At 38.3% G+C, this 112,921-nt stretch overlaps 1 protein-coding gene across 2 annotated transcripts; it reads right to left on the reverse strand.

Moving 5' to 3' along the window:
• Nucleotides 1–16,442: 16,442 nt before the first annotated feature.
• On the reverse strand, nucleotides 16,443–105,506 carry SHPRH (SNF2 histone linker PHD RING helicase). 2 transcript variants are annotated; one of them, XM_027551770.1, is made up of 30 exons: nucleotides 105,292–105,506; nucleotides 96,839–97,505; nucleotides 93,948–94,077; nucleotides 91,888–92,106; nucleotides 89,053–89,131; nucleotides 88,251–88,401; nucleotides 85,693–85,801; nucleotides 84,994–85,250; nucleotides 82,324–82,983; nucleotides 80,848–81,099; nucleotides 79,996–80,074; nucleotides 75,070–75,233; nucleotides 74,699–74,955; nucleotides 73,096–73,217; nucleotides 69,167–69,255; nucleotides 67,404–67,496; nucleotides 61,559–61,666; nucleotides 58,798–58,940; nucleotides 50,705–50,878; nucleotides 50,320–50,382; nucleotides 49,101–49,326; nucleotides 46,829–46,972; nucleotides 45,351–45,452; nucleotides 42,161–42,232; nucleotides 40,276–40,464; nucleotides 26,992–27,084; nucleotides 25,992–26,078; nucleotides 25,043–25,221; nucleotides 18,008–18,088; nucleotides 16,443–16,617 (listed from the first exon to the last, which is right to left on the reverse strand). In XM_027551770.1, the coding sequence occupies exons 2-30, from the start codon at nucleotides 97,475–97,477 to the stop codon at nucleotides 16,521–16,523; spliced, it is 5,058 nt and encodes a 1,685-aa protein (XP_027407571.1). In that variant the 5' UTR covers nucleotides 97,478–97,505; nucleotides 105,292–105,506; the 3' UTR covers nucleotides 16,443–16,520. The 2 variants fall into 2 exon arrangements, with proteins under 2 accessions (XP_027407571.1, XP_027407572.1); XM_027551771.1 differs by lacking the exon at nucleotides 105,292–105,506 and adding an exon at nucleotides 104,885–105,254.
• Between the last annotated feature and the right edge of the window lie 7,415 nt (nucleotides 105,507–112,921).

The raw sequence follows: 112,921 nt of genomic DNA on the forward strand, positions 1-112,921 counted from the left end.
TCACCGACTCGATGGACTTGAGTTTGAGTGAACTTGAGTTGAGTGAGAGTCGGACACGACTGAGCGACTGAAATGAACTGAACTGAACTGAAGGGTCTCAATGAGGAAGATTATCTGGATTAACCTGGTGGGCCCTGAATGCAATCACAAGTGTCAATGTAAATGAGAGGCAGAGGGAAGACACAGACAGAAGAAAGAGGTAAAAGGACATGATCATGGAGGCAGAGCTTGGAGAGACGCAGCCATAAGCCAAGGAATGTCAGAGCCCCAGAAGCTGGGAGAGACAAGGAAGGGACATCCCCAAAGAGCTTCCCGAGGGGGTGCAGCCCCACCACCATCTTGATTCTACTCCAGTGAGACAGATTTCAAACTTCTGGCTTCCAGGCCTGGAAAGAACCTGTTTCTATCATTTTAAGCCTCTGAATTTGTGATCAGACTGGTAAATTAAACAATGTGATTTTATTTTCTCACTGTTTTGGAGACTAGAACTTCAAGATAAACATGTCAGCGAGGCTGACTTCTTCTGAGGCCTTTCTCTTTAGCTTACAGATACGTCTCCCCCGTGTCTTCCCTCGCTTTCCTTCTGTGCAAGCTTGTGTCTGTGTCCCAATCCCTCTTCTTTTAAGGATGCTGAGCATATCGAATTATGACCAACACATATGACCTCAGTTCAGTTCAGTTTCAGTTCAGTCGCTCAGTCATGTCTATTTGCGACATTATACCGAAATTACCTCTCTAAGGATCCTGTCTGCAAATACGGTCACATTCTGAGATACTGGGGGTTAGGACTCTCAACATACGAATTTTGATGCGGACACAATTCTGAGCATAAAATCAAGTAACATCATTATCTTTATTTCTATTTTTCAGGAAATGTTAAAGTCCAGAACTTTGTTTAATATCACACAGCTGAGGAATTCAGGAGCTTGGATTTCTTGCTCTGAATCCATTACTCAGTCCTTAAAAACAACAACAAAAGTAAAGATTCAAAGGGAGATAATGTAGTTGTCTTAGGAGAGTCTTGTTTTTACATCTCACCGCTCTAGTGTCTGGTTCAGTAAGTTCAGTCTGAAGCTGAAGAAGAACATATAGCCTAGATATATATATATATAATATATATATATATATATAACAAATATTACTATAAATATATAAGTATATATAATATATATAATTATATATATATTTAAGTCTACTATAAAACAATTACCCTTACAGCTGATTTCTTGAAATATCACTTTGGAAACAAACAGGGATCTACAAAGAATTATCAAAGTTATCTTTAGGAGAAAGTTAGAAATCTTGCATCATAATAGTTTGTTTTCATTCATCTTCAATAATAATGCCTCTGATGTGTGTTTCATGAGACACCATCCTTTTTCTTAACAAAAAATTTGATCAAGTTCTAAAAATGTTGTTTGTTAACGGGGAAGAATTTCCAAACATAACATCATTCATCGAACAAATATTGTTTGAAGATGTTCTGCCAAATATTTTTATAAATATTGGGAATAAAGTACAAAAAACACCCCACAGAAAAATCCTGAATGAAACCTACAGTTTAGTGGAATAAAGCAAACAATTCCATCCCACAGATTAAGTCCAGGGTACATATCAGCTGTGCCTTAAAGTGACTGTATCCACAGCCCGTAGAACACAACCTCATGAGAGCGGTTTCCAAACTCATGATCCACAGAAATCATGAGAGCTATAAGTTAATTATAATTTTTAAAGTCATTAAATCTTAAAGTGAATTTGTTATTCACCATTAGACAACTAACATGTTGCTTGCAACACTAATTCAGTTTAAGTATCTGCTTAGTACCTACTTTGCAAAGTGAGTGCTGTGCTCATTTGTGTCCGACTCTGTGACCTCATGGCCTGTAGCCTGCCAGGCTCCTCTGCCCACGGAATTCTCCAGGCAAGAATACTGGAGTGGATTGCCATTCCCTTCTCCAGGGGTTCTTCCCAACCCAGGGATCGAACCCTCATCACCTATGTCTCCTGCATTGAGGACAGATACTTTTATTGCTGAACCATCAGGTAATAGCTTTGTGTTTTAAATTATTTGCATGATTATTTTATGCTAAGCATTATGGAGCAGCTAGAAATATATATTTTCCTCCAGGCAGTGTTTGGAAAGCAGTTTGTTAATATTAGTTGTCATCTGATATTTCTGAGATGCTACTGAGATCACTAAATGATCAGGCTTTTTCAAAAGAATGTGAATTCCTACCCAGAGAACCGAATTTACTATGCTGCTTGTTGAAAAGAGGTCTTCTCGGTAATAATAGCACCTGAAAGGTGCTTGAAATGTCCCAACAGATATTAAAAAAGAATATTTATTTGTTCCCCTCACTTTATTTTTTACAGGTTAATTCTAACTTTCAATCAATCAAACTAACATTGACTTTAGTATATTTTTATGTAGACAATAAATGTATCTGTTCCCTGTTTTCCGAGTCATTAACTGACTTGGAGGAAGTTTAACAATGCATGGTATGTGTCCTTGGTTGACCATAAAATGACTGGACTTCTGCAGAGGGCCGTGGTTCCACCTGTTAAAGTGGTAGCCTCTACCACTGAGGAGAGAATGGGGCATATTGCCCTTTCAGTCCAGGATATCTATACAAGGAGGAACCTTCCTCCCCACTTTTATGTATTTCAAATAAATCCGTATTAATAAAGCTGGAAATCCTTTGTAAAAACAACAACAACAAAAACATCTTGGAATTGCCACCTGAATCAAATCTTTGGAAGCGGGGATGATTTCATTGATTTCTGCATAAAACAATGTTGCAGGTCAAAACATAATCTACTGTAGTGTGTGTTATTTAGCTGCTGATCTTAAGAGAAAGCTTTATACAAATTACTACAGCACAGCTAATTTGCAAGTATGTTTGAAGATCCAATGCCATCCTTTTTCTTTTTACTGGGCTTTGAAGGCACTTGTATTATGGCTTTTTGACACAACTAGACTAACGTTCACTCAGGGTTTCTCCAGGGAAACATGCATTTAAATGGTAAATGTATTTGCCCTGAGGCATGTGACAGATCCTTGTGTTACTTCTTACACTGTATTTAAAGTTGGTTCCGCAGACACTTTGAAGTGGTACTTGTTTCATTCAATGGTGATGTGTTGATCCTTTTAAGTGGATGGCAGACAAATGCAGCTTTTCTTCTATTTCAATTTATCATATAACATCATAGAACACTGAAAAGTTGCCACATCATAATTCTGACCAACCTATAATTAAAAAGGAGACACACCATTGAGGCGTTTCTGTAGGCATGGAACACACTGAGCAGCAGTTCTCGGAGTGAGACCGTTGGCCATGTGAGTGCTGTGCTAAGTTGCTTCAGTCGTGTCCAACTCTTTTGCTACTCCATGGACTGTAGCCCACCAGGCTCCTCTGTCCATGGGATTCACCAGGCAAGAATACTGGAGTGGGTTGCCATGCCCTCCTCCAAATGGATCTTCCCAACCCAGAGATCGAACCCAGTTCTCCCACACTGTAGGTGGATTCTTTACTGTCTGAGCTACCAGGGAAGCTAGGGCCATGCGAGTACCTGGAGGAGAAGCATCACAGACAGAGGGAACAGCCATTTCAAAGGCCCCGAGAAAGCACACTTGGCATGTTCCAGGTACAGAAAGCACTCTGAGGATGAAACAGACTCACAGGGTGTGTGGGAGACGAGAACAGGGAGGCGGCGGGGACAGATCGGATGGGGCCTGCCAGCCTTCATGATGATTAGGCTTCCTTCTGAGTGACTTGAATAACCAAGAGAATTTTGCATGGAGCTGGGACATTATCTGTCATTTATCTTCAAAGGATCACATTGGTGGCAATGTTGGGAAAAGTTTCTAAGAACCTGTCAATAACTTAGTTAAGAGCAAGTACGGTGGGGCTGGTGGCAGCTTTGGAGGTGTTGAAAAGTGGTTGGAGTCCAGATGTAGGATGAAGGTGGACTGATGGATTAGATGTGAAGGATGAGAGCAGAGAAAGGGATTAGGATGACTCTGAGATTTTTGGCTTGAGTAAGGGAAAGATGGAGTGCCATTTACTGAGATACAGAAAATAGCCAGTAGCTTTATTTTATATCATTAGTTAACAAAAGTTCCCATTAACAACTTCGTGTAGTTTTTTTGAAAGTTTGGGGAAAACACTTTCCTTCTGTAAGTTTGTATTCCTTTGCATGCTCAGTCACTCAGTTGGGTCCGACGTTTTTGTGATGCTGGGGCTGTAGCTTGCCAGGCTCCTTTGTCCATGGGATTTTCCAGGCAAGAATACTGGAGTGGGTTGTCATTTCCTGCTCTGGTGGATCTTCCTGACCCGGGGGTCAAACCCTGGTCTCCTGCATCTCTTACATTGGCAGGCAGAGTTTTTATCACTGAGCCACTTGGGAACATTTGTAGCCAATAATTTGGACTTGAACTCTGGGGAAGGTTCCTGGTAAAGCCTTGCATTCTACTTATAAGAGAGGCTAGTTTGTCCACGGTTTCCTGTAGAATAATTGGAAGAGTGGGTGAGGATGTTAGCTTTAGTGGCTCAGTGATGCTCATAAAAGGAAGGAGAGAGGGAGGAAAGAAGGAAAGCAGGAAGGAAGGAGGGAAGGAAGGGAGAAGGAAAGGAGGAAGGAAAGAAAGGAAGCATTTAACCCTAGAGACATCAGGTATATGTATGATCTTCTTGAGGTAGGTGAAGACTTTTTAGTGGGAAAACTAACATCACAGTGATAGTACATTGATATGACATATTTAAATGTGTGAGCAGATGTCATCCATACTATAGTTTCAGAACATAGTAAATTCACATTTAAATCTCTTGAAGTACAATGTATCAGAACTTACATGATTATATCCTTTTTTCTTAGATGACTTATTGACAGGCTAGAAGGACAATGAAGGTGATTTCTTCTATGCCAAGTTGGTGCCCATAATGATAAAGACATCGAGTGTATTTTCAAATTCTCTGCCAGTGGACAGCAAATCTTTTACTACACAGCAAAGTAGATTATACAATTACATTTCAATTGCTCTCAAATGTTTCCATTTATAAGTGTCCAAAGGTGTCCAAGGGCAGTCTTTTACTATAATACAAATATAAATTTTTTTCCTGTGGCTCCCTGTTGGCATTTCAGCATCAGATTTTAGAGCAAACTATGACAATCTTCCAAATAAACTTGGCAAAGAATATGGTCACTTACATACACAATATTCTGAATATTTCAAACCACCTGAGCTTATACTAGTGAAGTAAAAGTCCAATATATGGAATTTCCCTTTTAATATATGGTCTATGTTATTACCATAGAAAATGATAAGTCTTTCTAGACTTGCCAGTGGTTCTAAATTTTGCACCCCCAGGAGATACTTGGTTATGTCTGGAAACATTTTTGGTTGTCATCATTTTGGGGGTGGGGTGGGCTAATAGCATCTAGTGAGTAGAGACTAGGGATATGACTAAACAGCTTATTGTGCACAGGAGAGACAGCCCAGGAAAGAATCATTCAGTCCAAAACGTCAGTAATGCTGAGGTTGAGAATCCCTGGCTTATGCCGTTGCTCATAGCTCATTCCATAGCTCACAACACAATTGCAGTCCTTTAGCTGAGCCTTACATTTCTATTGTTCAGCTCAACATTTGGCACTATGTCTGCCAAGTGCCATTGGCACTATGTCGCATTTCTTAGATGGGAAGAACACACTACTTTGAGGTTACATGGTTTATAGTCACTAGCTGAGTTGAAAGACCATTTGATTTTTCATTAGAAACTGGCAAGTGTACCAGATTAGGGCTTTACCAAGAAAATCATGGGGCTTCCCAGGTTCAGTGGTAAAGAATCTGCCTGCAATACAGGAGACAAGATGTGAGTTTGATTCTTGGGTTGGGAGGATCCCCTGGAGAAGGAAATGGCAACCCACTCCGGTATTCTTGCCTGGGAAATCCCATGGACAGGGGAGCCTGACGGACTATATTCCATGGGGTTACAAAAAGAGTAGGACATGATGTAGGGACTAAAACAACGACATAAGACTATCATGAGGGTTAAAGAGATTTTGCAAGATAATAGCCACCTTTATTTCACTTCTAAGAACTTTATCTATGCCTTTGTTAGCCATTCTAGTCCCAAGGCTATCTCTTTACTTGAGTGTCAAGTACAGCTAACAATTTGAGATGCTACACGCACACATACACACACACACACGATTTTAACTGTGGCTGCCAGATATCAATGAGATTCACAGGCCCCTGGTACAATATTCTTGACGATGTGTGCCTGATATTTTGAAGACCATCTGTCTCATTTTAATCGAGAATACACTCTGCCAAAGGTTTTGCATGCCAAATGACTTTTTAAAAAATCTTGTGCTGTGTTAAAAAATGTTTTAAAATATTTTTATTGAGGTAAAATTCACACACCATAAAACCCAGCCATTTAAAGTGTACTATTCAATTTTTACACACTCACAGAATTGTGCAACTATCACTGCAATCTAAGTTTAAAGCTTAGAATCTTCATCCTCCCATAAAGAAACCTCATAACTAGTAGCAATCTCTCCACATAGCCCAGCACCCTCAGACCTAGGCAACCAGTAATGAATTTTTTAACTCTATATTTGGGCTATTCTAGACAATGGCACCTCACTCCAGTACCCTTGCCTGGAAAATCCCATGAAGGAGGAGCCTGGAAGGCTGCAGTCCTTGGGGTCGCTGAGGGTTGGACACGACTGAGCGACTTCACTTTCACTTTTCACTTTCATGCATTGGAGAAGGAAATGGCAACCCACTCCAGTGTTCTTGCCTGGAGAATCCCAGGGACGGGGGAGCCTGGTGGGCTGCCATCTATGGGGTCACACAGAGTCGGACACGACTGAAGTAACTTAGCAGCAGCAGACATTTCATATAAATAGAAGCACATAGTATTTTACTACTGGTTTCTTTCACTCAGAATGTTTTCAAGATTCATCCTTTAATAGTATGTATCAGGGATTTTTTTCTTGAGTCTAAATAATGTTCCATTGTATATTTACAATATTTTGTTTATCTATTTGTCATTCGATAGGTATTTGTATTGTTTCTACTTCTGTATTGTAAATGATGCTGACATGAACAAGTTTTAGGGTGGGACCATGATTCGACATGACTTGTGTTCTTATAAAGAGAGACACCAAGGGTATATGAGTGGGTTTCCCAGTTGGCTCAATGGTAAAGAATCTGCCTACAAATTCAGGAGCTGTGGGAGATGCGGGTTCAATCTCTGGGTGGGGAAGATCCCCTGGAGAAGGAAATAAAAACCCACTCCAGTATTTTTGCCTGGAGAATCCCATGGACAGAGGAACCTGGTGGGCTACAATCTTTGGGGTTGCAAAGAGGCGGACATGACTGAATGACATGCACACACACAGGGTGTATGTACACAGAGGAGAGACCGTGGGAGGATACCCTGATCTTCCAACTTCTAGCCTCCAGAACGGTGAGAAATAAATGTATGTGTTTTAAGGCAACCAGTCTGTGGTATTTTGTTATGGAAGCCCTAGATGACTAATATGCTTAGGAGTGGAATTGCTGGGTCATGTGGTAACTCTATGTTTAACAATGTGCAGAACTGCCAAATTATCCACAAGCAGGTCTTCATATGCATGTGTTTTGTTTTAGTAAACACACAGGAGTGGCAGAGCTGAAAGTATTATGTTTAACTTTTTAAGAAATGGACAAACGGTTTTCCAAAGAGACTGTGCCACTTCACATTCCCACCAGCAGTGTGTCCAAGTTCCAACTTTCCATTTCTGTGCCCAAACTTGTCATTGTGTTTTGATTATAGTCATCCCAGTGGGTGTGAAATGGTACTTCATTATGTGTTTCTTTTTTTTCCCCACAGGGTTTATTTATTTGTGTGAGTCTTTTTTCCCCCCATATGATTTATTTATTTATTTTTTGAGCCCTTTTAGGTTCATAGCAACGTTGAGCAGAAAGTACAGTGTTCCCAGGAAACTCCCATCCATGTCTACCCCACCTCAACTCTCCCACTTATCAATATCACATGTCAGAGTGGTAACCTTGCAATTTATTACAATTGATGAAACCTATTTTGTCACATCATTATCACCCAGGGTCCATAGTTTATATTCGGTTTCACTCTTGGTGGTGTAGACGATGTAAAATAACACGCATCCACTGTGGTAGTTGTCCTATGGAATTGTTTCACCGCTCTCAAAGTCCTCTGTGCTCTGCTTACTCATTCCTCTCCCCTCCCCCAACCTCTTCATTAGGGTTTTGATGGTTTTTATATTTTCCTAGTGACTAATGTCATTCATCATCTTTCCATGTGCTTATGGCCACTTTTCTCAGAGGGGAGATACAGGTCAAGTTGTACAAACTGTCAGTTATAAGTATGTACAGTATGATGGCTGTAGTTCCGTGTCTCTACATCTGCCTGTGTTCACAGGTGGGTTCCTTACCCCTAGCATCAGCTGGGAAGCCCCGTTAGTGATATAATATTGTGCCAATATGAAATATACATATTTTTAAAAGTAATTTTATAGAACTTTTAGATTTATTAAGGTTTTGGTATCTTCATTTTGAAATAAAACATGTCTATTAAAAATCCCTTTGCCTATTTAAAAATTGGATTGTCTTATTACTGAATATCAGTGCTTTTTTATTTTTTTAATATCAGTGCTTTTTAAAGGTCCAGTTTGCCTCTAACTGAAAAGGAAAATAACCCATTATTTCATCTAGTATGAGAGAAACACTATAGTGTGTTATCCTGAATGGTGGTCTTCTGAGCAGGTTTCACTGTTCCTTCATGTCTGGGATCCACTGACTGTCAAAGTAGTTGACTTGTGATTTCAGGGCAGAGGCACCACTTTTCTTGGCAGCTGGACTCATAGGAGTCCAGAAGAAACAAATAGCTTTCGGCAATTTTCAATAAATCTTATGTAATAGTGTAACAGTTTCTGATATCCCAATCAGAGAATAGAATCAAACAGCACATCTTACTATTAAATACGAAACACACAGGAAAAGCACAGCTAGAGGAAAAGCGTGAAATGATTTTAATGTTCATCAGCTTGTTCTCTTTATCAGACAGGATGTTTGCCGACTTTGGTAACCCACACAACTCTCCTCTAGGGTGAAGAGTGTTTATCAGTTATTGCAACCAATTACATTCCGCAACTGTTAACTGTACCATTGGAAAAACCCTGGTGTTGGGAAAGACTGAGGGCAGGAGGAGGGGGCAACAGAAGATGAGATGGTTGGATGGCATCATCGACTCAATGGACATGAGTTTGGGCAAACTCTGGGAGATAGGGACGGACAGGGAGGCCTGTCGTGCTACAGTCCATGGGGCTACAGAGAGTTAGACATGGCTGAGCAACTAAAAAACAACAGCAAAAGTTTACTGCACACCCAACAACAAACATTTAATGCCTTTTCTACTGAATTCATTGAGTTGCTTGATGTTTTTAGAAAGAAATAGATGCATTCTATGTTTACTCACTTTTTAGAAAAGGAAATAGCAGCCTCCCTTTTTTGGTATTTATTATTCATTTGGCTAAAGAGATTCTGGAACTTAGCACTGAATATTTTGGCAGAAAGAAAATCTAAAATGGAAAATGCCATGGTGATTTAACTACCGGATTTAAAAGAGCCTTAAAGTTCACTTGTACTTAAAAACTTTCAGAATTTCACTAACTCCTTTTGAGAACTCATGTTGTGTTCAGAATTTCCTTTCTCCATGGAGAATCAATGTCGTAACGGATGCTTCAGGCCTCTTCTCTGACTTCAGTAAACCAGCTCCTCCCTGCCGGTGTCTTATAAGGATGAAATTCTTCACCGCAACTATTTTACCTTTTAACATGAGTAGCTCTCATGTTCACTTACATAGGTGACATGTGACTGCCATGTAAATGGATGGGAATAAAGGTGTTGGTCTGCATATTAAATAAGAGGAAACTTAATTCATCTTTTATAAAAAACCCTCCACTCTGAATGAGTTCCAATATCTTCTTTCCACACCTTAATGGACCTCCTTGCCGATCCCTGGAATGTGTACATGGCAGTCCACTTATTGAGCCAACGATACTCATGAACTACCCTTTCTTTGGGGTGCAATCTTTATTCTTTAAATGTTTAAGTCACAGTTAAACAGTTTTGAGTATATATATATTTTAGAAACATTACAATGGTATTCAAAAGTGGTAGCATAAACCATATCACCCATTTGTTTCTCCAAGGATAGTCTGGATCAAGAGTTCAACCAGAGAAACAAAACCTATTGGAGATACATATTCAAGGATTTATTAGAAGGCACTGGCTGATGTGATTGTGGAGGCTGGCTAGGTAAGTCTGAAGTCCAGAGGGAAGGCCATCAGGAAGGACATGAGGCATGAGCTGAAGTTGCTGTCCATGGGTAGAATTTCTCCTGGGAAGTCTCATGTCTGCTTGGAAGGACTCTCAACTGATTAAATTAAGCCTTCCCAGCTCATCTAGAATAATTTACTTTAAAGCCAGCTGATTATGGACACTACCTATCTACGAAAACATTTCATAGCCACACAGTATCTGATCAGTTGAGACTGCAACCTGGACAAAATGACTCATAAATATGACCATCACAGGTGAAAATAATTTCTGTGGTTGTGGGGCAGTCACAGAATATCACTTGTTTACATTCATGTGGACACAACTTTCAAAAGCTGTTACATGCAACCTCAATCATTTCTTTTTTTTTTTTTTTTTTAACAAAGTATAAGATATAAAATTAAATGGAACTCTTTGTTTTATAGTCTACTAGACTTGCAAACACTGCTGCCTCTGTGTGGACAGACTTCTTCCTACAATAGGCCTTTGCCCATGATCAACAAAATTGTGTATACAGCAACTTACAATGTGGCCAGAAAAATTTGCCCATTTCCTGCCTTGCTCCTGCTGAGGAGACACTGGAGTTAATTTAAAAATAGGCTATTATAGTTTTCAAAATTTTTGGTCTCAGGATCTGTAGGTGCATCAAAACTATTGAGGACTCTGAAGAGCTTTTGTTTATATGGGTTATACTTGTCAGTTTGCTTTGCTTTGCTTGCCTGCTCAGTCATGTCTGACTCTGCGACTCCATGGACTGTAGCCCACCAGGCTTCTCTGTTCATGGGATTATCCTGGGAAGAATCCTGGAGTGGGTTCCTCCTCCAGGGGATCTTCCTAACCCAGGCATAGAATCCTAGTCTCCTATGGCTCCTGCATTGGCAGGCGGATTCCTTACTACCTGAGCCACCTGGGAAGCTGGTTTGGTCTGCTACAAAACTCCCTCCAGGAACCTGAAGACTGTACACAGGGGGACTTCCCCTCTGAAGCTCATCTGGGGAAACTCTTCCTCTTTCTAAGGAAATCTGGGGACAAATGTCTGCTCCCCAAGGCACTGGAAGGATCAGTCATCAGAACTGTGAGGCATACAAATCACAGATGTGGAAAGATCCCATGTGCTGAAAATAGGTTCTTGCTCAAAATTGTGTTTTGAATAGGCTCTATTGAGGGTTTGGAACATAAGAGCAGGTTTACTAGGAGACAAAGATACCACAGGGGTTTGGAGATTAAGCTCTTTAAGGCTGAAGGGATGGAATATTTGAATGGCAGAAAGAAAAAGTTACTGAATAATTTAGTCATCCGTACAAAGAATTGTTACACAGGTAATGGAGCTTAAATTTTATTTCTGTTTTGCAAGGAAAAACCATAAGCTGTAGTACGAAAGATTTGGTTCCAATGTAACAGTTTTAATGAACAAAATCAGTCTTGAGAGTCATTGATATTAAATAATGGAATAGGGTTCAACGGATGGTACAGGACCTTCAAAGATAAAGTATGCAGGGCTCTGAAAGGCTGACGGAAGGCAAAGGCAAGTTGGAGATGTCAGCTTTGGTCCTGGCCAACTTCTCCTGCTATTTTCTGTATATGGTAGTCTGTTAACTCAGAGGCAACACCACATACCCACGATGAGAGCCGAGTTCCCTTTGTGGTTTATCCATTACTCCTTCCTTTAAAGGAAGCCTCCCAGGTGGTTCATATTCAACCCTTATGTGTGACAGCATTTATGTGAAATTCACAACACAATGAAGGTACACAGAAATTCTTGTACATTATATAAAATGTAGAGCTGACTGATCCCACTTTGAAGAAGCATTATGGAAGATTAGATTTTCTTTACCAGAGTAGACAGGTTTAAAACATATTGCTTGTACTGTTTCATTTTAGTAGCATGTCATTTTTATATTGCTATGCCAGTAAGAAATTAAGAAATAGCATATAATTGTGGGATTTTGTTTAAATTCTAGAAAAATTGAAAGATACTTTTTATTCACTTAACAAGGCCTGAGCTCTTTTAGCACAGGTGATTTTTGCATTTCTCAAAGATTATCCTATAGTTTAATAAACATAAAAAAACTCAAGCACACCTAAATATTGGGAGAACTTGTAAAGGAGAGCACAAGACTTATAAGACATCATTTGTTTGTCTACTTAACAGGGTAACTTGGGTTGATGATTAATCTTGCATTGTTAAATTCAAATCCTAAATATTTTGACAAATTCTGTCAAGTTTGATAACTATTTATAAAGAATTTGTAGTTGTATGTTGAATTATCATGTAAAGAGTTTTAAGTTTATTAATACAGTATAAAAGGGACCAATCCCTAACAAGCTATCTCTAAAACACGGGCCATTCTGCTGAGATCACAAAGAGAAAAGCTGAAGCTGCAATAAATATGGTAAAGGTACCCAAGTTTGAAGTAAGAGACTAAGGAATTAGGTGTATTTCACATTATAGGGCTTCATTTTATATATATAAGTCTTTTCAGTCCTAGTAAGGTTACTTGGATTCATTTAAGAGAGATGTAGGGCTTTCCTGGTGGCTCACTGGGTAAAGAATCCGCCTGCCAATGCAGGAGACTCGGGTTTGATCCTGACCTGGGAAGATCCCACATGCTGTGAAGCAACTAAGCCTGTGAACCACAAGTATCGAGCCTGTGCTCTACAGCACAGGGCGAGCCTATGTGCCGCAGCTACTGAAGCTGGAATGCCCTAGAGCCCGTGCTCCACAACAAGAGCAGCCACTGCGATAAGCTTGTGCACCGCAACCAAGAGTAGCCCCCAGCTCACCGCAGCCAGAGAAAAAGCCATGTAGCAACAAAGATCCAGCACAACCAGAAATAAATAAATTTAAAAAAAAGAGAGACATACAGTCCCAGTAACACTTCAGCTCACTAAGGACTTGAATTACCTTATTATTTTCTCTTTATGGTTCATTAATAAAGTACTCATTTAAGAACAACTATTTTTAAGTACGGTGATATTTCAGAAAATATAAAAAGACAGGAGGGAAAAAAAAGCCCTTTGTTTGCAGCCAAGATGTGGAGACTAGATTGGAATTTATTTTGAACAATTATTTGGGAGAACCGTCACAACTATAAGAAACGCTGGACTGGATGAAGCACAAGCTAGAATCAAGATTGCCGGGAGAAATATCAATAACCTCAGATATGCAGATGACACCACCCTTATGGCAGAAAGTGAAGAACTAAAGAGTCTCAAGAGGAAAGTGAAAAAGTTAGCTTAAAACTCAACATTCAGAAAACTAAGATCATGGCATTCGGTCCCATCACTTCATGGCAAATAGATGGGGAAACAGTGAGAGACTTTTTTTCTAGGCTCCAAAATCACTGCAGATGGGTGACTGCAGCCATGAAATTAAAAGATGCTGCCTCCTTGGAAGAAAGCTATGACCAATCTAGACAGCTTATTAAAAAGTAGAGACATTACTTTGCCAAAAAAGGTCCGTCTAGTCAAAGCTATGGTATTTCCAGTAGTCACATATGGATGTGAGAGTTGGACTATAAAGAAAGCTGAGTGCTGAAGAACTGATGCTTTTGAACTGTGGTGTTGGAGAAGACTCTTGAGAGTCCATTGGACAGCAAGGAGATCCAACCAGTCCATCCTAAAGGAAATCAGCCCTGAATTCATTGGAAGGACTGGTGCTGAAGCTGAAATTTCAATACTTTGGCCACCTGATGCGAAGAACTGACTCATTTGAAAAGACCCTGATGCTGGGAAAGACTGAAGGCAGGAGGAAAAGGGGATGACAGAGGATGAGATGGTTGGATGGCATCACCAACTCAATGGACATGAGTTTGAGTAAGCTCTGGGAGTTGGTGATGGACAGGGAGGCCTGGAGTGCTGCAGTCCATGGGGTTGCAAAGAGTCAGACATGACTGAGTGACTGAACTGTCAGAACTATTTTGAAGAAAGAATGTCTATAAAATATAGGGTTCTGTGGTTTAAACAATTTTGACACCTTTTGTTGAAAGACCAAAACAAACAAAAAATGAAAACCCAGCAGTATGTTCTATGGATCAGAAATTTAATAAATGCCCGAATTTCAATTTACACTAAAATATTTATTTAATTGATGACATTTTACAGAAATAAATAAGAGCAGTTTTTCTCTAATACAGATAGGTATATTTATCTATTTATATTTTTATATTTCTCTTTATACAAAATTGAAGCATTATCAAATTACTTCCCCTAAAACTGTAGCGCAAAAAAGAATACTAGGAAACAGAAAGAAATACTGAAACATGTTCATCATTAAATTAGAACCAAGGGCCTTCTGAATTGCAGCAAGGTATGATTTAGAGAAAGAACATGAGATTTGGAGCCAAGGACCTGGGCTCCACTGTTTACTTGCTATGTGTCATAGGCATATTTCTCAGTATTTCTGAATCTCACTTCTCCACTTTTAAAACAGGAATGTTATAAATTTCATCAACTTCACAGGACTGGTGGGCAAATTAAACACATAAATGTATAGGAAAGCTCTTTATAACACGTAAAGAGCTACAAAAATAATAGTTTTGTCTAATTTCATATAAAAGAATCAATGCATATCTTCCTTCAACTGAAGAATAAGCACCAGAAGTGTGTGTGTGTTTTCTTCAGTTGGATATGTCACTCTATAAACCAGAATAAGAAAATGCACCTTAACTAAGCACCAAAGCCTCTTGGACAAATGAGATCCAGGGTAAATTCCTGCTAGTTTTCTGGACAACTAAGTAGGAGTTAATGAGTCCTGAGGGTCATTTGAAACTCTGAAGGCTCAAAGAAAATAAATCAAGAACATTTGTATTACATCAAATGGCTAGGATACAACAAGCTACTCCTTATTTAACAATTTCAAAGTCCATTAATTCTTCACAGAAGAAACACTGGGTTATTATCACTTGCAATTATTTGCTTCTGTGAATATGACATTCTCTTGTTACAAAGATCAAATGCTAATCCTTGAGGGAAGTACTAGTGGAATGAAATAACAAACCCTATCATAAATTTAGATATTAGTGGCTAAAAAGTCTAGTTACACAAGAACATAGGAAAGAAAAAGAATCTAAGACATTAGTATGTAATAATGGTTAAAAAAAACACACACACAAAAAAACCCTGCCATATTGTTATAATCATAAGAACTGAAATTATAGACACTGCAATATTTACAGATCAATCTTAAAACGTAAACATTTAGTAACACAAATTAAAAGTAGAGAAAACAGATAATTTTAATTAAACATTAATACACTTAATAAAACTACGTTTACACTGATAATACTTAACATATAGAAATACTTAAAGTGTTCAGTGTTTCAATTTTTAGTAGCAAGATACAGAGAAAAGAAGTAATTGTCTAATATTAACTTACTGTTGGAGCTACATTACTCTGAAGTTACTATCTATGGAGTTACAGTCTATAACTACTCAAAGAACTGGGAGCTAATATAATTCACCATCTTTTAAAAATATTACTAATAAGATATTGGTGAATCCTGTGCTAAAGATACTGAAGGCTCTTCCAAAAATGAGATCTATGTTGGTTGAGTATACCGAGTCATATAAAACTAGAATAGTTGAGTTAGTCTCTTATTCTAACTTCTTTTTAAGACTGATCTTATCAAAAGAAAAGTACACAATACCTCTCTTAATTCTCTCAGATAGAGATATTCTTTGGAATAAAAATAAGTATTTTTTTGTGTGTGTGCACATGTGCAGTTGCTCAGTGGTATCCAACTCTTTTGTGACCACTGTGGACTATAGCCAGCCAGGCTCCTCTGTCCATGGGATTCTCCAGGCAAGAATACTGGAGTGGGTTGCCATTTCCTCCTCCAAGGGATCTTCCTCGCCCAGGGATCAAACCCATGTTTCCTGCATTGGCAGGTGGATTCTTCATCACTGTGCCACCTGGGGAGCCCAAACATTTTATTAGCAGTGTAAAATTAAAGATCTTGATAGCTATTATGGAAATAGTATATTGAAAAGGACTCAAAAACTACTGGACTGTACAACCAAAAAAGCGATAAATTCATTCAACTAAGAACAGTGTTTACTGACATCTACTGGATTGTTTTACTTATAACTTTATTCTATAAACTATGAAAAATTTAAAATACACTAAAGTCTGGACTGAATCAAGTGTACTTCATTCAAGGTCTTCGGTGTCTTTGGTAAACAGGTCTGCCAGGTCAGCCACGGTCAAGACGGAGGCCTCGGAATGCTTTGCGGAAGGGTTCGTGTGACTGCAGGATTTTTCCAAGTGAGCAAAATCAGAAAGAAACCCCAAGAAATAAATTATTATGTTTGTCTTTATATACTGTTCTGGTCTCATAATAATGTAAGACATAAAAAAATATTAATATTATATTTTTAATATAAGAGTATGTTCCTAAGTTTTTGTAATTGAGTTATAAGAAACTCCTAGAAGATGATGGGATCATTATTACAACTTGTTAAAATTAGGAAAGATTTCTATATAGCATTTTCAAACTTTGCCATAAAATGTTTTCCTCTGTAGACGTAATAAACAAAACTCCTTGCCAACTACTACTAAGGCTTTCACCTTACAACCTGCCTTCTCAGTATCCAAAGTTCATTTATCTCAAGAAAAATTCAAGCTACTATTTTTATTGAGGCAGCTTAAATATAATCACTGAATTCTGTTATATTTGGAAATACCACCAAGAAAAAGCCTTCATGTTTGAGGCAAAAAGCTTTTGTGGCAGCCTCTTTTCCACAGACCACCAATGAAAAAGAATTTCTGGTTTCCAATGGCTGCTTTACTGTGCAAAGTACTAATACCTCTGCAGAAACCATCCCTTCCAAGGCAATCATCTCTTCTGAGTTTATCTTCCAATCACACCTATCTCACCAGAATTCAGTTAGGCATTAGTTTATGTTTAAAGAAAACATATTGAAAAAAAATATATTAGGAAGTAAATATTAGGAAATTTTATGATTCCAAAATTAAGTTTTTAAAATTAAGGCTGTTTTAGTCTTCCTGCTTCTGCTCTGCCTGTAAGAGTAATAATACAATTACCAGCTTAGTTTTAAGTCCACACCTTTTAACTTGCATTAACCAACAAGTGTGCTGTAAGTTTCATGTTAGAGATTTCAGACCAAGGCTTTTAGGTTGGGCATAAAGAGACATTTCACTTAACAAGTAATCAAGCGTGGCAAGGAAATGTAGGATAGTTCTCCCAAAGCCCTCTGCTGGCAAAATATATATTATACTTTCAAAGTATAATAGCTCTGAAATAAAGTTTCTTTAACAGTAGAATCACTTAAATATTTTTTTATGTATTGGCTGTTGTTCTTCAGTCTCTAAGTCGTGTCTAACTCTTTGGGACCCCATGGACTGCAGCACTCCAGGCTTCCCTGTCCTTCACTATCTCCCAGAGTTTGCTCAAACTTATAATCCCTATTAATAAATTAAGTCAAATATAGAATGCATGGAGTATTAGCTGGGAAATTTTGGATAGGTAAAATGTCATACCTTGCTCTATAAAAAGTATTTGCACTTATATCTTTTGGTTGACTAAGTGATCATCTAGGTGAAGAAGTTCTACACACTTACAACCTTATATGAACAGGAAAACTTCTGCCATCCACTTGAAGTGAACTGTTACCTACCTCCTTTCAGCAGTTTTCAGCATTGCTTGCATTCTTTCTTCTATTGTCGCTTTTATTAAGAATCTGTGTACAATAGTGGGTCTAGAAGGTACATAACAGTGATAAGTTTAAAAACACCTGTAGAACAGTTTAGAATGAATAAACTTCATATATTACATGCTATATTTATCAGTCAGTATCTGCTGTGGCAGGTACTAAGCCAGGTGCTGGGGTGAGGGGGTTTGGTCAACAGTGAATACAACAAACTAATCTCAATGAATCGATATCTACAGTATCTACTGAGGGAAGACGTAGTAAAAACACACTATGTAAGACATTTGCAGGTACAGACAAGGTCATGAGGAGGCTGACATATGACCGGAAACATGACTGTTGAGAATAGGTGCCTATAAGCAGAGGAGGAGAGGCAGGAGCAGACAGAAGCAGCAGTAAATCAGTGCCAAGTCCGAGCACAAGATTCAAAAGTCTGAGAGGCAGAAATAAGGCTAGCAGGGACGAAGCATACAGCGAGGGGGACGGAGGTTGGATTCCCTTCCTGCCCAGCCACCTGCAGGGTGGCTTAATCCTCCTTACCCTGCCCCTAACATAGTATATGTATTTATTTATTATGTTTATTGTTTACCATCTGTCTCTACCGATCCACTACAACTAGTATTTAAGCTAGGTAAGGGCGTCTCAAGTACTTAGAACAGTGCTTGGCATACAGAAGGAGCTCAATAAAAATTTACTGAATGAACAATGTGGATACTGTTGGAGGTAGACAGTTCAAGTTGGTGATGGAAAGATGAGTTACTTCTACTCTGTAGCTGTTTTCCTTTTTCTCCCTCAACAAGGAGGAGGAACAGAGAGACTGCAGATCCTCTCCTTAGAAAGCAGAAAAATCTATATACTAGGGAAGCAAAGTAGGATTGTTAAGCAGTGTTGAGTGGCCTTTATAGACTTGTGATCTTACATCTGAGATAAGCCAACTGTATGCTTTAGAAAACAATTAGGTAACAAGTCAGTGTTTAAAAATATAAGATAAGGCGAAAACAAACAGGGACCTCCCTGGTGGTCCAGTGGTTAAGACGCTGCATTTTCATATCAGGGGGCATGGGTTTGCTCCCTGGTCAGGGTACTAAGATAACATGCAGTGTGGTATGGCCCCAAATCAAACAAAACTACCCCCGTTCCCAACAAAAGCCCAAATCAAACAAAGAAAAGACCCAGTAAGACATAACTACACCGGCGCACTAAGCGCAGGCGGCTGCAACCGGCGCACTAAGCGCGGCCGAGAGGAGCTACCCCATGTCCGAGGTCAGGGGCGGTGGCCGAGAGGAGCTACCCCAGGCCCCAAAGCTCGAGCCCAGGGGCGGCGGCCGAGAGGACCAACCCCACGCCCCCAAGCCTGAGGCCGGGGCGTTGGCCGGGAGGACCAACCACATGTCCAAGGAGCCGTGGCTGCCGGGCTCAGGAGGGCCTAGAGGAGCTATCCCATGTTGAAGGTCAGGAAGGGTGGCGGTGACGAGATACCCCTCGTCCAAAGTAAGGAGCAATGGCTGCGCTTTGCTGGAGCAGCCGTAAAGAGATACCCCACGCCCAAGGTAAGAGAAGCCTAAGTAAGATGGTAGGTGTTGCAAGAGGGCATCAGAGAGCAGACACACTGAAACCATACTCACAGAAAACTAGTCAGTCTAATCACACTAGGACCACAGCCTTGTCTAACTCAAAGAAACTAAGCCATGCCCGTGGGACAACCCAAGACGGGCGGGTCATGGTGGAGAGATCTGACAGAATGTGGTCTACTGGAGAAGGGAATGGCAAACCAGTTCAGTATTCTTGCCTTGAGAACCCCATGAACAGTATGAAAAGGCAAAATGATAGCATACTAAAAGAGGAACTCCCCAGGTCAGCAGGTGCCAAATATGCTACTGGAGATCAGTGCAGAAATAACTCCAGAAAGAATGAAGGGATGGAGCCAAAGCAAAAAGAATACCCAGCTGTGGATGTGACTGGTGATAGAAGCAAGGTCCGATGCTGTAAAGGGCAATATTACATAGGAACCTGGAAGGTCAGGTCCATGAATCAAGGCAAATTGGAAGTGGTCAAACAAGAGATGGCGAGAGTGAATGTCGACATTCTAGGAATCAGTGAACTAAAATGGATTGGAATGGGTGAATTTAACAGATGACCATTATATCTACTACTGTGGGCAGGAATCCCTCAGAAGAAATGGAGTGGCCATCATGGTCAACAAGAGAGTCCAAAATGCAGTACTTGGATGCAATCTCAAAAACAACAGAATGATCTCTGTTCGTTTCCAAAGCAAACCATTCAATATCACAGTAATCCAAGTCTATGCCCCAACCAGTAACGCTGAAGAAGCTGAAGTTGAACGGTTCTATGAAGACTTACAAGATCTTTTAGAACTAACACCCAAAAAAGATGTCCGTTTCATTATAGGGGACTGGAATGCAAAAGTAGGAAGTCAAGAAACACCTGGAGTAACAGGCAAATTTGGCCTTGGAGTACGGAATGAAGCAGGGCAAAGACTAATAAGAGTTTTGCCAAGAAAATGCACTGGTCATAACAAACACCCTCTTCCAACAACACAAGAGAAGACTCTATTCATGGACATCACCAAGATGGTCAACACCGAAATCAGATTGATTATATCCTTTGCAGCCAAAGATGGAGAAGCTCTATACAGTCAGCAAAGACAAGACTGGGAGCTGACTGTGGCTCAGATAATGAACTCCTTATTGCCAAATCCAGACTTAAATTGAAGAAAGTAGGGAAAACCACTAGACCATTCAGGTATGACCTAAATCAAATCCCTTATGATTATACAGTGGAAGTGAGAAATAGATTTAAGGGCCTGGATATGATAGACAGAGTGCCTGATGAACTATGGAATGAGGTTCGTGACACTGCACAGGAGACAGGGATCAAGACCATCCCCATGGAAAAGAAACACAAAAAAGCAAAATGGCTGTCTGGGGAGGCCTTTCAAATAGCTGTGAAAAGAAGAGAAGTGAAAAGCAAAGGAGAAAAGGAAAGACATAAGCATCTGAATGCAGAGTTCCAAAGAATAGCAAGAAGAGATAAGAAAGCCTTCCTCAGCGATCAATGCAAAGAAATAGAGGAAAACAACAGAATGCGAAAGACTAGAGATCTCTTCAAGAAAATTAGAGATATCAAGGGGACATTTCATGCAAAGATGGGCTTGATAAAGGACAGAAATGGTATGGACCTAAGAGAAGCAGAAGATATTAAGAAGAGGTGGCAAGAATACACAGAAGAACTGTACAAAAAAGATCTTCACAACCCAGATAATTACGATGGTGTGATCACTGACCTAGAGCCAGACATCCTGGAATGTGAAGTCAAGTGGGCTTTAGAAAGCATCACTACGAACAAAGCTAGTGGAGGTGATGGAATTCCAGTTGAGCTATTTCAAATCCTGAAAGATGATGCTGTGAAAGTGCTGCACTCAATATGCCAGCAAATTTGGAAAACTCAGCAGTGGCCACAGGACTGGAAAAGGTCAGTTTTCATTTCAATCCCCAAGAAAGGCAATGCCAAAGAATGCTCAAACTACCGCACAATTGCACTCATCTCACATGCTAGTAAAGTAATGTCACAATTCTCCAAGCTAGGCTTCAGCAGTATGTGAACCGTGAACTTCCTGATGTTCAAGCTGGTTTTAGAAAAGGCAGAGGAACCAGAGATCAAATTGCCAACATCCGCTGGATCATGGAAAAAGCAAGAGAGTTCCAGAAAAACATCTATTTCTGCTTTATTGACTATGCCAAAGCCTTTGACTGTGTGGATCACAATAAACTGTGGAAAATTCTGAAAGAGATGGAAATACCAGACCACCTGACCTGCCTCTTGAGAAATCTGTATGCAGGTCAGGAAGCAACAGTTAGAACTGGACATGGAACAACAGACTGGTTCCAAATAGGAAAAGGAGTACCTCAAGGCAGTATATTGTCACCCTGCTTATTTAACTTCTATGCAGAGTACATCATGAGAAATGCTGGGCTGGAAGAAGCACAAGCTGGAATCAAGATTGCCAAGAGAAATATCAATAACCTCAGATATGCAGATGACACCACCCTTATGGCAGAAAGTGAAGAGGAACTAAAAAGCCTCTTGATGAGAATGAAAGCGGAGAGTGAAAAAGTTGGCTTAAAGCTCAACATTCAGAAAACGAAGATCATGGCATCTGGTCCCATCACTTCATGGGAAATAGATGGGAAAACAGTGTCAGACTTTATTTTTTTGGGCTCCAAAATCACTGCAGATAGCGACTGCAGCCATGAAATTAAAAGACGCTTACTCCTTGGAAGGAAAGTTATGACCAACCTAGACAGCATATTCAAAAGGAGAGACATTATTTGCCAATGAAGGTTCGTCTAGTCAAGGCTATGGTTTTTCCTATGGTCATGTATGGATGTGAGAGTTGGACTGTGAAGGCTGAGCGCCGAAGAATTGAGGCTTTTGAACTGTGGTATTGGAGAAGACTCTTGAGAGTCCCTTGGACTGCAAGGAGATCCAACCAGTCCATTCTGAAGGAGATCAGCCCTGGGATTTCTTTGGAAGGAATGATGCTACAGCTGAAACTCCAGTACTTTGGCCACCTCATGCGAAGAGCTGACTCACTGGAAAAGACTCTGATGCTGGGAGGGATTGGGGGCAGGAGGAGAAGGGGACGACAGAGGATGAGATGGCTGGATGGCATCACTGACTCGATGGACGTGAGTCTGGGTGAACTCCGGGAGTTGGTGATGGACAGGGAGGCCTGGCATGCTGTGATTCATGGGGTCGCAAAGAGTCGGGCAGGACTGGGCGACCGAACTGAACTGATCTGAACTGACAATTTAAATGTTACTTGGTAGTACTTTAGAACAATCTTGTATTTATTACAATTATATTACTTTTTCATATTTTGCTTGATGAATGTCTCTTTCCTGCTTAAAATTAAAGTCATCATTTGCTCTCTCAGCCACTGCTTACAGAGCAGGCTGTTTCTGAGTGTGGCATACAAGACCTTACCTCCTGCCACTCCTCTGCACATACTTTATACCACAGCAACTTCAAACTCCTGAAGGTCCTGAGAAACATCATGTTGATTTTCTCCTCTGTGTTTCTGCACAAGCAACTCTCTGCTGTGTGAGCACCCTTCTCTAGGCCAACTCTGGAGTAATTATTCCTTCAAGACTCAGTCTAATGAAGCCTCTCCTGATCTCTAGGGCACAAGAGTGCACGCTCTTCTTTGTTATCACAGTATTCCTGTTTTTGCACATTCTACTATAATATGTTAAATCATCTGTTTCCTGTATTACATAGTGATCTCCTTGGGGAAACAAGATTATATCTTATTCAATTTGAATCTTCAGGGTACAGCATATTTGTCATCATTGTTTAGTCACTGAGTCATGGTGGACTCTTGTGACTCCATAGACTCTAGTCTGCCAGGCTCTTCTGTCCATTGGATTTCCCAGGCAAGAATACTGGAGTGGGTTGCCATTTCCTCCTCCAGGGGATCTTCTGGACCCAGGGACTGAACCCACATCTCCTGTATTTCAGGCAGATTCTTTATTGGTGAGCCCACCAGGGTAGCCTCCAGTGTCTAGAATAATATCTGACATACAGCAAGTGTTCAATCAATATTTATTTAACAAGTGCTTAGTATGGGTGCCACCACCCCTTTGGCAGGAAGTAAAGAGAACTAAAGAGCCTCTTGATGAAAGTGAAAGAGGAGAGTTAAAAAGCTGGCTTAAAATTCAACATTCCAAAAATGAAGATCATGGCATCCGGTCCCATCACTTCAAATAGATGAGGAAAGAATGGAAACAGTAACAGATTTTATTTTCTTGGGTTCCAAAATCACTGCAGATGGTGACTGTAGCCATGAAATTAAAAGATGCCTGCTCCTTGGGAGAAAAGCTATGACAAACCTAGAGAGCATGTTAAAAAGCAGAGACATTACTTTGCCAACAAAGATCTGTCCAGTCAAAGCTATGGTTTTTCCAGTGGTCATGTATGCACGTGAGAGTTGGACCATAAAGAAAGCTGAGTGCTGAAGAACTGATACTTCTAAACTGTGGTGCTGGAGAACACACTTGAGAGTCCCTTGGACTTCAAGGAGATCGAACCAGTCAATCACAAAGGAAATCAGTCCTGAATATTCACTGGAAGGACTGATGCTGAAGCTCCGATACTTTGGCCACCTGATGTGAACACTGGAAAAGACTCTGATGCTGGGAAAGATTGAAGGCAGGAGGAGAAGGGGACGACAGAGGATGAGATGGTTGGATGGCATCACCAACTTGATGGACATGAGTCTGAGCAAGCTCTAGGAGTTGGTGATGGACAGGGAGGCCTGGCATGCTGTAGTCCATGCGGCTGCAAAGAGTTGGACACGACTAAAGGACTGATTTGTGAGTATGCATGCATTAGAACAAATTGAAAGCATCTAACATCCAGGAGGTAGTGCATCTGAGAGGCTGTATAAAGGATAATTATCCATTCTGAGATTTGAATAAAAGTAGTACATACTACATAATATTTACTATTAGGTTTACTTTAAATAATTATCTCTTATATTAGATCGGGAAGGTTGTACTTTCCTAAAGGGAAGCATTTATAAAAGAGCTATTTGTTTTCAGTTATGCATGAGATATGGCTTCTTTTAAATAGTGGCTACTTTAGCCAATCAACAATCAGTTCTTCTCAAAGTTAATGACAGATGCCTTCAGCTTAATAGCTGTCTTAGGTATTTTAAGAAACTATCTTGATGAAGTGACCAGGGTAGCTTCTGAAGAAGGAAAGACAAAAATCTGGGAGAATTTGGGGATTTGCTGTTTGGAGGAGAGTCACTGGAAATCTCAAAATATCTTCTGGTCATATATTAAGAATTGAAAATTTAATATATAAGTAAGTCACTAAAAATGAATAGGTTAAGATGAACATAAATGAAGAGTTTAAATGCTGATCTGTATCTTAGAAACAAGAGCAAATGTGCCTGAGGTTAACTTTAGTCCTTACTTTGTTTGTCCGATCCGGTGCACCCTTCCGATGGCCTGAAGCTCATGGGCAGGGTTCAATATGGGCTCCACCAAGAGAACATGAGTTGCTTCAATGATAGTTAATCCATTAGAACCTGTGTGCAGGGGCAGCAGCAAAATATTGATTTGGGGATCATATTTAAATGCTGACAGGTTCTCCTAAAAAAAGAAAGGTACATTTAAATTTTAGCTGGATAGTTAAAAATAAAAGCAGGATACTACAGCTCATGCTAAAATGCCTAACAGTATCCAGGTCACTGTGAAAGGCAATAATTAAGAAAATTAAATGTAAGATGACAACTTTTAGAAAACAAAATCATGTGGCTTGACTTTAAGAAAAAAAAAGCGTCACACAACCTCTTGTGTTCTGTATAATACGTAGAAGAATCACAAGATACATGTATGTGATGTATGCAAATGAAACTATATGAGCTTAGAGGAAAGAAGGAGTGAGAGAAAGCGCTAGAGTGAGTATAAGAGACATGAATCTGCTATATTTTCACTTGGTCTTTTTTTGGTGTTTTTCTCTTAGGTTTGTATCTGTCATTGTGCTGAGGGTGAGGTAAGCACAATTTGACCATATGCAGTTTTGCCTAATGCAGTGTTTTTAGAACTTAATTTTAGGGGCATGAGGCCTCTGTCCATTCAAAAGGTATACTATAGGCCATCTTTTCCTATGTTAAAGAAACGGACCTCAAGTCATAAGATCTTTAAATATGGTTTGCCATGGGTATAACTGAATAGATGTAAAGTAAATGCAGTTTGTTTACTTTGCCTTTAAATGTTAATCTTATAGTCAATCAAGAACTCAAACTGTTTTTGTGGTTTATATGACACACGACAATAAATGCAAGTAAGCTAGTTAAGAGCAGTTTCAGTTTGTAACTGAATTCACTCCAAAAAACATGAGTAAAGTCTTCTTGACATACCTGAAATGTCTTAACACGACTGATCTGTGCAAATTCCATGTTGTTGTCAGTGAGAGCTTTTGAAATAATGTCTAATACATCTTGCCACTAAGAACAGAGAAAACAGAAAACCAAATATTTACACATAGCTTTCATGTAAAAAGTATTTGAAAAGGGACTAAACCAAAGTAAGCTTAACCAAAACCAGCTTCATACCTCAGAATTAAGTAAACAAAAACAAAAACTTCAAGCGTAATACCATTAGTATTATTTTCTATCCTGAAAGATATTTTAAATCAAATGCTGGTTAAAGACAGGGTAAAAAAATGAGCATCTTTAATAAATGAATTAAAATAAACATAATTAATAGAAAATAAATTATGGAATATATAAATAGATGTGGCTATTTATCTTTCAAAAATGAAAACTAGAAGTTCTGCTGCTGCTGCTGCTGCTGCTAAGTCGCTTCAGTCGTGTCCAACTCTGTGCGACCGCAGAGATGGCAGCCCACAAAGCTCCCCCGTCCCTGGGATTCTCCAGGCAAGAACACTGGAGTGGGTTGCCATTTCCTTCTCCAATGCATGAAAGTGAAAAGTGAAAGTGAAGTCGCTCAGTCGTGTCCGACTCTTAGCAACCCCATGGACTGCAGCCTACCAGGCTCCTCTGTCCATGTTCTACTCAATACCTTTTATTCAACAGGTTAATTTTCTTTTCCTTAACCAAGTACATTTGTGAAATGACTTTCAAGTTTATAGATTTCAATTTTAAAATAGTAATATAAGAAAATCCCTAAGTAAAATTAATATAAAAATACAGCTATGGGAATTGCTTTGTGAAGCATCATCAAATTTCTCTAAAAACAATTCTATCCAATGGATATAGGAAAAAAAATTTAACAAGGAAAAGTCGATCAGTAATTCTAAATCTCAGTTACATCAGAACATTAACAGTTCATTCTCAGATATAAACTGACTGGAAACAGACAGCCAGTCCGAGTTAACACCGAGGATGCTGACTGTACCGTTGAGAAGACAAGTGCCTTCGCCCCTGGGTCTCTAAGCTGGATTCTCATCAGAGTTCTGACCACAGCTTCCACTTTTGTAGAATGGCTGCCCTTTGAACACAAAGGAGAAAACCCATTATTATCAAATAAAATCCAATTAACAAGGGAATGGACAGTCAGGGTAAAACACCATCAAAACTGTATGATAGGTACATATATGTTTATTCTTTTTCATTTCATATTTGCTGGAAATTTTCTTCAGCCTCAAACTGCAGAAGTTACAGATTTATACCCCAAGAAAATCAAATATATAAAAGCACTCCAGAAATTCATAAGACCCTAAGGTAAGCTTTTTTAGTTAAGTGGCTATATTTTGCAATTACAAAACTTTGTTATTTTAGATAATTAGAACATATATTAAAAAACATTCATCACTTTAGGTAGTACAGCACTGAAATTGTTCAGAATATAATGAATCAAAACTCTAATGTAAGCAAATAGTAAAGAACATAACCCACAAAAAATCCTTTCTTTTAAAAGGGGCATTACAAAGGACAATGACAGAGGTACCAATGATGTCCACTTGGACAGAGGCAGATTTATACAAAGCTAGATAAACACTTAAAAACTGCTTTTTGTACTCTGCATAACCATTTCTAAGATAAAGGAATAAGAAAATGAAGAAATAACACAAATGTTTTTGAAGCCTTCATTGAGAAAGTTTTCCTCCTAGAATGCTGTGGGAGGATGGTATGACATGGAGCTTAAGGGCATGAGATTTTGAGTGAGATAAATTGAAATTTAATTGCCAGTTCTGCAGCTCCTTAGTTATAAAGATTCTAACCTTTCTAAACCTTAGTTTGTCAAGCAGGGATGATCATTATATCTATTTCCAAAGGTTGCTGTGATGGTTAAAGGAGAAAATGTGTACAAAGCGTTTAGCCCAGTACTCCAAATAGTAGACACTTGGTAACCTTTCAGAGACATAGTATCACCCTACAAGAGGGGTAAATGTTACCAAAAAGTAAAAATATTCCCATATTACTATTGCCCTCACATCACGCCCCCTTACTACTTTTACACAGAGATACTTAAAGGTAAAAATAGAAACAAATAAGGAAGAAAACTTTATTAAGTTTACAGTCACCAACAAAGAATTAAGCAAGATTTTTAAATTCTCATATTAAAGTCCTATATCTACATTTGTTTTTCTGGATATGTAGACTTTCAATTATACTTGAAAGGTTAAAAAGTATAAGGGACCTATTTCAATCTAAAAATTATCTTAAATAAGAGCAAAACCATCTCAAATAAAACAGGAAATTAGCATAAAGTAAGAAACTTCCATGTTCCTTGAAAGGTCTCATTTTCAAAGATATTTTCAGGTGAAACACCAGGATAACTATGAACTCTTCTAAAATTAAGCTGCTTCTTAACAAAAATTTCAAAAGAAAACAGAATAACCTTTTATAAGCAAAATTCCAACCTGGAGTGGTAATCTGAAGGAAAAGACTAGAGTTCAGTTCAGTTCAGTCGCTCAGTCATGTCCGACTCTTTGCGACCCCATGGACTGCAGCACACTAGGCCTCCCTGTCCATCACCAACTCCCGGAGCTTACTCAAACTCACGTCCATAGAGTCGGTGATGACATCCAACCATCTCATCCTCTGTTGTCCCCTTCTCCTCCCACCGTCAATCTTTCCCAGCATCAGGGTCTTTTCAAATGAGTCAGTTCTTCGCATCAGGTGGCCAAAATACTGGAATTTCAGCTTCACCATCAGTCCTTCCAATGAATATTCAGGACTGACTTCCTTTAGGATGAACTAACTGGATCTCCTTGCAGTCCAAGGGACTCTCAAGAGTCTTCTCCAACACCACAGTTCAAAAGCATCAATTCTTTGGTGCTCAGCTTTCTTTATAGTCCAACTCTCACATTTGCTTATTAATATACATTTACATTAATTTCATTCTTTTTTGTTCTTACAAACAGTACTTTAGTGACTATACTTAGAGGATTGGGTACGTGTGCACAGAGTTTTTGTTGGATAGGCACATCTAAGTGGAACTGTTGGTCAAGGTTAAAAAAAAGTTCTTAGATTATTTGGATTGCAGTAGATTCCCTATCACACTGACCCTAGAAATGCTAGAATTTTAAACTATCAACAGTTTAGATGTGCCTGCTTCTTAGTACACTTGTTAAAATTCAATTTTTTGCCAATAGAATAGGTAAAATGAGGAACCAAATTTTCATTTATCTGCATTTTCCTGAGAATAAGCTTGAATATCACTTGCTGGCCATTCAGAATTTCTCTTCTGTGAACTGTCTGTTCATATTCCTTGTCAATAAAAATAAACCGGTTTGTAGGACCACTCAAATACTGCACATGTTAAATTCTTGTTGTAAATATTTTCCTACCTTTCTATATGTAGTTCACATTTAATTGTATTAAATGCAATAATGTTAGCAAAAGTGCTGTATTAACACATTATATTAGTTTCAGTAACTCACAAATGCTTGATGAATGGTATGTGGATTTATAAACTAGATGTTTTCTGACTTTTAGGCTTTTCTGTGTTTGACATTTAAATTTGTCTTTCATAAGGGAAAGATGAGAGATTTTATTTGGAAAGGAACAGCTTTTTCCTTAATTAATTGCCCTGCGATGGTTCTATGTGGTATCATTTGATACGATATCAAACCTGAGTATAGAATACTTCTGTCATTTATCAGTTGATATACTGCTTGAAAACAAGGACTAAATGGCATTTACTTTTATATCTCTTAGAGCTGTGCATGGTCTTCCATAAATAGTATACACTCAATCAATTTACTTAATGTAAAAGAAAATTTAATATGTATTTTTAAAGTTCTCAATCCCAAACAAACCTGAGTAAAACAATACAGATAAAATGAAAATACAAGAGGTTAGAATATAATTTAAAACTCTCAACATATTTTTTTATTCATTCAGAATGATCAACAATAGCCAAATCAAATCTTGTGATTGATCTCTATCACTTTCCCAGACAGACTCAAGTAAGAACAGTCATGAAAGACAGGCAAATTTAATCTAACACAAAGCAAGCTTGAGGAGGATTTTGGGTTAGTAATATGTAATGAAATCTAGGGAACTGGTCTTAAAAGAAGTCACTGATTGGAAGGTGGTACCATTTCATTCAGGTTTATCAACTCATTTTTTTTCACTTACCTATCAGCAGTGATTGGAGAGGTTAATAAAGTCAGCAAACCCTGTGGACTTTTAGTTCAAATCCTTACAATCAGAGATCCTTATTCTTAACTTTCTTTTCTCTTTTCTGCTTGTGCCTTTTTTTCCCTTCCAAGTGAAAAGCAAAAGTCCCAAAATAATACTGAAAAGACCATGGTTGGTCTAAGAGCAGAGTCAATAACAGTAATCAAAGAGATAGGCAGACTTTCTTCTGTGTCATCCTTCTATCATTCAATCCCTCCAACATTTCAGGTAAGTTCACGTTTGATTATTTATATCATTCAACAAAAATTTTCTGTGCACCTAAGTGACAAGAACTACAGTAGGCACTGGATGTACAAAGATGAAGATACTCCCTTATTCCCAAATGCATACAGTCTAACGTATGTTACAGAATATGGAGAGAAGCAAAGGAAAATCTTATACTGCTGGGCTGGCTTGGAAGTGACTTAAGTGAACGCTTTATTATACCAGCTTAATAAACATTATCCACATTCTACTGTTCTTCTTAATGTTTCTTTTTATCTCATATACATAAATGAACTTTGGCTCAAATCTGCCAGTTTCTGAAGAGACTACACAATGTGGTCACTGCTACAGAAAAGAAACATTCATTTTGTTGAACAGACTGAAACAGGAAGAAGGTGATGGATTATATACAGGTTATATCTGTATAGGAGGCGATCACAGAAAAGGCAAAAAAGATATGGGAGAGGAGAAAGGGATGTCAATCTATCCCTGTGCAAGGTGTTAAGAGAGTATAAATATTCTCAAGACATGTAAACTGGTAGCCTTAATCCAACCCAGCTTATGTTTTAGCCATGTCAGTCAACACACAGATGAAAAGTTAGGCTGGAATTAGGAGGGTGCATAGGAATAGAACCCCCCCCCCCACTACTGCTAGATTATTCCTTAATATATGAGATTGATAAAGTTGCATTTAATTATAGCACCTCTGTCCTTTTCTATTGTTTTGTCCCTTTCCTCATTCCTATCCTTTCTTGATAGTCTAGTTTTTCCAGATACATATCTGCCAACCCTGACTCTATGATTAATGCTCAGTTTTTGTTTCTGAAACATCAGTGACCAAGCCCGAGCTCTGGAATAGAGACCCTTCATTTGTCCTCTGCCTCTCTACACTGGATCTTTGTGGCCATTCTCTCTGAGACACAAGTTCTCTCTGAGGTCAACGAGGAACTATGAAAAGAGACATATGAAGTGCAACCATGCAGACCAAGCCAGTGCCTCTCCTGGTTTTCCTCTCATGTGGTAAGCAGCCAAGAGCTTTATAATAGTTAATACTGAAGAAAAAGAATTTGGAATTTTCCTTCTTTACAACAGAAGGATCTTATAAAATATTCTTTATGAAGATTTTTGCTCACCTGATTATAATTTAATGAGCAAAACCAGACTAGATCTCGAAGCTACATACACAGGTCTTTCACTTTTCGGAAAATTAAATACAAAGTTAAAAGCTCCAGATCACTGGGTCAAGGCAATGAAAAAAAGTAGGGCTCCATTACCAATAAAGGTTAACAAAAAATTTCTCATGAAATCTGGCCTAGAGGCTGTCTACTAGCATAACTAAAATCAGAAAGGTCATGTAGCTTCTTATCTATTGTTGAGTTCAGTTCAGTAGCTCAATGGTGTCCGACTCTTTTCGACCCCATGAATTGCAGCACGCCAGGCCTCCCTGTCCATCACCAACTCCCGGAGTTCACTCAGACTCACGTCCATTGAGTCAGTGATGCCATCCAGCCATCTCAACCTCTTGTTGTCCCCTTCTCCTCCTGCCCCCAATCCCTCCCAGCATCTGAGTCTCTTCCAATGACTCAACTCTTCACATGAGGTGGCCAAAGTATTGGAGTTTCAGCTTTAGCATCATTCCTTCCAAAGAAATCCCAGGGCTGATCTCATTCAGAATGGACTGGTTGGATCTCCTTGCAGTCCAAGGGACTCTCAAGAGTCTTCTCCAACACCACAGTTCAAAAGCATCAATTCTTCGGTGCTCAGCCTTCTTCACAGTTCAACTCTCACATCCATACATGACCACAGGAAAAACCATAGCCTTGACTAGACGGACCTTTGTTGGCAAAGTAATGTCTCTGCTTGTAAGCAGGTATAATTAACATTTTTTAAAATCAGAGTTAAATTTGATTGGAGTGTGCAGTTCTATACTCTCAGGCTCTTGTAAAATTCTGAAATCATAGACTCTGCGTTAAAAGCTGTTAAATGTGTTAGAAGGATAGAAAACTCAGTTTTGTTTCTATCATATATGTAGGAGACTAAAAGAATTCTAACAATAAAGCAATCAAGTAATATTTAATTTATTTAGACTTTGATCAACCCCTCTCCTCCAGAATGGGTCTAAATATTTTACCAATGCAACTTGGTGAGAGGTACTGCTTTTTATTCCCTGAGATCTTACGACTGGGGAAAGAGGGTGCACCTTAGAAAAATCCATGAGTATGGTAGAGAAGACAGACTGCAGTTGGCTTCACACTATTCCCTCCACATCTATGTCCTATCTGTTGAGACCCCTGACTTTGAGAAGGGAGAACAGACATGGTATGTTCCAAATGGAGCAGCAAAATGCTACTTGTACTTGATTCATATAAACAAAAGAAAAACAGTGCTCTAATGGCACCCTACTCCAGTACTCCTGCCTGGAGAATCCCATGGACGGAGGAGCCTGGTGGGCTGCAGTCCATGGGGTCGCTGAGGGTCGGACACGACTGAGCGACTTCACTTTCACTTTCATGCATTGGAGAAGGAAATGGCAACCCACTCCAGTGTTCTTGCCTGGAGAATCCTAGGGACGGGGGGAGCCTGGTGGGCTGCCGTCTGTGGGGTCGCACAGAGTCGGACACGACTGAAGCGACTTAGCAGCAGCAGCAGCATGACTAGAAAGTTAGTACTGCTTTGTATTTTTTCTTCAGTGACTTATACAATAAAAGTGGAAACTGTGGATTCTGAAGCAGGGCTTGACAATCCACGACTGAACCAACAGTTCGTTGCCTGTTATAACCCTTCTTCACTGGTCTTAGTCCTTCCTCCTTCCTTTGGCTTCTTTTATTTCCTCTGTTAAATCTGTCCATCTGCCTCTCCCACACCTTTTCCTTCGTAGTATCTATGGATTCTCATGGTCAGGCTCAGCTCCACTGGCAGAATTAAAGGCTACAGTGTCTGCTGTGTTCTGAAGAGCACCAGAAAAAAGTCAACACAATGAAGATGATGAATGTATTCAGTTTTCATCAAACATCAGAGGAAATATTCATGTCAATAGATTCTACAGGCAGACCATATCCTTAGAGATTCTATAGAGATTGTGTATTAGTATATTATCTTTAACATATCTTCATACTACATTGTGTGCTTACGTGTGCTTAGTTGCTCAGTTATGTCAGACTCTTCGCAATCCCACAGACTGTAGCCCACCAGGATCCTCTGTCCATGAGATTCCCCAGGCAAGAATACTGGAGTGCATTGCCATTTCCTTCTCCAGAGAATCCTCCCAACCCAGGGATTGAACCCAGGTCTCCTGCATGGCAGGTGGATTCTTTACTGTCTGAGCCACCATATTAGTATATATATTCTATACATGTGAAATACACACAAACTAAGATATACAAGACATGTCAAATAATGTCTCATAGTAATGAGGCCAATCACTTATGACTCTAAAGCGAAGGCTGAATAAAGTCATTTTCAGAAGTGCAAAAACTGATTTGCCATTCACATGCTCATCATGTTAAAATTTCTTGATGCAGTTATAGCACAGTGAAAAAAAGAATCAAAGAATGAGGACTACATGAATAATGATATCAGATAAGGCTGACACAGAAGTGCAGGAAGTTAGCTAAAAAAATGAGAACTTCTATTAGACTAGGATTCTTCACTGAAAAGTGAAATTTAAACGATATAGGATCAGGATTCTGCTCCTTTCTGCATGACTTCAATCACTCTGCTTGGTTCCGTAATGAAAAGTATTTATATAACAAAATGTGGATGTATAAATATTATAATATAAAAATGATACTATCACAAAAATAGAAAGGAGGAATAGATGCATTAATTTTCTCCTATTTTAAAATGAGGAGCCAGCAGATACTGTCTAAAGCTAGTACTTTAAGAAACAAAATTGATGTATATTACTGAGAATCACAGAGGTGATCTTTGTAACTAAAAATAGAAATTGTTCACAGTGGCAAGGCAAAGTAGGATGGATGAAGGAGAATGTTAGTTTTCACTCTGCGCCATTCATTTCATTCTCATTTATTTTAATCTTTTGTATAAATTACTTCCACTAAAAAATAACATTATACTGATTTTTGACAGATGAATAAGGGTTTTAAGGGAATGTGTGGGAAACTTGTAATTCTGGGAACTTTAAAAACTTATTGTATCAGTGATACAATTGGGATTGTGTTTATCATAAGTGATAAACACATCCCTGGTGGCTAAGATGGTAAAGGATCTGCCTGTAATGCAGGATATCCAGGTTGGATCCCTGGGTTGGAAAGATCCCCTAGAGAAGGGAATGGCTACTTACTCCAATATTTTCACCTGGTGAATTCCATGGACAGAGGAGACTACAGTCAATGGGGTTGCAAAGAGTCAGGCATGACTGAGCAACTAACACACATTTTATTATAAATGAACTGGTCTTCTGAATTACGCCATTACTCTAGTGCTGTGTAATACTGTACCTACAGCACCTCTCACTGCTCTAGGGTCAAATGGGTGCCTTGCCTCTGTTAGCTGCAACAGGAAAGGAGTGTCAGCCTTGTTAGAAATGGGACAATCACAGCTGAAACAGAGCAGAGTTAGTATTTACATTTTCCAGCTATTACTTGGATAGATTTTTTGCAGTCTTTTAAACTTACTATAAGACTCAAAAATCCTGAGATAAGAGCTTTTTTTGAAAATTCATTTAACTGAAGAACATCACTTTTAAAAAGACAAATTTATACAATTTAGCTCCCTCACGCCCCCAAAAGAACTATAATCGTTCATCAGTTATAACTAGGGCTATAATTTGGTAATAGGTCACAGATTTTTCTTTAGGTTTTCTTACTGGTTTGTAACTTCCAAATAACCTGAATGTTTCCTATTTTTAGGAAAACAGTACGGAGGAAGTAATTTCCTGTCTTGGGACTTTCTTTCATTACTTTTATGCTGGGCTCCTTTTAAAGTAGAGCCGACTCTTCACTTTGCCTGTGCTGTCCACAGTAGTTCTAGCTGAGTAAGATCAGTTAACATTATTTTATTTCTGTCTGCACCTGTTCACCATGCTAAAAACCCAAGTTGATAGTGACAGATACAATTTAGTGCAGTTACACAGTTTATATATGATTGATCTCACAAATCAGGAATATTTTTCAAGTTCTTGCCTGGGAGAATGGTTGGGCTTTTCACATGTTTCTTCAATAAAGTCCAGTGGAAACTCCACCCAGGCAGCCTAGGTGGGAAATTTTACAAGTGCACTTAGCCACAAAAATATCCTGTTCTTTAAAGTATTTTGAATAATTATTTCAAAGAGATAAAAAGGTAGCAATTGCAAAAAAGTTAAAAATTTTATTTGGACCCAAAGGTTATGGGGGATATTATATATAAATGGAATAGATGGGGAAAACAATGGAAACAGAGACAGACTTTACATTCTTGGCTTCCAAAATCACTGCAGGTGGTGACTGCAGCCATGAAATTAAAAGTTGCTTGTTTTTTGGAAAAAAAGCTATGACAAACCTACACAGCATATTAAAATGAAGAGACATTACTTTGCCAACAAAGATCCATCTAGTCAAAGCTATGGTTTTTCCAGTAGTCATGCAGGATGTGAGAGTTGGACTATAAAGAAAGCTGAGTGCCGAAGAATTGATGCTTTTGAACTGTGGTGATGGAGAAGACTCTGAGAGTCCCTTGGACTGCAAGGAGATCCAACCAGTCAATTGTAAAGGAAATCAGTCCTGAATATTCACTGGAAGGACTGATGCTGAAGCTGAAGCTCCAATATTTTGGCCACCTAAAACAAAGAGCTGACTCACTGGAAAAGACCCTGATGCCAGGAAAGATTGAAGGCAGGAGCAGAAGGGGACAACAGAGGATGAGATGGGTGAATGGCATCACCGACTCAATGTACACGAATTTGAGCAAGCTCAAGAGAAGCCTGGGGTGCTGAAGTCCATGGGGTCACAAAGAGCCAGACATGACTGAGCGAATGACCAACAACAACAAGATAATATCAAATATCTTATATAAGAATACTTAGAGGAGCATATTTAAATATAGCCACTTGTGGATTATATTTACCAAATTATTTTATGTCAACTTTAAACTCAGTCAGAATTTTACAGTCAGTTTTATCCCACCTAGATATTTTAATTATAGTTAGAAAGTACAAGACAGACTTTACAAGTCACCTTCAAGTAAACTGAATAAAAACTGGAAAAAAAAAAAAAAAAAAAAGGAAAAGAAACAACATGATCCTACACATAGTATAGTTTTACAAATGGTATTGCTAGGTTTCTCTGAGTTTTAATGTAGAAATACAATATTTTTTTTCCTCTACAAAAAGGTTGTATGAAACATCTTCACCAGCAGATCTGCTTGTTAAAAATGCAGATTTCTGGACCAGATCCAAGATCTTACAAGTTAAAAGTTATGGGAATGCAGCCTGAAAATATACTTTAATTTAAAAAACAGAGCACTTGATCACTAGGCACTCAAAAGTTTGAGAAGCTGAAGTGCTGTGTGTGTAGCGGGTGCTGTTGTGCTGTGGCTATATCCATGTATTCTCTTTTGGATAGAAACTTCTTATGACATAAGAATCTTGTTCATTACAGGGTCAGGGTTTCCAATGACAAAAATGCTTTGTATGAAAGAGAGCCAAACTGAGGACACAGGGAACAGGTCACGTGGGGCCTATGTTCTGCCAGGAGGCCTACTTCACCCTCTAAAATGCCTGGCAGTTGTCAGAACTCGCAGGGGGAATTTTGTTTACTTTGCGAAATGCCCAGGAGGTTCCAAGGGTCATTTAGGAATACTGTGACACTGCTGTTAGGGTAGTGACAGTCTTTAACTTAAATGCATACCCTAATTCACTAATGAATACTTCATTCATTTTATTTCCGTGGTCAATCAATAGGATTCCTTACACTGGGAAATACCAGTAGGAAAAAAAAAAGTCTTATATTATTTAATTCTATTTTTATGTTCTCCAAATATCCTTTACCAGAGATCAGCTAGATGATTAAGCACCACGTATGAAATTACATTGTTTGCTGTGTCCGAGTGTCTGGACATGAATGCTTAGAGTGAAGTGAACATTTCAGATAAAAACTTTAATGAAATAAATTTCAAAACAATGCCTTCGGTATTTACATAGAGCCATCTTTATATCCCTCAACTCTAAGACAGATGACGTGATCAATTAAGTGGGACAATCTCAGACGGTCAGAGTGCAGTGCGAGTCTGAGAAAACAAGCAGATGCTTCAAGAAGGTGGCAGAAATGTGACAGTCAGAAAAGGACACAGGCAGCAGAAGGTGGAAGTGGCAGACAGAAATGGTGACAGAAAACAAAAAGTAAATGCAGAGAGAAGCAATGTGAGAATGCAGAAAAGTGATAAAACTTGCTTGCATAGTAAGTATAATATTCAGTCATGTATTTAATAAAAAGGAAACGTAAGTATATGTACATATAAGATAATTTAAATTTGATAAATTCTGTATTCTTTTTGGAAAAAATTATTTAATTGGAGGATATTTACTTTACAATATTGTGATGGTTTTTGTCATACATCAATATGAATTAGCCACAGGTATACGTGTGTCCCCCCCATTCTGAACCCCTCTCCCACTTCCCTCTCCACCCTATCCCCAGAACTTACACTGGTTATCTATTTTATATATGGTAATGTAAACATGTTTCAATGCTATAAATTTTTTTTTTTGGTAGATCCTTCAATTAATTCATGTGTTCATCAATATCCACGAAAGACAGGAAAAAGTCAGAGCATAATATACAGTATTTGTACACTAATATTCCTGTCCCAATAGGACAGCATATGTAACTGTCCTGATCTTTCTCCTAGGTGTCTAGGAGAGTTGCCATAAAATGAACAGGTGTTTGGGTTTGATGCCCTCAGTTTCAGAGAGATGGTGCTGTTTACTGGTAGCCAGGGCAATCACTTCCTAAACCTTACTGCATGAAGTCTGACACAGCAGTTCCTTCTTATGCTTGTTCCCTGTACTGTCATGAATGTGTTCACTGAAGGGTCAGCAGCCCTTCTTAGCCACGCATGCCATCTGTGGCTCCTGGGATGCCTGAGGCCAGAGGAGAAGAGACAGGGAAAGAAAAAAGACTTTATGCAAAGGAAAGGAAGGAAAAAACTTTAAGAGTAGGAAGAGAGGAGGGGGGTGAACTGAAAAAGAAAGGAGTTCTCTGTGTGGTCAACAGGCTAAAGTATAATCAGCTCCAGATATTATATACCTTCCACTTGGACCACTTACTCAACATTCAAATTTCACTGCTTCAGCTTCTACCACCTCACCTGAGTTACCCATTTCTACAGTAACATCTAGAGTACTGAATACCTAACTTCTTTGAAAAGAACTAATACAAATATCACAAGATATTGCTCATATGTGGAATCTATAAAACAGAAACAAGTCACAATAGTAGGAAACAAACTTATGGTTGCCAGGGGGAGTGATAAATTGGGACACTGATATTGACATATATACACTACTCTATATGAAACAGAGAACTAATAAGGACCTACTGCATAGCACAGGGAACTTTACTCAATACTCTTAAGAACACACATGGGAAAAGAATCTTAAAAAAATAAAAGTGGACACATGCATATGTTTAACTGATTTACTTTGTTGTACACCTGAAACTAATACTGTAAATCAACTATATTTCAGTAATAGTAATAATAATAAAAAAGGTCTCCTATTCTCTGATAAGTACCTGTGGTTAAGTTTACTCACAAAATATAACCTTGGACAATAAGTGAGCAGAGAGCAGCAGGGACCCAGAAGGAGAAGGAATTAATGAAACATATTCTACTACTTCTAGCTTATGAGCCAGCTCCATCAGTCTTCCAACTGCTTCTTCTGGCCTGCATTCTCTACCATACTCAGTTGTTGAATTGTCCTCAAAAGTTTGGTTAGGAAAACAAACAGAAAAAGCACGTTTATATAAAACAAAAAACAAAAAACCTAGTAAAGGCTTTTCATTAAATAAATACCCCCTCAGGCAGAAAGTCCAGTTACAGATCCTACTTGGATTTTGGGCTTCCCTGGTGGCTCAGTGGTAAATGTAGGAGACGTGGGTTTGATCCCTGGGTTGGGAAGAGCTTCTGGAGAAGAAAATGGCAACCCACTCCAGTATTCTTGCCTGAGAAGTTCTATGGACAGAGGAGCCTGGTGGGCCACAGTCCATGGGGGTCACAAAAGAGTTGGACACAACTTAGCAACTAAACAACAAATCTGGAATTTATTTCATTTGCATTTTAAATTATAGTCTTCTTTCTTAAAGTTCTGAATGAAGCATGGGAAAAAAAATTAGGAAAACAAAGCAAAGTTTTGGCTAGTCTGAAATATCAATCCATGCCATCTAAAAATGCACTATCTCCTTGTGACAGTCTTCACTAATAACTTCAGGAATCAATTTATTTTATCCCTCAATTTGGTGGGGCATATCTTCTTTTTCCTGATACACTGGGCTGAATGGAAGAATGAAGAAAAGAAACCTGGATGTGAATCAGAGCTCTATCTAATAGCTGTAGTGCTCAGAAACACTATTTAAAAAAACAGGACTGGAATTCTAAGATGTCACTTTTTTGCTGTAGTGGGCATAATTATTACTGTGTTTGAAAAAGCATTCCTGTGTTCCTACCGTGAGGAATGAGTAGATGTACTGAGGCTTTCAGGCAGTGTATCTACCGTCAACAGTAGTTGCTTCATAGTCACTGAGCCAGCCTTGCTCTGATTCTGATGCTCTCACTGCCAGATACTAACTTCTATTACACTGCTCAGACTATGCATGTTCTTAACCGACTTTACCTTCACAGGGATGTCCTCTTCCTGGCTGGCTTTCTCTGAGGTGAAGACATAGGAGATTTCTTTGTGAGATGTGGTCTGGCGGCAGATGGCACACCTGATGGAGCTCCTGTGAGACCCCACGCTGTACTGTTCGATAATAATTGAAATGCACTCATTACAGAAACAGTGCCCGCAGGTCAGTACTGCCCACTAAAGAAGAAAACACACAGAATATGCCTCAGCAAGATGCTATCAAAGATGCCTTCCAATCTATAAATCTATTAAAAGGAGAGGAAGAGTGCCATCATTTCATTTCCTAAATATTTCATGATATATAATAAAAAACCTTTAAGTCATAAAAACTAAATTATACTTTTAAACTATTTTTTAGTGAACCATAGTTTTTAGTTCTGCTCACACTAATAGGAGGACTAATAGTCATCAATATTTCATAAGATGTTGGTGTTCTCATTTCAGTATTTACGAAAAATGCAAATTACTCTAATAGAGTAATAGATTGACTACAATATTAACTGAGATATCATATTCAATACATTCTATACAACTTATTAAACAGATTTAATTTTTATATATTAAAGCATTTATTATACAGAAAATGAGATGCAAATGGTAAAGATGATAACATTTCTCAAACTAGTTGCATGAATCTCATCAAAACTAAAATAAACTACTTACACTATGATCCTTTCCATTATTATAGTAATTTTTGTCAAAATGTTTTTATCACTTATTTTTTATCAGTAATCTCCAGTATTACCTTGATTAATATTCTTTTGCTCAGTTTCCAATCTATCCTTTTAAGATTTATTATCAATAAAATATCCTTTAAATATTCTCCATAAATCATGGAGACTAAAAGGTATGTGCTTTCTGGTTACTGATGGTCAGAGTGCAGAATTCATATATTTGAACTTTTACTCTTAGTTCATAGGAAAAAAAATGCCAGAGACACTCATTTTAAAAAAAAGAAAAAAGACTTTTTCATATTAAAAAAAAAAAAAGAATATTCTATTACATGCTACTGCTGCTGCTAAGTCGCTTCAGTCGTGTCCGACTCTGTGCGACCCCATAGACAGCAGCCCACCAGGTTCCGCCGTCCCTGGGATTCTCCAGGCAAGAACACTGGAGTGGGTTGCCATTTCCTTCTCCAATGCATGAAAGTGAAAAGTGAAAGTGAAGTCGCTCAGTCGTGTCCGACTCTTAGCGACGCCATGGACTGCAGCCCACCAGGCTCCTCCATCCATGGTATTTTCCAGGCAAGAGTATTGGAGTAGGGTGCCATTGCCTTCTCCGCTATTACATATTTATTTATCACACAAAGTAGGAACTTAGAGTATCATAAATCACATTTTATAAAATAAAAATAATCTTTTTGAGGAGAACTAATACAGTACCATTTATTTTAGACATTTGTACACTAATATTCAAACACATAAATTCCTTTAGGATTACTGTTATTTGTGCTTTAAATTCTGGTACTATTAGATATTAATAATATTAAGTAAGAACTATGTTACTATAAATTTGTAATACCATATATAAATCTGTGTATGTTGTATTGTATTGTATTTTCTGTACAATTCCCAAATATCCATGATAAACTGACAGTCAAGTGACTGAAAACAATGCTTAAAATTATTCATCTTTAATGAAAAAGATGGGGTTATTCTAGAAACATGTTTGATCCATCACTTAAGAGAAAAAACACTGCTCAAACATATTTGACATTAAGCATGTTAGTTAACCTCTGGCCCTATCTTTAAGACAGAGATAATATTCGCCTTGCATGCAAGGTTTGAGGGTGGAGCAGGGGAATTTGTATGTAGAAGCCTTTGAAAACTGTACAGTATTTTATAAATGTATGCAGTATTTATTATAATTTCACCTGTTTTCCCAGTTGCCGAGCACAGATTGGACAAGGTTCTGGATTAATACCTCCTGATGTTTTGTCCTGAGACTGTCCAAAAAAGAAGAAATAAAACATGTATTAGTTACATTTTAAAAGCTCATACATGTTTTACAACTCATTTATAAAGGTAAATATGGGCAATTGAATTAAAATAATAATTGAGATGACCTAATAATTCATATATTACCTAATATTATCAATCCTGAGATGTACCAATAAATTTATTTAAGGAGTGAACAAAAACATGGACACAATTTTTAATATCACTTGTGAAAGTTGTCATATTACTATATTTATGATTTTTTGTGATTATAGAAGGCAAAATAAAAAGCAAAATATTGATACAATTTAGCTAAATTCTCAAATTTTACTTTCATGCTAGATTTTTTTTTTGATAAAGAAATAGGTATTCTGCATATCCAGTTGGCACAGGATCACAGACATGGGAAGAGGCAGCATTTATTCACATAATTCCTTATTAATGCTGATTTCTTCTCAGGACCCTTTCTCTAATTTCACTAAGCAGAAATACTATTAATTTGAGAGCTATCTACGCCTGGAAATCATGTCAAAATAGCTTTTCAAAATCTCCTTAAAAACTGGAAGACTTCCAAAACAAACTCATCAAAATGAACAAGTTTTAAAACTGAGGACAACAAGATAAAGGAAAATAAATTAGACTCATAGTATTACTAAACTGTTCTTGATTACCCTTTGACTTTTATAAGCAGGAAAAAAAAAGTAAATTGTGCATGGATTCAGCAGTTCTAATGGTTAAAACAACTCCATTAACTATAATGTAAGTATGCAAGCATTTAAAAAAGTTGAACTGAATTATCCTTTCCCTTTTTAATTAATGATTTATTTCAGGTAATATGTAACAAACCACCTCAAACCTTAGTGGCTAAAAAAAAACATTTATTTCTTCTGATTCTACCGGTCACCTGGGTAATTCTGGGATGGGCTGATTTGCCTCGGGCTGGCCCCACACTTATGTCTAGCAGTTGGTAAGAGTTGGTCTGGGGAGAGGGCTAAGTTGAGGTATTTGCTCCTCAAGAATGGAACCTGGGCTTCTTCACTTAGTCTGAGAGTCCAAAAAAACAACACAACTGGGAGAATGCCAAAGTGCATTACTGTTGTTTAGTCCCTAAGCTGTGTTTCTTTTGCAACACCATGGGCTGTAGCCTGCCAGGCTCCTCTGTCCATGGGATTTGGAGTGGGTTGCCATTTCCTTTTCCAGGGGATCTTCCGGACCCAGGGAATGAACCTGTGTGGCCAGCATTGGTAGGAGGATCCTTTACCACTGAGCTACCTGGGAAGTCCCCAAAGTGCGTAGACTTTTCAAATCTCTGCTATGACACAAGGCCAAAAGCAAATCATCCTGCTAAGCCCAGAGTCAGTGTGGGAGCAGAGTAACTAAGAGCATGCACAGAAGAGAAGGCATTACTATGTTATTTTATAAACAGTCTACTATTTGTTTTCTCTTCTAATTTGCTTAACATAAGAATTAGCATTTTTTCCATAAAGGGCCTGGTAGTAAATATTTTAGGCTTTGTGGGCCATATGATCTCTGTTGCAACAACTCAACTCTGCTATTACATAGCACAAAAGCAGCTGCAGACAATACTTAATGAATGACAATAGCTGTGTTTCAATAAATCTTTAAAATTAAAAAAAACTGGTGATGGGTTGGATTTGTCCTATGTGTAGTAGTTTATGGATTCCTATTTTCCTTCATTTATAAACTATTTATTTCTATTTTTAGTCAAATGGGTTTTCCCATATAGATTATATCTTTGGGATTTTAACCTTTTAAAAAATAATTCAACATATAGAGGATATCAACTTATTCTATAACTAAAAAAAACGATCAACTGTCTCTTAATTTTGACCCTCATATTTAAAGTACAGAAATCTTATGTCATCTGGATTTTTGCATGAGACTGACCTCAAATTTTTCTCTTTTGTTTTTCCCCTGCCAAAATAGCAATCATAGTATTGTAATATAAAAATATTAATAGCAAATACCTAGAAATGGTTTAATAAGCCAGGAAACACTTTAAACATTTACATATATTAATTCATTTAATCTTACAAGGAGTCTGACAAGAGTATTACTATTCTTATTTTACAGAAGGGACAAAGAGAAGAAAATAACTTGAAAAAAGTCCTATATTTAGAAAATAGTGGCTTCATGATCCAGCTTGCACTGTCTAGGTCAAGAGTCTACCTTCTGAATGACATGCTATTTTACTGATAATGAATGTTTTTCATTTTGTCATCACTGAGATTTAATGACATTCACTCAAATGTTATTTTGCACCAGTTTTTCAGGACCAATTGTAGTCTACTCTTTGCTTCATTTTTCCTATCCAAAAATCTTCTACTCTGATAAGTTCTCTGATAAGTAACTTCTCTGATAAGTTATTTTGTTAACTGTCACATTTATGCTTGCCAGAAAGCTGAATTACATTCATCCATGTCTGATAGAGTACTTTGCTTACTACTCAGAAAATATGCTGTGAATTACATTAAATACTTCATTGTCATGTCCTCTTATTTAGTAGGTTTCCAAACACACTGCACAATTTCAGATAACAAATTAAAAAAATCTGTGCATGCATTAATGGAGGCAGGTGTATGTATTATACAGTGCAATCTTCACCAGAGGTATGCTGTAATGCATTAATGGAGACAGGTGTACGTATTACACAGTGCAATCTTCACCAGAGGTATGCTGTAATGCATTAATGGAGGCAGGTGTATGTATTACACAGTGCAATCTTCACCAGAGGTATGCTGTAATGCATTAATGGAGGCAGGTGTATGTATTACACAGTGCAATCTTCACCAGAGGTATGCTGTAATACTATCTATCGCTGTTCAAGGTTTTGAACTAGTCTGTTTACATTGTGCCATGGTATATACTCATACCCTTTACATTATCTGTATAACATATTTTCTATAGACGTCATCTTCTTTTCTGATCTGCACAGGTACTGCAGACATAGCTAGTGTTCTGACATGTAACTAACACAAACAAAAAATGATGAAAAAAACACCTATAGCATTAATTATGGGACAAACAGATTAAATAAAATGAGTCAATAAAGTGGTTTATTGATGGTGTAATATGGGAAAAAGTAACATCTTTTAAAAACAATACCTTTTCCAAGTTAGTTAGGTAAAGAAGCTGCCCAAGCTTTTTCTGCAGCTGGGATGTAGCAACAGCTTTATCATTTAGTAGTTTTATACGATTCTGTTCTACCTAAAAAGTAAAATAAAACATCTTTATTCTAAGATGGTAACATTATACTAAACACACACAATTCTTCTATTTTAATTCATCCTTTCAACATTTAAGAAGCATATTTAAGTGTGAAAACTCAAATGTGCAAAATGGATACTAGAGAATATATTTTAAAAAATACATATATTTTGCTGTATAGAAGAAATAGTATATAATGAACATTTCTAAGTTTTTCTAAGTTACAGTCTCCAAGCTTTACAGAAACAAGATTTAAAAATATAAGGAACAAAAACAAGTAATAAAGAAAATTATATTTTTAATAGGAAGAGGAAAGTTTGGTGAAGTTATTTTTTAAATTCTGAGATATAAAGAGGGATTTTACAGATAGTAACCTGTCAAGTTTTCTGGGCTCCAAAATCACTGCAGATGGTGACTGCAGCCATGAAATTAAAAGACGTTTACTCCTTGGAAGGAAAGTTATGACAAACCTAGACAGCATATTAAAAAGCAGAGATCTTACTTTGCCAACAAAGGTTCGTCTAGTCAAGGCTATGGTCATGTATGGATGTGAGAGTTGGACTATAAAGAAAGCTGAGTGCCAAAGAATTGATGCTTTTGAACTATGGTGTTGGAGAAGACTCTTGAGAGTCCCTTGGATTATAAGGAAATCCAACTAGTTCTTCCTAAAGGAGATGAATCCTGGGTGTTCATTGGAAAGACTGATGTTGAAGCTGAAACTCCAATAGTTTGGCCACCTGATGTGAAGAGCTGACTCACTTGAAAAGACCCTGATGCTGGGAAAGATTGAGGGCAGGAGGAGAAGGGGATGACAGAGGATGAGATGGTTGAATGGCATCATCGCCTCGATAGACATGGGTTTGGGTGAACTCTGGGAGCTGGTGATGGACAGGGAGGCCTGGTGTGCTGCGGTTCATGGGGTCGCCAAGAGTTGGACACAACTGAACTGAACTGAACCTGTCTATATCTGTTCATCATTTAGCAAAGGAAAACAGGGCAAGGTAGGTTCTTGGCCACTCTTTGGGGAAGACTTTTCCAGTTCTGAAAATGCTGGGGTAACAGGACACATGTCTAAAAACTGACCAAGAATATCTTCAGGTTTTTGCACACAGAAAATGCTCAAGAATAGATGAATATGCAATATGAAAGAGAAACACATAAACGTGCAAATGTACCAAATCAGTGATGCTAAGCACACAATAGATGTGAAATTGCTCATCTTTGACCTACAAAAACAGAAACATCATAGGGCTCAAACCAAGAGAAGTCAGGGAACATTTATTGAAAACATCACTGTCCTGATCTCTTCTATGTGTCTCAGATTTTTGTGACTATCTATTTGCTGTGCTCTTTTCTGTGATTCACTTGTAGATTACCTCATGTGGTTCAATGATATGAAGAACTGGTGGGTTGGGCTTTGGCTCCCGAGGATCACGGACTCTCAGTCGTTCTGTAGCCATTGCAAGTTCATCAACAGCAGACACACGATTCCTCAGAGCCATCCAGTATTCATGAAGCAACTGAAGGAACAGAAAAGACAGTGGTAGAGCACATAATTAAAACTGGTTAATATCACTTAGAATCTTCAGTGAGGTCTTAAGACATAAATAGTTTTTTCATTAGGGTCTAAGGTGCAAGCAATCTTGGGCCATTAGGGGGATGAAGTGTGACTGGATAATCTTCACAGGACACTAGAGTATATTGCTTCTTCAGAATCTAAGGAACAGCACATCCCAAGATTTCTTGGTAGGATCAAAGATTTTTAGAGCTCAATACTAGACTGGTGGAATCTCTGCTTTATTTTCTAAAGAAATACTTTTTATTATAAAATATTTCACATTCTCAATTTTAATATGTATATAGGATAATGAAAATATTAAAATACACAACTGAGTCTGCATCATCTAAATCAGGAAAGAGAATGTCAGCTCCTTAGAAAGCCTCTGTGTTCCTTCTCAACTGCTTTGATCTCTTGCCTCACACATTGTTCCTTCAACCCCCAATGATGAGGTAACCACTATTCTGAGCTGGACTTATTATTCTGTACTTTTCACTGGAGTTATATTAATCTACACATACTTAACAATCTGGTTTTATAAGTTTCTGAAATTTGTAAAAATGGTATCAGTCATTATAAAATTTTTTGATATGCTGTCTTCAATAACATTATGCTCTAAGTTAGATCCTGACGTGTGAAACAGTATCTCATTCATTTACACAGTCTAAAAGGGTTTACTCTGCAATGTCACAGAGAAAAAAATGTACGAAGATCCGGGTGAATGCGTGATAAGCATTCCTCTGACACAGAATATGTGGCTAATGTGAGCTCAAAGGAAGACTGCAGGGGCAAGTGAAAACTGTATACAGTACTGTCTTCTTCCATGACCTGCTGTGATTAGTGGTGTTAATATGCTTTTGCTTTTAGAAGAGTAATGTGAAGAGAAAAAAATTACTACAAACCAACACTTTGGACTCTACAGAAGTATCATTCCCTAAACTATTAAACACATGAACTGATAGACAGCTTCTCTTTCTTGAGAGAAATTTTTATTCTGCTTTAAAAGGAAGAACTTTAAATGAATAAAAGATATCAAATGGAATTATAATGGCATAAATTAAACAAAAACCTATTTATTTCCTTCCCCATCTCACTTGCAAAATAGGACAAGGGATTAACAAATCTACATAAAAAGAATTCCAGTAGTCACGTATGAATTTGAGACTTGGATCATCAAGATAAAGAAAGCTGAGAGCTGAAGCATCAATGCTTTTGAACTATGGTGTTGGAGAAGACTCTTGAGAGTCCACTGGACTGCAAGGAGATCCAACCAGTCAATCCTAAAGGAAATCAGTCCTGAATATTCATTGGAAGGACTGACACTGAAGCTGAAACTCCAATACTTTGGCCACCTGATGCAAAGAATTGACTCATTAGAAAAGACCCTGATGCCAGGAAAGATTGAAGGCAGGAGAAGGGGACAACAGTGGATGAGAGAGTTGGATGGCGTCACCGACTCGATGGACATGAGTATGAGCAAGCTGTGGGAGTTGGTGATGGACAGGGAAGCCTGGTGTAGGGCAGTCCATAGGGTTACAAAGTCGGACATGAACTGAATTGATATAAAGGAAAATTCAAAATTAATAAATTCTAGAATCTCAAGTACAGAATTTCATGAAGTTATTAAAGTATGAATATGAAGGGTCCCTTTATGCATTATTAATTGCAATGGTTTCTAGTCTTGTATGTTGAGAACTATTTACTAAGTTCAGTCTTCAAGGTTGCTGATGTTTGGTTGTTATTTACAGAACAAAAGCAAAACAAAACAAAAAAGGAAACAAAGTAATACTCTGATTTCAAAGAATAGCAGTGTAAGGTCAAGCTAAAACAAGAATAACATACTTTCAAGGCTAAATAGAAGGTTTCATTTAAATTTCATTTTAGTTATTATTTTTAGCAATTTAATAAATAGAAATTGCTTATTTCTTTAGTATATTTATTATTAATTAGTACAATCATTACATTTCATGGAAAGATAAATTATGACACCTCAACTTTCTGAAGCAGATTTTTAAAAATTGAAGAGAGAAAAAGGAAAGTAGCAATTAAAATTAATGTAGAGGTGGAAGGAAGATTTAAATAACTGTTACCTTATATTCCTTCTTCCAAGCTTCAAAGAGATCCATTGAATTACTTCCCTCATCAATGAATTCAACATCAAATCTGTGAGATTTTGCAAATGACAGTAGTGCTTTCATAGATCGCTCTGTCTCACTTATTGCCCACAGGCCACGGTTGGTGGTAGTTATTCGATCATCTACCAGTCCCTCTTCATCTTCTATCATCTCCTCAAATATTGCAGTCTGGCCTTTGACTCTGAAGATGTTTGAGAAGAAAACCACAATAACTACTGTCAGTGGGTAGCAAGTACCGTAAAAATGATATTGGCAGAATCAACAGAAAAGCAAGGTCAAAAACAATTATTTCATCAACAATATTGACAACTTTCAATGTCATGTCTACAAGATCACGCTAGCAAGCCTTTGCAAAAACCACAGAGCCTTGAGGCATCACACATTTGACCAGTGTTCTTTTAAGAGCAATCTGGCACAGTAAAAATTGGCTATAAATTCCAGGCTAAAATTTTACTCTGAGAATTAAAATACAAAACACAAATTACCACTTATCAACCATACAAACAGAAAAGGCCATAAGATGACCTGAAAGTACACTATTTTCTTCTTACTTTCTTTTTTTTTTTTTTTTTTGAGGCAATCAGAACTTAGCCTTTTCTCAATTTCCATGTTTGTAAAATCAGGATAATTTTGCTAATGTCATGGTTATACATATCTTCAGTTTACAAATGAGGATCTTGAGACTGAGAGAAGTCCACTACGTGCATTAGTGAGCAGGGATCTGAGTTCAAATCTGTTGTCTGGACAGTCTGTGTCCTCCCTTCAAGTTAACACATACTACTATTAACACAAGACATGAACATTTACAGGGTAAACTTCAGCAAAGGGGAAACTGAGCATGTTACATGGTCAAATGCTAACGTTTATAAATTGATCGAAAAAGAGAGAAAAAATAATACTTTGAGGAAAATATGAATCCTATACATTAAAGTACCAAGTCTTAGGGCATCCCTAGTGGTGCAGTGGCTAAGACTGAGCTCCCAACGCAGAGGGCCCAGGCTCGATTCCTGTCAGGGAACTAGGTCCCACATGCCACAACTAAAAAGATCCTGTCTGTTACAACTAAGACCCAGGGCAGCCAAGTAAGTAAATAAATAAAAATAAATATTAAAAAAACCCCACAAAATATGCCAACTCTTGTAAAATGTTCATTTTACTCTATCAGAGAACTTACGTGTGAGAAAATAGTTTTGACTCATACTCTGTGAACAATTCATCAGCCTTACAAAAGACACAGCTGGAAAAGAAAAAATTATGAGAAAAAGAGTCACAGACATATCTGGCAATCAGGTAATCTCTAAAAGAGGCTGAGTATTTTATACTTCACATTTTCGTTACAAAAAAATATGCCATTTTAGAGAAAAAAAAAAAAGTACATAGTCCTCTGGTATGTGGTCTTAGAGAGGTTTTTATTTTTTAAGTTAGATTAACAACACATATCTATTTCTATCTGAATTCAAATGAAAACAAGTTTTATGTGAGCCACTGTTTCTTCTCTCAGAAGAAAGCTAGCTCAAAGGAATGACACTGTCCACCAGGTGATTTCTGCTATTACCCACCAGTTGAGAGGAAGTCTGACTGGTCGGAGATGGCAGATTGTTGCAGACTCAATAACATGCCGAGATGGAGGTCCCTCCAGGTTTTTTACAGCCTCTCTCACTTGCTTCTGGAACTTACTGAGCTCTTCCATATGTGTTGTCAGTAAGAACTGAAGTCCTCGGCAGTCATGGAATCTGATTCCCATCACCAGCACCACACACAACAAAGAAAAGAATAGTAGGTCAATTTCTTGAAAATTCAAAAAGTGGTTGGCAACGTGTTAAAGAAATTGCAACGTTTTACCAAGTCACACCTGGGTGAGTTTAACTTAGGCATGTATGCAGCTGGTAAACAAAGAATAATAACATTGGGTAGTCCACTATAAAAGATAACAAAAACATCTGATAGTTGCTGGCCTCAGAACCAAAAAACAGTAAGCAAAACCTATGTTCTGCCTCAGAGGCAGACATCTGCCTCTGATGTCTGTGAAAGATCAGAATTGTCACATTTTTTTCTTTTTAACTCTGACTGATGCTACCTGACATCGATGCTCTTTGTGGAGAGGTGGTGACTGCAGGATGAAAAGTAAAGACAGAAAAGTGAGAAGAAAGAAGAAAAATGGCCAACAGTTATTTTCCATATTACCAGGAACTTGTACATATCCACATGTATTTTAATTAACCATTTACTAAATGCCAGCCACTTTGCCAAGCACTTCTCCTGTTAACCTCAAAAGACATCACGGTCCCCACGATGTAGATAAAGCTTAATGAATCAAAGCAATTTAAAGTTAGAAAGCTACGTGGCAGAACTAAGAGTTAAATTCAAAAGCTGTTAACCAATCTGATAAACTGTAAATGAACCAGGTTAAGACAAAAAATTTGTGGTTGTGTGTGTATGCATTTCTGAAAGGAAAAACAAAGCCTAGAATAATAAGAAATTAAAAAGTAAAAAAAATATAAATGGGATTTGTTTGATTTTTAGGTTAAGACTATACCTGACCTGCCTCTTGAGAAACCTGTATGCAGGTCAGGAAGCAACAGTGAGAACTGGACATGGAACAACAGACTGGTTCCAAATAGGAAAAGGAGTACGTCAAGGCTGTATATTGTCACCCTGCTTATTTAACTTATATACAGAGAACATCATGAGAAACGCTGGGCTGGAAGAAGCACAAGCTGGAATCAAGATTGCTGGGAGAAATATCAATAACCTCAGATATGCAAATGACACCACTCTTATGGCAGAAAGTGAAGAACTAAAGAGCCTCTTGATGAAAGTGAAAGAGAGTGAAAAAGTTGGCTTAAAGCTCAACATTCAGAAAACTAAGATCACGACATCTGGTCCCAAACTTCATGGGAAATAGATGGGGAAACAGTGGCAGACTATTTTTGGGGGCTCCAAAATCACAGCAGATGGTGACTGCAGCCATGAAATTAAAAGATGCTTACTCCTTGGAAGGAAAGTTATGAACAACCTAGACAGCATATTCAAAAGCAGAGACATTACTTTGCCCACAAAGGTCCATCTACTCAAGGCTATGGTTTTTCCAGTGGTCATGTATGGATGTGAGAGTTGGACTGTGAAGAAAGCTGAGCGTCGAAGAATTGATGCTTTTGAACTGTGGTATTGGAGAAGACTCTTGAGGGTCCCTTGGACTGCAAGGAGATCAAACCAGTCCATCCTAAACTCCTTTTTCCACCAGTCCTGGGTGTTCATTGGAAGGACTGATGTTGAAGGTGAAACTCCAATAGTTTGGCCACCTGATGTGAAGAACTGACTCATTTGAAAAGACCCTGATGCTGGGAAAGATTGAGAGCAGGAAGAGAAGGGGATGACAGAGGATGAGATGGTTGGATGGCATCACCGACTCAATGGACATTGATTTAGCTGAACTCTGGAAGTTGGTGATAGACAGGGAAGCCTGGCGTGCTGCGGTTCACGGGGTCGCAAACAGTTGGAAACGACTGAGCGACTGAACTGACTGATATCCTTCTTCCTAAAATCCATGTACCATTCTCCAAATTGTTCATAAGAGACTACTCTTGTTCCTAAAAGGCTTTCCCAATATTTCACATTAGTCTGTTTCTTTCTGTTCATGGAGTTTATTACAACATTATTCATTTTTGTACTTTGTTGCTGTGTTAGTTGCTAAGTCATGTTTGACTCTTCTGTGACCCTATGGACTGTAGCCACTAGGCTCCTCTGTCCATGGGATTTCCCAGTCAAGAATACTGGAGTGGGCTGCTATTTCCTCCTCAGCAGATCTTCCTGATCCAGGGATCAAATCCAGATCTCCTGTACTGGTATGCTATTCTTAGTTGCTCAGTTGTGTCTGACTCTTTGTGACCCCATGAACTATAGCCCACCAGACCCCTCTGTCCATGGGGATTCTCCAGGCAAGAATACTGGAGTGAGCTGTCATGCTCTCCTCCAGGGGAACTTCCCAACCCAGGGATCGAACCCAGGTCTCCTGCGTTGCAGGCAGATTCTTTACAGTCTGAGCCACCTGGGAAGTCCCAGTACATTGTTTATGCATGCTTATATTTCTCAAATTACTTCTAACTCTTGTCTTCTCATTAAACTAACGGTTAGAAGGTAAGAATTAGGTTATATCTCCTTTTAAAAAACATGTATAATAGACAGAATAGCTTCTCAGTATTGCTAAAAAAAAATTACATAGAGATACTTAAAATTAGGTTAGTTATGAATACTATTCACAAAAAGAAAACAAAGTTTTTTATTTGTAACATTAAAAATTTAAATTGCTCTTCAAAAACTAACTTTTGAACCAACAGGAAGAAGTGGGTTTGGAAAAATTCTCTTTACTGACTCAGATCTGAGCACGTAAGTAAGGACTGAAAAATATCCTTACAAATTAGCATTTACAAGTCTTAGTGATGCTCTCTCTTGCAAGTCTTAAATGAAGAAAAAAAGATAATAATAGATGGTAACTCTTAAACACCATACTAATGGTAGGTAGTATTGTAAGTAAGCACTTTTTTCTGATCTTAACAACAATGCTTTGTGGGTTTATAGATGAAGAAACCAAGGCAGAGAGAGCTTATATAACTCTCCTAAGAACACAGAGATAATAAGGGGTGGAACTGAGGTATGAACATTGGCAGTTTGACTCAAGAACCTACTTGCACTCTTAATTACCAAGCTAAACAGCATTCCTTAAGAATCACTAACAAGTAAACAGGAGTACTTTTGTTTCTGAGATAAAAATTTCATTAAAAACCAGAGCAGCTGTGTTAAGATGATGTCTGAATACATATAATCTAAAACAATATTAACTTCAAAAATGTGTTTTCTTACTTTTTATTTACATCTAGTGCTTTTAAAATTCATGTTTGTGTAATGAATTATACATTTAATGTTTCCTATATGCAGGTCAGGAAGCAACAGTTAGAACTGGACATGGAACAACAGACTGGTTCCAAATAGGAAAAGGAGTACGTCAAGGCTGTATATTGTCACCCTGCTTATTTAACTTATATGCAGAGTACATCATGAGAAACGTTGGGCGGGAAGAAGCACAAGCTGGAATCGGAATTGCCGGGAGAAATATCAATAACCTCAGATAGGCAGATGACACCACCCTTATGGCAGAAAGTGAAGAGGAACTAAAAGTATCTTGATGAAAGTGAAAGTGGAGAGTGAAAACGTTGGCTTAAAGCTCAACATTCAGAAAACGAAGATCATGGCACTTGGTCCCATCACTCCATGGGAAATAGATGGGGAAACAGTGGAAACAGTGTCAGACTTTATTTTGGGGGGCTCGAAAATCACTGCAGATGGTGACTGCAGCCATGAAATTAAAAGATGCTTCCTCCTTGGAAGGAAAGTTATGATCAACCTAGATAGCATATTGAAAAGCAGAGACATTACTTTGCCAACAAAGGTCCGTCAAGGCTATGGTTTTTCCAGTGGTCATGTATGGATGTCAGAGTTGGACTGTGAAGAAGGCTGAGCACCGAAGAATTGATGCTTTTGAACTGTGGTGTTGGAGAAGACTCTTGATAGTCCTTTGGACTGCAAGGAGATCCAACCAGTCCATTCTGAAGATCAGCCCTGGGATTTCTTTGGAGGGAATGATGCTGAAGCTGAAACTCCAGTACTTTGGCCACCTCATGTGAAGAGTTGACTCATTGGAAAAGACTCTGATGCTGGGAGGGATTGGGGGCAAGAGGAGAAGGGGATGACAGAGGATGAGACATCTGGATGGCATCACTGACTCGATGGACGTGAGTCTGAGTGAACTCCGGGAGCTGGTGATGGACAGGGAGGCCTGGCGTGCTGCAATTCATGGGGTCGCAAAGAGTCGGACACAACTGAACGACTGAACTGAACTGATTGGTCCTTTTATAGCCATGAGACCTCAAAATATTTAATAGGGGGTATATTCTAATATGGAGATTTACAACTTCTAAAAGTAGTTTCTGTGTGATTTAAGAAAAACAAATTCAACACATATAAAAATATCTTTTCTTTATCAGCTGATTCCACAATGCCGGCAGAACACTTTAGGACATAGCTTTAACACGAGGTAAAACATTGTGACGTAAATAACTTGTCCGGGGATGGTGATTCTTGGGCTTAACAGGAAAAAGGGACTGCACTCAAAAGCAGTTAATATTTGCCAAGAGAATGCACTGGTCATAGCAAACACCCTTTTCCAACAACACAAGAGAAAACTGTAGACATGATCACTACCAGATGGTCAACACCAAAATCAGATTGACTATATTCTTTGTAGCCAAAGATGGAGAAGTTCTACATAGTCAGCAAAAACAAGATGGGAGCTGACTGTGGCTCAGATCATAAACTCCTTATTGCCAAATTCAGACTTAAATTCAAGAAAGTAGGGAAAACCACTAGATCATTCAGGTATAACCTAAATCAAATCCCTTATGATTAAACAGTGGAAGTGAGAAATAGATTTAAGGGATTAGATCTGATAGAGTGCCTGATGAACTATGGATGGAGATTCATGACACTGTACAGGAGACAGGGATCAAGACCATCCCCATGGAAAATAAATGCAAAAAAAGCAAAATGGCTGTCTGAGGAGGCCTTACAAATAGCTGAGAAAAGAAGAGAAGCCAAAAGCAAAGGAGAAAAGGAGAGATATACCATTTGAATGCAGAGTTCCAAGGAGAAATAAGAAAGCTTTCCTCCGTGATCAATGCAATGAAATAGAGGAACACAACAGAATGGTAAAGACTAGAGATCTCTTCAAGCAAATTAGAGATACCAAGGGAACATTTCAGGCAAAGATGGGCTCAATAAAGGACAGAAATGGTATGGACCTAACAGAAGCAGAAGATATTAAGAAGAGGTGGCAAGAATACACAGAACTGTACAAAAAAAATCTTCATGACCCAGATAATCACGATGGTGTGATCACTCACCTCGAGTCAGACATCCTGGGATGTGAAGTCCAGTGGGTCTTAGGAAGCATTACTACAAACAAAGCTAGTGGAGGTGATGGAATTCCAATTGAGCTATTTCAAATCCTAAAAGATGATGCTGTGAAAGTGCTGCATGCAATATGCCAGCAAATTTGGAAAACTCAGCAGTGGCCACAGGACTGGAAAAGGTCAGTTTTCATTCCAATCCCAAAGAAAGGTAGTGTCAAAGAATGTTCAAACTACCGCACAATTGCACTCATCTCACGCGCTAGTCCACAGAAGGCAATGGCACCCCACTCCAGTACTCTTGCCTGGAAAATCCCATGGACGGAAGTCCTGGTAGGCTGTGGTCCATGGGGTTGTTAAGAGTTGGACATGACTGAGCGATTTCACTTTCACTTTTCACTTTCATGCACTGGAGAAGAAAATGGCAACCTGCTCCAGTGTTCTTGCCTGGAGAATCCCAGGGACGGTGGAGCCTGATGGGCTGCTGTCTATGGGGTCGCACAGAGTCGGACACGACTGAAGCAACTTAGCAGCAGTAGCACATGCTAGTCAAGTAATGCTCAAAATTCTCCAAGCCAGGCTTCAGTAGTATGTGAACTGTGAACTTCCCAATGTTCAAGTTGGATTTAGAAAAGGCAGAGGAACCAGAGATCAAATTGCCAACATCCGCTGCACCCTCGAAAAAGCAAGAGACTTCCAGAAAAAAACATATATTTCCGCTTTATTGACTATGCCAAAGCCTTTGACTATGTGGATCACAATAAACTGTGGAAAATTCTGAAAGAGATGGGAATACCAGACCACCTGACCTGCCTCTTGAGAAACCTGTATGCAGGTCAGGAAGCAACAGTTAGAACTGGACATGGAACAACAGACTGGTTCCAAATAGGAAAAGGATTATGTCAAGGCTGTATATTGTCACCCTGCTTATTTAACTTATATGCAGAGTACATCATGAGAAATGCTGGACTGGAGGAAGCACAGGCTGGAATCAAGGGTGCTGGGAGAAATATTAATAATGTCAGATATGCTGAGGACACCACCCTTGTGGCAGAAAGTGAAGAACTAAAGAGCCTTTTGATGAAAATCAAAGAGGAGAGTGAAAAGGTTGGCTTAAAACTCAACATTCAGAAAACGAAGATCATGGCATCTGGCCCCAAACTTCATGGGAAATAGATGGGGGAACAGTGGCAGACTATTTTGGGGGGCTCCAAAATCACAGCAGATGGTGACTGCAGCCATGAAATTAAAAGATGCTTGCTCCTTGGAAGAAAAGCTATGACCAACCTAGACAGCATATTGAAAAGCAGAGACATTACTTTGCCAACAGTGGTCCATCTAGTCAAGGCTATTGTTTTTCCAGTGGTCATGTATGGATGTGAGAGTTGGACTGTAAAGAATTGATGCTTTTGAACTGTGGTGTTGGAGAAGACTCTTAAGAGTCCCTTGACTCCAAGGAGATCCAACCAGTCCATCCTAAAGTAGATCAGTCCTGGGTGTTCATTGGATGGACTGATGTTGAAGGTGAAACTCCAATACTTTGGCCACCTGATACAAAGAGCTGACTCATTTGAAAAGACCCTGATGCTGGAAAAGATTGAAGGTGGGAGAAGTGGGTGACAGAGGATGAGATGGTTGGATGGCACCACTGACTCAAGGGTCATGAGTTTGGGTAAACTCCGGGAGTTGGTGATTGACAAGGAGGCCTGGTGTGCTGCATTCCATGGGATTGCAGAGTTAGACACGACTGAGTGAATGAACTGAACTGAATACTGCATGTACTTTAGAAATGAGAAGTATATCAGATTCTATATGATGAAAAAAATGATTATACTAAGGTACATCCAAGTTAATAGTGACAAATGGAAAATGGAGCATATCTTTTTAGGGTGGTAGTAGACATTTGGAAAAGTTTTTAGAAGAGCAAAGGAAAATGCTTTAAATATTTAACAGACATTCTTACTGAATTTTTCACTGAAAACCAGCTTTAATGCCAAGGCTGACCTCTGACTGGGATGTGATCTGAGAGGCGGACATCCTTCCACCCAGAATCCAGTTCTGCCACAACACCTAAGTTCCCCACACTAGGCTGACATCCCTTTCGGTTAAACCACTGAAGGTACTTTTGACAGAGTATATCTGTTCTTTGGAAAGAATTATTCGCCATTCATACATCAAGAGCAATAATCCAATATATCTATCTTAAAGAATTTTAAGTGTTGATAAGAAGAAAGACGGGAAGACAAAGACTCTAAAATATAAAACTGCTCACTGTGGCACTATGAGCTTAGCTCTCAGGGAATGAATGACATAGGGAAATGGGAATGGCTTACCCCAAGGGCAAAAATCTCCAAGACAGAACCTATTTCAAAACTCTGCTTCAACTTGGTTTTAAGCAACTTTATCCAACAAAGATACAAAAAAATACTTCAAGCAGATTAAAAAAATAGAAAAAAAAAGCACACTAAAAAAGAAAACATTTAAAAATGACTAATATAAAGGAAAAAAGGTTTATCTTTTAGATTTATACCTCATATTTTGATTTGAAATATACACTTAACAAAATATAAAATTCAGATGTTCATAACCGCAGTATGTTATGATCTTTAACTGGAACTCTTAATACCAAATGATCTGAATATTTGGGATGACTACTAATATAATTATCCTGTTTTGTGCTACTCTCTTACTTCTCCGACATAGAAAGCTTGCCAGTTTGTTGCTTGTAGTTGCTGGTTATTTCATTTCTCACTCTTTGAGCAAGTTCCTCTTCAATACCAAATTCTATTGCTCTTTGTATCACATTCAGCCACCAAGGAGAATTAGAATGAATCTGTAAACAAGATAATTAATATCTTTTCAGTACTCACTATATTTCTATCACTGAAAAGGGTTCTAAAAGGAACAATAAATGCCACTCTCAGGAAAATCACAATAGTAGTAGGGAGACAAATAGACATGTTGGCTATACAATGAATGAATACAACATCTGCATATATAATTAAATAGAACACCTATTTCATGATTACTCTAAATGAGTGAGAATTTATTGTACATACATGTATAACAAAGCTGTGCTAAAAAAAATACTTTAAAATTCAGTATTCACTCTATATATCTGAAAAGGTAACAGGTTTCTTTCTCAGCATAATAAAGACTTCATGCTTATCCTCAACTAATTGAACAAGATTCTACTCAATGAATAATCTATGGTAATTAATAAAATTATATGCCTGAATACTAATTAATTAATGAATTAGGAAGAATAACACGTGGTGTAACTGATTGAAATCAAAGACTAAAAGTGTATTTGTGTAGCCTCCTCTTTAAACTTTGCGATTGACTTCATGAAAGAGAAATTTTAGAAATGACAAATGGCACATATTTCATAAGAAAAATACTTATAGTTCTAATATTCCAAACCTTGAAAGATTTTGGAAACACGCACATCTAAGATCAAAAGAAGGTTGTGGACGTCTAATTTCTTCAAAAGACAACTTGTTATATACCAAGGGTAGAGGAAACCCCATTATACCTTAAGAAATCAAAGAGAATAACCTAAAAATAGGTGATTTATCTCTGTATCTGTTCATTTAATCAATAAACACTGTTAACAGCAAATAAACCTTTATTGTGGCCCAGGTACTATATGGGCTTCCCTTGTGGCTCAGCTGTAAAGAAGCACCTGCAATGCGGGAGACCTGGGTTCGATCCCTGGGTTGGGAAGATCCCCTGCAGAAGGGAAAGGCTACCCACTCCAGTATTCTGGCCTGGAGAATTTGATGGACTGTATCGTCCATGGCGTTGCAAAGAGTCAGGCACGACTGAGCGACTTTCACTTCACTATACTAGGTGCTAAGAATTCCAAGATAATAAGAAAGCTCAAGTTTCTCCCCAGATAAGAACATAAACCAAAATGTTGTTGTTGTTCAGTGTCCCAGTCGTGTCCGACTCTTTGAGACTACATGGACTGCAGCAGGCCAGGCCTCCCTGTCCCTCACCATCTCCTGGAGTTTGCCTAAGTCCATGCTTATTGCATCGGTGATGCTGTCCAGCCATCTCATCCTCTAACGCCCTCTTCTCCTTCTGCCCTCAATCTTTCCCAGCATCAGGGACTTTTCCAATGAGTTGTCTGTTCGCATCAGATGACCAAAATACTGGAGCTTCAGCTTCAGCATCAGTCCTTCCAGTGAATATTCAGGGTTGATCTCTCTTAAGACTGACTGGTTTGATCTCCTTGCTGTCCAAGGGACTTTCAGGAGTCTTCTCCAGGACCACAGTTGGAAGGCCTCAATTCTTTGGTGTTCTGCCTTCTTTACAGTCCAGCTTTCATAACCATACGTGACCAGAGGGAAGACCATAGCCTTGACTATGTGGGCCTTTGTTGACAGGGTAATGTCTCTGCTTTTCAACACAGTCTATATTTGTCATCCCTTTCCTGCCAAGAGGCATTCGTCTTTGATTTCATGGCTGCAGTCACCATCCACTGTGATTTTGAAGCCCAAGAAGAGAAAATCTGTCCCTACTTCCACCTTCTCCCCCTCTATTTGCCATGAAGTAATGGGGCTGGATGCTATGACCTTAGTTTTTTAATATTTAGTTTTATGCTGGCTCTTTCACTCTCCTCCTTCACCCTCATCAAGGTGCTCTTTAGTTCTTCTTTGCTTTCTGCCATTAGAGTGGTATCATCTGCATATCTGAGGTTGTTGTTTTTCCTGCCTATCTTGATTCCAGCCTGTAACTCGTCGGTCTGGCATTTCTCATGATGTGCTCAGCATACAGATGAAAGAAACAGGGTGAGAGCAGATAGCCCTGTCGTACTCCTTTCTTAATCTTGAACTAAACAGTTGTTCCATACAGGGTTCTAACTGTTGCTTCTTGACCTGCACACAGGTTTCTCAGGAGACAGGTAAGAGCTTTCCACAGTTTGTCATGATCCACACAGTTAAAGGCTTTAGCGTAGTTGATGAACAGAGAGAGATGTTTTTCTGAAATTCCCTTGCTTTCTCTATAATTCACTGAATGTTGGCAATGTGATCTCTAGTTCCTCTTCCTTTTTGAAACCCAGCTAGACATCTGGAAGTTCTTGGTTCGCATAATGCTGAAGCCTAGTGTGCAAGATTTTAAGTAAGACCATACTAGCTTGAGAGATGACTGCAACTGTTTGATGGTTAGCACATTCTTTGGTGGTACCCTTCTTGGGAACTGGGATGAGGACTGACCTTTTCCAGTCCTGTGGCCACTGCTGGGTCTTCCAGATTTTCTGGCATAATGAATGCAAATCCTTGATGGCATCATCTTTTAGGGATTTGAATAGTTCTGCTAGAATTTCATTGCATCCACTAACTTTATTAACAGTAGTGCTTTTTAAGGCCCAATTGACTTCGCACTCCGGAAGGTCTTCACACGTTATGTGGAGAAAAATGTAAGTAAGGAAAATTATATACATACCTTTCTCTGAAGATCACGGATAGTCTGCTGCACAGGCAACAAAGCCTGCTGGGCTTCTGCAACCTCTGTGTTACACTTGCTCATATAATGCTCTCGTAGCTGTTTGGCCTGTGTTGAAACATGAAACAAGTATAAACTTTCGCTCCAGGTCAAAAAAATAATCTAGTATGATTCTAGAACAGTGTGCTTATTTTATTTATTTAAATCTGTTTAATTTAACTTAAGCATTAAACTCATGTATACTGTAGAGAATGTAAAACCCATGCTCAGTTCAGTTCAGTTCAGTCGCTCAGTTGTGTCCAACCTCTTTGCAACCCCATGAACCGCAGCACGCCAGGCCTCCCTGTCCATCACCAACTTCCGGAGTTCACTCAGACTCATGTCCATCGAGTCAGTGATGCCATGAAATCAAAAAAATTTAAAAAAACCCATGCTAGAAGTTCCTAATATGTATGTTGAAGAGAATTTATCTGGAGGCCACCTTGACTTACATTTACCTGTAAGTCATATAATATAAAAAATTCCAAGGATTTGCTCTCCAAATTCTAATTTTTTAATTAAAAAAAAAAAATGGGAGGAGGAAGAACAGTAACATTTTAAACTATAAGGCAAAGCAGGAATACATTTTAGAATTTCTTGTCTCATTCAGTTATCATAATTCCTTGGAATTACTTTAGTTTAGAACACTTGAGAATATACACTAACACAGGTTTTGTGAACTGAACTGTGTTCCCTCAAAATCTGTATGATGAAGCTTGAACCCCCAATGTGATTATATTTACATACAGGGTCTTTAAGAAAGTGATTGAGTAAATGCACATACATGAGATGATAAGGGTGGAGCCCTAATCCAAAATGACTAGTGTCCTTAAAAGAAAAGGAAGACACACCAGGGATGCAAGTGCACAGAGAAAAGGCCATATGAGAACACAGTTAGAAGGCAGCCGTCTACCAGCCAAGGAGAGAATCTTTAGGAGCAACCAACCCTGATGATACCTTGGTATTAGACTTCTAGCCTTCCCTGATGATTAATGGTGTTGAGCATCTTTTCATGTGCATGTTGGCCATATGTATGTCTTCTTCGAAATAATATCTATTCCTATCCTGTGCCTATTTTTTAACTGCCTGATAAGGGGTTAATATCTAAATCCCTGATAAGAGGTCAGCATCTAAAGTATATAGACAACACATAAAACTCAATATCAAAAAAAAACCTAATTAAAAAATGGGCAGAAGACCTGAACAGACATTTTCTCAAAGAAGACACAGAGATGGCTAATAAGGCACACGAAAAGATGCTCAAAACCACTAATTATTAGAGAAATATGAATTACAACAGCAATGAGGTATCACCTCGCACATGTCAGAATGACTATATCAAAAAGTTTACAAATAACAAGTGTTGGGGATAACATGGAGAGAAAAGAACCCTTGCATACTGTTGGTGGGAATGTAAACTGGTATAGCTACTAAGGAAAACAGTATGGACATTCCTCAAAAAAACTATATATTGTACCATATGACTCAGCAATTCCACTCCTGAGTATACAGATGGAAAAACAATGAAAACACTAGTTCAAAAAGATACATATACTCTGATGTTCAGAGCAGCACTATTTACAATTAACACGATAAAACCCAAGTGCCCATCAACAGAGATGAATGGATAAAGAAGCTGCTGTAAATATTTATAGTGGAATATTATTCAGCTATAATCAAAGAAAGAAATTCTGCCATTTGCAGAAACATGGATGGACGCAGAGAATATCATGCTCAGTGAACAAGGCAGAAAGAGAAACACAAATATTTTATCATATTACTTACACTTGGAATCTAAAAAATAAAATGAATATATATGCAAAACAAAAATAGGCTCATAGATATAGAAAACAAACTACTACTGGTTGCCACTGGGGAGATGAAAGGGGACAGGACAAATCTGGGGATGAGATACAAACTACCACGACATATAAAACAGAAGAGCAACAAGCATATATTGTATAGTACAGGGAATTATAGCCATTATCTTGCAATAGCTTATAATGAAGTATAATCTATAAAAATACTGAATCACTATGCTGTATACTGTCTCATAAACTAACTATAGTAGTAGTAGTAGTGTTAGTTTGTTCAGTTGTGTCCAACTCTTCACAGCCCCATGGACTGTAGCTTCCCAGGTTCCTCTGCCCATGGAATTCTTCAGGCAAGAATACTGGAGTGGGTAGCCATTCCCTTCTCCAGGGGATCTTCCCGACCCAGGGACTGAATCTGGATCTCCTGCACTGCAGGCATATTCATTACCATCTGAGCCATCAAGGAAGCCCCATATCAAATCAACCATACTTCAATTAAAAAAAAGGAGAGATTGTCCTTTCCCTACTGAATAAGAACTATATAAAAAAGATCTTCACGACCCAGATAATCACGATGGTGTGATCACTCACCTCGAGTCAGACACCCTGGAATGTGAAGTTAAGTGGGCCTCAGGAAGCATTACTATGTACAAAGATAGTAGAGGTGATGGAATTCCAGTTGAGCTATCTCAAATCCTAAAAGATGATTGCTGCACTCAATAAGCTAGCAAATTTGGAAAATTCAGCAGTGGCCACAGGACTGGAAAAGGTCAGTTTTCATTCCAACCCCAAAGAAAGGCAATGCCAAAGAATACTCAAACTACTGCACAATGGCACTCATCTCACATGCTATTAAAATAATGCTCAAAATTCTCTAAGCCAAGCTTCAGCAATACGTGAACTGCAAAATTCCAGATGTTCAAGCTGGTTTTAGAAAAGGCAGAGGAACCAGAGATCAAATTGCCAACGTCCACTGGATCACTGAAAAAGCAAGAGAATTCCAGAAAAATATCTGTTTTATTGACTATACCAAAGCCTTTGACTGTGTGGATCACAACAAACTGTGAAAAATTCTGAAAGAGATGGAAATACCAGACAACCAAACCTGCCTCCTGAGAAATGTGTATGCAGGTCAAGAAGCAACAGTTAGAACTGGACATGGAACAACAGACTGGTCCCAAAGTGGGAAAGGAGTACGTCAAGGCTGTATTTTGTCACTATGCTCATTTAATTTATATGCAGAGTACATCATAAGAAATGCTGGACTGGATGAAGCACAAGCTGGAATCAAGATTACCAGGAGAAATATCAATAACCTCAGATACACAGATGACACCACCCTTATGGCAGAAAGTGAAGAACTAAAGAGCCTCTTGATGAAAGTGAAAGTGGAGAGTGAAAAAGTTGGTTTAAAACTAAACATTCAGAAAACTAGGATCATGGCATCTGGTCCCATCACTTCATGGCAAACAGATGGGTAAATAGGGGAAACAGTGACAGACTTTATTTTTCTGGGCTCCAAAACCACTGCAGATGCTGACTGCAGCCATGACATTAAAAGACGTTTGCTCCTTGGAAGAAAAGTTAAGACCACGCAAGACAGCATATTAAAAAGCAGAGACATTACTTTGCCAACAAAGGTCCATCTAGTCAAAGCTACAGTTTTTCCAGTAGTCATGTATGGGTGTGGAAGTTGGACTATAAAGAAAGCTGAGTGCCGAAGAATTGATCCTTTTGAACTGTGGTGTTGGACTCTTGAGAGTCCCTTGGACAGCAAGGAGATCCAACCAGTCCATCCTAAAGGAAATCAGTCCCCAATATTCACTGGAAGGACTGATGCTGAAGCTGAAACTCCAGCTTTGGCCACCTGATGTGAAGAACTGACTCAATGGAAAAGACCCTGATGCTGGGAAAGCTTGAAGGCAGGAGGAGAAGGGACGACAGAAGATGAGATGATTGGATGGCATCACCGACTCTATGGACATGAGTTTGAGTAAACTCCGGGAGTTGATGATGGACAGGGAGGCCTGGTGTGCTGCAGTCCATGGGGTTGCAAAGAGTTGGACACAACTGAGTGACTGAACTGAACTGAATCTTGGTTCTTTTTTATAAATTAACTGACCATATGTGGGTGGGTTTCTTTCTGGGCTCTTTCTGTTCTTTCCCATTGATCTATGTATCTGCTTTTATATCAACATCATACTCTTTTAAATACTATAGTTTTATAATATAGCTTAAAATCAGGGTGCATAATGCCTACAGCTTTGTTCTTCTTTTTCAAGATGACTTTGGTTATTCAGGATCTTTTCGAGTTCCACACAGATTTTTGGATTGTTTATTCTATTTCTGTGAAAAATACCATTGGAATTTTAATAGGAATTAAACTGAAAGTATATACTGGCTTGGGCTGCATAAACATTTTAACAACAGTAATTCTTCCAGTCCATGAGTGTGAGAAATGAAACTTCTATTAAGTCACCTAGTCTGTATTTTGTTATGGCAGTCCTAGAAGATTAATACAAAAAGGATTAAAAAATTGGGGCCCTTTCAACTTCTCAAAACAAAAAGGATCATGTTATTTGCAAAGCAACAGAAACACTGAAAAACTTTATTCCTGTAAGTTTCCACTAGGAAACTTAGGGAAATTCACTTTTGTCCATTTAATTGAAATACTTAACTGACTCTGGAAACTATTTTATGAATGAAGAAAGGGGATGATCAGAGGCTATGTGGACAGTGGGAGAAAAACTGGAAAGACTACTGAACTGAAAATCCCAATACTCCACTCAGTAGTGGGACGAGCCATAAGAAATTGCCAACAGTAGACCACTCCTGACTTACAACAACAGCAATTTCAGGAAGTCATTCATTTTCCTAGGCTTTAGTTACTTCATCTACAAAAAGAGGTGGTGGAAATGATTTCTAGAATTTTGTCCAGCTTTAAAATACCAAGGCTTCATATCATGTAAGAGTTAGGCCAAAGTGATAAAGTGATTTCCTTGGAAATACATCTACATAGTATGAACCCTCCACCTCATGATGCAATTTTCCTCTTCCTGTCACAACCTTCCAATTAATATCCATTACAATTCCTTGGTTGTAATTAGCTGGTCATTAGAGCTGTCTACTAATAGATAGGACTGTCTCCCAGAGAGCTTCCTGTCACTGAAAGCATTTAACAGAGTGCCTGATTACATATAAAGATTAGACACCTGCACTGGGAATAAAATTTCACTTGCAAGTTTTCATATACTTTTTCACTTGAAAATTTCATACACTTGATGCTAGATTACTATCTAGCATCTAGCTAGATTCATACTTAAAAAATACCTACATACTTACTTACAAGTACATACTTACAAAATCTCATTTTTTTATCCTCTTAATTTACATAAAGGTTCCATTTACAGGTTCAGTAGTTTTCAAACACATCTACTACTCTTTTGCTTTTAGGTTTGCCATCTTTCTGATCTTTAATGAGGCAAAAATTCACTGGGGAATTGGCATAAGTGTATTAAAACTATTTTACGTCATTGTTTCTAACGAGAGGCAATATTCATTGCAGAAGGAATTTCTTTGAGGACATAAGTAATAGTGAAAATTTGAGTTTATTTATTGCTTCAAATAATACACTGAAGGGTGGAAAAGGTAGAAAACTTTATTTTTACTAAACTAAACCTTTGGCAGGTCTGTCATCAAATCAACATGATTTCCTTTAATTTGTTGTTTATTTACATCCTGTGCTGTTGGCTACCAGCAGCCATGTCTACAACAAGCAGTTGCCACACAGCTGCAAGATTATCAAAGAAACAAAATAATATGGAATGTTGCTATTCTATGCCACCCAAAATCATCAAAGCAAAGTTTGGAACATCAAAGCAGCAAAGAAACATGATTACCTTTTGATTTCCTAGGATGTATCAATTAGCCAGAACATGAACTCTGAGAAAAAATTCTTTTATAGGCAGAATGAAAAAAAAAAAAAAAATTACCTCTTCCTCAAGTCTGCCATCTCTCAGGGTAGGAGGTATCCCTGGGTGCTTGGCTGTCAACAATTCCATCAAGTTATGGGTAGCATGAAGTCTCTACAAACACACAAAAGGCAGCAATTATGACAGCCAATGCAGTGGACTCTAAGGGGAGAATCTACTATCACTAAGGCATACAGAACACTAATAATGCATTTAAGGCCAAATCATCGGATTCTTTTCCTTTAAAAATAACTTAGATACCAACTTTCTTCAGAGTCAGTTTTACTGTAATTATCTTAATTCATAATGATGTAAATTTTCAGTTAAAATATATGGTCTTATGAAACATGTCTATGTATTTAACAAAGTATGTTAAATAGGTAACTTCTTCTCTTATACATGCACTTGTCTATATGGGGAAATATGAATATGTCCAGTAAGTCCAGTAAAGCAGAAAGGTTGACTGGATAGACTTATTCCTCTTCTGGAAAATGAGTCTGGATGAGCCTAGCAATTTATGACATTATAAAACCAAAGATAATGAAATACATAAGAAAACAGGGCTGTGACCTGGATCTGTTGAATTTAAGGGCTGAAAAGAGGAGGGGCTGGAGGTGCAGATGGTGTAGAATAAAGGAGAAAACTCCATCTTAAATCTCTGTATTAAATATTAATATAAGCCAGACATCTCACTGTGATATTGGGTCTGTGACTGTACTGAGGCTTCTGTTGCATTCTGCACAAACTAGTGGAATGGACTGGGAGGAACACCTCTCTCTCTGTTCGTTTACACCTTTATCCCAACAGAGCAGAGTGGCTAATTTGACTGGACAGAGTTAGATATTCCTTGGGTTATGCCTGGTCAGCAGGCTAAGCTGCTGTGACTCAAAGCAAGAACCAGGCTGCCTGATGGTTTACTCTTCACTGGAGCTCAGGCGCACTGGACTCACCTGCCCACTTCTGTTTCCTTTATTCAGGAGCACAGTATCTTCCAACTTGCTCCTTCTCTCGTAAGGTAAACACATTTGCTTAAGGTCCAAAGCCTTCTGTAATCCTCATCCATGCATACATAATATAAGGATACCAGTATTTAATTTTCTCTCCTCTTCCCCCTCCCCCATACACTCCTCCTAACACCTGCTCAGACACAGGTGAACATGAGGTTCCAAGGCCTAGGTTCTGAACAGTAAAAAAGAAGCCTCACTTGGGACTCAAGCCTAAACTTACCAGGATTCATAAAACGGATCTTATTTACCATTTAGCTAGAGTCTTGTCTATATGATCCACTGATAGAAGCAAGAAGAAATTTCACATTTAAGTGTTACAATTCAAATATCCAAATCTCCCTAAGAGACCTACAAAAACTAAATTAGAAGACCATTGGATAAGTATTATTGTTACTTAGTTCCACTGCTGAGTGAAACTCAATTTCTTTTTTTGTTGAATATCATGTAAATAAATATGCTGATATAAATATGCAAAAGTGATAAAACTGATGCCATTCTTTGAAATACGAATGTTTTGAGCTACTTTTCTAATGTAGGTTAGGCTTATCTAGTCAGCCTTGTGGCCAATACTGGCCTGAGTAGACAGAATATTAGTGTTTCTCAAACTTTTGGGTCTATACAAAAAGACATCTTGGGTGCTTGTTAAGAGAACATGGATTTTAAGTTTTATCCCCAGGGACTGTGACTCATTCCACTTGTTACCTTTCGTCCTCTTAAATATTCAGAAAATTTATTTTACAAAGATCAAACAGTTTGAAACTGTTTAGTTTTACTTACTTGCAGTGAATCTGTTTTGAGTTTTTCCTTGTGTTCCTCAGATGAACGCAACACTTCTCTATATAGTTCTGCTGCCAAAGCATACTCGCCTGGATAATCAAAATATGTTTAAAGAATAAGAAAATCACGTATTTAGCTCTCAAAGTCATCTAAAAACACCTACTGTAAAAATACAGCATTGATTAGAACTCCCTAATTTATTTATTTTTTACGAAAAGGAATTTGAGTTGGTATTAATATGACTGCCCCAGTAAAAAAAGTTGATGATGGCACCCTTTCTTGGGGTTTAAAATTCCACAGAACCAGAACACCAATAAAATAATTTAATGTTTTAAAAGTATGCTAAAAAACAAACAAACTAATGTTTTTTTCTTCTTTTTCAAGTTAATGACTTCCAAGCAGTAGTTATTAGGATGTTTGAAATTAAGGACAAATTTAGGGTACTTACATGTGTTTATAAACAAATATTCAAAACACTATGACCAATGTACACGTACTTTTCAGAAAAATAATGCACTCTTCTTGACAGGTATTGTTTCTGTTGGTATTAGGCCAGAAGGATTTAGTTTATAACTACATTTCAAAAATTTAGAATTCTTTCTATTTCTGGTTATATAATTCACAGTTAGTCTAAGAGATTTACGCTTTTTTTTTGTTATACCTAAAAAGTAGCTCATACAAATAAAGTCATAAAAAAGTACAAAAGCACAAGCTGATAAACTATGGCCCATGGGTCTTATCTGACTGTATTTTTGTAGGGTCTACACACTAAGAATTTATTTTTAAATTTTAATAGTTGAAATAAAAACTAAGATAAAACTATTTTGCGACATGTGAAAATTACATGATATTAAATCTCAGGGTCCATGAATAAAGTTTTAGTGGAACCCAGTCATGAGGACTTTACGTACTATCTGTGGCTGCTTTTGTATTACAACAGCTGAATAGTTGTCACAAATCTTATGGCTCACAAAGCCTAAAATATTTACTACCTGATTCTTTCAGAAAGTTTCATTAGACTTCAGTGAAGGAGAGGTGAAACATTTTTAATGGCTCTGACTAATGCAACCTATCTTTTTTTCTGCCTGGGGAAAAACTCGAAACCAGTAATTTATACATACAATAAAATGAAAATCTAACAGTAGCAAAATCATGAAACACAAGGGAGAAAAAGATAAAGAGATGTTCTAATTTCAGTTTGCTGAGGAAAAAGCTTTTATCCTGATCGTTGCATACACTTGCTTATTTTAAACTGTAAACCAGTTTCATTAATATCATGGATTTAGAATTTTGCTCATAGCCATAATGAATATTCTATATACATATATATGCGCCTGGTGGTTCAGACAGTAAAGAATCTGCCCGCAATGCGGAATACCCGGGTTCAATCCCTGAGTCAGGAAGATCCCCTGGAGAAGGGAATGGCAACCCACTCTAGTATTCTTGCCTGGAGAATTCCATGGACAGAAGAACAGTCCACGGGGTTGCAGAGTCGGACATGACTGAGTGACTAACACACACACTTTCTCTCTGTTAAAGCTGATTCCATATATGTATATTTTATTGTGGTAAAGTATACATAAAATAAAATTTACGATTTCAACCATTTTTAAGAGTGTAGTCCAACAGCATTAAGTACATTCATATTGTTGCACAAAACACTTGCTTTTATACCACTGTTTTATATCTAGTTCTACCAGTTATTTAATATAAAGCTTTCTAAAGCACACATTTTCACAGTACTTGCCAAGTCCTCTAATCTCTATTCATTTTTATAAAGCAGATTACTTTCACAATAATAAAGTTGCATTATAATGTAGGAGTAACAATTATCTTCACACAATGAGCTCTCTTTAGCTTTTCAAAAGACATATGGATTCCATTAATATTTATACTGTCATTTATAAAGAACAATTCATTTAACAACTTTCTCTTCATAATTATTATACCTTTTAAAGAAGGTACAATGACTAGACTATAATAAAAGCAGATGAAACTGAGCTATTCATTATAATATCTGTTTTCTTTTCACTACTTAGTGAAAAAAAAAGATTTTTTATAGTGAAAAAAAATATTTTTATGTCTTTCCCAGACCAATATGGATAAAATATCCATATTCAATAAGCTATGCAAATATAAGCCAAATATGGAAATACCCATTCTTTGCCACTTGATGGCACTAAACAAATTAACAACTAGACAAATTGTACTGGTTCGATACTGCCAAACTAATTTTTTCCAAAAAAACACATGTAGAAATGAAAAATGTATGTGATGATCAGGAAAAAAATCTTTCTTTCTCAGAAAACTGAACCTAAAACACTTCTATATATATATATGTATGTGTGTGTAGATACACACACACATATATATTTCATGTATATAGTACACAAAATTGAAATAACATGTTTTTAACACCATAATCAGTGAGGACCTTAAAATATACACTGTATATCATATATATGTATATTCGCATGTAATATGTGAATCCCTTTAGAGTTTAATATTAATTTTAGATTTCATTTAGAAGTCATATCTGTACTATCTGGTCTCTAATATTAGAAGAGTTTAAATTATATAAGTTAAATATGTAATGTTACTTTTAAAAATGTAGATTATTTAATATACTACTATGAATTAAACTAGAAACTAAAAGTAGTTAATCCCCCACAGTTAAGTTTATAATTACAATTAAATGAGACTAGACATACCACTTATTAACGGACTTTCTAATAGGAATTCTTCTTAACAATCAGCAATAGTTTCCAGCCACAGACGAATAACTACAGTGAGAAAGCAGTGGGAACTACCTGAAAAGAGCAGTGATGCACCTCTGGCTACATCATAGCATGGTATTTTGCCACACAGGAGCCAGTCAAATGCTGATCCTGTTAGAGTGCTACAGTGTTTGGACAATGATCAGATGAATAACCCTCCCAATTCCCATACTGTGCATAATTTCACAGCAGGGGAAAAGAGACAAGTCTGACAAGGAGACTAGAAAAAAGGCTAAGTGAAGAAATTCATTTACTGTCTAAGCTTCTGAGTCATAACAACACAGAATAAAATGAGAAATGCAGTTCATAATCAAGTTGGGAAATCTGAAATTTATTATTGTGATCATTTACAAGTGACATATCACTCAACATCAGAAATTTTTAATGGTGAGTTGCAACCTACTATATAGTATAATACTGAGGTTTACAAATGCCTATTTGATAAAGAGGACACAGGATTATAAAAAAATTAAATATCTGATGTGAAATCAAGAGATCCAGGGCAAATTCTTTGTCACTTTCTAGCTGTAATCTTGAGAAAGCAACTAAGCCCTTTGAACCCATTTTCTCAAATAAAATAGGGATGGTAATGGCTAAACTATTGGGTAATCATGAGGATAAAACAATATATATATATATATATAATAGTATTATATATACTATAAAATGCTTATAGAAAAATGAATTTTTCAGATATGAGGCTAGATTGACACTTATTTACTACATTATTTTTAGTACCTAAATCATAACCAGCACATAGCAAATACTCCAATATTTGTTGGGAGACTGAACTTACAAGTGATATTACTCTGTAAGTCAATGACCAACATCCACTTGAATGTGTCACAATTTAACCATTCTGTTTCTAGGCATTTTGGTTGTTTCAGTTGTTCACTATTTTGGTTGTTTCAATTGTTCACATGAAAAACTTTTAGAAGTGGAAATGTTTGGTGAAAGCATATTGAAACTTTTTTTTTGGAAATGTTCTGTATAACTGCTCTCCATTAAGTTGGACCTATTTAAATTATGATTAATACTGTGTTAAAGTGTCTTTCTGGGGAGACTTTGATTTACATTATAACTATAATTATAATTTTGATTTACATTATAAGTATTTAGAAGAATCAAAGATAACAAAGCATCACCTTCTACCTTTAATGATGTGGATGCCTGCTAAGCCATTGAGGGCACAGACTAGCTGCCGATGCGCCTCTTCACATTCAGTGCCACACTTCTTCTGCAGGGATGTCAGCAGTTCCTCCATTGTCATGGTGCTAAAAGAAAAGGCAGGTTGTTCAGAACTAGAAAGAAGATTCCAAGTGAGAGAATAATATTACATAAGATCAAGAGTACCAGTCTCTTATAGAGTCTTTGTGATCTTTGATATCTGTTTACCTCCATTTTCATCACTATCATTATTAGTTTACTATTCTAGCAAGCTTTCTTTCGATCCTCTCATTCTTTAACTTTTTCTCATTTCAGTCAGTGAAGAGCAGAACTAGAAAAATCTTCCTAAAGTGCAAAGTGGTGGTTGTGGTGGTTAAGTCGCTCAGTCATGTCTGACTCTTGCGACCCCAAGGACTGTAGCCTGCCAGGCTCCTCTGTCCATGGACTTCTCCAGGCAAGAATACTGGAGTGGGCATTCGTTCCATTCTCCAGGATTATCTTTCCAACCCAGGGATTGAAGGCAGGTCTCCTGCATTGCAGGCAAATTCTTTACTGTCTGAGCTACCAGGGGAGCCCCACAGCAATTCATATATACCTCTTGTGAAATACACAATGTTTTCTTTACATTATAGAGATCGATAAACTTTGTCTGATGGCTCGGATGGTAAAGAATCTGCCTACAGTGCAGGAGACCTGGGTTTGATCCCTGTGACAGGAAGATCCCCTGGAGAAGAGAATGGCAACCCACTCTAGTATTCTTGCCTGGAGGATCCCATGGACAGAGGAGCCTATCAGGCTACAGTCCATGGGGTTGCAGAGTCAGACTCGACTTTGCAACTAACACTTTCACTAATCTTTGTCTTTGCCTTTAGTTATCTACAAACTGCTCAAAGGCAAGGATAAGAGTCAAATTCCTCTTTATATTTCTTATAGCGCCTGAAAGGATACCTTTTTAATATCAAGTGCTAAAAAAAAAAAAAAAAGAGGCTAGTTCCTATCACAGTTGATGAACCAACAAATTTTTGGGGACAACAGAGTATTGAAAGGAATAATCAAAGAATATAGCTAGTATAATTATAAGGAAAATATTTAATAGGAATCTAATTTACCTAATTTCCTGATGTCAGAACCAAAAAATATAACGCAAAATGAACAAAAGCGTTTCATATCTGGAGTGCAGCAGAAGACAAACAGAAACCCAAAAAAACAACAAAACCCTTCAACAGTCCTAAAAAAATGTTCAAAACCATGAAAATAATTTTGATGTGGTTCTCTTTCACAAATGGGGCTCCATATTGAAGAGAAATCACCACACTGCTAAAAACAGATGACAACTCAGTTCTAAGACCCTGAATGAAACTGTGGGCTAGGAAGCTAATTGCTTTAATACTGTCTATGCATGAATGCATGCTAAGTCTCTTCAGTTGTGACCGACTCTGTGCGACCCTATGGACAGCAGCCCACCAGGCTCCTCTGTCCACGGGATTCTCTAGGCAAGAATACAGGAGTGGGTTGCCATTTCCTTCCCCCAATACTGTCGATCACTGCTCTATTATCTCTTACAGTATAAGAAAACTGATAATAAAACCTTTTTTGGAGTGGCAAGAACTCGCCACGAACAGCCTGTGGGTGGCAGCAGGCCTGTCGGAGCCTCAGCAATGGATATAGGATGGAGGTGACGGTCCTTCTGTCCAGGCTGCTGAGCTTCAAAGCCCAGTCAGAAATCTTCCTGAGTTTTACCACTGCATCCTGGCAGCACACCTCATGTTGACGGTGATAGAAATGCCTTTCCACTGGAGAAAAGTGAAGCCAGTGGGTTTCTTCTGTCTGAGGGGGTATCTGGATCTAAACAGAGGAGAAAAAAAAAAGTCACCTGGAAATTTAACTTTTCATCCCAACTCTGCTTCTTCTTAAATTTTTTCCTAATACCCTTAATCAATAAATACTTATGCTACTGACTTGGTCAATCACATCTTTCTTCGCAGACCTCCACATTATCTTGGCAATAAAGCTGTAGAGGAAATGAGGATTCTTCTTGCAATAAGGACGATAGAGAAGTCGAACCCACCAGTGTCTGACACAGTAAGGTTCAACACCGAGAAATACCACCAACCCGAATAGATCTGAAAAGAAAGAAAAAAAGCATGTTGAGAATACAGATAGTCTGACTTAGGATGGTTTGACTTAAAATTTTTGACTTTACCATGGAGCAAAAACAAATGTTATTAATTAATAAATCATCAACCTGATTTATCTCTATCACTCTAGCAGAGTGACTATTAACTGGGGTGGAAGGGTGTGATTTTGCCCACTGGGGACATTTGGCAATGACTGGAGACAATTATGGGTGTCACAACTGCAAGAACACTACCAGTATAAGGAGTGTAAAAGCTCAATATACAAAATAACCAGAACAGCCCCTAATGAAAATGAATTATCTGACTCAAAATGTTAATGGGGCTAAGGTAGAGAAACCCTGGTCTAACACAAAAAGAAAACAAATGAGACTTCTACTTCCAAATACAACATAGTAAGTTAGTTGAAGAAGTTGAATGGTTCTATGAAGACCTATAAGACCTTTTAGAACTAACACCCCCAAAAGACGTCCTTTTCATTATAGAGGACTGGAATGCAAAAGTAGGAAGTCAAAAAGCACCTGGAATAACAGGCAAATTTGGCCTTGGAGTACTGAATGAAGCAAGGCAAAGGCTAACAGAGTTTTGCCAAGGAAACACACTGGTCATAGCATTTTTTTTTTTTTTTAAATTAAAAACACAGCACATTTATTTAAACTGTTACTTTTGATAATTCATTGACTCTTATGACAGGTCAGTATCTTCATTCTATTACCTTATAGGGTACATTCATTAGTGTTACATAAAATTTCAAGTAAAATTAAACAATTAAAAGTACAGTTAAGAACATAGTTGATCTGCATGAGAGGATTCACCATCATGTACCCTAGTCCCTAATGCAGTTATTTTTTCTGTTTCCTGGGCCTCTCCAGCTTAGACACATTTTCATTTCAGAGAATATAAAAGTGGCTCCACTGAGCTCTCGCCCATGAGGGCCCAGCTGCTGCATATCAGTGTGTGTTGACCCAGTGGTACCTGTCCACCCGGTGCCCAGCAGTAGGCCTGTGGCCTTTAGGGGTCTTATGCAACGCATGATAAGCATTTCCTAGGAGGCCCATCCGGCCATCCCTCATATTCTTTTTTCGGGGAATAGCAAACACCCTCTTCCAACAACACAAGAGAAGACTCTACACACCAGATAGTCAACACTAAAATCAGACTGATTATATTCTTTGCAGCCAAAGATGGAGAAGCTCTATACGGTCAGCAAAAACAAGACCGGGAGCTGACTGTGGCTCAGATCATGAACTCCTTATTGCCAAATTCAGACTTAAATTGAAGAAAGTGGGGAAAACCACTAGACCATGAATGGTATGACCTAAATCAAATCCCTTATGATTATACAGTGGAAGTGAGAAATAGGTATAAGGGACTAGATCTGATAGACAGAGTGCCTGAAGAAGTATGGACCGAGATTCGTGACACTGACTGAACTGAACTGAAGTCACATCAGGCTAACATTCCCACCATAGTTACTATTAACGCAAAAAACCCCCCAAAACCCTGATACATTGTAAGCGTGATAGCATTAAAGATATCAGAGAATCACGGAAGCAAAGATGAAAAATAAACTAAATTTCCAGACATTCGGGAAATGCTATTTTTTATGGTAACTTGGACATGAGAAAACTTTTGGCGTCATTATGTTGATTGTGGAAATAAACTCCCTGGTAAATACATATGTCAAAAGTTTACAAATTTTGTATTTTAAATATTTATAGTTTCATTATATGTCATTCATACCTCAATAAAGCTGTTTAAAAAATTAATCAAAAATTTGTTAAAGGGTGCCAGATGCTCAAAACACCTGCCAACATCTTATTTATTCCAAATTAAGTACCCAGGGAACTGCAGAATTACTGCTCATATTCCTTTAACATTAAAATGAGAATAAAGTAACTGTGATAGGCATTTTCTCTACACCTTCTTAGCTAACTCTGGAGTTCAATGAGATCTTCAGTTCAGTTCAGTTCAGTCGCTCAGTCACGTTCGACTCTTTGCAACCCCATGAATCGCAGCACGCCAGGCCTCCCTGTCCATCACCAACTCTCGGAGTTTACTCAAACTCATGTCCATCGAGTCGATGATGCCATCCAGATGTCTCATCCTCTGTCGTCCCCTTCTCTTCCTGCCCCCAATCCCTCCCAGCATCAGGGTCTTTTCCAATGAGTCAACTCTTTACATGAGGTGGCCAAAGTACTGGAGTTTCAGCTTCAGCTTCATTTCTTCCAATGAACACCCAGGACTGATCTCCTCCAGATGGACTGGTTCGATCTCCTTGCAGTCCAAGGGACTCTCAAGAGTCTTCTCCAACACCACAGTTCAAAAGCATCAATTCTTCGGCGCTCAGCTTTCTTCACAGTCCAACTCTCACATCCATACATGACTACTGGAAAAACCATAGCCTTGACTAGATGGACCTTTGTTGGCAAAGTAATGTCTCTGCTTTTGAATATGCTATCTTGGTTGGTCATAACTTTCCTTCCAAGAAGTAAATGTCTTTTAATTTCATGGCTGCAATCACCATCTGCAGTGATTTTGGAGCCCCGAAAAATAAAGTCTGACACTGTTTCCACTGTTTCCCCATCTATTTCCCATGAAGTGATGGGACCAGATGCCATGATCTTCGTTTTCTGAGTGTTGAGCTTTAAGCCAACTTTTTGACTCTCCTCTTTCACTTTCAACAAGAGGCTTTTTAGTTACTCTTCACTTTCTGCTGTTAAGAGTGGTGTCATCTGCATATCTGAGGTTATTGATATTTCTCCCAGCAATCTAGATTCCAGCTTGTGCTTCCTCCAGCGCAGTGTTTCTCATGATGTACTCTGCATATAAGTTAAGTAAACAGGGTGACAATATACAGCCTTGATGAACTCCTTTTCCTATTTGGAACCAGTCTGTTGTTCCATGTCCAGTTCTAACTGTTGCTTCCTGGCCTGCATACAGGTTTCTCAAGAGGCAGGTCAGGTGGTCTGGTATTCCCATCTCTTTCAGAATTTTCCACAGTTTACTGTGATCCACGCAGTCAAAGGCTTGGCATAGTCAATAAAGCAGAAATAGATGTTTTTTTGGAACTCTCTTGCTTTTTCGATGACCCAGTGGATGTTGGCAATTTGATCTCTGGTTCTTCTGCCTTTTCTAAAACCAGCTTGAACATCTGGAAGTTGACGATTCATGTATTGCTGAAGCCTGGCTTGGAGAATTTTGAGCATTACTTTACTATAATGTGAGATGAGTGCAATTGTGCGGTAGTTTGAGCATTCTTTGGCATTGCCTTTCTTTGGGATTGAAATGAAAACTGACCTTTTCCAGTCCTCTGGCCAATGCTGAGTTTTCCAAATTTGCTGGCATATTGAGTGCAGCACTTTCACAGCATCATCTTTTAGGATTTGAAATAGCTCAACTGGGATTCCATCACCTCCACTAGCTTTGTTCGTAGTGATGCTTTCTAAGGCCTACTTGACTTCGCATTCCAGGATGTCTGGCTCTCGGTGAGTGATCACACCATCGTGATTATGTTATTAACACCTAAATATTAACGTATTGGACAGTTTCCAATGTAACAGCAGACTACTAAATTTGGCCTTTTAATTAGCCTGATATTATTCTACAAATTGGAGAAGGGAATGGCACCCCACTCCAGTACTCTTGTGTGCAAAATCCCATGAATGGAGGAGCCTGGTCGGCTGCAGTCCATGGGGTCACTAAGCGTTGGAGACGACTGATCAACTTCACTTTGATGTTTCACTTTCATGGACTGGAGAAGTAAATGGCAACCCACTCCAGTGTTGGAGAACCCCAGGGACAGGGGATTCTGGTGGGCTGCCATCTATGGGGTCGCACATGGTCGGACACAACTGAAGTGACTTAGCGGCGGCAGCAGCAGCATTCTACAAATATGTAGCTTAATGTAACTTACTAAAATTACAGAGATATTTAAATATATACTTAAACATCTTCCTAAAAAACTCTTTTCCCCTAAAAATAGTCATCAAAAAATAGTGTTTCTCAGTTCAGTGTAATAGATGTTGATATTTTTACTTTAGCAGAATAGTAAGTTATCCTGCTAAGAACAATTGATACATGAAAACCTGAACTTTCAAGAATGATAGGTTTTGAAGATAAACATCTGCCATAGGACTAAGGATATTTATATTGTTATAATTAAACCACATTTTAGTGACAGTTTTTGCAGAAATTTATTATGTAAACCAACATTTACTTATTTAAACTTTTAGTCTCAAATATTTGCAACTTTGACAAAAGTTTTAAAAATGTTGTCTATGTTCTATGGAAAAAATTAGTTATATGAATGAGACTGATGTAGAAGCATCAGTTAAAATGTGTGAGGGGAAGTCCTTATCTTTATAGACACAGCCAAGTGAAACTAATTCCTTTTTCTTCTCTGTTTCCCTCTTTCTTTCTTGTCAGGTTCTCCCTGTTTTCTACTCACCATTTTGGATCTTTGAGTCCAATTCAGACCTGTGTCTACAGTGTTCAGGCAGGCACAACACCTGCTCAAGTCAGGACAGGAGGACTACTCAACTACATATCTGTCTTCACATATATATAAACAAAAAGCACTTGATTCCTTTTAAAAAGGTAGATGTCTGAAACTATTAGGATCAAATATAAATATATTTTAATATATGCATAATCACCTAAGGATTTCAGCAAAAGTTAAGCAATATTTTTTGCTCAAAAATTTTAAGTTTTTCAAATAAATGCGATATGTGAGGAAACCATCCATTACCTTCCAGTCCTCTCTGTACTGGAGTGCCACTGATGCACCAGCGGTTAATCCCACTCAAGCGCTGAGCCATTTCTGCAGCCTGATGGGAGAGAATGAGAAGAGAGACACAAGAAAAATGCAGGATTGCGTTTACTTATGAAAACAGCTCTCAAGCCCAGGCTTCAGGTCAGATGCATTTTCCCTTACAGAATAGTTATCACACTAGATACTGAACATCATATTCAATGGGCTGTCTTCTAGTATGGGGCTCTTATTAGCAGGAGGCTGCAATGTGTCCTTTCAAAGAGGAAAGGAAATTCATGTATGGGTAGAATGAAAATGCCCCAGCTGACTGATACATTTCCTAGACCACGCCATCCTCCAGATGAGAACCACTGTGCTAACAGGCATGACTTATTAATTCAGTTCAGGTCACAGACTGGGCAAAGAAGACAGAATAAAGACATACAATGAAGTCTGAATAAAAGTTTTTCCTCTAGCATTTTCCCATTACCATTTGGTCTCTGATAAAAAGCTGTCAGTTACCAGAGCTTGTATGGTGAGCACTCCATGTGGCAGAAATGCTGATTAAAGTACCTAAGTAGAGTTTACTTAGATCTACATCACATAAAAACTACCATCTTGTTCAAATATACATGAACTTTTCATACAGAACAATGATTCCAAGTACCAAATAATTTTTAAGGATTATACAGCTCATGCACAAGAGAAAGCAAATGCAAAGTGTCCAAAGGCAAACTTTTGGCGAATGTCAATACTGTGGGTTAAACTACATGTAAACTATTAAATTTCCTATGAACAGTTTCCTCCAGCTCTTCCCCAGCCCTCAAGCAATTCTGCAGAAATTCTCACTTTTACAGCAGGACATTCGACCATCTGAGCTTCATCAAGGCAGATCCTCCACCACTCCACAGCTACAAGAGGACTGGGAATAGCCATGTAGCGCTTCTGGTTCCTTAAGCGACGCCCATCCTCACTGTTGCTGTGTGGGATGTCTACATAGTTTAGTTCTGAACGGAGGACATCGTAAGTAATGATGACTATATCCTGTTCTGCCAAAAAATGAGGCTGTAAAAAACCATCTTTCTTCACTCCTTGATATACCTAGGATATAATCACAGACATTCATTTATACCCTTACCAAGCACTTTCTATTTGTTTATAACCAAACATCCTATAAGATACATCCCAGACCTATTTAGAGAAAGATGCATTTTACTGTGGAAGACTAAAAACATAAGCAATGTGAAAGGCACTGGAATAGAAGTAAATGCGAAAGCATCACAATGGAGACCAATTTTATGGCTAAGAAGGTAAATTCAGAGAGGAATTCAAATTTGCAGTAGATCTTGAAGTACATTCAAGAGCTTTCATGGGTGGAAGAAAGGGGAAAAGGTAGGTGGGTAGATGGAATCAATAGTTTGTGCGAAAGCACAATGGTATGAGAAAGTAAAACAAGAGCTATTATTTACTGAATGCCTTTTATGTTTTAGCACTGCAGAGTTTTATCTCCCACCTTTAACAACAATTCTGTTAGTTGTTATTAGTCCTATGTCACACATAGAAAACATGAAGGGACTTACTCAAAACTAGTAGAGTCAAGATACAAACCAAGGTTTGCCTCCTCTACAGAACAGAGCTCCTCAGTGGCAAAGTTGGTGTTTTATAAACTACTGTATTATACATGCCTATCATAGTGGCCAAAATACAGAAAATCTCCAGTAACATTTGTGTGGAAAGAAGAAAAGAAGAACACAAAGGGTAAAAAATACTAACAGTAGTGAACAATAACATTAAATGAACACTCACCATGTGCCAGCAGTTTATCAAATCATTCAATCTTCACAAAAAGTGTGTGGGGGGTACAATTTTTAGAACTTAGCACAATTCCTGGCACACAATAGGTGTTCACTAAATATTTGTTGAATGAGTAAATTCTTATTTTACAGAAGGGGTAACTGAGGCTTCAGAGGAAGATTCTGGAGCTAAAAGATGTAGGATCACACAAGCAGATAACTATTAAACAATGCTGCCTTTGAACTGCATTTCTTTCTGAATACAAAGATGTTTTTCCCTTATATGATTAAGGACTTCTTCAAAAACTTTCATAACTTTCCACTCAAAGTGCTTTAACTTCTGATGTCAGAAAAGAATAAACAGTCTACTGTACTTTTTCTTATTCTCAATTTCCTCTTTGAGTTCTGACTTAATATCATTATCTCATTAAGTTAATTTTCGGGATAAAAACAAGGTGACAAAGATTATAAAAATTATCATAAGCAAACACTTACATTTTCCTATCCCTTTAAAGAGTGCAAACTGTCTTACCAAGACTCGAAGAGATGATGACCTCACATGCCTGTTGATTTCATCCACCCACTGATGACAGATGGAACTGGGGGAGATGATCAGAGTTGCTCTTGTGGATACTGGCTCCATTGCAACAAGGCAGTGGGGGCAGTAGAAAGGTTTAATCTTCAGATTCTTCTCTTCATAATTCACACATTTTGCATGTTGCCACAAGTGGCATTTCAGGCACTGAACACGAGGCTTACAGTCTACCTGGTCAAGTTCACCACATATGCACCCAAAGCGATAACTGGAAGAATTATAGGAACCCATGATATTAGAATGTGGCATGTCATCACCAACAGGATTTAGAGATTCAGCTTGGTCCTTTGCTGAATGTTCTTGATTGACTTCAAAGACACATGTACTTTCAGATGTAGTAACATCAGTAATTTCAGAGTTACCAGTAGGTGGACAGTGATCCTGTGGGTTGAGACTGATGTTCAGCTGGCTTTTTTCCCTTTTTGTGGACGGAACAGGTTTCTTCCTCCATTTACTACGATTTCTCCTGGGCTTGCAGTAATAATAGTAAGGATCATCATCATCATCAGAGGTGTTTGATGGCAAATATTCAGAGTCTGTGTCCTTGTTTCCTGATTTTCTGGATTCTTTCTGAGTTTTCCTTGGACTCCCCACTGCCTATGAAAAACATTATTTATTTATCTTAATGGAGTGACATAGCTAAAATTAAACACCCAACTTCATGTGCTTTACATAAAAATCTCATAGGCAGTCTTTGTCACTCTTTCCCTGAGGAGAATCACTCCTGATCAGTGGTTTTCAAATTGCTCTATGAACTCCTCCTCCCACAGGCCCAAAAGGAAAAGAAAACTCTACTGTTGTTTAATTAATATTTGGAAGGAACAAAACTTAGAAATAAAGGGAGCTACTAATTTTGCTATCAACCTCTTATAATTTACAGTCTGTCTAAATCAATAAAAGACTGGTAGTTTATAATACAAACTAGGGCAATTGTGGGCTTCCCTAGTGGCTCAGCGGTAAAGAATCCAGCGGTAGTGCAGGAGATGTGGGTTGAATCCCAGGGCTATAAAGATCCCCTGGAGAAGGAAATGGCAACCCACTCCAGTATTCTTGCCTGGGAAATCCCACGGACACAGGGGCCTGTCCATGGGCTACAGTTCATGGGGTCACAAAAGAGTTGGACATGACTTACTGACTAAACAACAACAGGGGCAATTATAAAAACATCAAGTATTAAAATATAGCTTTTAACCAAAGTAAAAATTAATCTACTAGTTACTGCAATAAACAGATAAATTCATTCTTTCTTTCTCCTTTCTATTGGTGGTGGTGCTGCTGCTAATTCACTTCAGTCGTGTCCGACTCTGTGTGACCCCACAGACAGCAGCCCACCAGGCTCCCCCGTCCCTGGGATTCTCCAGGCAAGAACACTGGAGTGGGTTGCCATTTCCTTTTCCAATGCATGAAAGTGAAAAGTGAAAGTGAAGTCGCTCAGTCGTGTCCAACTCTTAGTGACCCCATGGACTGCAGCCTACCAGGCTCCTCCATCCATGGGATTTTCCAGGCAAGAGTACTGGAGTGGGGTGCCATTGCCTTCTACTGGTGTACCCTCTTGCAATTATTTATTGAATGCCAATAAATGTTGCCAGGCAACATGTCAGATGCTGGGGATATAAGTATGAGGTATATTTAGCTCCTGGTCTCAAAGGAGTCTGTTGGAAAAGAGAGAACAGTAAAAGGCAACCCACTCCAGTATTCTTGCCTGGGGAATCCTATGGACAGAAAAGCCTGGTGGGCTACAATTCATGGTGTTGCAAAAGAGTAGGACACAACTGAGCACGACCCTTTAAAATGATGCTACAGGACTGCATAAGGGGGTTATATAACAGACAAGGGCTGTGTTGGGGAGGCAGATGCCAGCTGCACCTTCCTAGAAGTGATGTCACAGTCAAGGGCGAATGAGGAATGAATGATATTAACATGGAATGATTGGCATTAACTGAAGAAGATTTTCTTTTCTTGGTAGCAGAAGGATTATTAAAAGCACAGAAGTTCATTGCAGTCTTCTAACCTGGCTGGGGAGAAAATGCTGGAGACTCACTACTCTTGGAAGAGAACTTCTTGGTCTGCCATTTCTTTCACAGTAGCTAAGCTAGTAACTCCACATTTTGAATTGTTGTCATCAGTTTTTTCTTGATTTATATTCACAAATTTTTTACTATTTTCTTGAAAGCAAATTGTAGTATTGGCCCAGAAGAAGTTTTATAACAAAATGTAAATATTTTAAAAGGTGATGACGAGGGAAAATGAGAACTTACATAAAAGATTCAAATTGTATGTAAAGAGTTATGCAGATGTAATGTATTAACATTTTTAAAGTATGGAACATGCTTTTTGAGTGCTGACAATAGCATGAGGGTGAAGAAAACTTATTTTAACCTATATTATGCTTTACAAACTAACTGTATAATCCACTCAATTAATACTTATTTTTAGTTTCTACTCTGCTGGAACTTTTATTCAGAAAGTAGAAGACGGAAGTCATAACCATTAGTGCTTTTCCTAATGCTTCTTTTTTATCATCTGGCTCTAAGAGCTTTAGACAGGTGGGATCTGTCAACTTACTTTGTAAAGGATCACATACAACTACTCGATAAATGCTGTTACCTGCTTTCTCGTTTTATCATATATATCCTCTTCTTTGTAATTCTTTCCCAGTGTAAAAGTACCAGAAAAACCATGGCCTTTGATCTGTTTCACAAGGCCTTCAAAAATTAAACATTTGAGCATCCGTTTCAGAAGACTCCTGTTCCGCTGAACATCATATCTATATATAGAACTGACATATTTGTAGATGGAAAGAATAGAAACTCCTTTTTTTCCATTCATTTCTTTAACAGCTGTCAGGATCATCACACGTGTAGCTAAATGCAAAAGGATATGCTAACTCAGTCAAAACAATTAAAGTGAAAAGAAAATAAAACTCAGTTAATGTGCATTAAGAACCATGTTAAGTAAAAAATAAAGATTTATTAAAGACATGCTGTCTGTATATCATTTTGAAGAATATGTAATAGCTTATCTCAATTAAGAAATAAATTACAGCAATGAAAATTATTTAAGAAGAATTACATTAATTTGCTAATCTACAAATTAAGCAACAAATTATCTGGATCAAGTCAAACCAAAGAATAAATCTTTATTTTTGTTAAGATAATATGCCTTGTAACCAAACTTTTATGCAAAGTATAAACAACTGTAAAAACAATTATTTATAACAATTATAATATATTGTTATTAAGGATTATAAGAACTAGAACAAATATCACTGCAAAAGGTGTTATCTTTAAGAGATTTCATACTTACGGGGGCACTGAACTTTTTCTTTTGGTTCAAATTCCATATTCTGGGTTTCTGTCTTTTTTACATTTCCGCCAGAATAATGTGATGGAATGAAATAATTTACCACTTCTCCCTGATATAAACAACGTTTAGCAGTTACACAGTGTTTTGCTTTCAGTATTCTGAGTTGCTTCACAAAATTAGCCCTCCTTCTATTAAGAAGATACAAAAGAGTTGTAACAAATTATGAAAGAAAGGGCTAAGTAAGTTATTCACACATATAAACCTTATTTTTTATTTCAGAGTTAAAAGCTAGCCATCATTTTAAAAAATTATGCATATTAAAGTGTGAAACTTCTGAAATTAACATGTTAAGGCTTGTTTAAAATTGTATTAGCCCACTGAATTTGTAATAGCAATCAAAATAAGTTAAAATTAACACAGCTAATGAGAAGAAAACCCTCAAAAGGAAGTTACTGATAGTTAAAACTGTACATGCCAACTCATTTTTCTACAAAGGAAACAGACATTCCCTACTCTATCCTGTACTCAAATCTGAAAAGGGAGAAGGCAATGGCAACCCACTCCAGTACTTTTGCCTGGCAAATCCCATGGACGGAGGAGCCTGGTAGGCTGCAGTCCATGGGGTCACTAGGAGTCGGACATGACTAAACGACTTCACTTTCACTTTTCCCTTTCATGCACTGGAGAAGGAAATGGCAACCCACTCCAGTGTTCTTGCCTGGAGAATCCCAGGGACGGGGGAGCCTCGTGGGCTGCCATCTCTGGGGTCGCACAGAGTCGAACACGACTGAAGCGACTTACCAGCAGCAGCAGCAGCAAGAAAACTCTGAGAGTTGGTAAAGTTACTTTTTAGAAATCTTACAATTTTGTTTGTACATAGCATTGTTAAAGACTGAGTTTTTATAATAGATATTTTAGATTTAAAATTCATTGAATACAGGAAGTTTGAAACTAATAATTCTTTAACTTTATCACTTATGAAGTCTGAATATCATGCAAGGAAAAATTAAAAATCTAAAGTAGAAAAACAAAGGTCAACAGCATTTTTCTTTTAAAGTGACTTTTCAGTCACACTGGAAAATAATGACAAATTCAAATAATGTTATGCTGAAAATGTGTACATATTAAAATATTTACAAATGCAAAAAGAGTATTTATACACATCTACACAAATCACACAGAAAAATAGTCTTTTTTAGATATAAATATATGGTCAATATTTTATATTCATTTTCTGATAAAATAAACATAAATCTGTTTAACTCCATTTTTGTACCACAGTTAATTAAAATTTATTTCTGAAACAGTAAAAAAAAAAAAATCTGAAAGGGTAATTTTGCAAACTTTATCCTATCAAAAGATCATATAACCACTAAGGTTTCGAGCATGATGGACCCTCCAGGTAATTATCGTTATGTCTTTAACTAGTGGCCTCATTTCGGCAGGATTTAATGTGCTAATTGACAATTTCATTATCTGAAAATATAAGCTATAAGCTATGAGTCTCAGTGAAGTTTTTTTTTCTTATAAACTCTATATTTTTAAACACAACTATACATTTTAGAGGGTTTCCCCAGGGGTTCAGATGGTAAAGAAATCCACCTGCAACGCAGGACACCCAGGTTCAATCCCTGGGTTGGGAAGATCCTCTGGAGAAGAGAATGGCTACCCACTCCACTATTCTTGCCTGGAGAATCTCATGGACAGAGAAGCCTGGGAGGCTACAATCCCTGAGGCTGCAAAGAGTTAGACATGACTGAGCGACTAACACACATACATTTTAGAATAAAGACTTTGTTTATTGAGAAATTTTGTTTGTTTCATTTGTTCATTTCATTGAGAAATCTACTTACTAAGCTGCTGCTGCTGCTAAGTTACTTCAGTCGTGTCTGACTCTCTGTGACCCCATAGAAGGCAGCCTACCAGGCTCCGCCATCCCTGGGATTCTCCAGGCAAGAACACTGGAGTGGGCTGCCATTTCCTTCTCCAATGCATGAAAGTGAAAAGTGAAAGTGAAGTCATGTCCAAGTCTTCGTGATCCTATGGACTGCAGCCTACCAGGCTCCTCTGTCCATGGGATTTCCCAGGCAAGAGTACTGGAGTGGGGTGCCATTGCCTTCTCCGACTTACTAAGCTATTTACCCTTTAATAAAGTTCTAATTATTTGACCCCAAGATTTATGTATCTGAGATTTGCACAATTTTTGAAAAATAGCTCTCAAAAATATGTAGCATTAATATGGAGATCTGAAGAAGTGACAAAACATTTGAGGAAGTAGTCAAACTTTCCTAAGAGAATTTCTCTGCCAACTAGAAGGAAGCTTGATAAATTAACAGCGTATCTATCCCCTTCCTGGTTGGCCAATATCACTTTAAAAAACTTTGCCAGGTCACAAATATCCCATTTTCTGTGCCTATGTGAAGTTAACAACTAATACAAATCATAAGCTACAGAATAAATTGCAAGTGTTGACTTAAGTGCCAACCAAATGTTCAACATACGATGCTTTCTGGAGAACATATGCTCTGCTTTCCCAAGCCCTGTAGTACTCCTCCTACCTCAGGAAGAGTGAGAGCATCTTGTTTGACATCTTGTCGAGTATGTGTCAGAATCAGAGCCAAAACCTCCACTGTCTTTCCAAGACCCATCTCATCTGCTAAGATCCCACCAAGCAACTGTGGTCCAGCATTTGGGTACTCACGAATGATGCTAAAGGAAAATATAAGAAAAACACATCATAGGAATGCAAATATAAATCACACTGTTCCTAAAGAGAACTGGGAGAAATGCAGAAAAGTCTTATGCTTTTTAAAACTCTACTTTCAGTTGCAACAATTATAGTCCCTAGATCATGAATATAAGAACTGTGAGAATAAAAAGCTGCCTAAGCTGACAACTTAAGCGTGCAGAAACAGAACTGGTACTATCATCATTTGTTTTTCTCCCATAAATAAAGGGAAGCATGTCTACCTTCTGTGACCTTTATGAATCTGTGAATAAAAATGGCAGTAACTACTGATTCACTAATCATATTTAATGATTCCTAAAACTCTTTTATAATAAAATTAACAAATTTAATGAACTGGCCCATAATAAGGTGATATTTTTACTTAAAATTATAATCTCTTTAAATATCAATAACTACACATCTTAAGTCTATCCTACTGCATTTATCTACCAAAAATTTACAAGTGCTATTAGTTCCATGTCTATCCTATCTATAAAACTGTCTAATGAGACTTTAATTTAGTATGCCTTTTTGAGGTACTGCCGAGGCTGAAGATATAGGCCATCAATCTCATACAGGTTTTCATAATATTTATTTTCAATATCAAGCACATAAGCAAAGTTTTGCCTTACCAGCCTGTGTATGGATTGTAGTAGAGTTTCAAACCCTCAGATGTAACAATTTCTCGCCACAGAAAGTGTAAGGCATTTTCTAAAAAAAAATAAACCATTTTCTGTTTATTTTCCGTTCTGCCAGATAATTACATTAAAATAAAAGTCAGTCACAATCAGGATACCCTGGGAAGACACATACATGTGGGTAAAAGGCCAGGACCCCGCTCTCATTCTTCAGATATTATTCTTTTGCGTGTTTAGCACACAAATATTTTCCATAGAAGCAAGTGATAAGACAGAAAAACTAAAGCAAATTATACTTGCAATTATATTTTATTGGATACTTTATAATTTAACTTATTAATTGTATTTTAATTATGCAAAGTATAGCAAAATGTACAAATTATACTAGTATAGAGGATTAACAGGAAAAGAAAACCAATACATATCAAGGCTTACCAAATAAATGAAAGCAGCCTGTCTTTTATACATGCTTAAAGAAGTTACCTTATATCGTTAAATAACTTCACAGATAAATGAAACTGGGCTAATGCATTAATTTAGATCTAACTTTTCATATGGGTCTGAGGAGAGGAAAGGGTTAACTGAGGAAAAAAATATCTAAAACTACAGCAATGAAGTACTGAGTATGTGTCAACCAGCATCTTCCACTATCCCTTCTCAATATTTTAAGCTGTTTGAACAACTTAGTTGTAAACAACAAGTTGTAAATATGTCTCTACTTCCAGTGAAACGGTTAGTCATTTTTTACCTTCTTCAGTGATTAATAGATGAAGTAGGAATACAGACATATAGGTTTTATAAAATGAAAAAAATTAAAAGATAGAAAGTTTTAATTTATGGGAACCACAGAGAACTGAAAAACCACTATATGACGCATGTGATTTAATCAACAAAATCTAGCCTGGGGACAAAAAACAATGGATTACTGATACATGCAGCATGGATGAACCTCAAAAACATTATGTTGAAAGAAGGCAACTCCCTCCACCTGAGTGGACATATTTTATCATTGTCTGTTTCAAAAACAGGCAAAACTAATTTATGATGATAGTGGTTGCCTCCTGAAGGGATTGAAGTAGGAAAACTGACTAGGCAATGATGGAAAGTGCTGGGAAATATTTTATGTCAGCACTGTGTGATACAAATATATATATATATATTTATATATAAATATATATATAACAGGTAAAATTAATTTTAATCTTTTTGTCTAATTTACTCAAATATAATATTATCATTTCAATATGTAATCAATATAAAAAGTAGTAGTGAGATATTTCACATTCTTTTCTTTTTGCACTATTGGAAATCAGTGTGTATTTTAAACTTACACCACATAATTTGGACAGTCACATTTCAAGTCTCAAAGAGGCATGGGCCAGTGTCTACTTTTGGGAAAGTCTGGTTCTATGTCTTAACTGAATTGCTAGTTACATAGATGCAGAGATTTATCAAAACTTATCAAACTGTGCCCTTAAGATCTATGCATTTACTGTATATGTTACACCTTAATCAAATTCCTTAGTTAAAAAAAAATTATTTTATTTTAGAGAAAAAAATAACCCGTAGGAAATTCTATAGAGCTATAAGATTTCTTCAACAAATGTAAGAAAAAAATAGGAGAGGAAATAAAACCTATGGACTAAAAGAAACTTAGGAGATACCAAGTAATTCCAATACTATATGGATGTTATTTGGTTTCATATTTGAACAAACTAAAGAGAGAGAAACAGAAAGGAGGTTAATTTTTGGGTTAATTTTCAAAATTAACCCAAAATTTTCAAAAATTTGGAAGGTTAATTTTCAAAATTCCTTTTATATATATATATATATTTGTTTAAAAGAACCTGTATCTTTTAATGAAATAAACTGAAATATTAACAGATGAAATGATATAATATGTGGGGTTATTGTTGCTGTTCAGTCACTCAGTTGTGTCCGATTCTTTGCGACCCTATGGACTGTACCCACCAGGCTCCTATGTCCATGGGGTTTTCCAGGCAAGAATACTGGAGTAGGTTGCCATTTCCTTCTCCATGAGGGGTTACTACTTCAAAATAATTCAGAATATGGGAGAAGCAAGAGTAAGAAATAATATTGGCTATGAACTGATATTTCCAAAATAAAAAGTTTAAAAAAGTTTGTTGGATAAAAAAGTGGGAGAAATACGGAAGAGCTATTCATCACTAATTAAAATAAATCTATATAGGAAAAAGGAGAAATGGTTAGCACTTCACTTCCTAGGGTCCTGTAAAAATCTCATCTAGTGCCCATCCCTTTAAAGACAATGATAAAGCAGTGACACAAATGATTCTCATAAATCGATTACTTTTACAAAAACACTAGATGACATTTCATTTTATTATTTATTTTGTGGAGTAAAGAAAATAAGTATAACTAGGAAGCTGAGATTAGTCACACGTTAGTCTCCCACTTTTATAAACTTGCTTTCTGTCCCTAACATTCATGATTAAATGGTATAGTTTCTTTCATATATTAGCACAATTCCCATCTGATCAGGTTACAAAAGCAATTCTTAGTTGGAAAGGCATGTAAAAAAATTTCTTGGTTTTTAAAAATTCCATCAAGGCAGCCTTTACTCTAGTTGGAAAAACCAGTTCAAACTTTTATGGATGAGGGAACTCATAAATGAATTTCTCTAGGTGTCAATTTTGAAGGATGTCTTAGAAAATAATTTTGTTCACAGTAACACACTTATTCTATCCCATGCTTTCAATATGATTTGTTTACTGACCGATTTCCTCCACCCTAACTCTCTCATCTAATCCCTCTGATCAATTTGCCTTTCTTTAAGTATCTTATACTTGCCACTAGCAGGGGTGCTTTTGAAATGCTCCTGTTGTAGCATCCAGTTGACAGCCTCTCTTTGGTATGGTCTCAACACAGGCGTCAGCGCAGGATGCTGGACATCCACTTGGATGGACCGAGTTTCTTGCTGATGTGTCTGCTTCACAAAGTGATAGAGTTCATCAATGTCCTGTCCCTCTGGCTCACTATCGGAACCTTCCTCATCCTCTTCCAACACATCTGTATATCCAAGAACAAGTGTACTCAGAACAACAAGATCTACATTTATAACTATAGGCAATTCTTATTCCCAGAACATACCATGTACTCTCCTGACTTTGGGGCTTTGCTTAGTGTGCCTTTTGACTGATCAAAAATCTATGCTTCCACCCTTCAAGATAATATAATTGATACTTTTTTCATGACATTTTGTTTTCCCTGATCAGAATACTCTCCTCTGTATTATACAACACTCTTATACATTGGATATAACAATACATCGCAATCTTTCTCGTAGTATAATCGTTTGTGCTCATTCATCCCTTCCCCACTGAACTGTAATGCTCTTTGAAAGCAAAGGCTGTCTTTTGTTTTTATAGCTCCTCAGAGCAGCCAGCATGTGCTATGCACATCGCAGATGTTTAAACCTCTGAGGAACTGAATGTGAATATCTATTGCAGTTTGTAAAAGAATAATTTATTTTACTTTTACAACATTAAAAAAATCCACAGGCAGACAATTTTCCTACATCTAATAAGACAAAGTTTCCCATTCTATTTCTTATGCTAAAAAAGGATAGGTATTTGGTAACAGCAGCAGCAGCCAATTAGGAGACCAAGGGCTTACGCCACCAATACAAATTCATAAGAATTTCAGATTCATTTGTTGGGCACAATTGCCCTGTGGAAAAAGATTCATGCCTACAATGTGAAAAAAAAAAACAAACAAACCCTCAAACTCTTGAAAAATTTAAAAGGCCCCTACTGCCAATGATTTATTACTGAATGGTTTCAAACAGGCCTACACACATTTGTAGGATGTACCTCACATGCCTTAAAATAGAGACTGTACCACAAAATACACAATTAACTTTTTTCAATAAAAATTATGTCCTTTTAAGATTTTCAAAAGTTTACAATAAACTTTACATGCTTGGCTATTTCTGTTAGTGCAGGTGCATATTATTAGTAATTAAATTTGAAGTTTTCCTTTGAAAAGTTCCAATTTTATTATTTTTAAAAGGCAGAATAATGGACTCTTATCATAACTCTGAAAAAGTTCTAGAGGTACTTCAAAGCATTCCTTCCAATTCTGAAACCAGTGATTTTCCTTTTTTTATGTCTTTACCATGCAAATGATTTACTATTATTAGTATTATGAAGCTTTGCAAAGAATGTACTGCAGAAAAACAACTCAATAACCAAGCTTAGAAACTGATTTCCCAGATATCCCAGTATAAAACTGTTCTGATTTGCACCAGAAATAAGGCTGACCCACCATGAGCAGGACTTGGAGAATCTGAGCCGTTTTTCCAGTCGTGCTGATGGGCTGCAGCAAGCCATCCACACTCTCCCTTGGGAACCAATGGCAGACAACTCTGAAACTGCAGTCCTGACCAAGGATGCAACTTCTTGCCAAGAAACAGTAGCAAAGTTAACTGGTCTTTATGGGAAGCAGGCTCTTGAGATTATTTGTCAGACTGCAAAGGAGAGGTGGAGTAAAGGCCGGCCAAGAATCTCTGGCCATGACAAAATAAAAAAACAAAAAAAACAAAAAAACACAGCAATAATGCAAAAATTCCAATCAGCTCAGATCCCTTTATATTCTGCCTATTGATGCCATCAACATTTCTTGAGTACACACTATAAGCTAAGCATATTATTAAGCAAAAAAAAAAAGACAAAAAGTATAGTAGTGGGGGCATTTAAGATAAATATAATTTTGTCATATAGCAATGTTATGTTGGTTGTTCAATTTTATTATGGTTTTATCAGCTGTTTTTCTGGTTGTTATATACAGGATTTGGGAGAAATCCACAGCTCTTCAGTAGCAGCAGTTTTAAAGTTTACTTTAAAAATTACCTGGAATAATAAAATTGTATAGTTTTTCCATCACTCTCTTCATGAGTTGATTGAACTTTTTCATTCTTGAACTTGCATCACTCAGAAAATCTGGTTTTGCTAGGCCAGCTTCCAAAAGATAAATTCCAACCTACAAATAATTAATCAACATTAAAAAGTTTTGACTGTACTACACCATTTTTTATGACCATATAAGAAACACATTTTTAACACCATCAGTTTTAAAGGTATTCTGAGTATTTACCCCACAAACTCTAAATACACACCTACCAAATCTCAGATATTTCCACTTTCAATAACAAATTTATTTTGCAATTTGAGTGCTTACTATGTATGATGCACCATTTAAGTAGCTAGAAAAAAATATTTCCCTACTGGAACCAAACCTGCAGGCTTGTGATGAGAACACCAATTCTACCTACCAAGTCAATGATTTCCCAGCTAGATGATCATCAGAATAATCAGTGACGCTGGTTAAAAATACAGATTCCCCAAGAAGATTCTTAAGCATAGATAGGTTTTACTAGATGGTAAAGCATCTGCCTGCAATACGGGAGACCCAGGTTTGATCCCTGGGTTGGGAAGATCCCCTGGAGAAGGAAACGGCAACCCATTCTAGTATTCCTGCCCGGAGAATCCCAGGGACGGAGGAGCCTGGTAGGCTACAGTCCATGGGGTCGCAAAGAGTCGGACACGAATGAGTGACTTCACTTCACTACTAGATCAAACACTAAAATGTTCAGGAAAATAGGCCCTGATTAAGGTTGTACAGCTTGACTTTGGTGAAACAATGTAGTATGAAGCTTTCCAGTCAAAATACTTGAATTTTAATACTGGCATTGATATTTAAGAGCTAAAAGAACAAACGAAATGATTGATTTTAACCCAAATGTTGTCATTTGCAAAATGGAGAGACAACTATATGAGATAGCCCACCTAGTATAATTTTAAAAGTTCCTAATGGTAGATAATCAACAAACACAGTTTCCTTCATTTCCCTGTATTATGCTGGGCCTGATCCATGATCACTGAGAGTCTCATATTCTTTCAGTAAAGAACAAAATTCAATCAGCATTACACTGGAATAAGTGGCAAAGAGTACTTTTCATTATTATTTATATTCTGCTCTGTGTTTGCTTAGAGATGCCTTGCTATTGCAGCAGTAAGTGTTTAAATATTTATAAAAGTAGGGTTAGGGAAGACAGAAGAGATCAAGACTTGATGTGGGTGAGAAGTGGATAGAACACAGGCATACAAACCACAAATTCTTAAATCTATTTTTAACTTGAGCCACAATTTGTGGCACTCACAATCACCAGAGAGGGGATGCTAGGTTGCAGAGTTTAACTGTACAGGGAAGAATTAATTACAATCTAATGCTTCTAAATTTTCTCCTTTCCTTCAGTCAATTCTGAAGCTATAAGTAGGGCTATTGATATAACTGCTTTTTAGTGTGAGAAATGTATAACACACATGTATGATGTTTTCAACTGAACAAAAGTGAATTTAACATTTTAGAATTCAAGTATTGAATCAAGTATATTCAAGTATATTTCAAGTATTAGCATGAAGACATATTAACTTGCTTTATAGTTTTTGAAGTACATTTACATTACCTCCCCTGATTTTCAGCACAGTTGTATGAGGTAAAAGGAATGAGTATTATTTACATTTCATATGGAAAGAAGCTGAAATTAGAGTCTTTAAACGAGTCGCAAAAAGTTACTTGGCTAGTGAATAGCAGAGCCTGAAATGAATCATAAATTTATTCATCCATTTGCTAGAAATCTGTTTAGTATTTGGTATTCTACTGGGCTGTGAAGATTAAAAAAACTTCATAGTTGAGTGACGGGGGGGAAGGTCTAAAATGGAAGTATACCACAAGCGATCAAGGCAAAAATAAGCATGTGCATCAGGTATTATGGGGGAAGAGCACGTAACACCATCCATGGAGTTTAAGAAAAGATCTCCCCAGATGAAGTAAACCCTGAGCTGCACATTGAGGAATGACCAGGAGTTCTGAGGGATGAGGAAGCAACAACCCAGGCAGAGGGACGTATGAGAGCGAAAGCACAGATGCAGAAAGACATCAGGGTGTATGCAGGAAACAAATCAATTTGTAGCTTCTGGGACAGAATAAAAAGCAGAGTGATAAAGAGTTGAGAAGGAGACAGATAAAGCTGGAGGAGATAAAGGCCTATCAAAGGAGAGACTTATATGCCTGCTAAGTCACTTCAGTTGTGTCTGACTCTGCGAGACCCCATAGATGGCAGTCCACCGGGCTCCCCCATCCCTGGGATTCTCCAGGCAAGAACACTGGAGTGGGTTGCCATTTCCTTCTCCAATGCATGAAAGTGAAAAGTAAAGTGAAGTCGCTCAGTCGTGTCCGACTGTTAGCGACCCCACGGACTGCAGCCCACCAGGCTCCTCCACCCAGGGGATTTTCCAGGCAAGAGTACTGGAGTGGGTTGCCATTGCCTTCTCCAGATTATAGTTAATTCTGTAGGCATAAATAGACTAGAATTCCATTTGCATTCGTATCATACCAGCCCAGAGACAAAGGAAATGAAAGAACTGAAAAGGCAGTGACTAAAGGATTGCTACTGGAAAAGAAAGAGATAATGAAGATCCAAACAAGTCGATGAGAGTAGAGCTGGAAAGGATGAATCAGGAAGACCCCAAAGAAGTACAGCCTGGAAATGACTGGCTATGATATATAAAATATATATGTATATATATTTTTATAGTTATTGAATGCCCCCAGTGAAGTGTACTTTGACACTTAATAATGAAATGCTTATTGCTGGCTTTATAGGGCTTCCTTCTAAGTTAATTTCAAAATGGGGTATCCAATGCAGAAGAGACTTAAAGGACACCACATAAATTGATACCTTGATAATGTTATTTTCTTCTGGTTTTTGGTAAAGTTTTATTCTTTTCTTCTTTTGCAGCCATTCCAAATCTTCTAACATTTCACTGCTGAAGGACGACTCCACTTGAATTCCCTTGTCACAGATACTGACTGGCTCATTGAGTCCTCTTTCTTTTTTCTCTATATTTTCACATCCTGAATGAACATAGATCAGGAACTGATTGCTCAACTTGGGACTCATCAGTGTAAAACTCTTTTCAGAAAAATTTTCAATTAAACACTGTTCAGGAAGAAGCTGAAGAGTGAATTCTCCTAGAAATGCTTTCCAGGAATTATCAAAGTTATAGGGAGAAATTACAATATTCAGCTTTACAGACAAAGGGGAAAAAATGCCACCAGTCTCTTCTTTATCAATTGATTTTGAGATGCTCACGGCTTTGGAACATCTCTTCTTTTCTCTGTGAGCCACTTCTTCCTTTAGACTGTCATCTAGGATGATGCGGTGAGCAGGAGAGGGGTCCAGACCTGGGTAGGATTGCTCGTCATCAGTTAAGGTGAGAGGTTCATTCCTCCTGTCCTCATGCATATTCCAGCAAAGCTGCTGTTGCGTTTCCTCATCTACCCTCACTGGGGGAGCACGTTTCCGTCGGCTGCTCATTCTCAAGTTCTCTTGGTAAATGTGAACCCTAGAAGATAAACACAACAGCAGACATTCCAAGAGAGGATTTTAGTATTAAAATAGTCCCAGATGAGCAATTCAACATAGAATAATAATCCCACACATAACATGAAATCTTTAAAGAAATACATAAAGCAATGGATAATTGTTTATAATAAGTCAAATACAGTTATGGAACACATTGACTATAATCTCTTGTATGACACAAATCCTAATGATTTTAACGGTCTTTTTAGAGAAATTTAATATAGACAAATTTTTGTTTATAATAAATTCTAAAAATACATTTAATGAGTTTTAAATACATATAGATAAATCTCTCAAATATTCTGGAAATGCTTATTTGAAAACTTTTAGTAACACTTAAACCCATATAATCACTACAGGATTTAATTTTGTTTTATAATTCCAAAGGGTTAACAAAACTTCACTTCTCTAAACATATATTCTTTTTCAAAAGAGGAAGATGAAAATATGGAAATGTATTTCTTTTTGTGAATTAGCCGATAAAAAGAGTAAGAGGATAGCTAGATGGAGAAGGCAATGGCACCCCACTCCAGTACTCTTGCCTGGAAAATCCCATGGACGGGGGAGCCTGGTGCGCTGCAGTCCATGGGGTCGCTAAGAGTCGGACACGACTGAGCGACCTCACTTTCACTTTTCACTTTCATGCATTGGAGAAGGAAATGGCAACCCACTCCAGTGTTCTTGCCTGGAGAATCCCAGGGACGGGGGAGCCTGGTGGGCTGCGGTCTATGGGGTTGCACAGAGTCAGACATGACTGAAGTGACTTAATAGTAGTAGTAGTAGACAAGAAATAAGATGGTGCAAGATAGTAATGAGGGGAAATAAGGCAGAGACAATAAAAGAAAAGAATTTAAAAATACAGGAAAAAAGAAAAGAAAGCTTTTCAATTAAGTTCAAAGTAGCCTATATAAGGCAGGCCCTAAACTATATATATATATATATATATATATATTTTTTTTTTTTTTTAAGTCACTTAGTCATGTCCGACTCTTTGTGACCCCATAGACTATACAGTCCATGGAATTCTCCAGCCAAGAATACTGGAGTGGGTAGCCTTTCCCTTTTCCCAAAAGAATAGCCAATTTCTATATGTAACACAGAACTCAGAGAAGTTAAATCATACAGTCACAATGATGGTTGGTGCCTAATTCAATGTATTCCAAGCATGTAGCTGAAAAAAAAGAGAAAGGAATGTATAAATAAAATTTGGCTTCAAGTGCAGTTTAATATTCTCAGTAATCTCACTTTTTAAATAAAATCCAGCCAGGTACTGGATGAGTCCCCAGTAAGTATTCAATACCATTCTGTATTTGAGGAGAGGATATAAAAGTAGTATAGATCAAACCACGGTATTTAATTCAGTACAAACATCAAGCTGCGTTTGGTTTTGTGGAGACAAAATCAGCACACAGAGCAGTCTACGCTCCTCTACCCCTGCTAACAACCCATTCTCAATTATTCTGCCCTGAATCTACCCCTGTCTAAGATAATATAAAATGATGGGACATTTCAGCTGTCCAGAAACTTTTAGGTCTTTGTGAAGAATGACACAGAAGGGATCAGAATGGAAAGCTAAGTGACAGCATGAATGTGTTAGCACAAGACATGAGAGCATCACCAAGGGGGCTGCCATGTTTAGTGGTGGGGCTGGTAGTGGTGGGACCTGGTAGTGGAACCTAAAGTGGAGACCCACAGCACAAGAAATGTTAAATGAAGTACTCAAGGCAGAGGAAAATGATATTAGATGGAAATTTGGACCTACACAAAGAAAAAAAGCATGATGAATGAAAAATATCCGCATAAAAATATTCTTTTTCTCTTGTTTTTACACTCCTTTAAAAGATAATTAACTTTAAACAAAGTTGCAAACTTCTTATTCTTAAAACTGTCAAGTCTTCATAAAAAGAGAAAATAGCAGAGATCTGATGAAAGATTTATATGTGAAATATATAAATAACTCTTGCAAACCAGTATTTAAGAAACACCTTATTTAAAAAATGAACAAAATTGCTGTCATTTCACAGAAGATGATCTCTAAGTGCCAAATAAACACATGAAAATATCCTTACCATTGTCAGTCATTTAGTGAAGTTGCTCAGTCGTGTTCGACTCTTTGCAACCCCATGGACTATAGCCCACCAGGCTCCTCCATTCATGGGATTTTCAGGCAAGAGTACTGGAGTGGGTTGCCATTTCCTTCTCCAGGGGATCTTCCTGACCCAGGGATCGAACCCGGGTCTCCTGCGTTGTAGGCAGATGCCTTACCGTCTGAGCCACCAGGGAAGTCCCATGTCAGTCATTCAGGCATTGCAAATTCAACTCATAAACCACAGTGAGAAACTACATATCTAGTAGAATAGTTAAAACGTTAAAGACCGAGGACACAGAATAACTAGAACTGAATTCTCAAACATTCCAATAGGAAAAGTTTGTCAACTTCTTACAAATTAAATATATATTTTCTGCACAGCCTATTAATCCCACTCACAGGTGTTTACCTAAGAGAAATAAAGAACACAGAATCATAAAAAACCTAAACTTGAATTTAATACCAATTTTGTTAATAAATGCCTAAACCTGGAAACAACCCAAATGTTCATCACCTGATGAATGGATAAACAAACAGAATGTTACTCATAATAAACTTAACTATTGTTACATATAACATGGATGAATTTTTAACACATTATACTAAGTGAAGGAAGCCAGATGTCAAAGACTATATAGTGCCTGATTCCATTTATATGAAATTCTAAAGAAAGTAAGAATCTAGCGTTAGAAAGCAGATTATGGTTTCCAGGGGTCAGGAAGTGGTAAGAGGTGTGACTGACAGCAAAGAAGCAGAAGGGAAACCTTTGGGGTAACAGAAATGTTCCACAGGTGATCACATGCTTGTCAAAATTCATCAAATTGTTTATATAAAGTTGTTGAATTTTATTGTACGTAATTTATCTTAATAAAACTGATTTAAAAGGTAAAAACAAAAAGCACGTATAGAAGGGAATTAAAAACTCTTAATAGCTTTATTTTAATAAACTTGAAATGTATTGATACAATACATAATTTACTAACAAATTGTAATGAGTAAAGTTGGCCCAATAAATAGAAAAATCTGAATAGGACAATAACCATGAAACAAACAAATAGTATTATTTATCTACCTAAGATCTACCTCATTTCCTGTTGACAGAACCTTTCTCTTACTGAGGAACATGTTAGCTTTGTGACTTAAAAGGAGAGTGGTTTCCTCAACAGCCCCAAAGAAGTTGTTTGTGTAGTCCCATAAGGATGCCGACAGCTGCATTTAACTTTAAGAGGTAGTATTTATGTTAAAAACAAAAAGATTTAAACTCAGCTCTTCATTCTCCCTAGCCATAGTTCAAGTGCTCAAAAGCACTGTGACCAGAAGCTACCGTAATGGACTGACAATAATCGAACATTTTCATAACTGCAAAATGTCTATCAAAAACTGCTGTTCTAAGTTAATCACGAGAATTCCATTCCCTTAATCAGTGCTTGGTTTATGAATATGGCGGTGGCGGTCTACAATCAACCTCTGACTATAGTTAACTACTTTTCAAGCATCTTATCTCCTCTATTACCTTGGATAAGAGATCAGAATGATATACAAAGTCCCTAATAACCTAAGTGCTTGCCTGCGTCCAGTTCTCCTCAGAGCACAGGTTGGAATATGAGAATTGAGTCAGTCTACACCAGTTTATCAGTCAGCCACCATCATAAATATGGTGTATAACATATCACCCAAAGCTCTGCCTGGGGACAGCAATCATTTATTTTCACAGATCTGCAGATTAGCTTAGGATTGGCTGATATAGGCTAGGTCTCAGGAAAAGCCACTTGGCTCTCCTAAGTATAATCATCCTTCTCCTCGTACCAGCAAGAAAACCCAAGAATGATATTATGACAGTGACTGAGGAGTAAGAGTGCAAATCCAATCACACAAGTACTTTTTGGCATTTGGTCGGGGTAAAAAAAACACTAAGGTTCCATGGGCCAAAGCAAATTCACACAGATGGACTCAGTCAAGAGATGGGGACATGGGGAGGGAACTGGGCCAGTTACACAATCTAGCTCACTAACCACCATCATATTAGTAACATGGTGATGATGGAATCATTAACTCTAATGGCCCCCAAAGCAACTGGCTATAGAATCTCACATCTGGCAAAGCAATGTGGCTTATATGAGAGAATGTGAGTTTGGGGGTCCTAAATTCTAATTCTAGCTTTGGCACTTAGAAATTATCTAGCTTCTCTGTGTATGTACAAGAGCACAGCAACTGAAATTTAGCATATATTCAGTAAGTGGTAGTTGCTATTATCATCACCCCGAGAACACTATAAACTACACTTTACAATAACCAAACTTTAAAGTGGCAGGATGGGGAACTATAGATCAGTGTGTTTCAAACTTGACTGAACACTAGAACCACCTGGGGGAAATTTTCAAAATCCTGATGCCCTGGTGCTAGCCCAGCCAATTAAATTATCATCTCTGGGGCAGGGCCCAGGCACTACCTCCATTATTTTTTTAGGTTCCCTTGGTGATTCTTCCCTGGTGGCTCAGACAGTAGAGTCTGCCTGTAATGCAGGGGACCTGGGTTCAATCCCTGAGCTGGGAAGATCCCCTGGAGAAGGGGATGGCCACCCACTCCAGTCTTCTTGCCTGGAGAATTCCATGGACAGAAGAGACTGGCAGGCTATAGTCCAAGGGGTCACAAAGAGCTGGACACAGCTGAGCGACTAACACTTTCACTCTCACTTGGTGATTCTAGCATCCAGCCAAGTTTGAGAAACCTTGTTATGGATAGCTAGCTGCCTACAGAAATCCATTTCTTTCCTGGCAAAGTACAGCATAGATGGGAAATGTCTGCTCATCTGGTGGTGCATCAGTAGTAGTCCCACGACCAGTCTGAGGCCATCAATTGCAAACAGAGGTTACTATGTGCCCTTTCTATTACGACGGTCTTGTAATAGACATATTGTTGAACCAGAACACTTTCCTTTTACTCTTTGTTCTTTTCTCTGGTAACACTCATCCTCATGCAGTATCTTCTAAATTATATATACCACTATAATCTGCACATTCACTCGATGTTTGCTTCTAACTTGATTCTTCCAATGTCACAGTATTATCAAAGTATTTATCAATTACAATGATAAGTTCAAGAAAAATAAATACCACAGTTTCTAGCAGGCTCTCCTTTCAGTCAGTTCTCTACTGAGCCAACATTCATGATCTGCCTTCTCTTTGCCCCACTACCCTGTTTTGGTTAACGCGCTTTTTTTTTTTTTTAGGAGACTTTTATCTAGGGATAATTCTTGAACCAAAGAAGATTAAATTATTTGATCAAAGCTACTCAAAACCATAATGTTAACTGGCAGCTAATGTCAAGTCCCAGTAAAATTCCATGTATCTCTAATCATATTCCAATTCTAAATCCTTCTCCTTATTTTCCTCATACCAGATGAATCTTCTTCTTCCCCTCCTTAAATACCAGTGTTTGGGTGTAACATGATTATATATCACAGTTTCCTACATGAACCACACTTTCACTCTCATTCCTTTAAATACCTTTTGCTTGAAATGCCCTTTCATGCTTTTCGGCCTATCAATATCCTAATCTCCCACAAAATGTTCCACAACCAGGTATGCTGAGTTAAGGGCCTCTCCTTCTTGATTCCAACTGCTGCAGTGTTCTCAGCTGTTTGACTCTGAACTACTCGAAAGCTGGGCAGGAACAGTACCCTATTCAGCACTGTACTCCCAATGCCGGGTCAGGGCCAGAATGGAAATGATATACAAAGTAATGTGAAATAAAGATCTCTAACTCTGTGAATATTCTCTCTCTTCTCAAGGACTCAGAAGTACTTTTACTCAAATTTCTTTTTGGACGAAATCTCACTCAAACACATTCAAACAGACTACAGGTAGTGTGAAACTACTCCTTACAATTTCTGGCCCAGAGTGAAACAGAGAAAACTGACTGATCCGTGTCTTTAACAGAAAACAAAGATAGACTGCTGGAAAAACAAACATAAAATGTTAAGTTACTAAGACAATACAACAAATGGATATCAATTAAACTTATTCAGATTTCCCCCCCTCCAAATTACTATCTCTTCATTAAAAGATAATTGCCAATACTGAATGATATAGAACAAACCCGTGGTAGGTCCTGATTTAGGCTATCCAGGAAAATAGAGAGTATATACACTTGAGATATCGCACTGCAAGGTAAGTCTTATGCAAGTGAAACTCAATCATTACTGATGACTGAGAAGTTCTCAATGACCTAGCATTACCACAACCTTTTTCTTAGTGATAACCCCAGCAGGTTGACAGTATTTTCCTCTGCAGAACTCTAAAATATAGTTAGTCACAGATACTTATAAAAGGCCTTTTCACCAGCAGATTCTATTCCCCCAAATCTTTCTAGCCTGAACTCTTAATAACAGATTTAATAATCCTGTAAGTACAGTTCTTTAGGCCGGACAAGAAGAGGATATATATAACTAGCATCCTTCAAACCATTTTATTCTCAACTGCCAGCTTATTGGCTAAGTGGATTCTGTAAACTCTAGGAAGTGCCATGTTTTGCAATACAGAACATTTATCCCACTACTGCTCACTTGTATCTTGCTTCCAGCATGATTTCTCATCATAAACCAACTAGCCTTTCTGGTGACGGTACCGGTATCATGGATCATTTCGATTCATGGGAGTTTCATCATTCTTGCTATCACCCAAAAGAATAATTGAAAATAGCTCTAATACAAGTATTTTTGTTTATTAAAGTCACAAGTTAATTCAAACAGAAGTAGTGAAACTCGCTCAGTCATGTACGACTCTTTGCGAGCATGGACTATATACACAGTCCATGGAATCCTCCAAGCCAGAATACTGGAGTGGGTAGCCGTTCCCTTCTCCAGAGGATCTTCCCAACCCAGGGATCGAACCAGGTCTTCCACAATGCAGGCGGAAAAAGGAAAACACCAAACATGTAGGGTTTTTACTTCATTGCTAAGGTCAAATCTCTTAGAAAAAAGGCACAAAATCACTGTTTACTAATCCTGTTTATCTGACAGTGACCGTCAACCATCAGAAAACATATCTTGGTTCAGAAAAGTAGAAACTATCACGGAGTCAAAAGGCACAAAATGCAAGGCTGGTTTTGAATGCGAATGTAATTAACCTGATTCCTGAGGTACCTGAGAACTTGAACTCAGAGGCCCCGGCCTCCCCTTTACTACATTTACAATCCCGCACACCAATAAGCTAGGCAGCTGCCCAGTTCCACTCTCCAGGGGCATATCTGAGGAGAATGGTGATACCCACTCAGTTTTCTTCCCAAAGACTCAAAAGCGGTTTGAGGAGTCTGAGCAAGGCTGTCAGCGCCGATCGCTCCCAGCAGGCCGGGCAAACAAGCTCCCTGGAGGCAGAGGAGCGAGACCAAGGGCCCTAGGACGCTCGAACGAGACTCCGTAGGCCCCAGTCCGCGGGGGGAAAGCAAGCCTCCCTTCCGCGGCTCCTCTTCGTCCCGGGCAAGCCGCGGCGGTCCCCAGGCCCGCACGTCTGGGATGGGGAAGGGTCGGGGAGACTCGCGCTGCGGCTCCCCCTCAGCCTTTTAGTTTCCCAGGCTTCAAAACAACGGAGTCGTCCCTCTCTCAGACCTCTGTATGCGTCCAGAAACGCCTTCCGCCCCCGACCTCTGACCCCTGACCCTCTATCACCCAAGCGCCTACCTAGACTGTTTCTCCAAGCCCCTAGAGCCTCTCTGCACCAAGGCCCAGGGCCCTCTGATGCCCCTGCAGGTCCCGGGCACGCATTCGCTATCCACTGAACATCGGCCTGAGGTGGGCACGCGCGCTTTATGCTGGTTTGTGTTGGGGTTCCCGGGGGGCCCAGAAACCACAGCGCCTAGATGCCGGGCGCGCGCTGGAGCGTGGGGTCAAGGTGAACGCGCACGTCGGGACGCCCCGCCCCTTTTCTCCAACCCTAGCTTCATGAGTCTCTTCTGCGCAAGTCCACACGGTTAAAGACTCTCGAAAGATACCGTTAGAGTCTCGCGATAGCTACACTGAGCCATTAGAGAATATGTGATAGGCTGAACGTCAAAGGAGGAGGTGGCACTCTAAGCGGATTTAGAAGTGGGTGGGGCTGCTGGCTGAAGGTTATGGGTCCTACTAGAAACAGATATTAAGAGCTGTGTCTTTAATAAAAAGACGAGAATTCTGCAGGTACACTTTGTAAATTGTTTCTAGAAAGCAGCCACTAATCAGTTACGGTTGAAGTTTGTCTCAGAAGTTATTTTAAAAGACTCTCCAGGGAGATGTGAGTAAATATTTTAAGATGAGGAAAAAACTACACGTATTGTGACGAAGCTGGACTTCCAATATCTTAAGCTATTTTTTTTTTTTCCCCCTTTTCTTCACTGGGTGGTAGCCTTTTCTCTTGGAGGTAGGCTTATGCCTAGGTAAACTCCGAAATCACTGAGCAGCTTCAGAACCAAGAGCATGGAAAATAACGGCTCAGAGAGTAAAGAATCTGCCTGCAATACGGGAGACCCCAGTTCGATCCCTGGGTCGGGAAGATCCCCAGGAGAAGGAAATGGTAACCCACTCCAGTATTCTTTCCTGGAGAATCCCACGGACGGAGGAGCCTGGTGGGCTACAGTCCATGGAATCTCAAAGAGTCGGACTCGGCTAAGCGACTAACACTTCCAGACATGGGGCACTCGATGACTGAGTACCTAATGAGGACTTTGAATTATGCTGCGGAAGGGCGTCTTGGCCTGTGTGATCACAGAAGCACAAAAATAAGTTCTTGCCTATAGGAGGATCCGTTAGCTTTGGAGACAGTCCAGAGTGGTCGATATTCTTAGTACCGAACTTCATGACAAACCTCTAAATCTAAGAGAAGCTATTTCCGTAAACAAAACCACTTAGAATACAGTGGAAATCAGTGACCTTATCCAGAGTTTCCGGAGGCAAGCTAAAAAAGTAGTCCTAGTGCTGGAAGAGTAGGCAAGCAGAATCCCCCTTCATTGGAGAACTAAGCCTTTTATTAAGTGCAGGATATAATGGAGTTTTTCTTTTGGAAGTGTAATTTGAAACTCCATACTTAAATGTATATGGCGCTACGACAGGTGGTCTTTGATAGTTTTATGTCACACTTCACCAATGGAACAGAAAATCAAGCTCATAATTTTACCAAGTCCTGCTGGTGCCAGGTAGAGATATTTTAAAATAAGCCCAGCCTCATTTCATTTTTGTTCAATGTTATCGAGTAATTAGTCTCTACAGACATTATTGTTAACCTGTACAAAAATAGTAAACTAGGGATCCAGTTATATATCTAGAGATGTTATTTCAACTCTCTTATGTAATACAGAGAATTCTAATACAATAGCATATGCTTACAATCAAGATTTTAACAGTTTTTACAATGGTATATATGTTCAGTCCTGTATTTTCAAAGTATAGCCTTTGAATAGTTCTCTATGGAGTAACGTGTTTTTCAATATAGAATCACCAGAGCTAATTTCAGAAAACGTGACTCATTTTTGCACCTTAGCATTCTGGAAGCTCCCAGCTGTGAAGCAGCTGTTCACGCCTCAGTTCAGTTAAGTTCAGTTGCTCAGTCATGTCCGGCTCTTTGCTACCGCATGGACTGTAGCATGCCAGGCTTCCCTGTCCATCATCACCAACTCCCGGACCAACTCGAACTCATGTCCATCAAGTCAGTGATGTCATCCAACCATTTCATCCTATCTCATCCCCTTCTCCTCCTGCCTTCAATCTTTCCCAGCATCAGGATCTTTCCCAGTGAGTCAGTTCTTCACATCAGTTCAGTTCAGTTTAGTCCCTCAGTCATGTCCAACTCTTTGCGACCTCATGGACTACAGCACACCAGGCCTTCCTGTCCATTACCAACTCCAGGAGTTTACCCAAACTCATGTCCATTGAGTCAGTGATGCCATCCAACCATTTCATCCTCTGCCGTCCCCTTCTCCTCCTGCCTTCAATCTTTCCCAGCATCGGGGTCCTTTCAGATTAGTCAGTTCTTCACATCAGGTGGCCAAAGTATTGGAGTTTCAGCTTCAACAACAGTCCTTCCAATGAAAACTCAGGACTCATCTCCTTTAGGATTGACTGGTTGGATCTCCTTGCAGTCCAAGAGACTCTCAAATGTCTTCTCCAACACCACAGTTCAAAAACATCAATTCTTTGGTGCTCAGCCCTCTTTATAGTCTAACTCTCACATCCATAGATGACTAGTGGAAAGACCATAGCCTTGGCTAGATGGACCTTTGTTGGTAAAGTAATGTCTCTGGTTTTTAATATGCTGTCTAGGTTGGTCATAGCTTTTCTTCCAAGGAGCAAGTGTCTTTTAGTTTAATGGCTGCAATCACCATCTGCAGTGATTTTGGAGCCCCCCAGAATAAAGTCTGCCACTGTTTCCACTGTTCCCCCATCTATTTGCCATGAAGTGATGGGACCAGATGCCATGGTCTTCGTTTTCTGAATGTTGAGCTTTAAGCCAACTTTTTCACTCTCCTCTTTCACTTTCATCAAGAGGCTTTTTAGTTCCTCTTCACTTTCTGCCGTAAGGGTGGTGTCATCTGCATATCTGAGGTTATTGATATTTCTCCCTACAGTTTTGATTCCAGCTTGTGCTTCATCCAGCCCAGCATTTTGCACGATGTACTCTGCATATAAATTAAATAAGCAGGGTGACAATATACAGCCTTGACGTACTCCTTTCCTGATTTAGAACCAGTCTGTTGTTCCATGTCCAGTTCGAATTGTTGCTTCTTGACCTGCATACAGATTTCTCAAGAGGCAGGTAAGGTGGTCTGGTATTCCCATCTCTTGAAGAATTTTCCAAAGTTTATTGTGATCCACACAAAGACTTTGGCGTAGTCAATAAAGCAGAAGTAGATGATGTTCCAGAACTCTCTTGATTTTACAATGATCCAGTGGATATTGGCATTTTGATCTCTGGTTCCTCTGCCTTTTCTAAATCCAGCTTGAACATCTGGAAATTCATGGTTCACGTACTATTGAAGCCTGGCTTGGCGAATTTTGAGCATTACTTTGCTAGCGTGTGAGATGAGTGCATTTGTGCAGTTCACTCCTGGCAGAATTCAATTCATCCACCCATCTAGATGCTAAAGATGTAATAGCATTCTCAAGTGGAAATCAATTGATTGGACATCAGCCGATCAGGGTATCACTCAGTGTTCATAGAGTTCAACTGCCTCTTCTTGAAACTGTAAATGTGGTCAAAGTCAGACTACTTTCTTCCCTGTGTGGTCTCACTAGGCCAAATTTATAGTTACAATTCCTTTTGGGGACTAGATTTATTCTAATCTTGCCCCTAACTCTGGTCTTCTGTTTTAGAAAGATTGTTACAAGTTTTTCTCAAGGAGGACTGATTGAGAGGGAGTAAATGAGTAAATGCAAATTTAAATCCCTTTGCAGGCAGAAACAGCATAACTGATGCTTTATGAGTAGAACCTTATTTTTGCAAAGCCCATTCATGTACATTTTCCCATTTTGATTCTTGTAATGATAATATGAGATATTTAATTTTTCATCTTACAGAAGAGGAACCTGAGACTTAGAAAAGTGACGTGCCACAGGTTAGCTCTAACGGAATAAGAGGATCTAGAACTCTTGGCTCCTCTGTCTAGGCTGTTTCCTCTTTATTACTAATTGTGTTGCCTATCAAATAAAAAGAAATAATTTTTCACCAAACTTTATAGATTGTCAAAAAAAAAAAAAAAAAAAGACAGGAGGTGTGATGACACAGTGTATCAACAGTGAGGATCATTCAGACCCAGCTCTCCTTTATAGAAAGATCATTAATAAAATTCCTTGAGAAGTTTATTCCATATTCTACTTAGATTTGCCTACTCTGTGGAAGTGAAGCCAATGGCCACTCAGTGTTATTAAGGCTAGGCAAAGAGGACTCTTTGTTTCCATTTTCTTGGCTACCTATCTGCCTTAGGACTGTTTTTCCTCTTTCTGACAAAGTGAAAATATCTGGGTCAAAATCACTATTTCAGAATGAATTACAATGTCCAAAACTATTGTTAAAATGTGTCTAGTATTAACAGGGAGAAGGTGATGGCACCCCACTCCAGTACTCTTGCCTGGAAAATCCCATGGATGGAGGAGCCTGGTAGGCTGCAGTCCATGGGGTCGCTAAGAGTCGGACACGACTGAGCGACTTCACTTTCACTTTTCACTTTAATGCATTGGAGAAGGAAATGGCAACCCACTCCAGTGTTCTTGCCTGGAGAATCCCAGGGATAGGGGAGCCTGGTGGGCTGCTGTCTATGGGGTCGCACAGAGTCGGACACGACTGAAGTGACTTAGCAGCAGTATAACAGACAGTGGAGGGAAGAAGCATTGTTTTGGGAAACTGGTGCTGGTTGAGGTGATCAGCTGTGTTGAAGTGAGTGTGTACCAGGTCAAACAAATAAGAAACAGTATCAGATTGGGCATGCTTTGCTGTATCATGACTGATACATTAGGAGACAGGAGTATGTGACTTGAACACAAATCTTCCTATTTAGAACTTCAAAGATTTTGTTTGGCTAACCATGGATAGGTTTAACTGTTAACTGTCAATTTAATTTTTCCTTGATAATTTGCAGGTCAAATTTATTTCAAAGTCCAAGGTTTGTTCTGTCTCCACTGCTGCAAGCTCAACCTGTAAACTGCCAACTGTACCTCTCATAATTTATAAAGCAAAACGTGTAATCTATACCCCAAATACTGCACAGGACATGGATTTATGACATAAGGAGAATGGAATTCACCATTTCTTTGTAAGTACTTATTTTGGATGTTAATAAAGCAATGCTTGTAAATTAGGTAAACTCAAGGAGAAAGCTGAAGTTGGGTCTGATGGGTAAGGAAAGATGTGAGATTATATACAGTTTTTATCAATGAAGATAAGATAACCTGTATCCTTGATACCCTTCTCAGTCACTCCTCACCTCCATTCCCTGTTGTTACTTTTTCCAGTGGCATATTGTTTCCCCCAACTGGTTCTGTCTATATGGCCTCTCAGCATTAAGGAATAGGGACATTGTAGATAAATCTCTTGATGCTTAGACTTAAGTAGTATTTACTATGCAATTTTGAGAAATACAGAACTGAAATATTTTTGAATATTTCAAGAGCCACTATCATGTGTCATTTTAAAATATACACATGATGTGGCACTTTCAGAAAGAGTCTACATTCTCATGGAAACTTAGTCATAGTAGTGTTAGCATAAAATGATGCTTGTCAAAGGATAAAGTATCTTTCTAAAGCTTCCATCCACTAGAAGGTCAGCACTGTGCTCAGGTTTGACCACTGGTGTATTGTTTAGGTGAATAATTGGTGACAATGGTAAAATTAGGTTTGAGTTTCCACTTTTCTTTAAATCATATTAAATTCCCCTTTTGCTTTATTATTGTTGTTTAGTCACTAAGTCATGTCCGACCCTTTGTGACTCCGTGGCCTGCTATGGCTTCTTTTCCACCATGCCAGGCTTCTTTGTCCTTCACTATCAACTGGAATTTCCTCAGACTTATCTCCATTGACTCAGTGACACTATCCAACCATCTGATCCTCTGTTGTCCTCTTCTCCTCCAGCCCTCAATCTTTCCAAGCTTCAGGGTCTTCTCCAATGGGTCAGCTCTTCACATCAGGTGGCCAAAGGATTGGAGCTTCAGCATCAGTCCTTCCAATGAATATTCAGGGTTGATTTCCTTTAGGATTGACTGTTTTTGATTTTCTTCAGTCCAAGAAACTCTCAAGAGTCTTCTTCAGCACTGTAATTCAAAAGCATAAATTCACTGGCACTCAGTCTTCTTTATGGTCCAACTCTCATATCTGTACAAGACAACTGGAAAAACCATAGCTTTGAATATATGAACCTTTGTCAGCAAAGTTTCTGCCTTTTAATATGCTGTCTAGATTTTTCATAGCTTTTCTTTTTTTTTGATTTTTCATAGCTTTTCCAAGGAGCAAATGTCTTTTAACTTCATGGCTGTAGTCACCATCTGCAGTGATTTTGGAAAAAAATCACCAAGAAAATAAAAATCTTTCACTGTCTGCACATTTTTCCTTTCTATTTTCCATGAAGTGGTGGGATTGGATGCTATGACCTTAGTTTTTTGAATATTGAATTTTAAGCCAGCTTTTTCACTTTCCTCTTTCACGGTCATCAAGAGTCTCTTTAGTTCCTCTTCACTTTCTGCCATTAGGGTGGTATCATCTGCATATCTGAGGTTGTGGATATTTCTCCCAGCAATCTTGATTCTAGCTTGTGATCCATCCAGCCCAGTATTTTGCATGAGGTATTCTGCATATAAATTAAATAAGCAGGGTGACAATGTACTCTGGGACCTCTGCCTTTTCTAAACCCAGCTTGTAATCTGAAGGTTCTTAGTTTAGGTACTGCTAAAGCCTAGCTCGAAGGATTTTGAGCATTACTTTGCCAGCAGGTGAAATGAGTGCACTTGTACAGTTGTTTGAACATTCTTTGGCCCTCCGGGCCCTATGTGAAGTGAAATTCAGTCAGCCGTGTCTGACCGTTTGTGACCCATGGACTATACAGTCCAAGGAATTCTCCAGGCCAGAATACTGAAATGGTAAGCAATTTCCTTCTCCAGGGGATCTTCCCAACCCAGGGATCAAACCCAGATATCCCACATTGCAGGTGGATTCTCTACCAGCTGAGCCATCCTCCTTAAATAAACTTAAATACCTTACCTACTGCACAGTGGTAGCATTCAGTTCAGTTAAGTTGCTTAGTCGTGTCCGACTCTTTGCGACCCCATGAATCACAGCATGCCAGTCCTCCCTGTCCATTACCAACTCCCGGAGTTCACCCAAACTCATGTGCATCAAGTCAATGATGCCATGCAGCCATCTCATCCTCTGTCGTCCCCTTCTCCTCCTGCACCAAATCCCTCCCAGCATCAGGGTCTTTTCCAATGAGTCAACTCTTTGCATGAGATGGCCAAAGTATTGGAGTTTCAGCTTCAGCACCAGTCCTTCCAATGAACACCCAGGACTGATCTTTAGGATGGACTGGTTGGATCTCCCTGCAGTCCAAGGGACTCTCAAGAGTCTTCTCCCAACACCACAGTTCAAAAGCATCAATTCCTCAGCGCTCAGCTTTCTTCACAGTCCCAACTCTCACATCCATACATGACCACTGGAAAAACCATAGCCTTCACTAGACAGACCTTTGTTGGCAAAGTAATGTCTCTGCTTTCTAATATGCTATCTAGGTTGGTTGTAACTTTCCTTCCAAGGAGTAAATGTCTTTTAATTTCATGGCTGCAATAACCATCTGCAGTGA

Source organism: Bos indicus x Bos taurus, chromosome 9 (genome assembly GCF_003369695.1).
Source record: "Bos indicus x Bos taurus breed Angus x Brahman F1 hybrid chromosome 9, Bos_hybrid_MaternalHap_v2.0, whole genome shotgun sequence".
Classification (NCBI taxonomy): domain Eukaryota; kingdom Metazoa; phylum Chordata; class Mammalia; order Artiodactyla; family Bovidae; genus Bos; species Bos indicus x Bos taurus.

Coding starts and splice junctions, on each gene's coding strand:
- SHPRH (XM_027551770.1), bottom strand. CDS start 97,477: ATGAGCAGCCGACGGAAACGTGCTCCCCCAGTGAGGGTAGATGAGGAA. Junction 92,107..93,947: donor ATACAATTTTATTATTCCAG/GTAATTTTTAAA, acceptor TTGGATATACAG/ATGTGTTGGAAGAGGATGAG. Junction 82,984..84,993: donor ATGATAAAACGAGAAAGCAG/GTAACAGCATTT, acceptor TGTTTTTCATAG/GCAGTGGGGAGTCCAAGGAA.